Below are 144,179 nucleotides of genomic sequence, written 5' to 3'. Positions count from 1 at the left end.
CTAAAGCTTCCTTAGGAGAGCCTGCAAGTTTTAGAGTTTTTCCGAAATTTTTCATTACATCTACTTCTGTTAGAGACATAAAATAAGGAGTAGAAAATAAGTGAAAAGTCTCCATTTCAGTGACTTCAACTCTTAACCCAACTGCCCTAAATTTGAATTCTTAGCTGAAGTTCTGTTTGCATGACATAAGTGGGGGGGGGGGGGCGGGGAAACAGCTTAACTGAATTGCTACATGATCAGATAAAATTGTCACAAATAGCAAATAACTATTTTTTTTCTCAACTTGCAGTCTCCTGGTTTTCTTTTATCCTTCATGTGAATATTATTTATTCTTACTCTAAAGTCAAGCACCTTTTAAGTCAAAACTTTTCAGTTATGACAAAAAACGTTATCTTCCCCCTCCCAAAGTTGATGAACTGCTAAAGTTCTTTTGTAAATAGGACAGACCTGTGTATGGGGGCGGGGTGGAGAGGGGGGCTTAAGTTGTAAAACTCCAACATCAGCCAAGAAAGTCTTAACTTCTTCCAGCTCAAATTCCTCCTTCCCTGCAGAAGTTCACTCTTTCGTTTTCTAGTGTATTTTAAAAAGTCTTTGATTTTACTGGGATTGAAGGCATAACCTTACGGTTTACAGTGAATGAAACTTTCAAACTTATGAATGTTTTTAACTCGGGTCTTTGAGGTATAACACATTGTTTTTGTTCCCACCAGAAACACTTTCTCTTAAGCATTCATGCTAACTGGCTAGGAATGCAACCTAGGCAAGGATAACAGATGTTCCAAGGAGTGATGACAAGAGGCAGGTTTGAGAAAGTGGTCAGACACACTCCTGTCACAATGGATCGAACAAATTTGCTGCTTAAGTCAGGATAGAATGGAGGAAAGACGTTATTAAAGTGAAAGACGTTATTAAACGAGCCCTGCATTTGTGTGCAACTTACATTTTATATTCTTGATGGAAACTTGACAGGCACAGCCTGTGGAATTTACCAAGTTCGTATTTCAGAGAAAAAAAAAGACTATATTTGGGGGTGTGATTTAATTTTAGATTCACTGGCTGTATTCAGAGTGATGACTTGTGATATTACAATGCTTCTGTATGGTTATGTAAATAGTATAATTTGTTTTTCTTTCTCTTTGTGATTGTGTAAATAGGATATCAAGCCAATGAGAGATCAGATTGTCAGAGTGAAGAGATATGAAAAGGTCCCGCTAATCCTGGTGGGAAATAAAGTGGATCTGGAACCAGAACGAGAGGTTATGTCTTCAGAGGGCAGAGCCCTGGCTCAAGAATGGGGCTGTCCTTTCATGGAGACATCAGCAAAAAGTAAATCAATGGTGGATGAACTTTTTGCTGAGATCGTCAGGCAAATGAACTATTCATCCCTGCCCGAGAAGCAAGATCAGTGTTGTACAACTTGCGTTGTCCAGTAAAAAAAGATAACCTCAATCATGGCCATACCGAGCAGGTTAGTTGTTAAGAGAAACTGATGAGCCAGACAATGTTTTGTTTTTGACTAAATGGACACAAACTCTGGTCAGTGTTAATACACATTTCACTACCTTTAATTTTTTTTCAAAAAAAAAAAAGAAATGACGTTTTCCATAGTGCAAATGCCAACGTGCGGGGGTTGGGAGGAATTTTTAAAAAATAAAGATAAGCAAAACAAAGTTACGAAATTGCCTGTATTACCATCACCAAAGATAAAACACTTTTAAAAATAGTGTGCCATTCTTCTCTCTAACCTTGATGGATAGCATTCCTTTGAGGTAGGGTGAGTTGAAGCAGTGTTTCTGAACATTTTTGTCCACTGTGGCTCCTTTTCGATCTTATTTTCTCCCTGTACATCCTATCTTGTCCTATCAGTTACCTCCTATTTACATGATTTTTCACCCCTGGCTGCCTTGAACTATCCTGGGGATTTAAGTAGGGCCATACAGGCCCCTGGTTGAGAAACAGCTGAATTAAAGGACAATGGTTTTCCCCCAGTTTGGTAATTTAGTATCTGAAATGCTTAGATGAATATTCAATAATTTCAGAAGCTTAGGTTTTTTTAAAAAAATAATAATGCTTTTCTAGCTCGTGATAATAAGCCTTATAATTGAAATCATCAGTTTACTAATCACCCAACTGCTTGATTTAACGGGATGATTATTTAATCAAGTTCATCTGTACTTTGCACTTGAGGGACTTTAGTGACCTCTGATAATAACACATTATGGTCCTCAATATACTTCCTTGACTTCCTTATGAATATATGGTGCAAATGAAAATCTGGTAAATATCTGCCTGAGGGAGAAGGGACAAATCCCCAACCCAGGAAGCAATGAAGTTAATAAGTGCACTAACAAAGCCTTCAATCCTTTGAGTGGAAGGATAACTTAATAAAAAGTTTGGATTTTTTTTCCATGAATGGTTGTGTTTGAGAAGTCGGCCTCTCTGAAGTTGCTGAGCATTTAAAGTGACATGATTTTATTCACGTCGCCATCTTTTCATCTAGATTGTAAGTGGGCAGATAGTCTCACTTAGATGGTGACATTTAGATGAGAAGATTAAACAATGCCCAATATCCTGCGTGGCTAAGAAACCACAGCAGATGCCAGGCTGACCTGACGATATCAGGGATGGAACTTAATTGTTTTGAGCTCAGACTGACCTCCAGTCCAGGAGACCATGCTGCAAAATGGCAACAGGCATTGCAGATTGCAGTGGGTTCCTAATCAGAGGTCAGAAAATATACCAGAGGTCTAGCTCTGGGTATACCCCCTGGAGGAAAAAAAAACACCTAATGGTCCCAAATTTGTCTTTTTAGACAAGATCTCTTGTCAGGTAGTATCATCTTTGAAAATGAAGGAAGACGGTGGGGCTTTATCCCAAATCCTTTCATTCAGCTTTTGAGCATATCAAAAATTCATTTCTGTTCCTTAACTGTGTTCTTCGAAAAAGTCCCTGTCTAGAACTTGTAGTCCAGCGTGCGTTTGGTTGAGAGTGTTGCCCGTGCTGTACCGTCTTGGAAGCATTAGCCAGCCTGGAGTGGTGTTCTGGTCCCATGTGCTTGTTTTCATAATCTCCTTTCTTAAATTGTAGGCCAGCTTCAAGTTTGAACAAGTTCTGTGTGGTGACTGAGTCTCCATGATTATGCTCTTATTTCTCTCTTTTTCATTACTACTTTTCACTAGGCAAATGACAAGTTATACATGTTTCGGATTTTTCACCTTTATACAAAATTAACCAGCTCCCACAAAACGTTCCTTATTTGTTCCCCTTGTTAACAGTGATAGCCATAGCAAATAAACTGAATTAAATGAGCCTCCTATAGGGAATCCAGCTGTCTCAGTTCGATTGGCAAATGGGTAATTTCTAAAAGCTGTTTGAAAACCTATCTTGTTGTATTTCTGAGTTTGTTTTATTTTGCAGCTTTGGGGACTTAAGTTACTTTGAATCCATTTGTTTACCTAACCCATTTGAATGCTTTCATAGTTTTCCATCCCTCTTTTTCAGGCTACGTTTACATTTTAATGTTTGTTAAACAATACTGAAATTCAGAAAATATGAACACAAATGCTCGTATTTTATATTAATGGTTCAAGTTTTCTGTATTGTTTTTGGTTTAATTTTCGTTTTTGTAAGCGGAATATACAACTGAAGGTATGAGCCTTGAAATAAAATGTGTGATCAGCTGAACTTTCTGCAAATATTCGAGGAATTGTCTGACCAAGGTCTTTTAGAACAGAACGCACTGTATGAATTTTTCTGACATCAAATGCGATTGAGGTGATATGTGCGGAAGTTTGTAATCTGAGGCCCATAAAGTTTGTGGCTGCCCTGGTTCCCCATTTATCTAAGAAAAACAGGCTCTAGAGTCAAAATCCTGGAGTCATTGGGTTCTCAAGGCTGTCAGTCCCAGGTCTTGACTGAGAGGCATACTTTGACAAGTAAAGGTGACTTGAGGAATGTTTTTTTTTTTCCTTTGTAAGTTAGAAGCATGCCTTGCCCAGAGTGGAATTACTAAACTTCACATAAGCCAGAGGAACCGTGCTTGCCGTAAACTGGTTGCTCTTAATTGAAAGGGAAAATGTGTTAATGCTCGAAGAATTGCTTCTCATTAATTCCTCACATTTATTTCTTTACCACCCTTCAATTTGGGTCACCAGCCTCTTGCCCAACACCTGTTTATCTGCATAGCTCCCAGGATTGTTTCCTCACCTTTCGCCCTCCCACTGTCATAATCTTAGTGGAAGTTGGGAAGCCAGGCAAGGTTCTTGGATGTTGCTGCTTTCCTGGCCCGTTTCCTTTTTGACGTGAAGAGCCTGCTATCAAGTGCTTTGAAGGACTTTTTTTCACTGGGCTGCTGCAGCGGGCTGCTAGGAGCCGGGGTCATCGTGGCAGTCCTGTTTTAAGTTCTCTTAACTACATCAAAGTGTATTGCTACAGCGGTTAGTGTCGTTGAGGTGGCTGGGTGTTCCGTTAATATCAGAGTAGTATAAAATAAGTGAATCACGGTGCTGTAGATTTCTCAATATTCTGGGCTCTCTGGTAAAGGGACTGTCCTGTTTGTAGAATATTTAGTAGCATCCCTAACCTTTACCTGCTGTATGCCAATAGCATTCACTCTCTCTCTCTCTCTCTCTCACACACACACACACACACACACACACACACACATACACACAGATTGCAGTTTCAGCACAGGAAAAAACATCTGCAGGTATTGTTAATGACTCTTGGAGGGCAAAACCTTCAAGAATCAGACGTGAAAAGATTTGGAGAATCACTAGCATTTGATTCATGCCTTCAAAGAATAGAGAAGATTTGAGGGGTACCGGGAAGGGCAGGGGCAATTTTTAAATAGCAAATTATAAAAAGCTGAGCAAAAATCATAGCCTAAAATATTCTGTTGATTCCCAGAAAGGAATGCTGGGAAACACAGTAACGTAACCCCTTAAAATGTGATAGTGCGGTCAATAGCCTTTCAGCAAATAAAATATGTTGAAGATGTTTTTTGCAAGACTTTCTGTATCTCACTGTAATATTGCCAAAATTAAAAAAAATAGGAGTTTCTTTAAAGGTATTTTTTTAACTCTGGTTTGAAGGGTTCCTGCAAGATTTGTTCTTGTGTTTTTCAGTGTATTATGGAATGAGTTCTCCCAACAAGAGTAAATGGTGCATGCGAGTACCAAACACCAGAAATCAAACTGCAAGAACAAAGATCATTATTTATGTCAGCCCCAGTTCATTATATATGTCAGCCTGAAGAAAAAGGGAGATTCTTGATTCAAGACTAGCACATCGTTTCACGTGGCAGCAGACTGCCCGGCACATTAACAAAGGCCCCTGAGAGCCTGAACCATTTATGAATGTCATTTTAGTCTAGCTGGCCTTAACTGTTTCTTAAGCACACTGGAACTTATTCTCGTTTTCAGGGTTTTGTGTTGCTGTGGTGTTGTTTTGAAATAGGGGAAATCAGAATGCTCTCTAATCTTTTCCCCAGCTTTTAATTAGATATGATATGGCAGGGATTTAGGAAATGTAAGGGGAAAGTGTGACAGTGAAGTCTGCACTACAAAATGTTGGCATTTCAAGTTAAATATTAATCATATCAGTACAACTCTGGGGTGGAATTCTGTTGCAGGAGTTGGTTTAGATAGAAACTTCCTTCCACCCCCCCCACCCCCCCACCCCCCCACCCCGCTTTATTTTGCATATCACAGGGAGAAGGGAAGTGAGCTTTTTTTTTTATTTTGGGCACACCCAATTGTGATCAGGGTTTACTCCCGGTCCTGTGGTCAGGATCACTCCTGGCAGGTCAAACCCTGTGTCAGCCATGTGCAAGGCTAACGTTCTACATGCTATATTGTCACTCTAGCCCACTTTCTAAAAATAGTCACTTGCCACCTATTGCACATGTTGGATGAGAATGGAGCCTTCAGCATACCAGTCCAAAATGAAATGGGAAACTTGCTTTGGGATAGTACCCTAAAGATCTGCAGAGAACCAGGGACAGAAGGGGAGAACTGAATTGCTTTCCCCTTTCTGCCATCCTGATTTCTCCCAGAAAGAATTCTTCCCTATCACCCGCCACCCCCAAGAGTTTAGGACTGTTCAGTGTGGCTGAGTGCCTAAAAAGACCTTCTCTGGGTGGGGAGGTGTCCGGTGAGAGTGACTTTGTGGCTCAGTTCCCTCTCCAGTTGTTTACTTTTAACCTCATGATTGGGCTTCTTTGCACAACGAAATGCATGCGAGCCATTCAGTTTTACCCCATTACCTCTCTAGTTTAGGGCACACCATCAGTAGAATTAACCAAAATTGCATCATGGAGTTGGAGAAGTGCCACTCAGGAAGTATTCTAGCCATTCTCTAGAAACGATTCTCTTCATGGGATTACTTCTCAGAGGCATTGTAAAATTCAGAAGATAAATTCCACTAAGAAAAACTCAAGTTGGGTCAGCTGCTGGCAAAGTATTTATCCTACCAAAAAACACACTCCAGAATTTCTGAGCTTAGCCAGTCTCAGAAATCATTAGAATTTAGGGGGGAGAAAGACAAGTCGAGATTGAAGAGGAAACAGCAGGCTACCGGGTCTTTAAGATTCAGAGTTGGCAGCTCACATTACTGCTGTTTATATGTGGATGGACCTGGTCTTACTATTTGAAATCTCATCATTGAACTCATTACATTTACAGAGGTATTAGTTCGAGGACATAAGAAAAATGGTTTACTGCTTTCCCCGGGGTGCCCATAAACTTTGAGGGCACATTTTCTTCTGAAGGCAAGGTTCCACTTCCAGTCAAGGATTCTATAGATCAAGCTTTTTGTGAGTTCTATATTTAATGGATGACAGATGAATCCTTTTATATTTTGGAGGGAAACTTGTGGTTCATACCCAGAGGTGTTCAGGGGCTACTCTTGACTCTGCTCTGGAGTCACTCCCAGCAGTGCGTGGGGGACTATATGTAATGCCAGGAATCCAAGGAAGGGTCTGCTGCATGCAAGGCCAACACCTTCAGCACAGTACTATGCCTCAGGCCGCATGGGTAATGTTTTTGATGATCTACAGACCTTTCACATGAACCCCAGTATGCTAAATGATTATTATGTAAATGTTAGTGGAGAAACAAGATTCCTAACTTGGATAAGAAAGTGTCAGATAAGAGACCTGAGGTTGGATTGGTGACAAAGAAAAAAGGGTCCTGCCTTGCAAGCGTGTGACTGCATATTTGATCCACTGTGTGGCCCAAGATGTCCCCAGCGTGGTCCTAGTGGCTGAATAGTTTTGGACATCTAGTTGCTCTCTGGTGCAACCCACCTAAAGTGTATGACCACCACAAACTAGCCAGTGAGCGCCACCATCCAAACTGCAAGCAACACAGCCTGGAGTGTGACCCTAGAGCAAACGTGTGTGAATGTCACGGCTAGCGTGCAACCCCTCCTGTGCACATGTGCAAAGCATCACAAGGGGGAAACTAGTGCAGAGCCTTGTGGCAAGCACTATGGTCTAAAGTGTAACCAAATGTGTAACGCCCAGTGAGTGTTACAATCAAGGATATTCTGTGTGTGATCCCTTGGTTAGCAGGACCAGGACAAGAGCATCACAAAAGGGGAGCAGGAAAGGGAATGGATTTTGAAAAAGAAGAAAATGCCAAATAAAAACTGGAAAGTCAAATTCATTTTTTTAAAAGAAATTCCATCGGCTGTACTCCCCAGAATATCGTATGTCTTTAACACTGGGGGGAAATAAAATTATGATTGCACATTTATATTTGCTGAAAAGAATGCTAGTAAATACCATGTATTTCGAAATGGCAAATCCAACTAAGCTAAAAAGGCATTCATAAACTGCTCAAGCCTTTCAGGAGCCTTTGTTAACGGGACGGGCATTCTGCTGCCATGTGAAATGATGTGCTAGTCTTGAATCAAGAATCCCCCTTTTTCTTCAGACTGACATAAATAATGATCTTTGTTCTCTGACTTCTGTATTGGGGACTCTTTCTTGTGTATGAATATAGCCCACTTGGGGGAGATCCAATTCCATAATTTCGGTTTGTACTGTTGTGGTTTTTTGTTTTGTTTTCAAATAGCATCTTGGAATAAAATCTGATTTCAAAAAGTGAAACCAGTTAAGCAGGAGCTTGAGCAAAAGCTTCCAGAGTTCAGATGTGTCTTTTGCTGGAAATTTGAGAGTGAGGACAAGAAGCCCCTTTGCATTCTGTCTCACATGCAGCAAATGTGTAACGGGTCTCTATCCTGCGAGTTTAAAAGTTTGACTGCTGCCTTTAAGATGCTGGAATTTTTTCTTTAAACGAGGATTGTTCGGCCACTGAAAATTTTGCTGTCACAGTGTGTGGCGATAATATTTACATTGCACATTCTGTGAAATTGTAATCAGAGAGAATGTCCTTTTTGCTTAATGTAAGCTTTGCTTCAGGATTTATTACTGCAGAGAATTGTAATTTATTACTCCCTTGAAAAGTAGCTGGTATTAATACTCTGTTGGTTTAATGGTCTGTCTCATATTAATATTGTTGAGCCTGACCCGGAATTTATCTGTGTCTCTTGATTTCACTGCTATATTGTCATCTGCAGAATGGGGTAGAATAAATGTTAACCAGGTTTTTAGAGGGTGGGAACTAAATAATGCATATATCACTCCTTGTTTAATGTAGACTCTGGTAAATATGCTGATTTGTTGTATTCTTGGTGTTTGTTTTGGCCACAAATAAATACTTCCTCAATTTGAGTTCAGAATGCTTCAACTATTAAATCATCACATATTATACGTCTTCACTATTTGAGACGTAATCATGTTTGAAAATCCCAAAGTCTTTATAATTGTTTATTTTTAATTTTGTCTTAAAATTTACAGCAAAATTAATTCAAACTAATTGAGGGAAGTCTAGTCTGAATTACTGGAAAAGTGTTCATAGTGAATTGAATCTATAATGAAATACTGTTGTGCTCAAATAGGTATGAAATTCTAATGAAGCCTTTAGACTATCAAAGACATACATAATCCTAGTCTTTGAGAAATTTATGATGTAGTTGAGAAATGAACAAAGTACCTGGCATTTGTATACATTACATGATACTTTCACATATAGCCTTATGATTTATTTATAGCAGCCCTGTGAAGAAAGAATTTTGTCCCTGTTTTAATTATGAGGAAACTGGACTTGCTTAAGTTGAAACAGCCTGTGGCCTAATTAGCAATTTCCTTTAAATGCAAACAAGATTTTATTTTAATTGAAAGAAAAATGTTTCTGTGATAATTTTAAAAGTGGCAAACTTCATTTCCCAGTGTCTTTAGGGAGCAGAATTTCAATAATAATGAGCAAGGAGGTGTTGTTTTAAAGTACTCATTTTAATGCCATGGCTACTATTAAACTCTCAGACTCTGAACACGCATATTGTTATTGTCAATGAAATTGAAGTTGTGCATGTATAAACATTGGTAGAGCCCATTGATCTTAAATTGGTTTTACTTGGCCATCTTTGTTGCTATTCTTTTTGCGTCTCGCTTGATTTAATGACTTTTATCTTTTACATTAAAAAAATCATCTTAATTACACTCCCCTAGAAACTGTTTGATGATCCCAAGATGGTTAATGGACACTGTGCTAAATGACAGATCCCACGGTTTTAGTTCATACTGTGGTGGGGGTATGGGTGACTGTATTAACAGAGACCATAGGAGAAGGTCCATTTAGGAGGATGGCCCACACAGGGCAGATGAGAATGGGAAATGTGAACTCTCCGATGTTACCTGGTACCTAACCCAGGTTAGGATATGTAGTTGGTGCTTAAAATCTCATCCCTGACTAAAAATCATTCTGATTTTCTTAATTCTCAAAAAAAAATAAAAAATTGCAAGCATTTATATACTGTCAAGTTAGCTCATTTAATAAGCATTTAATTCTAATACTATTTCCCATAAGCACAGCGGGTAGGGCGTGTGTGCCTTGCACACAGCCAACCCGGGTTCGATTCCTCCGTCCCTCTCGGGAGGACCCGGCAAGCTACCAAGAGTATCCTGCACGCAGCAGAGCCTGACAAGCTCCTCGTGGCATATTCATATGCCAAAAACAGTAACAATAAGTCTCACAACGGAGATGTTACTGGTGCCTGCTCCAGGAAATGATGAACAAGGGAGGACAGTGCTACAGTGTTACTATTTCCCATTAAGATATGAAGAGGACAGCTACAAAGTAGAAGTTAACACTTGCCACTTTTTATACTGGCAGGTCTTTTAAAGTAAACATTTGCAGAGATGGAAAGCATCAACCAGCAGTGCTTTGGCATGTCCCCAGAGAGCCTGGTGTAGTGAGGACTGTGTGGTCCAGGGATCAAACTCAGTGCTACCACATATGCAAAACATGCACTTTAGCCCTTTGAGCTATGTCTTTAGCCGTTTTTGAGAGCATTTTAATATAGTTTATAATGCAAATATGTAGCTTAAGGTTGTTTTTTGGAAAAAATAGTTATGACTCATGGCTTCCATTAGCCAACTCCTGTTCTTAATCCTGAGTACTGCATTAACCCCCCAGGCACCAGAAGTGACCAGCAGGCACATAGCAGGAATAGCCCCTAAGCACAAACCAAACCAAATAAAAGCAAAGTAGTTATAGTCTGTTATATGCAGTGAATTATTTCTGTGTCTGTAATTGTTATATGGACTTGTTGGACCTCTGAAAATTACTTAAAATTATGGGAGACAGAAATGATGGTTATCCTGATACCGTTTCCATGTGTTTGTAGATCTGTTGTCACTGTTTTCATTCAATTTGTTTAAATTACCTTTTTATGGCTTTTCTAGAACTACCTTTTATGACTTTTTCAAATCTTAATTGCAGATAAAACTCAGAGGAAATTTGCACAGATGCTGCTTTGGAGAACTTTACAACCTGGGTTGCAGAACTGAGCCTTGGTAAACCTGTCTCTATTACAGCATGTTGCCATACATCTAATTAAGTGCATAGGTCTTTGGCCTTCAAGATCCATCGACCTTAAACAGTAATGCTTAGCACGTTTACCATATGTTTAAAATCTGTTCTTTATCAATCAGTCCTTTTGTAGCTTTCTAAGTTCTTAATGATGGCTAATATGCAAGAATTAAGTTTTAATATTTTAATTGATTTCTTTAATCAGTTTCTCAACTTGTATTTATTAAATACTCAAACTCAGTATTACCTACTCAATGCCTTTTAAAAGAAAGTTATAATGGAGAAAAAATTGAGCCTTAAACAAATGGTTACTTCTGTATATTACCTCGCACCAGTGCTTCATTCTATTTGTAAAATCTTTCTCCTTTAAGTGGTTGGTTAATACTTTGAGACTTTGTTTACGTGTGGCAGTGTTGTAAAAAGAAACTAAAGATCACATGTGACCTGTATGGATGGAATATCCCTTTTCTTCACTTGCAGTTCCTGATGTGTTTTTGTAATTAACATGTTTTGAAAGTTACAACTGATATTTGAAATTGACTGTAGAGCATTTAGCTGAAGAGTTAAGCATTTGAGTCCATTAGGTTTTCACATGTGTTAATCTCATTTACAGCATAGAATTGCAGCAGTAATATTTTCCTTTCTGTGAAGTTCTAAATTTAGTTATGACCTACTTAGCAATGCCTTTGAAAAGGGATATTGTATCCATGGTAAATTAATTGTATACCTAAACAGAAATTGCTCAGCTTTGCCTGTCAGGCTTGTAATTGACATCTAGTAGACTTCTGCACATGTAAAATTGAATTCTAATAAAATCATATACACTTTCGAGTTCTTAATATTTGTCTATCAAATAATAGTTTTAAGTGATATTTGTTAAAGTTTTCTTGCACTATCACTATTGCTTTTTAGTTCTTTCTCAAGAAGCATGTTCGTAGTAGAGACAAAATCTGTGTAACAGGAAGAAGGAGAACGCCAAGTCTCTGGGCTTTTTATTTTTATTTTTATTATTTTTTTTTCGCAAATGTGCTTCTAATAGTCATTGCCTTCCATGTTTACCTAATCAGCACATTTTGTCTGAATACTTGAACATTTTAACAGTAACGCAGGTATAGAAACAGAAAGGACACTTACGAAGAGTAATCTTTTGGTTCAATTTTAACATCATGACAACAGCGCTTTTTCTAGCAATGATTTAAACATTTTATAAGTTTGACAGTATTTCATTGTTAAGTCTTTATTTGGTTTTAGTTGTGTGCTTTAATTTGCAGGAGTTAGTCACTGCAGCTTACCTACTGCACCAAAGTTCTCGATTTTAGGAGCCCAGCTTTAGTTATTTGAACATGCTTCTAAATAAAACAAAAATAAAACAGAAACCAAAACTATACTTTTGATCTATAATAGCTCAATAACTTTGTCAAGGAAAGCTCTAATATATGCAGTGATGGTTTATGGAAGGGTGTGGCAATTTTAAATTTATATTGTGTGTGATGTTCAAATAAAGTGATATCTACATACATGTGATTTATTGGTCAGCATGGCCATTAATTATTGCGTAGAAATTGATTAAACTTTGATTTCCTTTTTTTAAATCGTGTTGCATTTGATTCCTGATCAGATTCCCTCAAAGTGAACCCTTGATCTTAGATTTTGAATTTTATGATATGATGTAAGGGTGGAGATAATTGAAACGTTGTTCCTCATATCTAAATAGCTTGAAATGAATACCCAATTTGAATTTTCACTTTATGACCAAATTTAAAGCATAGCACACTTCAAAATAGGCTAAGTGATTGTGGTTCAACTTTATTAGATATGTGAAATTCTAAAGGAATCAAAGAGATGATTTACAGTTTCTGCAGGTTTTTTATACAGTGTTTCTTTCTGATGGATGGCTCTTATTCTTTCTCTCCCCACCCCTACCCCTTTCTCCCTGTTTTTACCCCACCACCTGCCCCAGCACACATGAGTGTCATAGACCTCAGCAACAAATTTAACTTGAATTCACTTAGGATCACAGGAATCAGGGGAAAGTGATTTATAGGTGGTTTCTCCAGCACATTTTAAGAAAAGGGACCAAAAGTTATTTTAGCTTCCTCAATAGATTGCATGTCAAGTTGCTTATTAGGAAAATAAATTAATATTAAATGCAATATATGTCTCATCTTTACTATGGCATCTGTTTAGGAGTTGTTCAAATCACTGCAGTAGGGCTCTGCAAATAAACCTATTATCTTGGATCTAATGTACTGTAACTTTGTCAATGAAAGGTAAAAATCTCAAATAACAAGTACAAACACTGAACAATGACCTATAAAGATTTGTAAAAGTGAAATTTTTCCAGTAGATTTCATTCTTGTCATTTTGTAAAACAACCCTGCAGTCCACCTGTTTGTAACTTTTTTAATAAAATAAAATAGACATGTATTACTGAGGTTGGTTTCTTGATTTTTTTGTGTATTAGTTCTAGATTTGCTCACTTTTAAATCTCGTAAGTGAAAGGAGTTACTTTTTTTTAATCAAAATAATGTATATTGCAGTACACATTTAAAGCAGAAGTTAAACAATCGTGTTTCCTTAATCATCATTCTTGCCTATGTGGGAACACATGGGAATATATCATAAATTATAAAATTTAATTTGGGTAGTTTTCAAAGAAATGAAAAATGATATAGTAAAAAAGGAAATATAGGTACATGATTTGGCCCATATGGAAAAAGTGGCCCAACGACAAATTGGTTGGCTGGGAATTATCTGTGTATAAAAGATTTCAGGCAGTGTTAAGCACTATAATTAAAATTGAAATGCCAAATGAATTAAGGAAATTCCACACAATTATGTTAATACTTTGATCCAGTGAATGGTTTTGCCAGTCATTTTACTGCCTAATTCAATATTTTAAGTTGTTGAACTGAATGGATTAGTAACAATGGATTTTAAACCCGCAGCTCCTATTTTTTCTTTGAAGTTGAATGGTTCTCTCTGTCCAAACATATGTCAACTGTGCTTTTCCTTAATGTTGTAAAAATGGGCAGGTTTATATATTTGTGACATAGCATATAGAAAATACCTTATTACCTAGCATCAATGACTGGTATTTTGTCGAGTCCTGGACATCTTGTAGATGTTTCACTGAACGCTTTCCTTGATTGTAAAAGCCCATTTCTGCAGTGAAGGCCTTCTCCCAGTTTTGTAACCAGAGAAATAGTATCCTTTCATCCACTAAGGCCAATAGTTTTAATCAAATGCATGGCAAAGGATGAAAGACTGGAGTAGGGTAAGACTAAAGGACATAGCTAGGGAGATGGGTCAAAGAACTGGTGTATATGCGTTGCATGCAAAGCTGAGATTCTATTCCATCTCCACATGGACCCCAAAGACAGCTCTGCCAGTGTGGCCCCAGACAAGATTTAAGCATACTACCCTGATGAGTCAAGTCTGTGTTGGAAATCAGCAGGTGGTCTGTCACAGCTGGGTCATTATTATCTCTTTCTCTACCCTCGCCTCTTCATATTATTCTTATCCTGGGAAAACTGTTTTATCTTTACACTGTCAGGATATAGCAGCTTTTGGTCAAGATCCAAGGCTATACGATTTCAATTTAAAGTGAAAACAGTTTCTTTAATAGGCTCCTGCTTTCACATATTCTAACTAATTTCACCTTACTACTATCTGGTGCTTTGAACTGTATCATTCGCATTTGTTGATGAAACAAGGGGACAGTAAAGTTATGGCTAAAATCATTAGGGCTAGGCTGGAGGAATAATACAGAGGGCAGGGCGCTTGTCTCGCAGAGGGATGACCCAAGTTCCATCCCTGATCCCTGGCACCCATTTGGTCCCCTGAACACTGCCAGAAGTGGCCCCTGGCTGCAGAGCCAGGAGAAAACCCTGAGAACAGCTTTGAACATGGCCTCCAAAACAAAAGATCATAAGGGCAAAGGAAAAATGATCGAAATGTTGAAGGTTCTTTTAGATAAATTTCTAATCACTGGGTAGAGTCAAATACGTGTTATTAAAAATTACAAAGTTCATGGAAACAAGATAAAAGACAGCCAGAAATGTTTTAAGTCAGCAGGACAATCCGTATGTAACAAAATACCATGGCCCTGACTTAAATGTAATGTGTTTGTTATATTGCTAAGAGTTTATGTAAGACATACGCTATTTTCATTATAGCTATTTTTCTTTGGAAAGGCAATGTCTTAAATCAGGATTTGGCAGCCTTTGGCCGACAAGCAGAATCCAGCCTAGTTAGTGCCAAAAGAACTGTAGTTAGATTTAGCAGCTGTATCCTGAATCCTTTGAGAGCTCAGCTGTGGCCCTTTTCAACCTTAAACTTCATATGAATGGAAGACTAGCAGTGCAGTTGCTCCAAGCCACATCTTTTGTCAGCAAAGAGACTTATTCCTGTGCTTATAAGCATTCTTTGCAGTGGCCTAGGCTACCTCACTCCCCAAAATCCATGGCCCTGCTATTCCATAATTGTTTATAAGATTTTTCCCATGAACCACGCTCCTCCATGATAAGACTTTGTCACCTTGTCATTCTCAGTACTTATTGCTAGTACTTACAGGTACTCTAGAAATGTTTTAAAACATCGCAATGAGTATGGCAGATGAGTATTCACTCTTTAGAAAATCCTGACCCTGCCATTTCCTACTGGGTCTTTTACAATTTCTATCATTTAGGACATGCAGTTACAGTTCTCCCCACCTGCTCCCCCTTTGTTTAGTTTGTTGTTGTTGTTGTTTGGTATTTTGGACCACACCCAGCTGTGCTCTGTGGCACAGGGATTACTGGCTCTGTGGTAAGGGATTACTTCTGTTGGGCTTGAGGGACCACAGGGGGATGGGGCAGGGTGCTGGAAACTGAGTCTGAGTCAGCTGTGTGCAAGGCCAGTGCCCTATTGTCCAGATCCCGCTCCCATTTTTATCCTTTGTGGCGTTGTGGGGTTTCCCTGTTTCGTTGTCTTATTTGGTTGCTTTCTGATTCTAAACCCACTTCCAAGTGAAATAAATGTACACTGTAGATATAAGGTCACCATAGGACTACTGTGAATAGGACAAAATTCCCTTGAATCTTAAATTTAAGTCCTCCACTACTTTTGGTGGAATATAATAAAGAATGAGCATTTGCTACTCCTGTCAGGATTTTCTCTCCAGTAAATTCCAAAGTTGACCATGACCTGACCAGCCTTATTCTTAGGCAAATCATTTTGGGACCTCCAGAACTTCTTGACTACCTTTTTTATGGGTGCAACTTTTTATTTGTTTTATGACTTTTTATTTTTTATTATTTTATTGACTCACCATGGGATACAGTTGTAAAGTTTTCATGATTGAGTTTCAGTATTACAATGATCAAACACCCATCCCTCCACCAGTGTACATTTTCCACCACCAATGTCCCCAGTATCCCTCCCACCAACCCTGCCACACCCCACTTCCTGCCTCTATGGAAGACAATTACCTTCTTGACTACCTTTTAATAAAGCAAGTCATTCCTATTCTGTCTGCAAGAGCTTTCAGAATTCCCCTCTTGCACCCTTGCAGAACTCTCCTCAGACTTTCCTTTATCCTTCTCCCCTTTTCCTTATTGTACTTAGCCATTAACTTTGACCACGTGAAACCCAACTCTTACCCTGCCCACTTTTTCCTTGCATGAACCTTAAGACAGCTTTATAAATTACAAGGCTAGTAGAAGGAAGAAATTTTTAAAAGATTCTGCTTAGCCCAAGACTCACTCAGTCTGAAAAGCTTTTAACACCCAAAGTTGGAGGCATTTTCAGATTGAACTTAAATCCATGAAAGTTGATTCCCCAAATATCAGCCTCATGGATGTGCTTTCTATCAGTGATTTATGTAGTCTGCCTTGTAACTGGAGACTCTGCAATGCCCCAGAACACCATCCAGGAATTGGCTCCTAGTCTCTAGATACTTTCTACTCATGCTGTAAGCCCTGGGGAATGCCATGGACTTAGTAGTTTGAAGGTCCTACCAGTTGCTGTCAACCTAAAAGTTTAGGTGGGGGGTTGGGGTGCTGAACTGTTCTAAGAGCTTGAAAGTCAATAGGTATTAGCATTTATAGTCCAGAAATAAAGGGATCCCTGGGGGGTTCTGACCCTTCAGTCATTCCCAATTAGAGATTCATTGTTTTGTTTTTCTGTTTAAGAAATAGCCTCACGGGGGCTAGAGCAATAGCACAGTGGATAGGGTGTTTGCCTTGCACGCAGCTGACCCAGGTTTGATTCCCAGCATCCCATATGGTCCCCTGAGCACCGCCAGGAGTAATTCCTGTGTGCTTGAGCCAGGAGTAACACCTGTGCACTGCCGGGTGTGACCCAAAAACAAAAAAAAAAGAAAAAAAAGAAAAAGGAAATAGCCTCATATGAATGCTGTTCATCTCAGGGTTTGCCATGATATGGGTGAACACAGTTTTCACTGATTTTCTATGCTATCTCTTTTAGACATTTACATCTTTGTCCTGGGAAAAATTCAAGCTGAAATAAAGCTATTGGTGAGGAGGAAAGCCATTCTATTCTATTGTGGCAGGGGGAAAAATCCATGCCTTCTTTTAACTTCATTTAACTGAACTCTTTTGTATGTGCCCAGCAATGTGTTGTGAGGTGTTTATAAGAAGAAAGGGGGCCGGAGTGATAGCACAGCAGGTAGGGCATTTGCCTTGCACGCGGCCCGACCGAGGTTCGATTCCCAGCATCCCATATGGTCCCCCGAGCACAGCCAGGAGTAACCTCTGAGTGCAAGAACCAGGAGTAACCCCTGTGCATCGCTGGGTGTGACCCAAAAAAAAAGCAAAAAAAAAAAAAAAAGAAGAAGAAGGGGATGTGGCCTTCTCTGATGGAGCTTCCATTCTAGTCCAAGAGACAGCCTGACAAGGAATACTTAAGAGACAGTAATGCTGTGTACTCTAATAGCAGCATCTACCAGCTGCCAGGAAATGCAGAGCAGGAAAAATATTATTTCAAAATCGTCTATGTCTCTGTCCCTCTTCTCCCACAAAGTTTCCCTCATGAGACAAATGGAATCTTTTCCGCCAAGGTGGAACCAAGATATGGATTTCTACACATGCCAGATAGACACAAGAGACCCTGCATTTAACTAAGACAGCAAAAGGGTGGAAAACAGAGACCCTGGAATGTGATGATCATGTATACCACATGGAGCTTTGGGGGAATTTTTACTGGCAGAAATGGGGAGCTCCTGGCATGCTGGAGAATGGCAGAGACAGGCATTTTCTAAAGAACGTGGTTTAGGACTAAAGAAATAGTACAGAGGTTAAGGCTTGTATACTGACCTTCCAGGAGTTGATCACTGAGCACAGAATCAGGAGTAAGCCCTATGTAATGCTGGATATGCTCCCCCCCACACCAAAAACAAATCCCAAACCAAACAAAAGGATACCAGTTTAGGATAAATCTAAAGGAATTCACATTGGGAAGGGAGACTTTGAGGAGGCCACCATAGTTGTCCAAATAAGAAAGGACAAGAGCCTCACTGGAGAAAAATCAGGGTGAATGAAGAGATGATGATAAGTGGCCTAAGATATGAACTCAAATCACAAATGTAATTATTAACACATTCATCCACTTAAAACTCTCTTTTGACTCTCCAGGATCTACTGCATTTAAGAAAGAACTGCCTATTCCAGCTTGGCCTACCTCTCCAACCTCACCATTTCCTGTGCCTCTTTTAAGAACCTGAGCTGCTGACCCCATGACCCCCAGATTCCCCCGTTAATCCCTCAGCAAGCCCCGTTCATTGACATTTCCTTGAGTCTGCATAAGCTTTTCCCACCACAGATGATATTCTTCCCCTAACCTCCTCTCTCTAAGGAACTCTTGTTCACTCTTTAAGACATACTTGGGCAGGAGAGATAGTACAGGGATTAAGGAATTTGCTTTGCATGCAGCTGAGTTGAGTTCAATCCCTGGCATGGAATATGGTCCCCTGAGGACCGCTGGAAGTGATTCCTGAGCACAGAGCCAGGAGTAAGCCCCAGCACAGCAGGGTGTGGTCCAAAACTCAAAACAAAAGACTCATTTCTCATCTCCCTGGAACCCTGGTTTCTCTCATTTCCAGCAGGCAGAGAGATTTTCTCTTTCTCTCTCTCTCTCTCTCTCTCTCTCTCTCTCTCTCTCTCCACTTTCATCTCAGATATAGCAGTTACAAATACTTAACAGCATTATTTCAAATCATCGATGTCCCTATCATCTTCTCCCACAAGGAAATCCGTTTCTTTTAGGAGACAAATGGATTCTTTTCCACCAGGCCCAGCATTAAATATATATAGGGTTCAATAAATAGTGGACAATTAAGAGAATTTTGGTGGTAGATTGATTATGATGTAATGGTTATGATGCAGGGGGAGGAAATAGAACATAAATAGCTTCTAGCTAGACTTACTACATAGTTTTGAGTGATCTAGTTTCCATAGAGGTTCCCCTGCTTCTGCTTCTACTCCTGACCTGCTCTAATACTCCCATTACACATGATCCTTTACAAATGTGAAAATAACCCCATTCTTCCCTCAGCCTAAAGTTCCTCATGACTCATTACTATCAGATTTAGTACAACCTTCTTGGTAAGCCCCAGCCCCTGACTAACTGTCCATCCTGTTTTATGTCAAGCCTATTCTTAAATTTTCCCCTTTGATTGCAAACGTTTTTCTAATTTCTTGCTTATTCTCTCCTACCCATTGCTTCTCTTTAATCAGTAATACCTTTTTTCTTCTTTATTTTTCTCTAATTTCCCCTATTAGTGAAATAAGTTATGAAGAGAAGAGCACACATACAATCACCTCACTCACATGCAGGATACTGAGAAATGAAGTAAGGGGCAGAAAAAACAACCAATGGAAACATCTGTGGATGCAGATCACATGAGCATGGTCAGCAACTAGGGTCTGGCAAAGGGGGAATCGAAGGGAGTAAGAATCCAATGGAATGTGATGGAAGAATATTGGTACTGGGGTGTTGTGCATGGTGTGGTGACCTATGCTTTGAAGAGGTGCTCTTAAAACACATACAACCAGTTGTGGAAAGTGTTATATAAATTTTTTAAATAAAGAAATTGCTTTGTTTCTTTTTTCTAGAAGGCCAACTCTGAAAGAGAAAATGTGTTACCTCAGTATCAAGCAACAAACAGATTATTAGTAAAGATTTGTTGGAGAGAACTCAACTGGGTGAATGATGGTATACCATTAGTAGAACTAATGCAGCAACTGGAAGTAGATAGGGATAGTTTGGAATGTGCAGTGTTTGTGTGAGTCAAGGACATATGTGTAGGGAGAGACAGTTTACAGTTTCCATGATTATTTCCAAAGATAAGTCTCTATCTTGTACCCATTTATGGAACAATATACTCTTTTGGGGGTGGGAAGAGATTGGATATTGGGCTACAAGTGGTTTATTCCTGGTTCTAAACTCAAGGATCTCCTCCTCCTCCAATACCTCCTCCTCCAACACCTCCTCCTTCTCCATCTCCTCCTCCTCCTCCTCCTCCTCCTCCTTCTCCTCCTCCTCCTCTTCCTCCTCCTCCTTGTTTTTCTTCTTTTTTATTCCCAGTGATGTCCAAGGGTTATTTCTGGCTCTGCACTCAGGAATTACCACTGGCAGTGCTGAGGGACCATGTGTGATGCAAGAATTTGAACCCAGGTTGACTCTGTGCAAGGCAAATGCCAAATCTGCCATCACATCTGATGGTATTCAGGGTATGGCCACATGTGGTGCCAGGAATTGAACCCAGGTTGAGAACATGCGAGGAAAACTCCTTAACCTCTGTGCTATCTCTCCAGCCCTGGAACAATATAGTCTAAAAGCAGATCCAGTTACGGTACCTATTTAAGCAAGGTAATGTCAGCCTCCAACTTACATCAATATCAAATATACACTGAAAATAGAAAAGTCAGTCAAATCAAATTTTTTGTTCTTTCTGACTCTGGCTCTGGTCCTATATTGAGATTGGAATAGAAGGATAAGGACTTGTTTTCTTCCATCAGCCTGAATGTTCTAGTCAAAATAAAGGGACACTTTCTGATCCCTGCCATCCCTGCTAATGATGTGGGTAAATTCCCATATCTCTCCCTCAGATAAGAGTTCTTCTTAGTCTGTTACTGAGTGAAAGGGTAATTCCCCTTCTTATATGTGGGTGTGGTCATCAACACATGCATCTTTCATTGAGATAAACAATGTTAAGAATTTCAGATTCTTATTAAGGTTGCCATAGAGTCATTGGAAACAAATATATCCATTGCATTTAGCCAAGAATTCAGGTTCTGGTCTGCTTGTTTCTTTGCTCTTAGAAAAGAATATAGAGCAGTGTTACCAAATCAAATGTAGAGCTTACTCACCCCATAGAGGACAGTCATTCTACAGAATGCAGCTGTACTGTTAAGCATGGGATTTCATCTCATTATGCATTGTTTTCACTAGGAGACCAGTGACTTACATTGTTGGAATAGACCATAGACAAGTCAGCTACTCCTTAAAGGCCTTCTTTGACTCACAGTTTGGAAAGACTTCACTATACCTGCAGTTCTGCAGTTAGCTACCCCAGGACTTTCCTCCACACCCAAACTTTTAGATTTTACACCATCAGTATCATGTACAACCTTTACTATACGGCACGTGATTCTTACATTATCAAGATCCCGAAAGTTAGTGACAGTAAAGGCCTTTTTTCCCCCTCACCCCCAGTAGAATATTCTTCTGGAGGAAGAAAATAAGCATTTATTTAAAATAGGCAAATTTGATATAACTTATTCTGATTTTGTCACACACTAAGCAAGCATACTAATTACTTTTATCATATCTCCTTAATGAGATGATATATTTTGGGGTGGTGGGGGAGAGGTTTGGGGCTACAACCAGCTGTGCTCAGGGATTGCTCCTGGCTTTGTGCTCAGGCAAAGCTCAAGCAAGACACAGGAGACCATATGTATGCTGGGGATAGAATCAGGGTTGGCACTGTGCAAGGCAAGAGCCTTAACCCTCGCACTCTCTCTTCAGCCAAATCACATGGACTAAGGCCAAATTAATCTACTTCTATAAAGCAATATATTGTTCAGAAATATATGCAAATTATTCGAAGGAAAAGAGTAGTTGGAAGCATAAGCCTTAATTTTATCATTTGTGAAGTTACATGTTACAAAGCAATAGTAAAGAAACCAGTGTGATGAAAATAAGAGAATAAACAGGAATGAGAGAGGTAGTGCAGGGGTTATTATTCTTACCTTGAATGCAGCTCACTCCACTACTATTCCCAGAATATGGTCCCCCAAGTACCTCTGGGAATGACCCCTAAGCAGAGACAGATGTCGGTCCTGAGCACCATCAAAAGAATATACTGATGAGTAGAAAACAAGTTTCATTCTCCAAAAGAACCTTTGCTCAGCTAGCTTAATATGACATGAGAAGGCGTTTTAAGCTGTGAGGAAGTAGAGAAATATATAACAAATTGTGCTGGGGTAATTAGTGAACTATTTTGATCACTACTCAAAAGTTCATCTCACAAAGTGTAAAATCCAAAGGATGTAAAAACAAAATATGAAAAACAAACTCCCCAGCTGTAGGCAAAGCAGGAAGGCAATTCTGAGAAGAAAAACATTTACTTTGAGATGCAAAGGAGGAAATAACACAAGGTAAGATTTTTAGATTAAACTAGATATTTAACATTTGTGAAATAACTGATATGAAATCCAGGGGAATTGGTGAAATAACTAACAAATATGAAACCCAATAGCACAATACGTGTCTTAAAACTCATAGACATGAAGAAAAACTTTAAACTTCAAGAGAAAGGTGGACAAAGAAAACTTTTGTAGAAAAATAAAAATGTATGCATGGCAACATATAAAAATGTTCATATACTGCTAACAAATGTGGAAATGTAACAACAAGGAAATATTGTACTGTGGTCTGTTTATATTATCTTGTGTTTGGCAGGGGGAACTCCCTAATGGGAGCTCAGGAGGTCTGGGACTCATTCCTGTCAATTCTAGGCCAAACAAACTGACAGTTCATTGCAAAGACCTGCCTGAGGATGCAGGATAATAGTGCTGCTTGGAATCTACAGTGCTGGGGATACCTCTAGGACTAAGGGTGCTAAGGGATCTCCAGGGATACATCTGGCCATGCTCAGGGGACCATGAGGTACCAGGCACCAAACCTGGGTCCACCACATGCAAGTCCTCTACAATCTCTTGGGGTCCTAGATTATTTTGCTTCTTTAAACCTCCCACACCATAGCATTAGACACTTTAATAATTCCCCTTCATGTTTATCATTTTGTTTTTGCTCATCAACTGACCCTTCCTGGAATTGAGATCATCCATCCATAAAGTATTTCTTCTGTCCTTTTGCCTGAAGCACTTATCCTTTAGAGATTCTATTGTAGATCTGCTTGTTGTTAAGTATCTGCATATTTGAAAATGGCATCTCCTTGTCATTTTTCAAAGATATTTTTATTGGGTGTTTAATTCCAAGTTGGCAATTATTTCTTCTTAACATATTGGCAATCACATGCCAGGATTTGCCGAGTCCTCTTGTTGCTATTGAAAAGTTGGTGATCAATCTGTCTCTCATACAAAGATAATATGTTTTGAATCTGTCATTAAACTCAAATATTGATTTTTATCATGAAATAATTTCAATTGCATATTTCTAAAATTTCTAAATATTCTGTTTGGTTCTTTTTCATGGTTGATAGGTATTTTTAGTAGTTTCTTTTTCCAAGAAGATCTTTTTAAGAGTTTGTATTTTTTCTCTTTAAACATGTTAAGCAGAGTTAGTTAATAATTAGTGTCTGGGAATCCCAAATATCAGATGTTTTATGGATCTCTGTACCACTTGCCTGTTGTTTCTCCCTTTTGGTGTCTTGTTTCATTGTGTGCATAGTTATTTTTGGTGCTTAGCTAAACATGGTTCTTGGAAAATTATTTGTGGCCCTGGATAAAGATATGTTTCTCTAGGGAAGATGAGTGTTCACTTCTGCCAGATACCTAGGGAACACTTCTTGCCTAGAACCACATATTCACGTCTTGGAGTGCTTTTGTTTGTTTTGCTCTGAGGCTATGTAAATTTGGGGCATTGAATTCAAACAAGGTCTGGAATTGGGTTACAACTTCTCAGACATAGCCACTTCCGCTTCCCTGCCCCCCAAATGACTGACTGTGCTAAGTGATCAAATGACTTTCCATATATTTTCCCTGAGGGTGAGTGTTTATTTGTGTCACACCTTTATACTGAAATTTATAGTGTCCCTCAGGGATAATAGATTTATGAGCACAGGCGGTCCTAGTTAAACTCCCCATTTTGGTAGGGGAGATTATACTCTGAACCTTATACTCTTTGTCTTTCCACCGACAGAGGACTCAGTACAAAACAAAAAGTTAAAGCTTATATGTATTTGTTTGGCAAGTATACCTAGGGAAAAATTAACTACATGACTTGGTTTACCTTCTTGGATTTGGACCCAATAATTCCTTTCATTCTTAAGATAGTGTCAGCTTTTTGGTGCATTAAAAAAGTTTATATATGTATATAGGTTGCATCCTTTATCAAGGGTTAATTGTTTTCTAATTGCAGAACCATCCAAAGTACTTAGACAGCTAAGTTGTCTGAAACTCACACACGCTAATATTTAGTTATAGGTGAAATTACAAAGATACTTCTTAAAAGATAATCTTTAGGTGCTGGAGAGATAGTACAGAAGGTAAATTTCTTGTCTTGTAATCTGCAATCAGTGTTGTTCCGTCCCTGGCACTGCATATGGTCCCCCAAGCACAGCCATGAGTGATTTTCTGAGCCCAGAGCCAGCAGTAAGCATAAGTACAGACCTAGTAGTAAACCAACAGCATGCCAGGTATGGCCCAAAAGCATGAGAGAGAGAAAGAGAGAGAGCATGGGGGTGGAGCAGGGAGAGAAAGAGAGAGAGAGAGAGAGATTTTATTTGACATTTGACATTTGAAGGATCTAGATATGAGAATGGAGAGATAGTACAGCAGGCAGGGTGCTTGCTTTACACACTGCTGACCTTGATTCTATTCTCAGCACTGATTCTATTGTCAGTCCCCTGAGCATTGCCTGGCGTGGTCCCTGCTTACCAAGCCCGGAGTAAGCGCTATGCAGCATGAGGTGTGTCACCCACCAAAATAAGACTCTAGATATGAAGATACGCTAATAGTACTGTCATAGCTCTTCAAATATCTTGGACCTAAATTCAGTGGTGCAATCAGAGAATACTAAAGTTTTCTTCATTGTTGACTATTGAAGAGAATCTTTTCTGTTTAGATCAGCAAATGGGTTTTCTTTGACATCACTGAAGCCACCCACCTCCTCTAGGAGAGGCAGAAGATCTATGTCTGAACATCAGAAACTCTGCCCTTTATATGAGATGTAGGATAGAGGCCCTGATTTTCGTGTGCACACACACACACACAACACACACACACACATCTGAGCATATGCATATGCACAGTTTCCTAGCTCTTACCTCTGCTCTCCATCCTGAGGGGTCCTACTATCATATCGATTTTCCATATGTATTTCGTGGACATCTCATATCTATAAGTACTGTCAATTTTATTTTTTCTTTTTTTAATTTTTATTAGTGAAACACCATGAGGTTCAGTTGTAGATGTACAAATCTTTGTGCTTGGGTTAGTACTGTCAATTTTCATATTGTGTTCGTGTTTTCTCTTTCCTGTTCTTCTGCTCCAACGATATCCTCTGGGTAATCTTGTGTGATCTAAGCAGCATTACATTTTCAGGGCCTAGCCGACATTTATGCTGTAGAATGCTGCATTTGTAAAGTACTGTACCACATTCACTATGTACCATCTGCCTCCACTGGCTTCTACAACTCACGCTGGAAACCGCTGTTATTCCTATGGGGCAATAGTTTCTTCTGGTAGTATCTTTGCCTATAGAACGCCAAAATCAGTGCTAGGCTCCACCAGCTTGTGTGCAAGGCAATTTTTTGAACCTTAGAGCCATGCAGTAAGTCCATCATGGGCAGTTGCACAGGATAAACATTGCACAAGAGATGCCTATCAGAGATAACAAGAAGTCTAAACTCGAACCTAGGCTCCTTTGAAGCATCATTTACCTGCTGAATGACATTTGTGTCCATAAAGGGGTACATGTCTAGTTCAAATTTACTTGCTCCCACCACACACTTTGAAACTGTCTAGAACAGGTGCTATTTTCTTCTTATTTCAAAGGTCTAACAGACTAGCTGCTATCCTGCCTGTTTGTCAGTGTATATGGTGAGTGGCATCATTTGATAAAATTGTCTCTCTTCTTTTAGATTGTACTTCAATGTATGTTTTGCCTGTTTGGTTCACTGCTATATCCCTAATACCTAGCACAGCAGCTGACACAGAACAGGTGTGAAATGTTTGTTGACATAAACCAATTGCTAAACACAAAGAGTAATGCTGACATCATCAATTACTGAAATCCCCAGTCTGTGTCTGAATGACAAAATGTGCTTTTCCTTTTTGGGTTTTGCGGCCACACCCAGCTGTGCTCAGGGATTCCTCCTGGCTCTGTGCTCAGGGATCACTCCTGGCAGGGCTCAGGGGGCCTCATGTGGTGCCACAGATTTGAATCAGAGTCAGCCGCAAACAAGGCAAGTGCTTTACCCCCGATAGTCTCTTTTACTTGACCAAATGTGCTTTAGTCTTTTTTGACATGAGTCAATACACTTTGTTGCATATTTCCCTGGGCTCAGACACCGAATCTGTGGAGATAGACCTGGATGCAAATTCATGTGGCAGTCACTGAGCTCTATTCAGAATTGTCCCGCCCTTCTTGTGAGTCAAGCTTTCTTACTGGGCCATCTTTGCATACCTGACTCTTTCTTTCCAAGAATAAATGATCTCCCAGGAGTTTCTTAGTCCTTCAATACAGAGACATCGCTGCCCAGCCTGCCTCACCAGTTTCTCAACCATGCCCAGGCATGTATGAATGCCAGTAATTGACACAGCTTAGGCTCAAGCTAAGGCCCTCCCTACCCCTCAACTATATGCACATATAGAACCGTGTGTAATAGATTCATAATCATGCCCGGGTGCATACATGTCTATTCATGCCATGCAGATCGCCACGTTCACACACTTTGACTCATATATCTATATAATCCTGCTGAAAACGATCTATAACCATACCTGCAGAAGATAAAGACTCATGCACAGGTTTATATCCAGACATATGTGGAGGTACAGACCTAGCACACCTTTCTAACATACTTTTCTGGAGGGTTAGACCCTTACCAAGAACCTCGATCTTATTTCCCCCCAAATCTATAACAACTCCTCACCCATTAACTGAACTCCCCCATCTAATTTTCAAATAGGCCCGTATCAGGAGTGAGTAGAATCCTTCCAGTAATACAAGGAGTTTTCACACTTGCTCAATTGTTCTCATGAATGCAACTTCAGGCATTGCCCAGGTCCTCTGCTTTCTCTTTCTTCTTTTTTGTTTTGGGGCCATACACGGCAGTGCTCAGGGATTACTCCTGGCTCTGTGCTCAGAGATCGCTCCTGGCACTGCTTGGAGTTTGCTACTTACAGGATAGGTGCCTTGCACACTGTAATATCTCTCCAGGTCTTCTACTTTCTTGTTTGAGCTTCAGTAAGTAAATTGCAACTAAATGTGAATGATCTTAGAGTTGAGGGAGAGATCTGCCTCCTAGGGCTACTGCACAATGAAATAAGGTGGAGAGACTCAAACAATATGAGAGGATTCTAAGCAGTGAGAATGTACTAATCTTTGGGAGCATTGGAACAGATGTTCTGAATGAGCTATCATTTGGACTGGGCCTTGAAGGCTGTGGAGGATTTGATAAAGCAAGGACAGGGAACGGAAATTCCAGGAGAAGGCAAGAATGTGCACAAAGATCTAGGGGTGGGAAAAAGGGATGCTCTGAACAACTGCCAGGAGGAAGTGTATAGGGAGAAACTAGGCAGGATATGGATCCTAGAAGGTGACATAGTCTATTAAGAAGCTTGAACTTTACCTTGAGAAAAACTGCGAAGGCTGACAGGGATTGAAGCAAAGTCGTCACGCTGGCGGCGACGTGGAATGTGGATTAAGAGAGGGCACGGCTGAGGCCAAGGAGAATGGTTTTTCGATTGTGCAAAGGCCTAGATTAAATATGATAGCCGTTTGGACTCAGAAGAGCTGGAGAGAAATGTGCAATTGTCAAAGAGATTTAGGAGGCAGGGAAAAGCAAGAGATAAGGCTGAAGGCTTAGATAGTGGTCGGACTTTAAGAGCTCGAGGTAACTATTGAGAGGTTTTAAGCCATTGAAAGATCTTTAAACAAGGGAGATTCCATCAGAGTGGTATGTTACAAAGATCACTTTGCTTGGTAGAGAAACAGTTGGAGGGAGAGGAAGGGGAGAGAGGTGGTTAAGAAGGATGTTGCAATCATAAGGGGAGTGATATTAGGGGCCTGGGAAAGTGGAGTAGCAGTAAAAATAGATGGAAGCAAATGGATGTGAGACGTATACAACAACAAATATAAACTGAAATGGATGGCAAATATCTTTTTTTTTTTTACTTTTATTGAATCACCGTGAGATAGTTACAAGCTTTCATGTTTGGGTTACAATCACACAGTGATCAAACACCCATTCCTCCACCAGTGCACATTCCCCACCACCAATGTCTCCAGTGTACCCCCCCCCCCCATTCCCACCCTCCCCTTGCCTCCATGGCAGACAATATTCCCCATACTCTCTCTCTACTTTTGGGCATTATGGTTTACAATACAGACACTGACAGGTTATCATGTTTGGTCCTTTATCTACTTTCAACACACATCTCCCATCCCGACTGATTTCTCAAGCCATCATCTTCTTAGTGATCCCTTCTCTATTCCAGCTGCCTTCTCCCCTTTGCTCATGAGGCAGGCTTTCAGCTATGGAGCAATCTTCCTGTCTCGTGCATCTACTATCCTTAAGTGTTAACTTCATGTTATGTAGGTTTATACTCCACAAATGAGTGCAGTCCCTCTCTTTCTGACTCATTTCACTTAGCATGGTACTCTCCATGTCTATCCACTTATAAGCAAATTTCATGACTTCATCTCTCCTAACAGCTGCATAGTATTCCATTGTGTAGATGGACCAAAGTTTCTTTAACCAGTCGTCTGTTGTAGGGCACTTGGATTGTTTCCAGATCTTGGCTATTGTGAACAGTGCTGCAATGAACAGATAGGCACAGATGTCATTTCTACTGTTATTTTTTGCATCCTCGGAATATATTCCCAGAAGTGGTATTGCAAGGTCATATGGAAGCTCAATTTCTAGGTTTTGAAGGACTTTCCATATTGTTTTCCAGAAAGGCTGGACTAGTGGGCAGTCCCACCAACAGTGAAAGAGCATCCCTTTTCCCCGCACATCCATGTCGTCTTACGAAAGCCAAGGAATACTGATAGACCTTACTCTGAGCCTGGGCCTATGTTGGTCTTCCATAAGCTTTCAGGGCAAAACCAGCAGCAGCGTATCTCCTCAGTGAATGACACTGCAGTTTAACTCCGAGGAAAAATGTAGGCTTTGTGATGGGGCCAAAACAATTATTACCAGCACAGAGGACACGGAGTCTACATTCAGATAATATATTTGGCTTGGTCCACTCCACTCTTCAGATTGCCTGGTTCCAGCCAGAGCAGTGAAAACTGCTATTTCTAATGTGCGCCTTCCAAGCCTGCAGGCACAAAAGCAAACAACCACTGGAATAGCTTCCTTTAATAGAGTGCTGGCTTGCTAAGTGTCAGACTCGACACATACTTTCATTTGTCTTCCACACAAAATCCTCCTTCAGAACCTGGGCGGGAGAAACTATTCTCTTCATTCTCCAGATGAGGAAAATTGAGGCTTAGAGAGCCACAGCTGAGCACCTAATGACGCAGTTCTCCCCATCAACTTCATGTTAAATTTGCCTGTGGAGTGTTTGGGGGACCTGTCTCAGTTCAACAGCTTTACTGAGATACAATTTGCATCATACGACTCGCTCATTGGAATGGCTTTACTATAATTGCAGAGTTGTGTGACCATCACCACCGCCATTCTGAGAACATTTTTCCATCCTCGAGAAGTCCCATTCCCATTAGCTATCACCTTGTTTTGCCTACCATCCTTACAGTGCAAGCAGCCACAAATCCAGTTGCTATTTATCATATTTTTTTTAACACCCAGTGTTGCTCAGGGTTTATTCCTGGCTTCACATTCAGGGAATCACTCCTGCCAAGACTTGGATCGAACCTGGGTTGGCTGTATGCAAGACAAGTGTTCTGCTTCTTATGCTGTCTTTTCACGGCTCCACCCGCTCTTGAAAGCAACCAAAATCTTTCTTTTAGGGACTATCAGCTGAATGGTATCATATACTATTTGAATATTTGTTATTGATGTCTTTCTTTCTTTTTTAAATTAATTTAATTTTGTAATTGAGATACAATTACAAAACCTTCGTGATTGAGTCTCAGTCATACAATGATCTACACCCATCCCTCCACCAGTGCACATTTTCTACCACCAATGTTCCCAGTATGCTCCCTTTCCAAATCCTCCCCCTGCCTCTATGGCAGACAATTTCCTCCATACTCTCTCTCTGCTTTTGGGCTTTATGGTTTGCAATACAGATACTAAGAGGTTAACACGTTTGGTTCTTTATCTACTTTCAGCACACATCTCCCATCCCGAACTATTCCCCCAACCATCATTGACTTTGTGATCCCGTTTCTATTCAGCTGCCCCCAGCTCATGAGGCAGGCTTCCAGCTATGGACCAATATTCCTGGCCCTTACGTTTACTGTCTTTGGGTATAAGTCTCATATTATGTTATTTTATATTCCACAAATGAGTGCAGCCATTCTATGTCTATCCCTCTCTTTCTGACTCATTTCACTTAGCATGATACTCTCCATAACCATCCATTTATAAGCAAATTTCATGACTTCATCTTTCCTAACAGCTGCATAATATTTCATTGTATAGACATACCAAAGTATCTTTAACCAGTTGTCTGTTCTCAGGCACTCAGGTTGTTTCCAGATTCTGGCTATTGTGAATAGTGCTGCAATGAACATACAGGTGCAGATGTCATTTCTACTGTTCTTTTTTGCACCCCCCCCCCCCCGGGATATATTCCCAGAACTGGTATTGCTGGGTTATATGGAAGCTCAATTTCTAGTTTTTTAAGGAGTCTCCATATTGTTTTCCATAAAGACTGGACCAGTTGGCATTCCTACCAGCACTGAAAGAGGGTCGCTTTCTCTCCACATCCGCACCAGCACTGGGTTGTTCTTGTTCTGTTTTGATGTATGCCAGGATCTGTGGTGAGAGATGATAGCTCATTGTTGTTTTGATTCAATCTCCCTGATGATTAGTGATGTAGAGCATTTTTTCATGTGTCTTTTAGAAATTTGTACTTCTTTTTTGAGGAAGTTTCTGTTCATTTCTTCTCCCCATTTTTTGATGGGGTTGGAGGTTTTTTTTTTCTTATACAATTCTACTAGTGTCTTGTATATCCTGGATATTAACCCCTCGTCAGGTGGGTATTGGGTAAATATTCTTTCCCATTCTGTGAGCTCTCTCTGTATCTTGGTCACCATTTCTTTTGAGGTGCAGAAGCTTCTTAGTTTAATGTAGTTCCATTTGTTTATGTTTGTTTCCACTTGTGTGATCAGTGGTGTTTCATCCTTAAGGATTCTTTTAGCTTCAATGTCATGGAGGGTTCTGCCTACATTTTCCTCTTTGTACCTTATGGATTCAGGTCTGATATTGAGGTCTTTAATCCACTTTGATCTGACTTTTGTGCCTGGCGTTAGAGAGAGGTCAGAGTTTTTTTGTTTGTTTTGTTTTTTGCATGTAGCTGTCCAGTTTTTTAGCATCACTTTTTGAAGTGGTTTCCCTTGTTCTATGTCACATTTCTTGCTGATGTTTTTCACTTAGTAAGTTTTTAAGGTTCATCCATGAATCAATCTCCATTCCTTTTTAGAAGAAAATTTCATTCTATTTTATGAATAGATCTGATTTTATTTATCTTGTTACCTGTCAATAACCATTTTGGATGCTGCTACCTTTTGGCTGTTGTGACTAATGATACTATAAACAGTTCAGCTACAAGAGTTTGTATAGATATACATTTTCACTTCTCTTGGGTATATGCCTCAGACTAGAGTTGCTGGCTCATATGGTAACTATGTTTAATCATTTAAGGAACAACTAGATTGTCTCACCTGGGGAGTTTTGAGAAGATCCTAATGCTTTGACACCCACCCATTCCTTACTCTCTGTCCAAATGAGTCATACTTTCTGCAGTTGATCTTAGATGCTGCCAAAATTCCCCTCCCTCAGGAAATTCCAATATGCACCCTGCGTTGAGTTCCTCTGCATCATCTCAGTGAGACTTGATATAGGGCACTGCTTAAGATGATCTAATTTTGAATAATTATTAACTAGAAGTATCCAGCAAGAAGTCAGTGGCACACTTCAGTATTTATTCATTGGTTAAGCCAACGATCCTGGTGATTCACAATTCTATGGAGAGAAAATTTGACTAGAGTTTTCCAGAAGTGCAGTTCTCTTTCCTATCACCAAGACTAATCTTCAGAGCAGAAAGACTGGAAAGTAAATACTGGGGTGGATTTGCAATATGCTGAGATCTTGCTTCCATATAATATTTGTTTCAGTGCCTAGAATGATCCCATGGAAAAATGCTTTCACTGGGATCTGGAAAAATTATGAGTCTTCAGAACTTCTAAGAAATTGCAAAGAGATAATACATAAGTTAGGGCACTTAGCCTGCACGCAGCTAATCTGGGTTCTATCTCTGACACACATTTGGTTCTCCAAAGCCCCACCAGGAGGGAACTCTGAATACAGAGCCAGAAGTCAGCCCTGAGCACTTCCTGGTGTTACCCAGAAAGAAAAAAAATCACTGCAAAACTCTTGGTTGGTAGGAAGTTGACGCGAGGGAGAACTAGGTAGAGCCAGGATTTCTTTATGGCAGAAGCAAAGAACAAGAATGATTCATGGTGTTTCACTAATTTTAAAAAAAAAGAAAGAAAGATAAAGAAAAAGAAAGCAATAAATAAATAAATAAATAAAATTTATTAGTCAGAAAAAAGAAAAGAATGATTTCTTGCCCTTCTTTCTCAGACCCTTTCTGCCCTCAGGCAGTTCGTTCCATGTTTCCACATATCTTCAGAGTGAGATACTTTCTGATTCTTGCAGAAGGGGACAATGGAGTTGGGGTAGGATTGCAGGCATACGGGGGGAGTAAAGAGACCCATCCCAGATTTCATCATTCCACACAAGGAGAACCCCTCCCTATTTGGCCCATTTCAGTGCCTGGAGATTTACAGCTGAAGAGTTTCAAAATATTTCCAGGAGTATGTTCACAATAAAACACACTTATTCAGTGGCCAATTACAAATTCTTCGACCATTTCACATTGCTTCCAGGCCTTCACCCTGGTGACCCTTCCTCTAGAAAGAGGAAATGTCATACTTTAAAAATTCAGCCATATCTTATTTTCAATAAGTGGGTTTTCAGTTCAAATATATTTTTCTAAAGTATATTTAGGGGGCTAGAGAGATGGTACCTGGGTTGAGCACGTGATTTGAATGTGGCAGACCCCAATTTGATTCCTGGCACCACATAGGGTCCTCTGAGCATGATGAGGAGCACCCCTGAGCACAGAGCCAATCGGAAGCCCTTAGCATAACCTGGTGTGACCCAAATCCAATTGTTTATAATTTTGACCTTTCAATATCATTGGGTGTTCACATGCCGTGCACATTGGAGTCATTGCATTTGCTGAAAATAAATATTTTAGAAGATATTATGATCTGTGTTTGCAGATGAGGAGCCAGAAATGGTGAGGTACTCAAAGATGGATGACTAGTTTGAGGCAGAGAGGAAACTAAACTTTGAACATCCTATACTAAGCATTTTTCGTTTTCTGCCTAGATGAATATCTAGTATGCTCTGAATGGTGACTATAAGTGAAAGAATCAACTACAAATGTAATTTTGTTTTTTACCCTCAAATTTCTCTGGGAATTTTGGTTGGGGTTTGGGAGCTACACTCAGCAGTGCTTGGGGGCTACATCCAATTTATTGCTCAGGGATCCTTTCTGGTGGTTCTGGATGGTTCTTGGGGACCTAACTTGTTTTTTTATTAGTGAATCACTGTGAGGTACAGTTATATACTTGCAAATTTTCGTGCTTGCATTTCAGTCATACAATGATTGAATACCCATCGTGGAGACCTAACTTTAAACAGAAGTAAAAAAAATAAATAGCCTCGGGCCCAGATATATAGCACAGGGGCTTAGAGCTCCTGGCTTGCAAACATATGGCCACAAGTTAAACTCCCTGGTGTCCCACATGTGATGAACACAATCCAGGCAGCTGTGGTGTTTGAGCATAACAGCTGTATCAATTGTGAACCCTGTTAAATACCGCATCTAAGACAGTACATTCACACCACAACCAGGAATCCTGAGCACCGTGTACCACAACTAAGAGTGAAACCTCTGGTAAGCACACGTGCAAGTAGGACAACTATGAAAACCTCATTGAGCACTGAGGCTCAGTGAACACCAAGAGTACAGGATGCTAGCATGCCACAAAATGATGTGTATGCCCCTCCCAACCTCCAGAAAGCACTACAGGGAATAATATACAAGCAACACAGCCTGATATGTATGAATCCTAAGTCATAGCAACAGCAATAGAAACAACAGCAACAGTAACAGCCAAGAAGAGATAGCCAGAGAGATAGGATACTGGGGTTCAGGTATTTGCATTGAACCCAGGTTCAATCCCTGAGCACTCCTAGGAGTGATTTCTGAGCACAGAACCAGGAGAAAGTCCTGAACACTGATGGGTGTGACCACCAAATAAAAAATAAAGCAAAGTCGTTGGGTGAACTGAAAGGCAATGGGAGAGTTTTTAAAAAGGAATAAAAATGCATTACAAAATAAAACTAAGGAAACAGCTGAGTTCCCAAAACATGAATTTGCAAGGGACTAATTATTGCTGTTTTTCTGCCACTATCTTTGAGGCGGGGTGAGCAGAGAGCCACATCTGGTGGTGTTCAGGGGTATTCTGGGCTCAGTGCCACGGGTGGTGCTCAGGGGACTCTGGGGCTCCCAGCCCATTGAGCTATCTTTCCAACGCTGCCTTTATTATTGCTTACAATAGTTCTCAGACCTTTGTAATTTCCCAATTCCTTTTGGGATTACAAATATGATGTATTGTCTATTCAGAGAAATGTACATGCACATGTATTTGGAGACTTTTTATTCTGTTTTGTGTGTGTGTGTGGGGGGGGGGGGGGGGTTGTCACACCAGAAGCTGTGCAGGGTTTACTTCTGGTTCTGTGTTTAAGAATCATTCCTTTATGCAGTGCTGGGAATTGAACCAGGGTGGATTGACCACAAGCCTTAAACCCTGTACTAGCTCTTTGGTGCCAGGAGGATTTTTCTACATGGCATGAAGTGTTCATGAAGTCCTCTCTGCAGAGCTGAGGACAGAAACCAAGGTCTGGTGAGATGTGCTCTAACAGTAAGTCACATTCCTAGCCACAGAGCCTATTTTTACATCCCAGGTTATGAAACAACAAAAAGAAACATGACCATGTTTATTCAGGCTAACAAGGCAGATATGACAAAAATTACAAAGTATAACAAATTTTAGAGGGAGTATTTGGTAAAGCACACCCTTGAGATTTGATGAAAGAGAAAAATAATGAAGCTAGATGGTGACTGCCAGACGTGGAGAATTGAAGATGCAGGAAGGGAATTGAAATCTTGGTGAGACCAAAGGAAAGTTATAAGAAACAGGTTAAAGGTCCAAGAGATAGTACAGAGGATATGGTGCTTGCCTGGCATGTGGCTGATTCCTAGCACCACCCAGAAGTGATCCCGGAGCACAGATCTGCGAGTATACCCTGAGCACCACTGGTTATGACCCAAAAGACCACCACCACCAACAACAACAAAAAACAGACAAAATTAAAAAAGAACAGGATGAAGTGATGGGATCTGTGGTTAGAAGGGAGGGAAGGTTTAAAAATGAGACATGTCAGAGCTAGAACTCTCTTCTCTGAGCTTTCAAGTGAAATGCACACCCAGTTGTTTACATAACACTTCCAGTTGCATGTCTAACAGAACTCAAAAATTTAGACTGTTGCAACAGAATTCTCAGTTTCTATACCCAGCTTCAACCCCTGTCTTCTACTTCTCTCCATCTATTACTGACATCACCCATTAGCTGAATGAAGGCCCAGATCCTGGACGTTCTTTTTCGGTTGGTTGGTTGGTTGGTTGGTTGGTTGGTTGGTTGGTTTGGGGGCTACACCCAGCAATGTCCAGGGCTTATTCTTGACTCTGAAAGCAGGGATCAGTCCTGGAAGTTTTGGGGGACTATATGGGGTTATGAAGGATTGAACCTGGATCTGCAGTAGGTAAGGCAAGAACCCTACCTGAAAAGCCCCAGCCTCATCACAATTAAGTCTTATCTTCCTATTATCGCTTGGAGATAACAGGGAATCCTCTGTATCTGTATCTTGTACCCAATCCTCCAACTAGAAATCCTGTTAGCTGTCTCCAGACAACGTCCTCTACCATCTCCAGAAGAGAAAAAGCCCTTTTGCCTGGCCCTCCTGACTCCACTCTTGCCTTCTACCTCCATGGTCTGTCAAAATTCTACACTGATGTTTCTATTGTTTTCATAAACAGAATGAAACATCTAGCTTGGACGACAGCCTACAGGCTCCCATTTTAGTTTCTGATCTGATTTCTTGTGGTTCATCTTTTCCTGGGTCTAGCATGGTGCCTTTTCATTTTACTTCTGCCTCAGGGCCTCTCTATGCCCGGTCAGCCCTCTGGTTGGACTACTCACATTCCATGTGGGCGGGACTCTTTCCCATATTTCCTTCAGGGAAGGAAGTCATATATCACTTTTTCAGTGAGGTCTTCCCTGATTACCTTACTTAAAATTGCAAATTCCAGGCCCCTTCCTGCTAATTTCCTGCCCACACTGACTCTAGCTGTCCTTTTCCGTCCTTTATTTTTCCTCCTCAGTAGTTAAAAAAAAATCACTTCACTTCCTTTAGTTTGTGTATCAGCTGTCTACTTCCATTAGAATTTCAAGTAAAGGTAGGCCGAAGAAACTTTATCTTTTTTATAAAACAGTATTCCCAATGTTTGCTAGCTTGTTTAAATGAGTGGCTAAAAGGGGTCTATGTGATCTGGACTCACGGACTTTTTATTTCCCCACCTTCATTCGTGTTCTACAGGAAATGAATTTTTTTCATCAAAGCACTTAATGCACTTTATTCTTCCCTCTGCATTTGACTCTGTCTAATTTTACTGTAAGTTCTCATGGCACAGGAACTTGCTCACTACAGTATCATCCAACATAGTGCCTGGCACCAGAGTTGTCACTCAACAAATATTTATTGAGTGAATTAATGTGTTATAGGGTGAAGATTCTGAGTAAAGGGTGAAATCACATTTAGCACAGCGGGTAGGGTGTTTGCCTTGCACGCGGCCAACCCGGCCGACCCAGGTTCAATTCCTCCACCCCTCTCGGAGAGCCCGGCAAACTACCGAGAGTATCTCGGCCGCATGGAAAAAGCCTGGCAAGCTACCCGTGATGTATTTGATATGCCAAACACAGTAACAAGAGTCACAATGAAGACGTTACTGGGCCCACTCGAGCAAAACAATGAAAAAAGGGAGGACAGTGACAGTGACAGAATAAAAAAGTCATTTACAAAGTGTTGGCATTTAGATGGGCCCTGGAGGTTGGATATAAAGCTCAGTGGTAGAGTTCATGTCTTGCATGTACAGGGCTCTGGATTTGATTTCCAGCACCAAAACTTAAGAACATTTTCAAAATACAGAATTTTTTGGAAATAATCCAAAGATGAACTGTGAATGTTAACTTTACACTCTGGAAATGACAGAATGGGTAAATCTTTGTGTGTGTGTGAGGGAGTGGGGTGTTTGGACCACACGTTCTGGTATTCAGGGATTACTCCTGGCTGTATGTTCAGGGATCACTCCTGGAGAACCCTATGCACTACCAGGAATTGAACTGGGATCAGCAACTTACGAAGAAAGTGCCGTGAGAGTCCTTACGACGTATATACATTTTGTTGTTATTTGGGGGCCATACCTGGTGATGTTCGGGGATTACTCCTCACTCAGGCACTGCAGTCAGGAATTACTTCTGCCAGGCTCAAGGGATCATATGGGATGACAAGGATTGAATCCAGGTCAGTCGCAAGCAAGGCAAATACCCTACCTGCCGTACTATCGCTCCAGTCCCAAGGTAGACATTTTTAAGTGGGTTTCTTTATTTTTTCGTCTTCTCTATCTCTTCCCTCCCTTTCCGGAAATTTTTGTCCCCATATGAGTAAGAAATGCTTTGAAAGGCAGTTTGGAATGTGAACTTAGAACCAAAGTGAAGTGAGAGAGTGTCTACCTCAGAGCTCAGTGGTGTGCCAAGACACACATCAATCAAATGCAGAACATTAGTCACTGACCAGTGTGGAAAAGAGGTTCATGTTGGGGGAAAGACCAAACATAGGACTATAAGCCCAAATGTAGGGTACCCATCTATCAGGTAAACACCTACTGTAGTGAGAATGGGAGCTGCAGTCAAAATGGTAGCGGATAACGGGAGCTCCCATGCAAAGAGAAAACTCAGCATGCCAGCCGCCAAAATAGGATAAGAAAAGGCATGCATATGAACTTGGCATGGGAAGGGTGTCAAACTCAAGTACAGTGAGGAGAGCATCCACACATGGGAGTGAATTGGCCTGAGGTTCAGCTCTCAAACAGGATGAGGAAGTTATCTGGTCTTGGGTGATAAGGGCATAAGGAGAGGCAGTCTTGCATGGGGTCCTAAAGCCCAAGAAAAAACACGCAGGGGAAAGAATAACTTCCCAGTGGAAAGACTGGCACATATCACCTTGCCCACGTGATCAAAGTGGACATGATCAATAACAGAATACAATGATAGGAGGCAATGAAAATCTGAGATAATAGTGCCAGATCTATAATTCTGTCAAATCGCAGAAATTAAACCACATTATGAGGACACAAATGGCAAACACAAACGGGGGACACCAAATCAATAGTCTGTAAGCTACAAGTTTATATATTTTGTTACTTGAAATATATTTTTACAAAGTTATAAAAAAACAGTGGTGACAACTGTGACTGTTAAGGGGTTAATATCTTTACGTATTAAAAAACCCCAAATAGAGAATAAAAACGTTCAAACTTGAAGAGAAAAGCAATTACATTGTATTCATTTGAGGAATTTCATTTCTATAACAAATCTCGGTAATAAAGGTCACTTCCTTCATAGAAACCTGTGCATGTTTCTTATTGCACCTTTTTCTTCACAAATGCTACTAATGAAATATTTTTATGTCTTTGAATTTGATATCTTTCTGCCACTCTGGACTGTGTACTCAAAGAAATTATTTTTCCCTCAGTTCTGTATATTGCTATGTCCTTGGTGGAATTTCTGATTTGACAAATACTGGTTGATCGAATAAGAGAAGAATAAACAGAGAGAAAGGATATTTGGGGGAGTAAAAATCACCTCCAAGTTGAATGCTGTAGGTGAATCACAAAGCAGACCTGGAGTCAGTGGAGTTAAAAAGACTGATCTATCTGCTTTTCAATGAGACACTTAGACAAGAGGCTACGTCTAGCTGTCCGTGGGATGGTAGAAAACTGGGATCCCCCCAGCAAAAACATTCAAAATGCTAGCACCTTGGGCATGGAGAAACTGTCAGCGTGCCAACAGGAGATCTAGCCTGAGAACTTGGCAGCCTCAATGCCTCACCCGGAACTGACACACATCCGGAGGAGTCCACCACAGAAGTTGTCTTTGCCCTGCAGCAGTTGGCAGGAATCCAGGGTCACTGTGCCATAGTGCTCCAGGTCCCAGATACAAAAACGGCAATTGCCCAACAGAGTGTCTGCTGGAACTTCCTGAAGGGGGTAAGAGCTTACATAGGTCTACCTTTCTTATCTCGTTTTCAGACAGTTCTGGCCTTGAGCGTTTGAACCTTATCTAAAAAGTGGCAGGGTTGGAGGTAGAGGAGAGGTAGTAATCCAAGCACAGAGAAAATTTTAAGGGAAGACAGAAAACAATAATAGACGTTGGGACCCTATAAACATTTGGAGGTGACTAAAGCTTTGGGGAGGAGAAACAAAACCAAAACACGAGGTTCAAAGTGCAAAGGATCATTCCTTAGAAAGGAAGCTGAACTTTATCCTGAAGGTAATAGAGAGCACTAAAGAATTTCATGCTGTGACACTTTCATACTGAGTTTTAGATGGTAAATCTTTGGAGTGGGAGACAAAACCAGCAGGAAACTGTTGAAATAGTCCAGACCACAAGTAATAAAGGTTTAATGCTAGGATATAGGAGAAAGTACAAAGAAAAGGAGAAATTCACAAAGGCAGAATTTACTGACTAGGTGTAAGAGGTGAAAGAGGGCATAAGACTAATGGTGATTTCACTGAGGCAGACAATAAGAAACATATTTGGACATGTTAAATTTGAGGTCTCCTTAGATTATCCTAGTAGAGGTGTCTCGGCTGTAATTGAATACACAGGTCTGAATCTCAGTTTAAAAAAAGTCAAGACTGGCGATATGGATTTGGCAATTATTAACAGGTAACTGAAACCATGACGGTAAGTAGAATTACTTACTCTGGTCATAGTATGAGACTAGAAAGCCAAGGAGTCTGGGGAAATCAACAATGACTAAAGGTTCGTTTAAAGAAGACTGAGCAAAGGACAGTGAAGGAGTGGTCAGTGAAGTTTGAGAAAAGAACAGACGTTATCTCTTAAGGGAGGAAAGTTTTGAAGAGTGGGATGTGGTCACGCATCAAACACAGTACACTGGGAAGTCCAGTAGGAGAGGATGAGAGCTGAAAATTGGATTAAATAGTAATTAGGAGGTTATCTGAAACCTTTCCCAAGGTTATTCCAGGGAAGGTTTGAGGACAAAAGACTTCAGATTCCTATGGAGATTTCTAGAACCTAAGACATTCCTGGATGAAAATCTTCCGAAATCTGACTTCAAAATAGGATAACTTCAAAAACTAAGAAAACCTTCTGAAATTTTACTTGAAACTAAAAAATACTTTCCATCTTTTAAAAGAAAAACAGAAAAATGTTCCCAGTGAGCAAAAGACAGTTTTATCTGCAAAAGTTGCAAAAGTTCTTGGCTACATGAGGAAGGCCAAAAAATCTTCAAGGCGATGACTGTTATTATCCATGACCTGATCCAGTGGGGGTGCTATTTGTGAGTAACTGCTAGAATATACATTGTATCTTCCCACAATTGGTCAAAGTCCAAGAAACCGCACTAAGAATCAGGCCCAAAGGGGAAGTATAAGAATACTCACAGCAAACCATAAGATCAGAAGCTTAAAGAATCAGAAATAAGTGAAGTATGGTTAGGGTTGGAAGTTCAGGACAAAGGCTATCCGTAATTTAGAGACCAGATGTCTATTTTCTTTTTTTGAGTGGTGCTATCTATCTGGTAAGAACTGGCAGGCTCAATGACTTCAAGAAGCTGTACCTAGAGAGATAAGCAAAGCCTGTTCAAAGCTGCTGGCCGAGGTAAAGAATCTCTCAATTAATGTTCAACATGATGTTTGAGTAAGCCTGGCTAAACAAGATATCAGATTTTGGGTGATTATAGAGTCTCAATGCTCTTCTAAATAGAAATGGTCATTTCTGAGATGGCCTTATTTCAGATCAAAGACCAAAACATGGCCACAACTGTTGCAGAGAAAAGCCTACTCCAGAAAATCCCTGGGACCACCATGGCGATACCCTGTGGTATTCAGAAGACCATATGATGCCAAGGATAGAACCCATATGCATGTACTATGAGACATGCACTCCAGTTCTAGAACTATCTCCCCTCCAATAAGTTTACACTTGACCCCATCATTCTGTTAGTGTTTTGGATTGAATAGTGTTATCCCAAAAGACATGTTGATTATTATTATCCTAATCCCCAGTACTTTCAAAAAATTTCCTCATTTGGAAATAGGATTGTTGCAAATATACTTAAGAGGAGGCATAGTGGAGTAGGAAAGGTCTTTAGTATAATCTGACTGGTGTCCTTATAAGATATATAGTGGAATATGATGCAGCTCTAAGAAAAGATGAAATCATGCAATTGGCTGCAATATGGATGGAATTGGAGGACATCCTGTGGAGTGAAGTCAGTTGTAGAGAAAGGGACAAATGCAGGATGATCTCACCCATCTGTAAGATACAGAAAACCAAAACAAGGGAATGAAAAATAAAGAACAATGACAAAATCTTGACCTTGGATCATAATATTTATCATGAAATCTGGTGAGACAGGAGTGGAGGGGGTATAATGTCAAGACTGAGGGGACATTACTACAGTGGCGGAGGGTCCTGAACACTTCAGTGACAGTGAAGTGCCATAACTTTGCTCATCAATACCATGTGCTTTGGCACTAATGTAACCACATAACACAAATACTGTCTTAAAAAATGAAAAGAAATGCAAAGAGACCAGAAAGACAATGCTATGTCAGAGATTGGTACTGCAGAGTTAGGCTAAAGAACAGCACAGAAGATCAGAAAATGCTGAGAAGAGTCAAGGAAAGAGTCTGGGGGAAATGTGACTGTGCGGAGAGCTTGACTGGAGACATCCAGCAGCTAAACCTAGAGAATAGATTTCTAGTAATTAAAATTATCTAGCAAATACTATCTGGGTTCAAAGGATAGTCTTATCTATAAGACATAAAAAAAAGTCTCACTAAGAGTGCTTGGTTTCTGAAAAGATTCTACTCAGGCTGAAACTTCTGACTACTTGATTGAAAAAAATTGACAAGGTTCCCATCGTGATGAAAATATTGTCATTCCAAAGAGTTTAGGTGAATTTTCCTCTTTGAGAGACTTGAGCTAAGTTGGTTGATAATTCCTGAAGTCTGAACTGGCAATAAAATTTTTTGTCTGTGTGTTAGATGTTTATTTTTAAAATTACAAATCAAACTCCATCTTGGGTTTAGGCTGTATGTATCCTTGTAAGGATGATAAATAAAAACAGTCACATAACACATAAAGAGAAAATAAGCATGTGTGTGTGGGGGGTGCATAACCTTTCATTGTCTCCTTCTCTGACCTTTATTTCATTAATAAGTGTTATTTTTTTAGCAGTTTCAGACTCACAGAACAACTGAGCAAGGAGAGTTCCTATATAACAGTCTCTTCACTCTTTTTACTTCCATACTTCTTTTCACCACATACACAGTTTCCCATCTTACTTACCTTTTGCATTAGTGTGGTGGTTTTCTTCCAGTTGATTAACCAGTGTTTATATATTACTAGTTAAAGTCCATTAGGTATGCATTAGGGTTTGTTCTGTGTTGTATATTTCTGTGGGTTTTGACAAATTGATATCAAACCTTATTTTTGTTGTCCCGAGCAGTGCTCAGGACATATTCCCGACTCTGAGCTCAGGATCACTCCTGGTGGAGCTCAGGAAATCATGCGGGGTTCTGGGAGTTGAACCAAGTTTGGTCATGTACAAGGCAGGCACCCAGTCTGTCCATTGTACTATCTACATGGTCTCTGGATGTCAAATCTTTACCATTACAGTATTGCATGCAATACTTCTGCTGATGTAAAATTCCAGAACCCTTGACAATCAAAGATCTTTTTACTGTCTCATTTTTTAAAACTGCTGTGTAATTGGAATTATGCAGTGCATAGCCTTTATAGACTGATTTCTTCTACTTGAAAATAAGTACTTAAAATCATCTGGTGTGAGTTCAAAGATGATACATTCATTTCTTTTCTTAGTGTTGAATAATATTCTGTTGTTGGATGCACTGAAGTTTGTTTATTCACTTACCTATCAAAAGGCATATGGGTTTCTTCCAAGTTTAGGCAATAAAGTTTATGAATAAAGCTGTTGTAAACATTTGTGTGTCTTTGTGTGGACATGATTTTTCAACTCATTGGCAGTGTAATACCAAGGAATGCAATGGGTGGATCATATGATAAGAGTATGTTTAGTTTTGTAAGCAACTGCAGACTGACTTTCTAAGTGGCAATATAATTTAGCATCAGTAAATCTAATATTCTTTGATGCCCAACATTATTGTCAGCTTTTGGTGTTATTAGAGTTTTGGATTTTAGCCTGTTTGATAGGAATGTAGCATGAGAGGGCCGAATGCTGGAGGGAATCTGGGGGTGTTGGTGGTGGGAAATGTACACTAGTGAAGGAAATGGTGTTGGAACATTGTATGATGAAGATTGTTACTGTTTTTGTAGATTATTTTTTACAAGTAAAGAGCTAAAATTGAAGGGGGCTGGAGTGATAGTACAACAGGTAGGGCGTTTGCCTTGCACATTGGCCAACCCGAGTTCAATCCCCAGCATCCCATATGGTCCCCCAAGCACCGCCAGGAGTAATTCATGAGTGCAGAGCCAGGAGTAACCCCTGAGTATCGCTGGGTGTGACCCAAAAAGCAAAAAATAAAAAAGAGCTAACATTAAAGCTAGAATATTGGCACCTCTAACATTCTAAAGGAGAATTCTGAAACAGGAGCCACTTCCTCATAAATATGCAAAACCTTTATAATTTCTTGGGTAAATGAAACTTTATTTTCAAAGTGAAGCTTCAGTCTCAAAGCAAATGCTGGCATATGTTTCCAGAAGAAATTGGTTGGTTCTTGAATCGTTACAAGGCTTGTGAGCATTTCAGAGGTCAAATGACTGCTCTACTTTTCTTTTGCTAAATCTGGAACTAGCATTTTATCTTTACTCACCGTCTCCATAGATTTACATCCTCCCATAACTCCAGGATGGAATTCCCTCCAGTCTCCTCTCTCCCTGTCTCTGTTCATTTTGTAAAATCTCTATCTCTGTTTCCATTTCCCAAGAGTCCTGCATGGCCTTCCCCTTGTTCTGTGATCTCTTACTCCCATGCTCCATTTCACTTCCCCTTATCTGAACCTTGAAAACATTAAGCTACGTGAAAGAAGCCAGAAACAAAAAGTGACTTATATGATGCCAATTACATGATACATCTATGATGGGAAAATTCACAGAGATGAAAAGTAGTTAGAGGTTACCAGGAGGTTAAGTGGCAGTGGGGGCAGGGATGGGGGTGGGGGTGGAAGGTTGGGGGTGGTGGTGGTGGGGTGGTGTTGGATAGAATGGGATACTGCTTAATGGGTACAGAATTTCTGTTTGGAGCCACCTAAGACATGATTTTTGTTACTTTAAATGTCCCAAATAAAGCTTTTATTTTTCCTTTTCTAAATTTAAAAACTCAGGGTGAGTGTAATACATTGTAATGTGCAAAAATCAGACTGTCCTTGACTTGTGTGTGGTCTTTATTTCCCTCTGTAAGTGTGTGGTCTTCTTTCAAGGTCTTCTGGACGCTGGAACCTGACTCTTTCCTTTGCAATTGCTCAGAAAAGAATGCACATAAAGACATAAAGAACAAAGTTCTTGTCTTCTTTCTTTGGTTTTGCTTTTTGTTTGGGGGCCACACCTGGGGATGCTCAGGGATTGCACTTACCTCTGAGCTCAGGAATTGCTCCTGGTGGTGCTCAGGAGACAATAAGGGATGGCAGGGATCAAACCCAGGTCAGCTGGGTTCAAGGCGAGTACTTAACCCACTGTACTATATCTCTCAGACTCCATCTTGCCTTCTTACTAGATCATTTGCCAAGAACTAGATTCAAGTACTTTCAGGAAACTTACAGAGGCCCCAGTTACCTGCGTCACTGATAATTGAATCCATCAGAATTATTTCCAGGTAATCAAAGAAGACCAAGGACAAGGCTCACATTCTATTTTTTGAGATTTAGTGGACTCTAAACATGATCTGACTTGAGATTCCACATACAGTTTTCTGGCCCCAACGTTGTAATTCAAACCTTTCTTTCAAATGGAGTCCCCAAACAAGATATTGTATCTCCTTAGAGAAGACAGCTCATTAGCTCCCAGATGTCATACTTTGAGTCTTTGGAAATATTTCCTGTATTGTCAAATGAGCTTGAGAAGTGTTTATGAAAGTTCTGTTTACATGAGTTTCTACTGGGTAAAAGAAATCTTGGTCTCCTGTCAGTAACAAGTCAGGGCAGAAGTGGTTAGGTCATGTGGCTCTAGGTCATGCTTACGTTCTTAATTCTGTTCCTTTGGGGATTAGATGAAACTTCTAAGGGACCTTCCATTCTTGGAAATCCCATGGTTTTTAAATTTTCTTCCTTCTATATTCACTTGTAACTGACATATGTTAGTTTCTGGCGTATAGCATAACAATTCACTAACCATATGAAATCATCACCACAGTAAGTCTAGTTCACATATTAACTTGAAAAGATTAGCGTATTTGCTTACTGCTTACACACACGCACTGAAGACTTAACACACAGATGGACCAACTTCCTGACTATTTTCTGCATTTGGTACCTTGTAATCTGGACCTCTGACCTTCCTTGTCTTATTTGCTTCCTTATCTGCACCTTTCCATGACTTCCCACAACCCCTCACCATCCAAAACTGATAAGTGTACTTTCAACTGGTTGTGTTTGATATTTCAGTCTAGTCTTCAAGTTCCTTGGGTTCTTTCAGCAGCTGACACGATCTACCTTCCTTTACTCCTCCTTGAAACTTTTTCTTATTTTGGAATGTTCATGAGAGTCACCAATTTTCTTCTTTCTTTATACTTTTCAAATGATGAAAACATCACCCTTTCAAGGATTTCTCTTACAGATTCCATGATGAATACTCTAAAATCTGCATCTGTAGTCTAGGTCTCTGTTCTGAACTCTAGAAACTTATATCATACTTTCTCATGCACATCTTCCTCTTGCTCTCCCAAAGTTGTTTCAAACTCAACATGCCTCAAACTGAATTCACCATTCACCAACTTTCATATATATCCCATTGCCAACTGCTTTGTTTCCTATATTTGTTCATCCTAGTTATTTAGGTGTGAAATCTCAGGACCATTGTTGGCTAAATAATCATCCACAATACAACCATAAATTTTAGTAGATTTACCAGCCATCTTGCTGGTAGATTTTGCACTTATCTCCTCCTCAGCACCCCTATTATTCCTGCTTGATTCAGGCTTATGTGACTATTTGCTTCAACAATTATGATATTGTCTGCATGGATGCTTTCTCTACTTCAGACTATGAGTTTTTGTCATACCAGAGTTTCAGTCTCATCTGTCTTCCCTCTCTTCAAAACCCTATAAACCAAGATTGCCAGTAAATGTGTACTTACCTACATATTGCTTACAGTTTCAAATACAAAGGGACATTTTTAAGGTTCAAGAATTACTTGTGATCATAACTGGGGAATATATTAGAGATAGATCATTTCATTGATTTCCATTCATGTAAAGGCACTAGTTATAATGGATAAGAACATGGTCTCAGGCCAGATAGTACTAGAGTTGGGAATCTTGCCTTGCAGATGGCAATCCCTGGTTCAGTATCATCTCTGGTACCACATATAGTTTCCTGAGCATCAATGGGAGTAATTCCTAAACACTTCTTTGTGTGGCCTCAAAACTTGAAAAAGCAACAACAGCAACATCAACATGATCTCTGAAGTCCTGTTATTTGAGCGTAAATCAGTTATATCATTTTCTAGCTGTGTAACCTGAAACCCTTTACTCAACCTCTCCATGCTTTGGTTTCCTTGTCTCTCCAGCAGTGATGATAATAACAGTGCACACCATACAGGATTGTTGTGAAGATCAAATGAGCACATAGACTGATGCCTGACACACACACAAGTGCTTGTTATTAGTGAATATTATAATTATTAACTTCATTACCTATGAGGGAATAACACATGAAAAAGTAGATACTTCCCCTGCCCCATGAATCTTACAATACCAGTACCAGAACAGTCATTAAAGAACTGTAGCAGTGGTACAACATGGAAAGTATCATGCTAAGCGAAATGAGTCAGAAAGAGAGGGATAGACATAGAAAGATTGCATTCATCTGGGGAATATAAAGTAACAAAATATGAGATTAATACCCAAGAATAGCTGAGATCAGCACCAGGAGGATTACTCCATAGCTTAGAGGCCAGCCAGGCATTCTAGGGGAAAGGGCAGCTCAGATAGAGAAGGGAGCACCAAATAAAGGATGTTTGGAGGATCCTCCCAGGAGGGAAGATGCATGTTGAAAGTAGACTATGGACTGAACATGTTTGCCAGTCAAAGCCTCTTTTGCAGACCACAACACCCAAAAGGAGAGAGAGAACACATGGGATCGCCCTGCCACAGAGGCAGGGTGGGATGGGAGGGATGGGGGTGGGAGGGATATTATCCATGGTGGTGGAAAATGGGCACTGGTGAGGGATGGGTATTTGATCATTGTATAATCTAAACCCAAGCACAAAAAATTGTAAATCTACAACTGTACCTCATGGTGTTTAAAAAAAATTTCGGAATTTCAAAATCACGTGGCCCTACTGCAGCCACGCAACATCATGTTATTCATAACCAGAAATAGAACACAAATTGTCTACTGTTGCCTTTTCAGCAGATCTGAGTGTTGGGGTAAAATCTCAAATAATAATAGTGGGTTTGGTGTCAAAATATGATAAATGTGATAAAATGTGATAAAAGTAGAGAGAGAGTAATGTGGAAATCATCTGCCCCACAGGTAGGGGGAGGGTGTGGGATGGGGGTATACTGGGGTTTTTGGTAGTGGAGAATGGGCACTGGTGAAGGTATGGGTGTTTCATTGTATGACCAAGACTTAGACCCGAAAGCTTTGTAACTGCTCTCACGGTGATTCAATAAATAAAATTATTAAAAAAAAGAACTGTAGCACTGTAGCACTGTCCTCCCCTTTGTTCATCGATTTGTTCCAGCAGGCACCAGTAACGTCTCTATTGTGAGACTTGTTACTGTTTTTGGCATATCGAATATGTCACAGGGAGCTTGCCAGACTCTGCTGTGTGGGCAGGATACTCTCGGTAGTTTGCCGGGCTCTCCGAGAGAGACAGAGGAATCGAACCCAGGTCAGTGGCATGTAAGGCATGTAAGGCCCTACCCACTGTGCTATCACTCCAGCCCCGTTAAAGCACATTTAAAGAATTTTTAATTTTGAATCACGATGAATAGTACAAAGGGGCTTATGTACGAACGCGCTCACAAGCAAAATCTTTTCTTGACCAGGTAATCAGGCAAGACATCTCTGAGGTGGTGACATTTAAGTAGTGGCATGAAACAGAGTAAATGAACCCTGGAAAGAAGGATGAGAGAAAGAGAAGAAGGGTGAGTGAACCCAGGACGCTTTGGTGGTCTCTGATAGGGCTAGAATGCTCAGCCTGCTGGACAACATTCCTTGCAGGAACTGAGGCCACCAACTGGGAAGGGTTGTCTGCATTCTACACTTGAGAGAGAGAAGAGCCTCAGGGGCCAGGGTAAAGAGAATACCAGAGGCTTGGCCTTTGGAAACAAATCCTCTAATCTCTTAGGAAATTGCAAAGGAGAGTGGCACAGGCCAGGGGGGAAGGTGACTGCTGGCAGATATATGTGTTCAAGGTAAAGGAAAGCATCCATGAAGATATTAAAGATCTCCAAATTCAACTGCAAAGGCTATTTGGCCACCTTTGTGATAATCACCATTATGACACAAAGTTGGCCAAATAGTCCTTGTAGCTGAATTTGAAAAGAAAGTCCTTAAATACTTCAGAACTCATATTTGTTGTACATATGTGAAGGGTTGAGTCAAGAGACCTCAAATGCTCAGATGTATTCCTGGCATGCAAACCTCAAATTAGAGGGGCTAAATAAAGCTGTGGCCTGCCCTTTCTGAAAGTTTGCCAACCACTGATATAGATCATGTGGGACATGGGGCCTCATCTGGGCAGATCTTAGGACAGACCTTGGAACTTGCTTTCTTGCTGAAATGTCTGACATCAGCCCTAATTTTTAGTAGTGTATCTTTTTCCAAGACAAAAAAAAAAGATCCGGGGGCCCTCCGGGGAGGGGAGGCTTAGTGCCCAGTGTGCTAAAGGATTCCTTGTCTAGAGAACAAATGATTAATTCCTGGACCCAAGCAGTCTGCTCAAAGTCCTTTTCTCCCCCTTCTGAATAGCCCCATCATCTTTCTGATTTTTTAGATATGCCCTTTGACTTCTGAGGACCATGTAGAGGTTTTCTTTTAGTTTGGCACCAGTAAATACTACAGACCTCCCAGGCAGTTCCAAGTCACGCTTCACATCACCTTGTTTGGAAACATCACCATCTGGTGGATTGCAGTGTATCTGCTCTCAAAGACCTGGCTGTGTTTTGCCAATTGAGGGCATCCATGATTTTGCTGAGGGTTTTAGCTGTACACTGACTCTGGGATTGGTGTTTGAGGAAGTCAGAATTGTGGGGCAAATAAGGAAGGATGTACTACGTTTCATGTTTCTAAGCTGAAATGTTGGCACACAGACAGTTGGATCCGTCCTGCTTGGTTGCCCTTTCTCAGTGGCACAATGGGCCCTCTCCCACGTTCTTTCTCTGAAGGAGTTTCACTGCACCACCACGAACCTGAGTTTTCTCTGCAGAAACCACAGGAAATTTTTAAGGAATGGAAAAGATTGAGTAAATTGCTGTCCCTTTCTCCTTAGCTGACTGAAATTCAATCCCTGGAACCTGACATGAGGAGAGACTGCCTTCCTTCAAATGTAGGCTCTCCCTGGCATAGCCAACCCCAGGGTCCTCAGGTCAAATGACTCCCTGGGAAGCCCAGCCAAAGCACATGTGTGTGTGGGAGGGGATGTTTCACATTGTTCTTTTTCAGAAAAACATTGAGAACTTTCTTGAGCACTGCCTTTCATTAACAACAGTGTAGGGAGCATGACAAACACAGGCACTATCGATTCTAGAAGACAAGATCTAATGAAAATAAATCAACCTGAGCTCTGGTGGTCAACAGGCTTAGGTTTAAAATTGCAGCTTTCCCACAAATTGGCCGTGTAGAAGAAACATAGTCATCTCCACATAAGCCCTGCTATTCTTGCTTTCTGTAGCAAGGAACTCAAGTTCCTGGTGGTTTAGTATCCTTAACTGTAACGAGGGGTGATCATAGCATGGAGTTTCTGTGGTTTCAGTGAAAAAATAAGTAAGCAATATAACTATCATTATATCTCTCTTGGGAATTTTAAGATACAAGATTTTAATTTAAAAATTATGACTGGGGCTGGAGCGATAGCACAGTGAGTAAGGCAGCCAACATGGTCAACACAGGTTCAATTCCCAGCATCCCATATGGTCCCCCGAGCACCGCCAGGAGCATTTCCTGAGTGCATGAGCCAGGAGTAACCCCTGAGCATTGCTGGGTGTGACCCAAAAAGCAAAAAAAAAAAAAAGAAAAAATTATGATTGAAGTGATGTGATTTACAATACTGATAATAATGGTTTTCCATGCACATAATTCCAACGTCACACCCATCACCAGTGTACCCACCTCCCTCTCCCAAGGACTCCAATGCCTTTCCCTATCAACTCTCTACACCTACTCAATGTTTTCATTTTTTTAAGAGGAGTAGTTGTAGTTTTGACAGTCAAAGAGCTCAACTCTCCCTTTCTCCTCTCTCTCTAAGTCCAAAAGCTTGTTCTCAGACTGTTTGATTCATACTTAGAATTATCTTCTCTACATGACTAAATAAAGAACACAAATAGCACAGTGGCAGGGGGTTTGCCTTGCATGCGGCCTACATGGCCAACCCAAGTTCAATTCCTCCTCCCCCCTAGGAGAGCTCGGCAAGCTACCAAGAGTATCTCACCCTCACGGAAAAGCCTGGCAAGCTCCCCATGATGTATTCGATATGCCAAACACAGTAACAAGAAGTGTCACAATGGAGACATTACTGGGCCCGCTGGAGCAAATCGATGAATAACGGGAGGACAGTGCTACAGACAGTGGAATGCTACTAGGCTCTAAACAATATGAAATCACACAATTTGCCACTTTGTAGATGGAAGTAGAGAGGAGCATGCTTGGTGAAGTCAGCTAGAAAGAGAGGAACGGATACATAATAGCACCTCTTCTATGTGGGATATAAAATAACATATCATGGGAATAATGAATGGTCAAAGACAACAGACCTTAGAACTGGTCTATAAAACTGAACTTACCAAGAGCAGGTATGGTCGGGAGGGGACCCTGAGACAATGTTGGAAGGAAATGGACATACTGGTGGAGGGTGTGGTGTTGGAACATTGTATGCATGAAACTCTATCATGAACAGTATTGTATACCCCCATGCTCCAAATACAAAAGGGATCTATTTAGAGTTCAACAAGAGATTTGTTCAGGAACCAAAAAAATTGTGTTTAAATTATGATTCTACTTTAGAACCAACTGACTTATTTTTTGCTGTTGTTTGTGAAACATACTTGGCTGTGATCGGTGCTGACTCCCCTCTTGGGGATAACTTATGGTGGGCCCTGACAACAATATGGAATGCAGGGGATCAAACTAGGTTGGCATTGTACAAGAAAAGCTCCTTATTATACTATTTCTCTGCGCCTTCCTCCCCAACTGATTGATTTATTTGGAGTGCTGTTTCTCAAACATCAGTTTTTTTCTAAATAGCAGGGTCATTTTACTCAAATAAACTTTCTCTGGGAAGACTAATATATTAAACAAGTAAAAGCAATGATTCAGGAGATGGAATGGAGGCTGGAAGCAGGGGAAAATAAGCAGATGCTATTTGTTTTTAACTAATATGTAAGCATTAGATAGGCGAGTGTTTTACCTGTCTTGTTCATCACTGCATCTTGCATGTCTACAAGAATGCTTTACATTAGTAGGACTTAAATATATCTGAATTAAAGTTAGATGAATGACACACGAGGGAGGTTTGTGCAAAACAGATACACAAGACAAATTTAGAGTTTGTTATCTAACCAGGGGCTGGAGCGATAGCACAGAGGGTAGGGCGTTTGCCTTGCATGCAGCCAACATGACCGACCCGAGTTCGATTCCTCTGCCCCTCTTGGAGAGCCTGGCAAGCTACCGAGAGTATCTCGCCCACACGGTAAAGCCTGGCGAGCTCCCCATGATGTATTTGATATGCCAAACACAGTAACAAGAAGTCTCACAATGGAGACGTTACTGGGCCCGCTTGAGCAGATGGATGAACAATGGGAGGACATTGACAGTGACAGTTATCTAACCAAAATCCTATGAAAATTCCACTGATATGGTGCTTGTGTGAGAGTAAGAAATTCCACCTGGGAGTGGGGGAAAGGACTGGAGCTTTGAGTGCTAGAATTCTGGGTTTGATTCTCACCACTCTCCAGTGACCATGGCTAGCAGCCTTGCAGCATTGAGTTTGGTGTGGTCCCTAAACAAAATTAAATAAATAAAATTAGGGGAAGTGTCAGTGAGGTGCCTCTAAGGGTTAGAGCATATACTTTACAAGCAGGAGTTCCAGGTCTGATTCCTCATTACAGCATGGGCCCCTGTGCACTACTAGGTATAATTCTAGAACAACAGCAATAAAAAGCAACAAAAACCTTATACAATTTCTCCCTTCTCTCAATCTGACATTATAAAGCTATGTAATTTACCCCCTGAAAACATATAAGACTGAGCACAAAACCAAATATGTGCCTCTGCTAAGCAAATATCCTCTTTAGGATTATTCATCTGTCATAATAGAGATAACACTTTTAGCTCTGGAGCCAACAAGGTAAATTAGACTCTTGAACAAAAATCCTAACAGGCACACAGAAGGAAAAAGGAAAAGTCTAAATTTTGGAGTCAACAGGTAAATTCTAATAGGAAAATTCAAGGTTTGCAAGTTATGGGTCCAATTATCTTTGAATAAGACCTCTCTGATTCTCAGTGTTTCTATCTACAAAAAATTCTAATGCTTTCATTTCATAAAAATAGTATTCACATCACAATTTTGTGTTGCAGTTGAATCAGCTGACTAGCAAAATATCTAATTCATTAGGAACATAAAACAAAAGTTCATTTTCCCAGAAGTCACAGAAAAATAGCATGAAAATAAATGAATTTATACAAAACTTCTAAAGAAAAGATAGAAGATTAATACTAAAAATATCAAGACACTTTATAAGGTACAAATATCAGTATATAATGCAAGTGCATTCTAAGTGGTGAGATTTTCATATACAAAAGGAATAAGACCCAAATTCCTGAGTTCCCTAAATGAATGGTCAGTAAGTGTGGCCAGCAGTATGTGTCAAGACTTGAACATTGGGAGATAGTATAGTGGGTAGGATAGTGGGTAGGATAGTATAGTTGTGTGCTTTTCTTGCATACAACTGATGCAGATTTGATCTCCAGTACGACATATGATCTCCCAAGCCCTGCCAGGACTAATCTCTGAGCACAGAGTTAGGAGTACTCCCTGAAAACCACAGGGTGTGTCTCAAAAACAAACAAAAAGGTTGGACATTGAAGTCCTGAATATGTGACCTGAGTTAAAACACCAGCACTGGTATTTTACGATTTTTTAAAAATCTGGACCTCCATTTTTCTCATCTGTGCAATAGACATGATGAGAATAATTCCCTATTTAGAAGGCTGTTGGCAAATAAACTGTGTGAATGTGCTGGAGAGAGCTCCACAGACTGAGCACATACTTTGCATGCAGGACGTTCAGATTCAATTCTTAGAGCCACATGGTTTCCAAAACATCACCAGGTGCAACCCTTGAGATAGAGCATAGAGTAGCCTTGAACACTGCTGGATGTGGCCCATAATGGAACTAACAGGGTGAGAGACTCTCTGAATTCATCATGTTGACCAAGACCATCCATGGTAACTCAAGGTTCTAGAAGGCCGAATCTAAACGAATCTAAATGTTGGGCATGGGAGTCTCCCGGTGGACGATTCCACAATGAAAGAGACCACATCATATTCAATTGACGGTTTTGCCTGACCGATGTCGCTGTTGTCCCAAAATTCCAAACAGGATTGGACCACCATCTCCTTCGTGCAAAATTCTACTTCACAGAGCGGAGAGAAAGGGCTGCAAAGTTTAAGAAGAGAACTCCCAAAACGACCACCAACTGGGAGCTCTTTGGCACTATTGCGGCAACATGGGAAGATGCCATCATTGACAACATTGACGAGGAATACAATCGACTGGTTCAGCACCTCCATGATTGTGTGAGAAACGCCAAGAGAGAGATAGCCACAAAAAAAACGCCTCTCTTCGAAAACTCTTGAGCTTATTCGCCAATGTGGTTTGGTGCATACCTCAGGCAACCGCAAGCGAACGTCCAAGCTCGCAAAGCAGTGCAGAGATGCGATCAAGGAAGACCTCAAAGAGAGAAGAGCAGAAGTACTGGTAGATGCAGCTGAAGCCGGGAAAAGTATTCGTAACGCCCGCCTGTCCTTCGCCAACTACAAGACCAAGATGACTGCCCTCCGACATCCTGATGGATCTATCACATCCTCCAGAACGGCAATGGAGAAGATTATCCATGACTTCTACTCAAATCTCTTTGATAGCCATGTCCACTTGCCGACATACCAAATTACACAGGATGAATATGTTGTTCCCAATGTTCTCCCTTCCAAAATCCGACACGCCATTTTGTCAGTAAAGAAATGAACAGCACCCGGCCCAGACAAGGTCAGACCTGAACACCTGAAGAACCTGCCGTCAGTACTCATCAATATGCTGGCTCGGCTCTTCACACGCTACCTGTCTGAATGCAAGGTTCCGTCCCAATGGAAAACCAGTAGGACTGTACTACTGTACAAGAAGGGAGACATCCATGACATTGTCAACTATCGCCCGATCTGCCTATTGTCTGTCATCTACAAGCTGTTCACTCCAGTCATCCTGAATAGGATTGGCAGAACACTAGATGAAGGACAACCATGTGAGCAAGCCGGATTCCGCAAAGGATTCAGCACCATTGACCATATCCACACGATAACCAAGCTCATTGAGGTTTCTTGGGAGTTCAAGATGCCGCTCTGCCCATAAAAAAATAAAATAAAATAAAATGTTATATCATATTCAATGTTTATGAATATGGTAAAATGCTCGGTATAGTAGTAATTAATTCTTAGTATTCTTAGAACTAACATGACTGTAAAGAAAAAAAGGCTATAAGGAGTGACAGTTTCTTCTACTTTTAAGTAGGAGCAGACACTCAATTCTAACAGTAGTTCTGCATGGAACTTTATTTTTTTAATAAATTAATTTTAATGATGGAGTTTCAGGTATACAATGTTCCAACATAATTCCTTTCACCAGTGTCCACTACCCAGGTTTTATCCTGCCCCCAGCCTGCCAGTATGGCAAGCATATTTCCCTCCATCATTATCCTAATATTCTCTTCACAAATTTATCTCCCTCCACACCCTCACCCCAGTGTCAGACTTCCAGCTGAAGACCAGTTCTTCTGTTCTTCATTTTTTATAACTTTATTCAAACACCGTGACATACAAAGTTGTTCAAAAATCAGTTGTTTCAGGCACTCAATGTTCCAACACCAAAACCACACCAGAATGACATTCCCTCCACCACTGTCCCCAGTTTCCCACCCACCTCCAAGCCTGTACTCATGACTGGCACAGAATTATTTTATGTTGCTTGCTACAACAAAATGGCAAATGAAATTATAGTTTGGTAAAAGATTTTGTGAAAATTGTTATATCTCATAATAGCTATTAAATTTACTGTCTGGGTGTTTACTGAGTTGTTTTATTGCTAGCTGAGCCTTCTGTAGGTGTTTTTTATTTGTTTGTTAAGCTTGGTTTCTATACTACTTTTCCATCTAATTTTCTGTATTTATACTGAGCACTCAGAGTTGTAGAATTTGGAAGTGTTGTGTTGTGGTATATGTGGTTGTGTGCTCCAGGTGCTCCAGGATTTGTAGAACTGGGACAAATCTTGATCCACCCACACCCTCCCAAGGGTGCCCCAGAGTTTTCAGCCCCCAAATGGGTGTACCTGTGAATTGTATTGACTTGGTTTGGTATCTCTTCTGAGATTAGTCATGAAGCTTTGAAACTGGGCCATTGTTTACATGGCAGCTGTGGGATGAGGGTGTGGCTGTTGAGAATTCAGGAAGTATGGGGGGGAAGCTGTCCACCCCATCTTGATCTTTGTTTCTTCTGCCTTTGAGCATTTGATATTCCCCTAGGATGTTTCTTTATATTCCACAAAAAGAGAGAAAGTGAGAGATCATTCTTGAGTCTAATCCTTTCCCTCTGTCTGATTTTATTCAACAGGATGCTCTTCTGATCCATCCACATAGCAACAAAATGTATGACTTCACCTTTTAAATGACTGAATAGTATTCTTTTTTGTATATGTTCCATAGTTTCTTGATCCAATCATCTGTTCTTGGACATTTAGGTTATTTTGAGATTTTGGCTACTGTGAACAGTGTTCTGCATGGATTTTGAGAGTCAGTCCTCTGTGAACTCATTCTTGAAATAGATGGGGAAAGGGTGTTTTGGCACAGACTTTGATATAGCAAGAGTAGTCGTAGTCGCTTTAGTTTTCTTTCTGTGTTTTGTGGGGACACACCCAACACTGCCCAGGGCTTACTCCTGGTTTAGTGTTAGGAAGTCGCTTCTGGCAGAACTTGGAGAATGATGACTGGTGTTAAGGATCGAACCTCGGTCTCCTGCATGCACTTCAGTCCTCTGAACTCTCTCCTCAACCCACTCTAACTTTAAGCTTTCTTTACAATGGCATGTGAGTAAGTAATAAGAGTGTCTTAGTCTGATTTTCCCACAAGCTGACATAAAGTGTGGTTTAATAAGCAACTGCTCCTGGAAGAATCAGAAAGTGTTGAAAGCAGGGTACAGAAAAAGAATCCAATAAGAGAGCAATTTGGGGTTAAGTACAAGCTTTAAATTTATTTATACTTCAGGGAAGTTATGGTATGTAAATCATACATCAGAGCTATCTGTACATTTATACTCCTGCACCAGTCATCGACTGCGGGCTGTCCTAGAGAAATCTAAACTCCTAGTACTTATGTGTGTCCATGGAAAAATGGCTCTAATTACTAGCAGACAGTCCTCTGAAAGAGAGCTGCAAATGCAGCCCATTAAAAGCAAAATACATAAAAGTCTGGAATATGATTACACAAAATCAGTAAAAATGAGAAAATCTGGACAAAACACTAGCATATTGGCAATGTTTAATAGTCAGAACATTATCTCTGTTGTATAAATGAGTGAACAGGCTTAAAAAATAACCTACCAGAAGTTACCCACTTGACAAATCATAGTAGCAGAACTGATATTACACTTTTTCAAGTATTATTATCAAGATGTTAATATTGATTTTCTTAGATTTGTTAAATTCATTTCAGGTGACTTTAAGTTCCCTGCACTAAAACTTCCAGAATAGAGAAGATAAACACACAATTTCTCAAAAGAATAACAGCAAAAAAAAAGAGCAAAATGTATTCAATAGCTAAATAAACCATGCTTAAGTGGGATTTATCCCTAGGATTATAGGATAGTCAATATATGCAAATTAGCAAATAGAATACAGCATGTTAATAGATTTAAGGATCAAAGAAAACTTTAATATATAAAACGTTTCACAAAATACAATGTATTTTCATGAGAAAATTCTCACACATTAGGTATGTAAGGAACATAATTCAATGTATTAAATAATATATATGATATGTATACAGCTAATGTCATACTTAAGGATGAAAAATTAAAAGCATTTTATTGAGATCAGGAATAAAACAAGAGGTTAAGCCTAATCACCTCTAGTCAACATAATAGTAGAATTCCAGGCAGAACAATTAGTCAAGAGAAGGAAGTAAGATCCAAATAAAACTCAAAGAAATATAATTGCTATTAGATGACATGATTCTATGTATAGAATACCCTAAAGACTCCACAAAAACTTATTAGAACTAATCAATGAATTCAGCATGTAAAATTGCAGCATATAAAATCAATGTATAAAAAGCAGCTGTATATAAAAAACAAACTAAATGAAAAGGAAATGTAAAGAACAATATTCACAATAGCATCATGGAATATGGTAGAAATAAATAAGAAAATAAAAAATTTATACATTGAATACTATTAAGACATTGAACAAACTAGGATTATCACTGGAGTGATATTACAGCAGTTAGGGTATTCATCTTGCATGCAGTGAGGTCCTCTGACAACCGTCTGGAGTAAATCCTGAGTGCAAATCTAGGAATAACCCATGAGCAACGCCATGTATGACCCACAAACAAACAAACAAACAAAGACATTGAACAAAGAAAACACAAAGAAATGGGGTACTATCATGTGTTCATGATCAGAGAATTAATACTATTAAAATTTCCATGTTATCCTAAACCATCTGTAAGTTAATATAATAGCACAGCTGTAGGGCGTTTGCCTTGCCTGCGGCTGGCCGGCACGCTGGCTGAGCCAGGTTTGATTCCTCTACCCCTCTCGGAGAGCCCAGCAAGCTACCAAGAGTATCTCGCCCACATGGCAAAGCCTGGCAAGCTCCCCGTGAGGTATTCAATATGCCAAACACAGTAACAAGTCTCACAATGGAGACGTTTCTGGGCCCGCTCAAGCAAATCAATAAACAAAGGGAGGACAGTGCTACAGTGCTAACAAAATTTAATGGCATTTTCACACAATAACAGAAAAGAAAATCCAAAAAGAAAATCTTAAAATTATTACTGATAAATGCCCCAAGTAGTAAAAGTGATACTGATAAAAATGTATAAAGCTGGCGACAACACACTTGTTGATATCTAACTATATTATCAAGCAATAGTAACCAAAATTATGTGGTAATGGTATAAATATAGACACACCAAAGAAACAGAGTAAAGAGCTCAGAAATATTTAATCACTTGCACAGGCAACTAACATGTGACAAGGGATCAAGAATAGTGTTTTCAATAAATGGTTATGGGGAACATGAAGAGGAGTGAAATTACACTCTTATTCTACACAATTCACTAAAAAGAGCTGCGAATAGAGTTAAGTCCTGAATCTGTAAAAAATTTCTAGGCTAACAGGAACAAAAACTTCTTGGCATGGGTGTTTGAAGAAATTTTTGGTTATGACACCAAAAGCAAAATTAAATAAACAGAATTACATAAAGGAAATTTATAAAAATGAAATATTTATAGGTTATATATTTAATAAGTTATTATGATTCAAAAGATAAGAGCAACTCACACAATAAAATAGCCAAAAAAAAAATCTGATTGCTAAATGGGAGTTGAACAGGCATTTTTCCCAAGATAGCGTACAAATGACCAGGAGGTGCATGAAAAAATGTACCAAATTACTAATCATCAGGAAAATGCAAATCAAAACCACAGTATATATCACCTCACAGCCTAGCAAGCTGCCGAGAGTATCTCACCTGCACGGCAAAGCGTGGCAAGTTCCCCGTGATGTATACGATGTGCCAAAAACAGTAACAAGTCTCATAGTTTGCTGTGAGATGTAACTGGTGCCCGCTCGAGCAAATCAATGAACAACAGGAGGACAGTGCTTCAGTACAGTGCTACCTCTTAAAATAGTTATTATAAACACATTAATCAGGTAAGTGTTGGCAAGTTTGTGGAGAAAAAGATATCTTAGACCACTCCTGGTAGAAATGTATATTGGTAAACCACTACAGAAACACGGTATGGAGGGCCCTCAAACAATTTAAAATAGAACAACCATAACCTGGGCATATATGTGTAGATAAAATGAAATTAAGATCTAAGATATATATCTTTACTCCTATAATTATTGCAGCGTTTTTGACACTGGCCAAGATACGGGAAAAACCGATTGGTCTACAGATGCATGGATAAAGATGATATGTCTCACACATACACAAGGGAATATTAATGATTGAGTCATGAGAAAGTACTCTTTTTTACAACATACCAATGGACCCTGAGGACAATATTCTAAATGAAATATGTCACATAGGGATAGAAAATACTGTATGGCATTGCTTATATGTAGAATCTTTGGACAACCTGGCAGGCTACCGAATGTAACCTGTCCACACGGCAGAGTCTGGCAAACTCCCCGTGGTGTACCCAATATGCCAAATACCAGTAACAATGATGGGTCTCATTCTCCTAACCCGGAAAGAGCCTTGAATATGGCACTTTTTAAAATCTCAAGGCTAGGACGAAGGAGATGTTACTGGTGCCTGCTCGAGGCAATTGACAAACAACAGGATGATCGTGATCGTGATCATGATATGTAGAATCATTTTTAAAAACCTGAACTCATAGACACAGTAAAATCTTGGTTGTGAGGGATGAAGGTGGGAGTAAAATGAGATGTTGGTTAAAGGGAACAAACATTTGATCCTAAGATTAATATGTTCTGAAGTTCAAAGGCACAGCATGGTGATTATAAATGACAGTACTGTATTATATACTTGAAAATTGATTAACAGAGTAGATCTAAAATGTCATCATAAAAAATGTCATCATACAAAAGAAAAATAATTGTGTAAAGTAATGGAGGTGTTAAGTAACTCTACTGTTAGTTATCATTTCAGAATATATAAGTGCATTAAAGCATTTCATTGTACACCTCAAAGTTATAGATAGTTAGAAGCCAACTAGAGTTGCATAGAATGGAAGCAGGATTTGATAAGAGATGACTCAAAATGCACAGTAGGTAGTACTAATAATGAAATACCAGGAACAGGGCACACAACTTTAGTCACAATTTTTTAATTCTGCCCCACAAATCCATACATCACTGTTAGTCTGAGCTTAAAAAAAAGACTTTTTGGGGCATGTTTTATTTTGACGTGGGTTTATTTAAAATTTTAAGTGATCATGGTAGAACTATAGAGTATTTTTTCTATTTCTATCCCAGTTCACAAGCCCTGGAGTCTATTTGTCAATCTCACTGTCACTGTCCTCTGTTCATCCATTTGTTCGAGTGGGCCCAGTAACGTCTCCATTGTGACACTTGTTACTGTGTTTGGCATATCAAATATGTCACGGGTAGCTTGCCAGGCTTTGCGTGCGGGTGAGATACTGTCGTGCTCTCTGAGAGGGGTGGAGGAATCGAACCTGGGTTGGCCGGGTAGGCCGCATGCAAGGCAAACGTCCTACCCGCTGTGCTATCGCGCCAGCCCTCAATCTCATTTTACTCTTATTCTGGCCTCCTGCCCAGGTTTCCCTCTCCACTTTCCTATGTTTGTAGGGACTAAGTGAAGACAGAACGGCCAAGATAATTTTTCCGTGGGTGAGCTCAATTTTGAATTTTACTTTAAAATAAAATATAAAAATTTTCTTTAGCACAATTTTCTGTTTTGGATCATAGTCTATTAGTAACATTTCACCAGTAATAACTGAAGCAATAAAGTCTAGATGGAAAAAATAGGGGGAAAAAGAGAACTCATTTTTCATTAACCAATTTGAACACTGAGCAAAAACTAGATTATTTATTTATATTTATTTCCACAACATTCAGCAAACATTTATCCAGTGGCTACCATGTGCCGGCACTGGAATATATGATTTCACATACTTAGATATTTTCTTTTGCACAACAATCTTATGAATTACAGTTGCCACATTTTTACAGGTTAGGGGACTGAGGTACATAGACCTGAAGTGACCTGTTTTATGTCACGTTCCTGGTAAGATTTAAAATAAGATTATTTGGTCACCAGAGCTACTGCTTTTTCTACCATTCCTACAGCTGACTCTCTTCTTGGAGTTGTCGTGGAGACTGTGTTATGAGCTGTCAAAATAGTAAAAAAGTATGTACTCTTGTCTATCAGAGGACAGCATTTCATTGACCTAATTTTGCCAGTCTATTTAATGACATAGAATAAGTTGGTTCAACATAGAAAAATGGTAGTGTTTGGGGGGCATCTTGCCTGAAATGTCTCTATCAGAAGTTGACTTTACTTAATGAGCAAACACTTTCCTATGAAAGTCAGGAGAAATAAAAGGATATCTATTATGGCCATTATTATTTAACATTCATTTGGAGTTGTTAGCAATCCAGTAAGATAGAAGAAAAAAATAACATTGCAAGAACCAAAAAGTAAGAGATAATAGCATTTCTATTTACAAAAAGTGAATTTTCTTATACCAGAAAAGTAAAAAATCAAGTAAATGTTATAGATATTTTAGAAAATTTAGTGTGCTCTGGGGACATTGGTGGTGGGAAATGTACACTGGTGAAGGGAAGGAAGGATGATGGAACATTGTATAACTGAAAACCAATCATAAACAACTTTATAACTGTCTATCTCACGGTGATTAAATAAAAAAATAATGAAAGAAAAATAATTTAGTGTGCTAGCAAGACATAAAGTAACCAAAATAAAGTAACAAATACACTTTGTTATGTGCAGACAACTTTCAAAAAGTTTTTCAGATAGTGAAAAATGGAGATGTTACTGGGCCCGCTCGAGCAAATTGATGAACAACGGGAGGACAGTGAATATTTAAGAAATGCACAAAACTGGTGGGATGAACACTCTGAGACACTTTAATGTTTATTACTCAACCAATCATTCTCAATATAACTAGAAATAAGCATGCATATGCTTCCTGATACTTTGTAATATGGAGGAGCATCAACTTTATATCAATTTTATATCAATTTTTAACCATCCTTACAAAAGAGTTAAATGTGACTCTCATGAAGTATATCATAGATAACTTCCGTTTGTGAAAAATACAAGGGTTAGAATTTAAAGAGTAGAGCAAGCAGAAAAATCAAGAACATGGAACATTTCAGACAACTGACTCACATTCTTTAACAAATCGAATACATAGAACAGGATAAAGATTACAGCTAATAATGGAAAAGCAACAAATGTTTATAACAAGCTAATGCAATGTGTGGAACTTCCATATGATTTTACTCATATGTGAAATATAAAGAAACAAAATAAGCAAGCAAACAAACCAAAATTCTTGCATTAAAAAAAGGAAATAGGAAATTGTTACTAGGGGGAAGACTTTTGACAGATAATAGGAATAAAAGGAGTCAAAAACCATGATGGTATCCAATGGAAAATACTAGAGAGCTCCCAAATTAACCCATATGTATATGAACGAACACATAATCTCTGATGAAGAATTCAATACCAGGGGCTAGAGAGATAGCTAAAAGGACTGGAGTGCATGCCCAGCACACACAAGGCCTTTAGTTCAATTCATGGCATCCTGTTGAGATACTCTCCCCATTTTGGGGGGGGGGGGCGGCTATGATGTGAATCAAACCTAAAGCCCCACAACTGCAGGTCAAGTGCTTTATAGTTTAGCTATATAATCCTAGGCTTCTCTCTCTGTATCTGATGGGGTTTCAAAAAACAGTTAAAGGAATTCATTGTCATTAAACCAGCCCACCATAAATACTTAAGGGACTTCTACATAAAGAAAGAATCCTGCTTGGAAGTAGCAAGATACCTAAAAACATAAAATGTGAGTGATAAGATTGATAATGGGTAATCTTAGAACAAACTGAAGATTTAGTCACTTTCAAATAAAATAGGCCAGAGGCTTACACTGGTGTACAGATGAAAACCTCATATAAAATTCAAAACAAAAAATTCTGAGAAGAAACGAACAAGAAGAGGCAGGTGCAATTTAGTCACTACCCAAAAGGGAGGTAGCAATGCACAAGGGGAGAGAATTAGATAAATATAAAACCACAAAGACACGCTTCAGTAACAGCCAGAATTCACAGAGAAAAATAGCCTAATTTTTATATCAATAATTTCACTAAATTGCGGTGACCTAAACTCACCAATCAAAAGGAACAGTGATAGGATAGATAAAGGGATAATATCCTTAAATGAGGAGTTGGACCAGAAAGGCTTAATGGTCCATTTACAGGACTCTCCAGTCCCCAAAAGGTGAATAGATATTGGAATATTGAGGATATACCACATGTTAGAATGCAAAACATAAAAATTGAAATCCTATCTGGTATCTTTTGGTATTACAGTGATATAAAAAAGAGACCTGAAAAAAAGTTCAAATATTTGGAGACAAAGCAACATGCTGTCAAATAATTACTGGCTTAATTAGGAATCAAAAGGAAAATATTAAAGCTAATGTAACAAGGGCTGGAGTGATAGCACAACGGGTAAGGCATCTGCCTTGCACGCAGCCAACCAGGGTTCAATTCCCAGCATCCCTAATGGTCCGCCGAGCACCGCCAGGAGTGATTCCCGAGTGCAGAGCCAGGATTAACCCCTGAACATAGCCGGGTGTGACACAAAAATAAAATAAAATAAAATAAAATAAAATAAAATAAAATAAAATAAAGCCAATGTAACAAGCAGGAATAAAAATACAAGCCACAAGAACAGGTAAGACACAGTACAAGCAGTGTTAAGAGGAAAGTTCATTATAAAACAGCTTACTTCATGAAGCAAAAGTTTAATCTCATACCTTCGGGACAACAAAAATAAAAACTGAAATATGTAGAAGAAAGGAAGTAATAAGCATCATAGTAGATCTAAATGAAACATAACTTTAAAGCCAATACAAAAGCATCAATGGAACTAACAACTGATAATTTGAAAGAACAAAAAAAGTAGAAAATTCTTAATCTCACAAAGAATAAAAGAGAAAAAAGCCATAATAAACATGATTAGAAGTGAAAGGGGAAAAGTTCCAATATATACTATAGAAATGCAGAAGATTATAGATCATTACAAGCAACTTTATGTTACTGTGTTAGAGAACTTAGGAAAAATGACAAACTCTCAGAATCTTAAAACCTCCCAAGAGAGTTAAGAAAAAACATTAGTAAGCCTGATCATATCAATTAAAACCAAGGAAACTGAAACAGTAAGCCTTGAGCACCACCGGTATACCCCTCCAAAACAAAACAAAACAAAACAAAACAAAACAAAAACACTTGACTATAAGCAACTTAAAGCTTCTAATATCAGGCAAAAAACAAAGGTTACAACTACTATCCAGTGGCAGTCTGATATCAACACTTTAGTCAACATAGTATTAGAAATCCTACTCAGTGATTTTAAATAATTAAAGGAGATTATATACAAATTGGAAAATAGGAAAACTATCAGTCTTGCAGGTGATGTGATAATATACATAGAGAACCCAGCAACACTGAAAAATGTTAGAAACACAAAATTTTTAAACTGTTAGTGTTAGATCAATACCCAAAAAGTGGTTGCATTTCTTTATGCAATCAACAAACTAGAAGAGAAATAAATCAAGAACTAGCTCCACTGACGAATTACAGTAAAAGGAATTCAGTATAAGGAAGAAATTTAACAACAGAGGTAAAAGGCATGTCTTAAAGTATTCATCACTGTTACAAAAAATTAGAAGGCATAAGGAAATAAAAAAAAATCCTTGTCCATAGATTGGAATATTGTTAAAATATCCATGTAAAATGATCCTAAAATGTTGGGACTGGGGCGAAAGTACTGCAGGTTGGGTGCTTGCTTTGCAGGCGACCACCAGGGTTCAATCTCCTGTATTTAATATGGTCCCCTGACCCCTCCAGAAGTGATTGCTCAGTTCAGAGCCAGGAGAAAGCCCTGAACACCACCAGATGTGGCTATCAAACAAACAAACAAAAATAGTGTCAAAATATCTGTTGCTTAAATGACAAACCTACCCAAAACATTATACAGATTTAATGCAAAGCCTATCAAAATTCCAAGAGTATTCTTCAAAGAAATTGAAAAAACATCACAAATATTTGTACTGAACCATTAAAGACTCTTAAAAACTGAAGTAATCTTAAGCAAAAGAATGACGGCATTACATTCCTTGACTTCAAACTATATTGCAGAGATAGCGTAATCAAAACATTATGATATTGGAATGAAAATAGGAACATTGGCCAACAAAATAGAATAGATAGTGTGGAATTAAATCCTCAGATATTTGCATAGTAAATTTATGACAAAGCAGCCAAAAGAATGAAATGGAAAAACAACATAAAATTTCTTCAAAAAATGGTGTCTAGAAAACCATATAGCTATATGCAAAAGAATGAAACTAGATTATTGTTTCACAAATATATCAATGTGCAAAAAAAGATTAACTCACAAAATGGATTAAAGATTTGATTGTTTGATTCAAAGCCATAAAATACATTGAAGAAAACATAAGCAAAACACTCCATAACAACTTCTCTGATGTCTTCAGGGATTCAATTCCAGTGGAAAGGCAGACGAAAACAAGAGTAAACAGATGAGAGTACACCAAACTAAAAGCTTATGTACAGCCAAAGAAACTGTCATTAAAAGAAATAGGAATCCTAGTGAACAGGAGGAAAAGTTTGCATGCCATACATTTGATAAAAGGTTATATCTAAGATGTATTAGCAATTCACAAAATTCCACAAAAAGAAAAGAAACAATTCATGAAAAAAAAGAGGAAAATTGCTGAACAGACACTTCACTAAATGAAATATACAGATTGCCAACAGGCACAAGACAAAAATGCCCATTATCAGTTACCATTAGAGACATGTAAATCAAAATTATGACAAGATTTTGCATACCGATATGAACGACCCATCACATAGTTCTGAGGCGACAAGGTTTGGCATATTTGTGGAGAAAAAGAAATCCTCGTATGCCATTGGAGGGAATGTAAATTGGACCAATCTCACAGAAACAGTATGGAATTTTATCAAAATATTTAAAAAAATAGAACTAATCTGTGATGCAGAAATTTCACTCCTGGTGTCCCTCTCAAGAAAACGAAATTCTAACTTGAAAAAATGTATGCACACTTACATTCATTGCAGCAGAACTATTTATAATAGTTAAGATCTGAAAACAACCCAAATGTCCAACGACAGCTGAATGGATAAAGAAATTGTGGCCTTGCTCTTTCTTCATTGAACACATATCTCATGTTTGTCTCTCTGTTTCTTTGCTTGCTTATTTCCACTTTGGAGAAGCCTGTGTTCTCTCTTGAACATACACTTCTCTCTCTCTCTCTCTCTCACATCTTAAATAAGTTCCAATAAAATTTATCTTACTTGACACAAAAAAATTGTGGTATATACACACAATGGAATACCACTTAGCTTTGAGAAAAGATTAAATCGTGTCTTTTGCTACAGCTTAGATGGAGGTAGAGGGTGTCACTTTAAGTGAAATAAGTCAGGGAGAAAAACAAATATTGGATGATCTCACTTATAAGTGATATATAAACAAAGTAAGGAATAGATCGCAGCCAATGAAAACAAGCCCTTTGACCCTGAAAACAGAACAGTGGTTATCAAGAACCAACCTACGAATATAATCAGATTCTGAGGTAAGGGAAGTTAGGGCTTCAATATATTAATTAATTGGGGGGATGCAATTAATCTAATGACATTGCCTAATCAGAATGATGAATGTATGGGAGTTTATTGTACTAAGCTATTTGCTTTTGTCTATGTCCAAAAAACTATATCATATATTGCCATATTACAGATGAGGACATTAAAGTGACCTGAAAATGTAAAATTCATGCTCCTTGAAAAGGAAGACTGATCACAGAAAACATAGCAATTTTTCATAAGCACATTTTTCTACATCACAATAATTACACCTGCTTTCTTTGCTTGGAACTGAACACATTTGTAGAAAAATAAGTAAGAATCATCTTTCAAATTCTCTAAACTAAAATCACAAGATATTAAAACATATGCAAGACTCTCAAAAATTACAGCAATGTATGGGGCTGGAAGAGAGTTCAGGAGCTTTGACTGCTAAGGAAACTAGTTCAATCCCCAGTGCCGCCGCATATGCTGAGTGTGTTTCTACAGTTCAAGCTGTCATCTTTGCTTGCTGATTCTCAGTACCACAAGCACTGCAGTCATATATGTGTTAGTACCACAACAAAAGAGGCATGAGTCCCCATGGAGCACTAAAGGTAAAAGTAGGCAAGTGTCTGCTTGCAGTTTCTGACCCAGGGGAACAAGCACTAGCTCCCTAAGGAGCACATGTATGAATGAGCAGCAGGGACAACCCTGGAAGGTATGTACCACAACCATGAACACAGCCAAAGAATGAACCTTGAGTCACATGTGTACAAACAACACAGTTGAAAAAGGAGTGTAAATCTCAGTAAACACCATAACTAAATGTATGAACACAAGAGCCAGCCATGTGAAGAGACCTGGTCATTGAAACAACAATATAGGGAAAGGGAAAAAAAATAAATGGAATTAATGCACGAAGACAATAAAAAAAAGATAATGACCCAAATGTACATGACAATCTCATCTGTAATGATAGCTGCCTCTCAAATTAAAGGAAATATAGAGAAACTTTCTAATCAATGATATCAGAACTTGGTAGTCCTTTGGAAAACAAATTTCTTCCATACTTACAGCATATAGGAAGATGAAATCCAAATAGATCAAAAAAATTTTTTTCTGTTGGGGATCAAACCTAGGACCTCACATATTCAAGTCGAGTACTCAAACACTGAACTACATCTCCAGTTCCCAGATTTACATTTTTTAAAAAGTTTAAACCATAAAGTTACTAATTATTTTGCTGGTCCCTTATTCAGTGCATTGATGTTTAGGAGAGTGAGGTCTTCCTGATGCACATATTCTTTGAAATTAAGAAATGACCAATCGCTGTCTCCAAGCTTTTTTAAGCCTGAAGCCTATGTTGTCTGATAAAACTATGATATATGTCTTATATAAGTCAAACCTTTTTTTGCAGTAGTTGTTTGCTTAAAATATGTTCTCCAACCTTTAATTTTGATTCTGTGCTTGCTCCTACTATTCAAATGTGTTTATTCTAAGAAGCAGAAGTTTGAACTCAATTTTCTAAACCATCCTGCCACTCTCTGTCTCGCTTATTTGATATTTAAAGCATAGTTTTAGTATGTACAATAGTACAATAAAATGATAGTACAATAAAATGCAATATTAGTATAATAAAAGACTTGCATTATACAGTTGTAAGGCAATAGTTCTTGCTGTGTTTATTTTCATATAAAATAGCAAATAGACAAAATATTTTATTCTAGCCAATATTTAAAAGCAGCTTGAAATTTTTCTCTAAGTTGAACATGAGTTCTAGTCTTAGTTAATTCTTCCCCTTATTTGATTTCATTCTATGTGGTGTGCACCCAACCCAGGTTCAATTTCTGGCACCATATAGTCCTCTGAGTATCACAATGACCAGGTACATCCCTGGAGGCCTCCAGAACCTCCAGGGTGAGCCAGATATTCCCAGCACTGCTGGACCTTGGAACTGCTGGGCCCTATCAACATTGCACATCCTGGCCCTTAAACTGAACCGATAACTCTGTTGACTAAAAATTATCAATGGGGCCCCCGGCCTCTTCGTAACACCTTGGGAGGATCCCCCAAAAACAGAAAACAAAAGCTTCCCATAGAAAACAACACATTCATATGTCAGCCAAGTCAGAGAGAAAGGGAAAATGAGTGAAAATACCTGCAACTAATATCACAAAAGGTTAGTTACCCTAATTTTTAGCCTATAGAAACAGCCTGGAAAGGACAATAAGCCAATATATGAAGCTTATATTTCTCATTCAGTACTAGAGTTATCTACTTCAGTTTTTGATCATTAATACATATTTACTTGTCTTTTCATTATGGCACTGTTATTTATAAAGTTGATCATAATAGCATTTCAGGCATACAAACCATTATACAAACACTATACTCCCCTTGTTCATCGATTTGGTCGAGCGGGCCCAGTAACATCTCCATTTTGAGACTTGTTGTTACTGTGTTTGGCATATCGAATACGTCACTGGTAGCTTGCCAGGCTTTGTCGTGCAGGCAAGATACTCTCAGTAGCTTGCCGGGCTCTTCGAGAGGTGCGGACGAATTGAACCCGGCTCAGCCGGGCTGGCTGCTTGCAAGGCAAACACCCTACCCGCTGTGCTATCGCTCCAGCCCTTCAGGCATACAGTGTTCCGAAACCAATCCCAGTACCAGTGTCAACTCCCCTCCTCCAATGTTTCCAGGTTCCCTCCCACTCCCAAATCTACCTTCTTGGCAGGCACATTTGATGGTTTATTTATTTTTTTATTTTTATATTTATTATAGTTTGGGTCTCCTGGTTGTAGTGATGCTGGCTTTGTGTTTTAAACATATACATGTACCTCCACACCACTGTTGTTCTAGGGGCTCCCAACTTCTGTACTTTTACCTCCTATTCACTTGTTCTTAGTTTCAGTCTCAATTTCTTTCCCTGTTCTCATTTCTATAACTTAGATTCAAAGGTAATCTAGGTATCCCCATTTTGATACCTTGCATCTCCTTGTCCTGTTATTCTATATACCACAAATAAGTGAGATCATCTGATATTCGTCCTTCTCCTGACTCACACTTGACATGATATCCTCTCGTTCCATCCAAGTTGCAATGAGTTGCATGATTTCATCATTCCTTGTAGCTGCATATTATTGCATTTTGTGTATATATACATATATTGGGCTCGAGCAATAGCGTAGCGGGTAGGAGTTTGCTTTGCACGCGGCTGACCTGGCCGACTGGAGTTCGATTCCTCCGCTCCTCTCAGAGATTCTGGCAAGCTACTGAGAGTATCTCGCCCCCATGGCAAAGACTGGCAAGCTACTCGTGATGTATTTTATATGCCAAACATAGTAACAAGTCTCACAATGTTACTGGGCCCACTTGAGCAAATCAATGAACAATGGGAGGACAGTGGGAGGACAGTGCTACAGTGCATTGCTATACATATATTAATATACCACCTTCATTATTCATTCATCTGTCAATTGGACACCTGAGTTGGTTTCATATCCTAGCTATGTGCTAACTGCTATGATAATGCTGTGCATATATCCTTTTGTATGAATGTGTTCGTGTCTTGGGGAGAGATTCCAAGAAGAGGAATTTACTAAAAAGAGAAATATGGGCCAGTAAGATAGTTCAACAGGCTGAGTGCATCCTTCGCATGAGGGGATCTGTGATTTGATCTCTAATACTACACAGTCGCCCAAATACGTCTGGATATAGTCCCTGAATTAAAAAATTACAAATAAAAAGAGAAATAGCTATCAAATTTACCCTTGACGAATAATTCCACTTCTGAAATCTTTATTACATATATGTCTGCACTGACATAAAATTAAATACATACAATGATATTCATTTCAACCTTGTTTATAACAGCAAAAGACTGGAAACAACCCTGGCCTGCCAAGAGGGGACTATTTGAGTCAATTATGCTTCACCTACACAGTGCAATATTATGCAATTGTAAAAAGAAATGGGAAAAGCTCTCCATGGACATATAATGAAAGAACACAGTGATATATGAAATAAGACAAGGAAGTCAGGGAACAGTGCAATAGCTTGCTCTCTACATACAAGAAATGCACACACATTTGCTGATATCTAGCACAAGGATAAAGAAACAATGAAGTCTAAATAACAACAAAAGAAAATTAAAAGAGACTTTTCCATACATTCCTTTCCATAGTCTTTATTTCTAAGTCATGCAAATTCAAGGGAATTTAAATATTTAAAGCTTCTGAGTTTGCCATGAAATTCTCAGGACAAATATGAGACTAACTCGAATTCTTTTTGTCTGTTTGCTTTAAAAAGTCCTCCTCACGGCAAGTCTCAGTTTATCTAAGCTTCATCTAAGGTTTTCAGATTGTATTCTTGTGCTCTAAAGACAATTCCCAAGGATTGCAAAGACTTGCTTTTCTCTTTCTTGTTCTGTGAAAAAAAGGAACTGAATTGAAGGGAGACCAGAGCATTTGACATTGACCAAATAGGAGACTGCCCAGATGTTATTGATCACTAGCACTTGGCAGCTCAACCACCCTTGGGTGCGCATCCCTTCAAGCAAAAAGAAGTGTGCTGCGCTGAGGGTGAGGATTCCTGCTGGGGGTGGGGGGACCTGAGCGCACAGCATCCAGCAGAGAGTGAAATTCCTTGAGAAAGCCCCTTTCCCTGCATCGCACCCACAGCACTCAGCCTGCTTGCAGCCCAGCGGCCTCTCCGAGAATGCTACATTTAAAAGTGCAGTTTTTGGATGATTCCCAGAAGATTTTTGTGGTTGATGTAAGTGGAAATCACATTGCTCTTATTCCTTTATTGTTTGTTCAATACTGGTCATTTGTGGACATCCCATTAGCTGCCGATGTTAATGTCTTCTTTGGGACCGAAGGAAGGAGGACTGGGGATTTTAGATTTAGAAAAAGAAATCCGTGTTTAATATCACAGTGAAGCTCATGTTTTTCCCATTAACCTTTCTGGAACAGGTTTTCTTTTTCTCAAGGGACAACAACAGCAAGTTTTAAAGTCATGTGAGAAAAAAATAAGGCATCGATAACTTCCTTGTCTACTCAAATGAGATATTATTACTTATTGAAATAATTTGTCTGTGGATCTCACCCCATGAGTGTTTGGTAGGAAAAACTGTGGCTGTAAGGAAAAGGAAAAATGGAAAGCTACCCTCCTTTTCTGAAGAAAACCTACAGAGTTGGACTTGGGGCGGAGGGGATAGAATTATGTGGTTGTAATGAGAAATTCAGGAAATAATGACAAGTATGAAAGAGAGAAATGGGATAAGAGACTATTTCGTTTGATTTAGCACTTATAGTTCAGGGTTCTTAATATAATTCCTAGCTACAAGATGATTGCGTACAATTATACCTCATCTCTTCAAGCAAGAACAAATGTATTAAGCACATGATTTGGGGCTCATCTTCTGATATGTACGTTTTGATGTCAGGATTTATGTATGAGCCATTTGGAAATGTTCTGTGATTTTGTTGGAACAAAAATGCTATTTTCTCTGATGCTTACATTAACTACTAGCAAGGAACAAATAGTTCGTTTTCTTTGAAATTCATACAAAACGTTACTTGTTTTCTTTTATACAAAAACTGACAACTGCTGTTGGGCGTATGGGTAGCCCATTTTTTCAAATGAGTGTTTCAGTTTTATTTGAATCATATGCTTCGTGGGTGATGACTTCATGGTTTCAACTGCTGTTTTGCTGTCTCTTCCTTTCACTTTTATTTGCAAAAGGCATTTTTAGGTCCACGGACCTGAATGATTTGATTTTGGAGCAAATAACTTCCATTAGCAGGAGAAGGCATTTGCTATTCTTTCTTCGAACTATACTTAAGGTGTGGAAAATGCCTTTTGAATAGTTTATCCATTTGCAGGCTGCTGCTATATGCTCACAGTGCCCTAATGCGTTAATTCAAGAGACACTGCTTTAGGCTAAATTTTAATAGGTATTCCAAGCAAGTCAAAGAAAAAATCTTTGATTAAAAGTGACAGGAGAGCTTTCTGAATGTGCAGTTCAAATTCAGAGCCAATTAAATGGGGGTGGGGGTGGGGGAGACCAGTACCAAGGCTTCACTAAATTTACCTTCTGAGGAGCCAATCCAGCAACTTGAAGCCAGCATGATTTGGCTTCAAGTCAGATTGCCTCTTTCCAGCTGCAACACATTGTACTCCTGGGGAAGATAATGGGAGAGATTTGATACCCCGCAATTCCAGTGTCACAGCATCTGATCCCTTTTGCTCTGTGGAAGGCTGTTTATAAGTAGCAATTGTGGCCTTGTAGAGAGAGGCAAGAACACTGACTGCAGTCCCATGAAAAGCTTTTTCCTGGGGGAAATGGAACCCTAAGTTCATCGAGTCATTTAACAGTATCTTCTTTTCTTAAAAATGCTAGAACAAAAGATGATAAAGAGGAAAATGATGATGTGATGAGGAGGAGGAGGACACAATATGGTGAGTCATCAAAGGAGAACACTTTAAAATTTACAAAGCAATTTCACATCCATTAGTTCCTTTGATCCTCTCTTATACCTTAAGAGTGAAGTTAGGGTAAAGATGAATCAATTTTGTCAATTAAAAGATAGGAGCTAAAGGGATTCAAGTGATTTGTGCAAGATGACATAGCATATCAGCATATATACAGCAAATTGATCTGGGACTTTAAGTTTGTGATTTCTCCACTACTAACGTAATGGAAACTACCTGGAGCTGGAGAGGAACTCAAAATGATAGAGCATGAGCTTTGCATGCATGAGACCTGGTTTCAAAACCCCAAAATGATCCCCAATCACTGCCAGGAGGAAACACAGAGCATCTTGCCCAGAGTAGCCTCTGACACTGACAAGTGTGGCCAAAAAAGTTAAAAACCAAAAATGATAAATGAATAAAACCTCACTGTCATTTGCCTAGTACCAAATGATTGCTAGATACACTTTCTTTTCTGTAGCCCTCAGAGTGCATAGAATTAGGCACTCGGTAAGTCTTTAATTACTGCTGTGAAATAATCAGTATAATCTTCTGTTTTTACCCGTGGATGAGGAACAGCATTAGAAAGTGGCTCCTTGAGTTAAGGGAAACCATAGCATGAGTCTCTGTTGATTCCGAAGCAGAGACAGCAACGGAAAAAGTCGTCTCTTATTAGTCCTAATATTCTAACAGGATGAAGAAATACTTGGAACCATAATGAAGAGAGACCATTAACAGCTGAGGAAAGTAACAGGGAGGAGTTTTTGATACAAATATTGATTGAAGTCTCAAGAGGCATGAATCATCCCCAGGGAGAATTATTCTTCAAGACAAGATTCAAGGAAATAATTGGCAGCATGGGGAGAAAGTAAGGGTAGACTTGGTTGTTGGTATTGATTTTACAGAAAGGACAGAAGTAGATGTATGAAAAAGGAACAAATGATTAGGCAGCATAATGTGTCCTGGGTAAGACTAATTGACATCCAGAACTGAGGCACACGATCTTGGTGAATTGACTGCTTTCCAAGATCTGACTCAGGCTTTCAGAATCTGGATTTGTTGGCAAGCCAAAAGAACCAGAATCAGAGACAGATTTTAAAAATCAGGATGCCATTGTCACTATTTACAGTAGGACTGGGGATACTAGTTTTGCCAAATCTCTTGTCAGATTTAAAGAATTTAAAAAGATGATTACAATATTTGATACCCTGGAGGTTCATCTCCATAAAGCTCCTGGTACAGAAATCCTTTTTGGGGGCTGGAGTGATAGCACAGCGGGTAGGGCATTTGCCTTGCACGTGGCCGACCCAGGTTGGATTCCCAGCATCCCATATGGTCCCCCGGGCACTGTCAGGAGTCATTCCTGAGTGCAGAGCCAGGAGTAACCCCTGAGCATCGCCGGGTGTGACCCAAAAAGTAAAAAAAAAAAATAATCCTTTTGGTCATTCATTCACTAACTTAGCCTTTTTTTTAAAACAAATTATTATTAAGATCTAATATGTTCAGGGACAGTGCTGGGCACCATAGACTCTACTATATTAGAAGGTAAAGTTCTTGAAACAAAAGCATACTCTCAATTGGGAAGCCATGCTAATTTGGAAGTTACTCAACTTGTCTCTAGTTATTGCTTTCTTGGTCATAATGTTTGACAATCTCTCTCTGATACCGACCTGTTCTGTCTTTAAATTCATAATGGTTTTCCCCCTACGATATAATGTTAGATTTTGTTTGTTTCTTCATGTATCTGTGTTCTAAGACAATGATTCTGTACTGGGGCCCATATTTGCCTCCTTGGGACCCCAAATATTCCAAAGTGAAAGTCACATAAACAAGGATCCATGTAAAAGGTTAGGGGTGTCAATTAATAGGACCAATCAATAGGAAGGAAATAATATCATAAAGGGGCCATGGTAAGAAAAAGGTTGAGAAGCAACATTCCAAGAGACTGCATATTGATTTTTATAGATGAACTCTCTAAGAATATTAGTTTATCTTTTCTTTTATGAATTTGCAAGATTATTTTAGACACAGACTCTAAAATACTCTTCAGCATATGGGACTTTAGGATCTTTGAAATGTACCTACTAAAGTGTAATCCAATGAAGAAAATGTCTTTTATAAAACTCTCATCTTACTTTCCAAGTTTTCATGCATAGTTAATAAAATTGATCAGTAACAATTAGAACGCCATCCTTAATTTTGAACTTTATTGTGATCTGTCTGTCCTTAGATCATCAAGAATGATCTGGAATGATGATGGGAATGAGTAGATATGAAACTTTGGGTAAAGTAATAGCACTGTAGCACTGTCCTCCTGTTGTTCATCGATTTTTTCGAGTGAGCACCAGTAACGACTCCATTGTGAGACTTGTTGTTATTGTTTTTGGCATATCAAATACGCCACGGGTAGCTTGCTAGGCTTTGCCATGCAGGTGGAATACTCTCGGTAGTTTTCCAGGCTCTCCAAGAGAGGCAGAGGAATCGAACCAAGGTCAGTTGCGTTCAAGGCAAACACCCTACCCACTATGCTATTGCTTCGGCCTGGGTAAGGTAATAATTTCAAAATTCATTTCAAGTTTTAATGTGAATTCAGTTATATGTCTCTTCAACATGGGATCTGGGACTATTCTTTTGTTTGTGTTGGGAGCCACAATGGGCAGTGCTCAGAGATTAGTCCAGGCTCTGCGCTTAGGATCAATACTGCCAACTGGAGAACCATGTGGGGTGCTGGATATTGAACCCTAGTCAAAAATATGCAGCGCAAATGACCTACCCACTGTCTTATTGCTCTGGCCCTCAGGATCTGGAACTTTTTGTGATCAAAAAGGAGACTAGGACCAAATCTAAGGGATCAAAGCTAAGAGTGATAGTACAGTGGGTAGGGCATTTACTTTGCATGAGTCCAACCCAGATTCAATCCCCAGAACTCCATATGGTCACCCAAACCAGCCAAGAGTGATCCCCTGAGCACTGCATCAGGCATAAACTCTGAGCACTACTGGGTGACGATCCCCCTCCCCCCCAAAATGCCCAACCTAAAGTTTTCTGAACCACAAGAAAGAATAGAATAGGTCAGCTTGATGATGAATACTCCTAGTACTCACACATACCAATAGCAATAATGAGTATTTTAAGCATGAGCTAGTTGCTTTTCTCAGGTTTCGATGTGAGTTTTCAAAAACAGTAATTCCTTCCCCATATTTGCCGCATTCTGTTTGGTATCTCTGTGCTTACACTTATTTGCAGAAACACAGTGGAACATCAGAATATCTGTTGCTTTTGAAATTCCACAATCAAGTTTTCATTTTGATGGATTTTAGAGCCTAAAGTCCAAAGAAGTTGCAGCATTTAAAAAAAAATTTATTGGGCTGTAGCGATAGCACAGCGGTAGGGCATTTGCCATGTGCGCAGCGAGCCCGGCCGAGCCGGGTTCAATTCCTCCGCCCCTCTCAGAGAGCCCAGCAAGCTACCGAGAGTATCTCGCCTGCACCGCAAAGCCTGTCAAGCTACCCGTGACGTATTCGATATGCCAAACACAGTAACAACAAGTCTCACAATAGAGAAGTTACTGGGCCTGCTTGAGCAAAACTGATGAACAATGGGAGGACAGTGTTTTGTTTTGTTTTAATTTTTATTAGTGAGACACCATGAGGTACAGTTGTACACTTACAAATTTTTGTGCTTGGGTTTCAATTATATAAATGATCGAGTGCCCATCCTTCCACCAGTGCCCATTTTCCACCACCAATGGTCCCAGTCGCCCTCCAACCCCCCATCCCCTCATCCCACCCTGCCTCTGTGGCAGGGCATTCCCTTTTGTTCTCTCTCTCCTTTTTGGGTGCTGTGGTTTGCAAAAGAGGCATTAAGTGGCAATCATGTTCGGTCTATAGTCTACTTTCAGCATGCTTCTCCCATCCTGGGAGGATCCTCCCAACATCCTTTATTTGGTGCTCCCTTCTCTATCTGAGCTACCTTTTCCCCTAGTGTGTGTGGCTGGCTTCCAAGCCATGGAGTAAACCTCCTGGTACTTACCTTGGCTATTCTTGGGTGTTGTTAGTCTCCTATTTTGTTACTTTATGTTTCCCAGATGAATTCTATATTTCTATGTCTGTCCCTCTCTTTCTGACTCATTTCACTTAGCATGATACTGTCCATGTAGTACCACTTGTATGTAAATTTCATGACTTCATCCTTTCTAACAGCTACATAGTACTCCATTGTGTAGATGTACCAAAGTTTCTTTAACCAGTTATCTGTTTTCAGGCACTCAGGTTTTTTCCAGATTCTGGCTATTGTAAACAGTGCTGCAATGATCAAGCAAGTGCAGATGTCATTTCGACTATACTTTTTTGCCTCTTTGGGATATATTCCCAGGAGTGGTATGAAGTTGCAACATCTTGAATCTTGTGGTACAGGACTAAGTGACTGTGTCAGCCAAAGCAATGGGTACCCAATGACTGAATGAGAGAACATAGTGAGCTGGTGTACCTCATTCCTTAGACAATCACAAAGGTCACCAGGCTCATTTTTTGAAAGAGATAAAGGAGAGACAGTGGCAAAACTGAGCACTACTGTAACTAAATAAGGAAAAAACCATTGTAATGACTTTTTGTAGTAGTAATAACATTGTTGCTTGGGTTGTTTTGTCAGGAGCTGGTTTTTCAATTTGTAATGATGAGGGATCTTTGTAGTTTTCTCAATAACCGCTGGAGCGATAGCACAGCGGGTAGGGCGTCTGCCTTGCATGCAGCCAACATGACTGACCCGAGTTCGATTCCTCCACCCCTCTTGGAGAGCCCAGCAAGCTACCGAGAGTATTCGATATGCCAGACACAGTAACAACAAAGTCTCCAATGGAGACGTTACTGGGCCCGCTTGAATCGATGATCAACGGGAGGGCCCTCTATCTTTTAATTTTTTAAATTTATTTGCAGGTGTGGATTGGGCCTTGAAGTGCTCTTAGGGAATCATATGTGGTGCTAGGAATTGAACCAGGATTGGCCACAGGCAAGGGGAATTCCTGAAATGTCTGCCCCCAAGTCTCCTTTCTTAAAGTAAAGTTCTTCCAACTCAAATGAAATAGAACTGTTACAATAAAATTGTAGTATTTTAGATACTTGATGCTCTGCTAGTCATCTACCCCCTTAGCTCCTTAAGTTGTAAGGAGGAACATAGAATGAGATCATGGATATTTGGTGTCTGAATAAACAAGATGAATTTCACACACACATGGCTGTGTGGCCATGTGCAAGATTTTTAGCCTATCGAAAATTAATTGTGTTAACTCTACAAACCTGGGCCTGGATATTGGGGACAACTTCCCAAAGAAAAAAATATTGAATTTTCTGAGTAGTATTGAAGGAGTTAAAAAGTGGTGTATTATAGTCTGGGGAAAATATGGTGATGTAAAAAAAGGGAAACCTATAGGTCATATGAGAACACGACCCTTTCATGGAACAAAAAGGTTCATCTTGAGTGGAGTGTGATATTGAAAGGAATAGTGGAGTCTGGAAATCAAGCTGAAGCAGAGATAATACGCAACTAGATCATTTGTGTGATGTAATATCTATATACAAAGCTTGGGGCTTATCCTAGAAGTGATAGAGAATCACTAACACGGTTAAAAAGGATGAAATGAGGATATTACCACCTATTTATTCATTAAATTATGGATATATTCATTCAGCTAATATTTAATTAAATATGTGAGTTAAGTGCTAGAGATGTCAGGTAGGATCTGGATAATGCCATCAAGTTCAATAACTTCAATTTTAGATAGTAAACTTAAGTTCTAAGCCAAACAAACATCAATATTTCAGTCTCATAGGACCCTGAACACAATTAGTGATGGGTACAGAAAGGAAGGATGAACATAGAAGTTGTTAATGAGATAGGCTTTATAGAAAGTTTTTTTAAAGAATGGTCTTGCCCAGTGATGCTCAGGGCACCTGGGGCCTCTCCATTGATGCTTGGCCCACTTGTGCTCAGGGGCCAACAGGTCTAGACCTGGTTGTGCTGGAGGATGGTTGGTCAAAGGTAGAATTTAGGCATGTGCTGCATCATTTGAGCTATCTCCCAATGGTAGGTTTTTAATCTTTGTTTTTGACACTGGTCTGAATGTGGGTAATGAGAAGGAATCTAATTAACCTTAAGTTCCTGGCTTTGGAGACTTGTTGGATAGTGACCTTATTCACCAAGACAGAGAACAGAAGCATATTGGTAATAATGATTTTTGTATTAGAATTTTAGGTGAGAAGTTGGACAGAGTCCCATTTCAGCTCCAACAGTTTTAAGTTTGGAGCCTCAGGTGAGAGAGCCTTTGCCTTTCTTTTCTGGAAAGGAGTTTGGGGGGCACACCACCAGCAGTGCTCAGGGGTTACTCCTGACTCTCCACTCAGAAATTAATACTAGCAGCACTAAGGGGACCATATGGGATGCCAGATTTCAAACCAGGATTGGCTTCATGTAAGGCAAATACCCTACCCACTGTTCTATCACTTCAGCTCGCCCTTCCTCTTTCTAAGCCTCTGCTATTATCATTAAATTTTGCTTATTCAAGTAGGTAAAAGGTGAGATTCTTTACCCAAAGTAGGTACTCAAAATATATTGACTCTCAACACCAAATAAAGGGTGTTGTGAGGACTCTCCCAGGGTGGGAGAAGCATGCTAAAAGTAGTCTATAGACCAAACATGATTGCCACTCAATGCCTCTCTTGCAAAACACAGTACCCAAAAGAAGAGAGAGAGAACAAGGGGGAATGCCCTGCCACAGAGGCAGGGTGGGACGGGGGGGGGGGGGGGGTGAATGGGGGGGAGGGATGCTGGGACACGTGGTGGTGAAGGATGGGCACTGGTGGAGGGATGGATACTTGATCATTGTATAACTGAAACCCAAGCACAAAAATTTATAAGTCTATAACTGTACTTCATGGTGTTTCACTAATAAAAAAATTAAAAATAAAATAAAATAAAAAGTTTCTGTAATATTTTAAATTATTAAACTTAAATTTGTAAAAAAATTTTAAAAATTAAGTTGCCACAGGAACACAGAAAATTATCAAAAATAATAATAGTTCTGTCTCTTTCAAGTTTTTTCACTATTTTTGGTGAATAAAAACTGTGTGTGGCATAAAGAAATATATATATATATATATTGACTCTTGGGACCAGAGAGAGTATAGGAAGTAGGGTGCTTGTCCAGGTTCAATCTCCAGCACCACATATGAACCCTGAGCTATACCAGGAGTGATGCTTTGAGCACAGATGGGTGTGGCCCAACAACCCTGTCAAAAAATGTTTATTCTCCCTTCCTTGCAGACATATCCCCCTACACTTTGCAAAACAATATAGAATGGTCTTTCTTGTTTGGTTGGTTTTTGTTTTGGGGCCACCCTTGGTGAGCACTTTGGTGCTCAAGACATGCTCCTGGCTCTGCATTCACGGATCATTCCTAACTTGTTCTTGGGACCATGTAGCGTGCCAGGAACTGAAGCCAGGTCAACATGCAAGGCAAATACCCTACCCACTATACTATAGTCCTGCTCCCTTAGAACAGTCTTTAACCTTTTGAAGTGTAATTTTAGAGCCTACCTCCACATGCTAGAGTTATGTTTCTCCAACTCTGCACTTCTTCTGAACTTGAAGGGTTAATTTAGCCTGCTTTTCTGAGCACTTTGCCCTTCACTTAGTCAGCATCAGAAGAGGCTTGCTCTTCCCTCTGGAGTCATTAGTCCTCGGAGGGTCCATAATAACTGTCTAGTGTTACCTAAAATAATGGTGAGCTTCCTTAACAGAAGCAGATAGAAATAGCCAAACCCTTTGTGTTTAGCCACGTTTTTAATTATTCCGTGGCAATTAATCCTCAAGTATATTAACACAGTTAATAAGAATGACAATGTACAGATTTATAGTATTTTTCCTCAGCTTATGTTCTAGGTGTGTTTTGCACTTTCTGATGTAATGTTCACACAAATCAAATAAATGAGGATCACTGTCTAAGGTAGTTAGATAAACTTTCTGTTCCTTGATTTTTCTCAACTATAAAAATGGGAATATTAGTACCCACTACACAGGGTTGTTATTAATGAATACACGAGTAAATTGCAAAATAAAATATGTAAAATTTGTAAACAGTGTGAGAAAACACCATTATAAAAGTGTTTGCTATACTAATGTTTCATGAGATTTGGTCCCAAATTTAGATGGTGACCTCACATTTTGATAACTAGGTTCAAGTACCAATGCAGCAACTAAGGCTATATCGTAATGATATTTTACTAGTAGCCACACCTGGCAGTGCTCAGGGATTATTTCTGGCTCTGTGTTTACGGATCACTCCTGGTGGTGCTCATGGGACCCTATATAATGCTGGGGGTAGAAGGTGGGTCAGCCATGTGTAAGGCGAGTTTTCCTACTCTCACTGTACTATCTCTCCAGGTCTCTGGAATTTTATTTTTCTGTTTTAAAGATAGGCAGCCTTAAGGACAGAGAGGTTGACTTATCCAAGGTCAGATTGCTGTTTAAGATAATGAGGGAGCTGGGGTTCAGGTTACAGTTTGTCTAGCTTTAAAACCACTGGAATTTTATTGGTTATAGGGTAGGCTCTGACTCATGCAGCAACGGTGTGTGTCGAGAAGCTTCCTGGTTTTCTAGGACTTTGTGCTGTACCTCTATGCCCAAGCAGCCTGCCACACGAAGTGTTCCATCATGGCTTGTTGGCAGGCCAACCAAAAGGCTGACCAGATAACTCAACATCACTCCATGCCTATAAAAATCTTCAAGTTGTACCAGCAAGATAACAGAAGAGGTAAATGCACTTGCCTTGCAGATGGCCAACTGATCCTTGTTATATCTCTGGCTTTCTCCCCAGCACAGCACTCCATAGGGTTCCCCAACCCCACCCTCGCCCCATAAGGCCAGGGTCACTCCTGAGCACAGAGCCAGGAGTAAGCCCCAAGCACTGCTGAGTGCCTGCCCCAAACTCAAAATAGTAGTCACTGTCACTTTCCTCCCATTTTTCATCAGCGGGCCCAGTAACATTGTGAGACTTGTTACTGTGTTTGGCATATCGGATACATCACGGGGAGCTTGCCAGGCTTTGCCGTGTGTGCGGGAGAGATACTCTAGAGGGGCAGAGGAATTGAACTCAGATTGGCCACATCGGCCCCGTGCAAACCAAACGCCCTACCCGCTGTGCTATTGCTCCAGCCCCTCAAAATAGTAATAATAATAAATACAAAGAACTCCAAGCCAAGGAGCTTCCAAACCATTCAGAAAAATCATCCTGGAATCATAAAGTCCCAGGCTAGCCAACATGGGCTACCTCTTTGCCAAGGATTTATTTGTCATGGGTAGAGGAAGGGGCTGCTGCTGAATGCTTTTGTTTAAGCTACTGAGTTTGCTTTGCCCCTTGTTGCTTAAGGTTTGTTGATTTAGAGAATAAATTGAAGGGGGGTGGGGGGAAGAAGGTGCCTGTGTTTTGTCTGGCCCGAGGCCAGGCTGAGCTGCAAAGCCAAGTGTGGTTGAGGTGCTGCCTTGTGTCACTCCTCCCGGGGGCGGGCCAGCCTATCTTCTGCTGTCACCTGGTTGCCAGGCAGCCCTCCCGCAGCTCAGAGAAGAGACTCAGACGGTCTCTTAACACTTCTCTGCACTTTCCCGCCACCTCCCCCCCCCACCCCAGTCAGCCAGCCAGCCCCCAACTGAAAAGGAGGCGAAACAGCTGAAATGCTGGGGATGGGGGTGGGGCAACTGTCTTCAGAGCGTTGTGGGCGGAGGTTGGGTGTTTGTTCAAGTCTGCACTCGTGGGAATCTCTGTGAAGAGTTTCAGTGAGTTGAGGCCTTGCCACCCCTTCACCTCTCATCACCGGGCAGGCCCTGCCGGCTCCTGGAGCCCAGCAGGAAGCTTGGTTTAGGCTCCCGACCCTGTTCTCTGCGGAGCTTCTCTCAGCCAGAAACTCGCTAAAGGGCAAGCTGCTGCTGATAGTCTAGGAGTTTCTCACTCTCCTTTAACGGCCATTTCCTCTAGATTTGCATGATTGTTTGACCTGTCACAACTACAGATAGATGACACTAATAAGAACTTGGCCTTAACTGTTAAGACAAAAGAAGTTGTCAATTACAACGGAGTGAGAAATTCTTGGAACTGACTGGGCTGCATACAATGTCTTGAGGTCGGCAGGGTATGGCCTAAGGGTCAGAACTCCCTGGGTGGTGGCCAGACTGGCCCAGCAATTTCCTCAAAGGACCTGGAGGCTGTCATCCCAGCAGCAGAGAGCAGCAGCGCTGGCCTCCTTGATAGTAGGTGTCAACAAAAAGTTCTGTGCCAGACGGTCAGAACTGGAAAAAAACTTTCGGTTAGACCAGTTCTACTGCTGAGAGAAGCCACCATGAACAGATCTTTTGCATCCTAGGTAGTACTAAGGAATTGGCCAATGAGGTGGCCAAGGCAAGGCACGGCAGAGGCAGAGAAGATATGCGGAAGTCTCCAAAGCTCAGAAAGAATGGAAGGTGACAGGCATTTGGGGGAGGGGGCAATTCACCGGCGGCTGTGGAACTCTGTGAGGTCTTGCTTGTCTAGCTCTAAACACAGCTGCTGTGCAAAAGCTCTAATTATTATCCCCACAGAATCTTATTCCAGTTCCCTTTTCTTTATTCCCTCCCTTCTTGCCCACTTCCTCCTTCTCTTCTGGGTCCAAGGTGTGGGGCCAAAGAAGGGATTTCTGTCTGAGTGAGCAGACCCCAGGCCCTGGAAATACTTAGGCATGGTGTCTTACCACTAATAGCTGGGCTGACTTGGCTTAAATAAGAGGTCCTTTGTCCTCTGTGATTCTGTCTAGATTCTGTCTATGATGATGAAATTCACCTTTCAACAGACTGAAACAAAGACAGAGGTTCTCCAGAGTTTATCACTCAGAACATTTTTTTTTAAGATTTTTTTTATTAGTGAAACACCATGAGGTACAGTTGTAGATTTACAATTTTTTGTGCGTGGGTTTCGATTATACAATGATCAGATACCCATCCCTCCACCAGTGCCCATTTTCCACCACCATGGATAATATCCCCCCACCCCATCCCCCCATCCCCCCCTGCCTCTGTGGCAGGGCAATCCCCTGTGTTCTCTCTCTCCTTTTGGGTGTTGTGGTCTGCAAAAGATGCATTGTCACTCAGAACATTTTAAGTGATGACAAGAGACCCACCCGAATGTTACTGTCCATTACCTTTAATACCTTGGGCTACCGTTTCCTGCCCTCTACTCTAGGAATTGCTGCTCACACTATTTTACACAATCATTTTGTTAACATGTTTTTTCAATAAGTATGATTTTGCTACTTCATTCATTCACCACTCAAGTAACAGGCTCTTAGGAGCTCTTTTGCTTCGACAATGTTGACTATTGAGGATGCAGAGATAAAAGCAATAGCACCTAAACTAAAAGACCTCATAGTACAGAGGAAGAAAATTTCAAAACTATAATGAAGTGATGTAAATGAATGACAGTTGCAAAGATTCTCTTAAAAATTTGGACCACACTCAGCAGTAAAGCTTACCCTTGGCTCTGTGTTCAGGAATCACTCCTGGCAGTGCACAGGTGACCATCTGTGTTGTCAGGACTCAAATGCCAGTTGGCTTTGTGCTAGACAAGGGTCCTACCCACTGTACTATCTCTCTCCAACACGGAAAAAATAATTTTTAAAGGCACAACAGAAGAGGAGCTCCCAACCTAGAATGAAGAGTGTGTGTTTGTGTAGGAGATGGTTCTGGGGAGGGATATGATGTCTAGGCAGAGCCTTAAATAACCAGTACTAATTATTTAGGTATGTTTTGGGAAGTGGGGGGAATGGGCGGGAGTAGAGTTGAAGCTGGATCCAGACAAAGGTAGAAATGAAAGGAAAGATCTGTGGAGTAAAACAATCTGATTGGATCTTAAACTGGAGTGCAGCGAGTGCTAAGAGAGTGGTGAGAGACCAAGAGATGAGATAGGAGGGACAAGCATGGGCCAGGTTGTAAAAAGGATTTTGTCAGATGAAGAAATTAAAGTTCAGCAAGGTTAACTATGAGCCCAAGGTCATGCATCTGCAAGTAAATACTTGACCTAGGAGGTAAAAGTAGATGGGAGACTCCAGCACCCCGACTCCCTTACAACCTGCTGCCTCCAAACTTGGATACCTGGAGAAAGTTTGAGCTCATAAAATCTATTTGCTGTTTTGCTACACCAGGGCAACCACTGTTATGAATTTGTACCGGATTTCAGTATTAAGTGAAAATCTTACATCAAAATAAGAGCATTTTAGTATTTCAGCATGTGAAAAGTCTCATAAAAAACTTCAGCGATTCAGTCTCAGTCTAACTAAGATGGGGGATTCAATTACTGAAAAAAATAGAACAGTTTTTAAGGACATAATTGAGGCTCTAGCTTAAGATGGATGTACATTTTGTGAAAAGTTTATCATAGTGTTGTTTGCTTAGGAGGAAACATCTGACATGTTCAACAAGTTGGTTTTCTATATAAGTTTTTAAAAAGTCGTCTAACCCAAAATATTATTGTATCACAGGCATTGAGAGCCCTAAAATCCTAATACTATCTGCCTCTTGATGGATTGAGTTCTGGGCACTTCATTTTTTTCTTTTTGCTTTTCTGCTTCTTTTCATCTTATTAATTAGTTAATTTATTTGGTGATGGGGCTTGGGTCACTTCAAGCTTTGGCTACTCAAGGGACTATGTAACACCAGGTATTGAACCTGGGCCTCCTATTTGCAAAACATGTGCCCAGCTTATTAAGCTGCCTCTTTGAGTCTTACCTTGATTTTTCATAGGGGCCACTCCCAGTAGTTCTCAGAAGTGCCTGAGGAGTGGCCCTCTGGGTAATTCTTGGCAATGCTTGACCTGGCAGTGAGGTCCTGATGGTTCCTTGTTGAGTCCTGATCTGGAGTTCTGGGAGCCACCAAAGCCACACCTCACATCGCTAAGGGACCAGTGCTGGGAATCAAGCTCAGGATCTCACACATGTTAGGCATGTACTCAACTGCCCACTCTGTCTCTTTAGCTCTTGGTTTAGTTTTTATTTTTAAATTTTATTTGTGTGTGGGGGGACATTGTTTTGGGTCACACCCAGCTGTGCTCAAGGCTCACTCCAGGGATCACTCCTGGAGGTGCTCAGGGGACCATTTGCAGTGCTAGGTATCCAACTGGGGTGTGCTGACTAGACAAGTATCTTACCTACTATATTATTTCTCTGATCCCTTGCCCTGATTCCTATTTATTTATTTATTTATTCATAATTTTTATCGAATCACAGTGAGATACACAGTTACAAAGTTGTTCATCATTGGGTTTCAGTCATATAGTGTTCCAACACCCATCCCTTCACCAGTGTGCATTTCTCACCACCAATGTCCCTATTTTCCCTCCCACCACCACCCACCTGCCTGACTACCTCTACAACAGACACTTTTATTCGTCCTCTCTCTCTCTCTCTCTCTCTCTCTCTCTCTCTCTCTCTCTCTCTCTCTCTCCCTCCCTTCCCTATTGGGCATTATGATTTGCAATACAGACACTGAAAGGTTATCATTTACTTACTTTCAGTTCTTATCCAGAGAAATCATTTCTAGCTATTATTATCATACTGCTCCTTTCTCTACCCTAACTGCCCTTTGCCCCCACACACTGTTTGACTTGAATTTTTTTTTTTGCCTTTTGGGTCACACCTGGCAATGTTCAGGGGTTACTCCTGGCTCTGCACTCAGGAATTACTCCCGGCAGTGCTCAGGGGACTATATGAGGTGCCAGGGATAGCACCTAGGTGAGCCACACACAAGACAAATATCCTACCAGCTATACTATTGATTTAGCCTCAGGCCTGATTTTTCTCTTTTTTTTTCTTTTTGGGTCACAACCAGCGATGCTCAGGGGTTACTCCTGCCTTTGCACTCAGAAATTAGTCGTGGCGGTGCTTGGGTGACCATAGGGGATGCTGAGGATTGAACCCGGGTCAGCGCTTACAAGGCAAACGCCCTACCCGCTGTACTATCGCTCCAGTCCCAAGCCCATTTTTTAAATGAGCACATTTTACATTTGATTGAGGGGGCAGTGTTCAGAAACAAACCAAAAAGGAAAGCACATTTTAAAATATGGCTGTTGTATTAAGTTCCATTTCCTGCAAAAGCCATCAAAGTAGGGAACTCCTATCTGAAAGGTAGGGCCAGATATTCTGATCTGCACACAATTGATTGCGGTGATATGAGAAGGTCACAGGTACTTGCCTCCGAATATAAACTGTATGGTCTACTGAACCACAATTATCACTCAACTTTTGTCTAAATGAAATAGTAATGATAATAACTAGCATAGAACAAAAAGAGCATTTTTTTTTATTCGGAGCAAGACAGTATTATAAGGTTTTTACTTTATTGGATTCATCAATAAAGAAGGTGCTATCAATATTCCCATTTGACAGACGAGCAAGCATGCTGGCGAGGTGAAATTATTTGCCCAAAATCACAGAAAAAAAGAGGTAGAAACAGTACTGGAATGGGGCAGTCTGGGTTCAACCTTATGTATTTGATCATGGTTCTCAAAGGCAGATCTTTCAAGAGCCACTATGTGAAAGTTATCTTGGCATTTCTCAGCTTAAGCAGGTAGCTCTTGTGTTTGTGTTGAGAGAGGTGATGCAGAAAATAGAGTCTGTGGTTTCAGGGGAAAACTGATTTGGAATCAGCAGAACCTGCAAGCACTGTTACAGGGCTTTCATGGGACAGAGAAGATAAGTAGAAATCATTCAGAGAAATGGACAGGGATATAAAGATAATATATAAGGTGGAAATTGCATGAGGCCAGAAAGGATAGGACATTCTTTGGGGTTTAATGGGTGAAATTATGCCTCCAAACATAGCGGATTCTGTTAATTGGATGACGTCAATGATCATCTGTAGCAGCACTTAACCTGAAAGAAAATAATGCTTAATAACTATCTGTTGAAGCAATGAAAGATTTTGCATTTTTTTGTGGTGGTGCTTGAGGATCAAACTCAGAGCTTCACATATGCCAGGCAAATGTTCTATCATCGAGTTACATTTCAGACCCCTAAAGCAATGAAAGAACAAATTCACTCTCTTTCCCTCTCCCTCTCTCCCACCCCTCCCCACATTCCAGGCAGCTAATCCCTGGTCCAGTGAGTTAGTTCATACAATGCAATGTCCAATAGTCAAATATTCAACAAGGTGAAGTTTTAATTCACGGGAGATGTGGCACAAATATGTCGTGTGTTGCAGTAATGCATTTATTTATTTGCCTGACATCAACCTCACACCTAAGAAAAACCCAAGTAAAACAGTTAACTCTCACGGACTCAGGCTTGCCAAAGTTCAACAAAGCCTCCTGAAATCACTCTGTGGATGCCACTGTGAACATGTTTTGTTTCTGCATTTGGAGAAATAGGATTATATCCTTCTAAGCTGGAACAAGCACATGTGAAATTTAGTGTTTAGCAAGGAGGAATATCTTTGGTTTTGATTTATAAATAGCAATGAGTCAGCTTAACCATATCCGTCTGCACAAATAGTTCCACCTAAGCAATTAAAGGAGAAAGGTATCGGAAAAAGCATGCATTGGGAGTAATTTTTAAATGCAAAGGTTAGTATCTCTTGAGACCCAGTTTCCCACTAAAGATTTCTAGAAGTAATAATTCTCCCACTAACCCCTTCTCGAATTCCCCCAGTTCAACATTTTGCAAGCTAAACTATGCTTTCTCTGTCATTTTTGTACCTTCAGAGTTTAGATGTCTAGCACTTGGAAACAGATGAATTACATTTTCCCGGGCTTGACTGTGCTTGTCCCTGAGTATGGTTACTGAATCCCAGGCAACTGTTTTGAGTTATGTTGCACAACCTGATAACTGCCATCTTGAACTAGCCTTGAAGAGGTCAGGGTAGCAGAGGTCAGCAGACTCAGGGTCATCCCCAGAGAAAAATAGACTGGAAAAAAATATATATAGCCCCTAGGCTTTGAGTTGTTACAATACAGCACAGTCCATGAAGGGAGCTCTCAGGCCTTGTCTGACTACCTGTCAGTGGTAGGCTAATAGCAAAGGGGTAGAAAGCTGCAAACAGGATAGGAATTGAATTCTTTTGCTGAACTACAGGCTCAGCAAATTTTCATGAAGTACATTTTCATGCATGCACAGCAGTGGCAGAGATCAGTCGAAGAGGGGAGTGGAGCTTAGGGGAGACAAGCGAGCAGTCATTACAGGTCTGAAGCAGCTGGCCAACAGCAAGTCAAGAGACGACGTGAACAAGGGTCAGGAACTCAGGCAGATGCCTGGGGAGAGCAAGAGCGATGAAAGAACATGTTTGGGTGACTTGTGCAAGGGTGGAACTTGACAAGAGGCCAAGAAGAGACTGAGGCAGGGCCCCTCTACAGGCTTCTTGCTGCAGGGTAAAGCGAGCGCCATAGTGTAGTAGTCCACAGGTGTTGACAGTGAAGCACACCTGGCTAACCTGGAGCTGTTGAAAGCATGTGTGTGGGGGTGGGGAGGGAGGCTCCATGACACAGAGATTAGACTGAACCTTGGTGATAATTCTCACAACCTTTTTACTTTCCTAAACTGTTAGAAACCCTTAGGGGTTGGCTTTTTTTTTTTTCAATTTTCAAATGTATTTTCAAGCTCCACTAAATCAGAAATTTATTCTGCCAGGCTTAAAAAATTCTGGGAGGCAAAAAGAAGAAAATGAAATGCACATATAATCTCATCATGTAGACTTCTTCTTTGGGGTTGTTATTTTATGTTTTGAAATATTGAGGATTTGGGGAAGGTGCTTTGTTTTTCAGGTGTCAGGGATCAAACCCAAGGCCTCCCTCATGAAAGGCAAGTGCTCTACTGCTGAACTGCACCCCAGCCCTGAAATAGTGCTTTTGAGCAGATCCTAAACTCCATATGTATCTTCCTATTCTATTCCTTTGGAATAGTTCCCTGAATTTATTTTTAAAAGTTTTTCTGTTCAGTCAGCACAGGAATCCTAATATGTTGGGTTTCAGGGCCTCCTTAGAAATTACATGTTTAAAAGGGTTTTATTCTTGTATAGCTGCTTTATCAGGTTGCTGTGAAAATCACAAACTGTAAGAACAGAGAGACTTCCACTCTCCTCACAACCCCACTGGATTACACACTGCACATTTTTTATAAGAGGAGTAGGACTGATTATAGGAACAAGAAACAGGGATAAAGGGCAAGTGAAGAAAAGAGACCAAAGAGGAAGAGAACTGAATTTGTGAGCCAAGTAACTTTTAACTTTTCACAGAGAAAGGGGTCAAAACAGTAGTATAGTTGGTAAGGGGTTTGCCTTACATATGGCCAACCCGGGTTTGATCCCTGCCACCCCATATGGTCTCCTGAACCCTTCAATGATCCCTAGGTCCAGAGCCAAGCTTAAACCCTGAGCATTACTGGATGTCTTGTCCCTACTCCAACCCAAATAAAGTTGAGGAAAGATGATGAAGTTTGGAAAAAGTAGAGTGATTGTAATAGAAAAGAGTGAATCATAGGAACAGCTTTGAGGTATTTAGCTTTTTTCTATCTTACCTATACTAGGTTTCCCTTCATATTGAAGGACAACTTGATGGCTGGCAATGTAGTACAGGGGTTAAGGCACTTGTCTTGCATGTGACTGAAACTTTTTTGATCTCAGGTACCACATATGGTTTCCCAAACCCCACCTGGAATGAGCCCAGAGCCCAGAATAAGCCCCGAGCAATGCTGAATGTTACCCCATTCCCGTACTAAAAGAGACAACTGGGTATAAGAAACATAAACCCACCATTGGATTGATAAAGACCTGGGTTCTAGATCTAGTTCTCTCATTAATCTGCTGAAGAGTCCTGGCCAAGTCTCTTCCATACTCTGAACTTGAATGTTCCCACCTACAGAATGCAGTACCTAGGCTTGCATCCGGTGGTCCCTATTGTATCCTGGATGTCCTATATATTGCTAGATATATAGAGAATGCTTTATCAACTTCAAGTTTAAAAGAAAATTCCAACAGCCATTTTGAATCTAGCTGTGCATCACACACACCATGGATTTAGTGCTAAAGCATTACGTGGAAACAAACAATTATAATTGTTTTAATTACCCGGAGTAGCTAGTAATTTCAACAAGAGTTGGGAGCACTGTGTGGAGAATGCTATTATTACACTGTCACTTTTCAAGAGCCTTTCCAATATAGGCATGGTAATTTCAGTGTCCCAGGAGTGAGGGCAAGATTGCTTTTGGGGTGGTAAACGTGTTGGTTTTGTATTTGCGCTTACCCCCCCACCCCCTTCATATTAAGGGTGACTCTGAGCCATGAGAGACCCTTAGAAATCATCCTGCAGTGGGAATGAACCAGATGCCAACTGCCCAGATCATTGCAAGGCCTACAGAAGGTCTCACAGAAGAGGTGTTTTGCAGAAGGTTTTATCTGTCACAGACTAATTCTCCGATTGTGAACAGAGTTTAGTCCCTATCACCATGATTACAGGTAGAGGCTGGAGAGGAAACGGTTCTGTTAGTTTTATTCCCCAGCACCCCGACTAGGAAAACCACATGGGTCAGAAATTGTTCAGAGCAATGGATTCTATACAACTCAAACCCATCCATTTATCACCCAGGCAGTACTTTGAACTGTTTTATGTGTTCAGAAATAGAATAAAAACCAGTTGCAATTTGGTGTGAATTTCACATGAATACAGCAACTTAAGAGTTCTTTCTGCAAACTCCCACTAGAAAAGCTTAAGCACCCCCCTCCCAGTTAAAACCATTCTTTTGGGGGGTGTTTACTGCTGAGGCTTATGTGTTGGGGGTGGGGGAGGGGAGGCAAAGGGCCTTGGTTGACATCCTACTTACTCTTTGTTCTTTGATGTATCTAACTGCACCTCGCTCTCCACCAGATGCTGTAAGACTAGACTGCCTGCAGAGAGGGCTCCATTTTAGAATGAACTGCTGCAACCTGGCAATTAGCCTCTCATCACTCAGCAGTTCTCTTTTCATCAGGAGTTCAACCCTCCAAAAGGATGACAGCTTGGCCAATGATTTCTTCTGCCCTGATGAAAAATATCCCTTTCCTAGTTCCCTGGGTTATTTACTCAGTGCGATCTTTGAAATTATGTTTAACTATTTTCTTGGAAAACTGGTTGCATTCATCTATGTTGGTAAATATGGAAGATTTGTGTTGCTGTTATGCTTATTATTTACAATGCAAGGATATTTGCAATTTTTCATTTTTGGGACATACTCTACAATGCTCAGGGCGTCTTCCTGACTCTGTGCTGAGGAGTGACCTCTGGAGGTACTGTAGAGGACCATATGTGGTGCTGGGGATGAGACTGGGGTCAGTCATGTGCTAGGCTTACCTCCTCTGTTATTTCTCTGGTCCAGAATATTTGCATTGTTTTTGTTTGGGTTGCTGGAGCGATAGCACAGCGGTAGGGCATTTGCCTTACAAGCGGCCAACATGGCCGACCCGAGTTCGATTCCTCCGCCCCTCTCGAAGAGCCCGGCAAGCTACCGAGAGTATCTCGCCGGCACGGCAGAGCCTGGCAAGCTACCCGTGATGTATTCGATATGCCAAACACAGTAACAACAAGTCTCATGATGGAGACATTACTGGGCCCGCTTGAGCAAATCGATGAACAACGGGAGGACCGTGACCATGACCGTGTTTGGGCATTATATCCAGTGTTGCTCAGGGCTTATTCCTAGCTCTGTGCTCAGAGATCATTTCTGGCAGGGCTCAGCAGACTATATGGGGTGCTTGGAATCAAACCCGGGTTGACTGCATGAAAGGCAAACACCCTACTTGCTTTATTGTCTCTCCAGCCTGGTATATGCATTTTAAATGAGAAGAAATAACAACCTTTTAAAGGATCAGTCCAGGCTGTGTTCTGGAAAGATTCTGAGATTCCTGGTGTAAATGGTGGATAATATGAGATGAGAACAGCTTGTCTCCAGAGGGTGTTCAAACTTTTTATGAAAGAAAACAAGGTTTTCTTCCAGAGCCGAAGTTAAACCATGTTGACCTAAAACATAATTAGCTTGGAACTGAACTAAATAGTACCCAAATGCAGAAATAGCTCAACTTTCTATTCTATATAGAACAAGCTAGATCTTCTGGTCCTGGGTTCGAAAATGATACAATTCAGTGTTCACAGTAAAAGGATAGAAATTAGCTGAAAAGGCTTCCAAAAGGGACTAATTTACAATCATCTCCATAGAGACTCTGGGTACCAATGTCATTAAATTGTTCTGGATTGAACAGATTCCTGGGCTAGTGCCAGAGTGGGTGATTGGGCTAGGCTGCAAAAGGGATAATACATGGGGAAGTTGTCAGATACACAATGCAAGTCTAGAAAGAAAATGCCAATAGCATGACGACTTTAAAGGAAATCAATAAGTGCATGTGAGTTGGATGTTGGGAAAGATATTTGAGAAGTATATGTCAGCAGAAAGGTTTTGGTATGACAAGCTGGGATTTTTTTTTCCCCAGACAGGTACATAGTGCAGGGGAGTCTCAAAGGAGGGGCTCAAATATGTGCAGACATCAGTGAGAAATGTTCTGAGCACCCTCACTCTCAGATAGATAGGTAGCACTGTAGCACTGTCCTCCCATTATTCATCGATTTGCTCGGGTGGGCACCAGTAATGTCTCCACTGTGAGACTTGTTACTGTTTTGGGGATATTGAATACGCCACGGGTAGCTTGCTAGGCTTTGCTGTGAGGGTGAGATACTCTCGGTAGCTTGCAGGGCTCTCCGAGTGGGGTGGGGAAACCGATCCCGGGTCAGCTGTGTGCAAGGCAAACACTATACCCGCTGTGCTATCACTCTAGCCCCAGTTAGATAGGTATGGGAAGAATTCAGAAATAAGAAATGGTGGGAAGTGAGTAGGCAAGTTGCTTGGGCCATTGGGCCAAGTGATAAATGTTATTAAAGAGCAAATTGATGCATAAAGGTGACTAAAAGGCAGAAAATAGAGCTTGAGTTCACTCTGGTGTATGTAAACCTCAACCCTGGTACATGATAAGAGGAAAACAAATTAAGAAAATACCAGAATCTTCAGGCCTCTTCCTCTCTCTTACCTCCGCCAGTCCAGTTGCGAGGGTTTCACACCTTATATTTCACCTCTCCTGCTACCATAGTCCATATTAGCACCTCTCATCTGAACAGCTGCTGAGAACCCAACTGGTCCTCCTATCACTGATTTTGCCTCTTCCTCCATCTCCTAAACTTTTGTTCCTCAGAGGATGTAATACATTGACCGGCAATGTCAATATCACCAGGAGCTTATGGAAAATGTAAATTCTCAGCCCCCCCCTCCATTAGTCTGGAATATGAATCTACATTTCAACATGATCTCTGAGGTGATTTGTATGCACTTTGCACTTTGGGTACCTCTGCCCTAAGTCTTCTGCCAAGATGGTGTTTCTGGTCTGAAAATAGAGGGAACTTATTTTACACCAATGCATATGTTTTGGAAGTACTGGTCCACATATCTTCAAATATCTGTTACTATACCAGACCCATCAGGAAAATACCAGTAGACTTCTTCTGTGATCCTTTGGTCCCCCTATACCCTTTACTGTCAACCACGCTCCCTCACTGCTAACCTCAGTTTTACAGTCTGAATCTAAGGGTTGGGTTGGCTTTGGTTTTGTATGTTCCTTTGCTTGGTTTCTTTATATCCTGGTATCAATGAACTCTTTCAGTGTTCGTCTTGCTACTTCTGGAAAAAGGACCCCCTCTAATCCCAATCATGTTGTAGTAGAAGGTAAATTATTGTCTTTTCTCATCACTGGGTAGTTTTACATTGTGTCTATGTGTCACCTGATTTCTTTATCCACTCATCTGTTGTTTGGCCCTCGGGTTGTTTCCAGATATTGGCTATTATAAATAGTGCTTCAATGAACATAGGTGGATCATAAATCGTTTTAAACTCATGTTTCTGTGTTCTTGGGATAGAGATGAAAGAGTGGAATTGCTGGATTATATGATAGCTCTATTTTCTTTCTTCTTTTTTTTTCTTTTGGGGTCACACCTGGCAATGCAAAGGAGTTACTCCTGACTCTGCACTCAGGAATTACCCATGGTGGTGCTCACGGGACCATATGGGATTCTGGGAATCGAACCTGGGTTGGCCATGTGCAAGGCTAAGGCCCTACCCTCTGTGCTATTGCTCCAGCCCCAATAGCTTTATTTTCAATGTTTGAATTAGTCTCCTTATTATTTTTGATATAGGCTGGAAGCTGAAAGCTGCAGTTTACCTTTCCTCCAACAGTTAGTGAGGGTTCCTTTTACTCTATTTCCTCACCAACACTTGTTTTCAACTTTTTGGAAACATGCTTAATGTTTCTCTAAATTTTTTGGGAGAGAAATGGGGTACACTGGTGACTAGTGTGGTGTTCGAATTATGTGCATGAGAAACCATTATTAATAGTATTGTAAACCACCGAATATCAAAAAATCTTTGAAAAGATAAAACAATAAAGATGATTTAAAATTTTAAAAATTAGTTTGATGTAATCACATTTGTTTATTATTATGTTTCTCTTAGCATAGTATGGTATTTCTAAATCACAACTCTGATCATGTCTATTCACTTCTTAAAATCATTTAGTTGTTACCACCCAGAAACCTGCCTTAAAAAATTTTCACTTGGTACAAAATCTCATCTTGGTAAGTCATTGTACACTTTTCTAGTTATTGTGTGTATATGTGTGTGTATATGTGTGCACTTATATACATATCTACACACACATATATATACATCACTTGCTACTTTAGGAACACCATATTGCTTGCAGTTTTATTGTTCACACCAAGTTTTCTAATATCCTTTGTCTCTAACATCCTTCTCCAATCCCCTTCTTGTTTCCTGTTAGGAATCCATGTTCTATACCTTTGCTCATCTTTCTGGGTTCAGTGGGCTTTAGATGAGCTATTATCTATTATATATATATCTATATATCTATTTAGATATTATCCTTTGCATACATGCTTCCACAAGAACACATAGCCCCACCTACTGCTATGACCTATTGATGTGCTTCCCAGCCTATGGATTCCTTGGTGGTAAGATAAGACATCCTGTGTCTTTTAAAAAAATATCGCTACTCCTACAGCCCAGGAACATAATACCTGGAACATAATACATTTTTAAAAAAGTTTTTGGGCCGCACTGGGTGATGCTCAAGGGTTACTCCTGGCTCAGCAATGATTCCTGGCGGTGCTCAGGGAACCATAAAGAAGGCTGAAGATTGAGCCCAACTTGGATCACCGTTGTGCAAGCAAATGCCCCACCTGCTGCACTATCCAGCCCCCAGCTACCTCGAACAGAATAGGTGCTCATTAATGTGATTTGTATCTAGGGAACAGTGACTATGTCTATCACAGTGTAAATGCATTTTCAGAAGAACAATAGCGAGCACCAATTTTGAGCAAAGAAAATTTGCAACAGAAAAAAAAGAATTCTAAAATGAGATCAAATAATGGGGGAGACCTGCTAAAGAAGAGGTAATGGATTAGCTTCTAAAATGTTTATTAAGGGGTCCAGACAGATGGTACAGGGGGGTAAGGTGCTTGCCTTGCATGCAATTGACCTGGGTTTGATCCCAGGTACCACATATGGATCCCTAAACACCACTAGAGGTCACTCATGAGCACAGAACCAGGAATATCCTGTGAGTATTGCTGGGTGTGACCCATGCCTCCAATAATAAAACAAAATGTTTATTAAGGTGACATGTAAGATTGATGTAGCTGTTCTCTGTTCCTGTCTTTTTTGTGTGACTGTTATGGTTGAGTATTACTTAGAAAAATGTAATCTCAGACACTTACGTGACTGAAAGACAAGACATTCAATTGACCCTTGAAGAAAGATATCAAGTGCTAGTTTCTATCAGGGGAGATGTATGTGTTTTTCTTTAACATTCCAGATCTTCAGTCTACAAATGTTTCTCTTGTCAAAAGAGACTCCTTGAATGATCTGTGCAAATCAGTAGGCAAAATACCTTGAAATCTGTCCAGGTTAAATGGATATACATGAGAACCCCTTTCAGTGCCTGTTTTGTAAACCATAATGTCCAATAGGAAAGAGAAAGACATAGAGAGAAGAAGAAGAAGAAGAAGAAGAAGAAGAAGAAGAAGAAGAAGAAGAAGAAGAAGAAGAAGGAGGAGGAGGAGGAGGAGGAGGAGGAGGAGGAGGAGGAGGAGGAGGAGGAGGAGGGAAGAGGAAAGGGAAGAGGAAAGAGAAGGGGAAGGGGAAAGAGAAGGAGAAGGAGAAGAAGGAGAAGAAAAGTGCCTGCCATAGGCTTTGACAGTGGTGGTGGTAGGAGGGGAAAAAACTGGGTACATTGGTGGCAGGAAATGTACACTGATGGAGGGATGGATTTTGGAACATTGTATAACTGAAACCCAATCATGAACAACTTTGTATCTCACAGTGATTCAAAAAAATTAATTTAAATTTTAAATAAATAAATAAATATGTCCAGGAGAATCCTTATTACACTTGTGGCAATATAATAATGACTACTATGCCAGTCAATGCTTAACAGTATTACAGTTTGGATGAGAAGTTATGTGATCATCCTACAGTCAACACTTAGGCATTTCCTGTGGTCCAAACATTGTATAAAGTTCCTGGCATAAATATTCTAATTATGTAACTATGACCCTTTTTTAAAAAATAAAAAATGAGATACCACTTATATACAACCAGACTTACCCCTTTAAAGCGTACATTTCAGGGGCCAAAATGATAGCACAGAGGTTAAGTCACTTTCCTGCATATAGCTGATCCCAGTTCAATACCCACCATTGCATATGATTCCCTTAACACCAGGTATGACTTCAGAAAACAGAGTTAGTAGTAGCTTCTGAGCAGCAGTAGATATATATATATATGTATATATATATATATCCACTCAATTATATATAATTGAATCATCCTGAGATATACTAGTACAAAGTTGTTCAAGATTGAATTTCAGTCATACAGTGCTCTTATACCCATCTCTTCACCAGTGCACATTTTCCACCACCAATGTGCCCAGTTTCCCTCCCACCCGACCCCCACCCTGCACATTTCTGCCTCATCCCTACAGCCTGCCTCTATGGCAGACACTTCTCTTTCTTTCACTCTTTCTTTCTCATCTCTTCCCAGCCCCTGGTCTTCACCAATTTGCTTTCAATCTCTAAGGATTTGCCTGTTTGAGAAGTTTTATATGAATGGAATTATGTGATTTGTGACCTCTGTGTTTGGCATCTGACAATCTTATTTTACAGTTGAGGAAACGGAAACTCGGATTAAATAGTTTGCCCAAGATCAACCCTCTGGCCTGTAGAAGAATTAGAAAGAGGCACAGGTGTACTTGGCTCCACACTCTTAACTGTCATGTCACTCTTAATTTGTTGCAGGTACTCAGTACATTCCTGAAACAGTTTGGGGGGCTCTTTGTAACTGAGTACATTCTTTCCAAATGCTTCTCCAATCACGATGTGAAAGTAGAGTTAATGGTTAAAAAGAGTCAAAAGTCATAAAAGCAAATACGGCAACTGAAGTGAACTATGAAACTGGGTCTATGTTATTGACTGAGTTGTGTGCCCACAAAATGCGTGTGTTTAACCTCTAATGTGAACAGTATTTGGAAATAGACATTTTCGGGAGCAATTAGGTTAGTTAAGTCAAGTCATATGGGAATGGCCTTGAAATGGCAGACTGGTGGCTTTATCAGAAAAGGAAGAGAAAGGTATCACTTTTTCTCCACCAGCAGAGGACTCAACAGGAAGTCAACCATGTTCAATCCAGGAAGAAAGGGAGGAATTTGTCTATGCTGACCCCAGGGCTCAGGCTTATAGGCTCTGTAACTGGGAGAAGTAAATTCCCTTTGTTTAAGCCACCCAGTCTCTGTTTTGTGTTATGGCAATCTGAGCTAATACCATCCTATTTGGAGCTTAAAATATGAGACATTCATAAAGTCAGGAGAAAGAGCGATTATCGGCTGTGACTTCAAGAACAAATTCCTGAGGCAAACATAAAAAATGTTTTGAATGTAGGAATAACCACTGGAAACAGGAGAAGTATCTGTTTTGCAGGCGGGGAAGGGAGTACCAGAGGTTCCCAAACTGTACTCAGAGGACCCTGGGGCTCACTCCAGGTGATATTCAGTAACCCACTGGATGGTGCAATGCCAGAGCCTGAGGATATGCTGCTTCTGGGACCTTGCAGTGCCAGGAACCACCAAGGCCGCCCCAGTGGTGCTGGCAAGGAATGTAGTTTCAGAGATACAACAAAATCCTCTGCATGCAAAGATCCCTGTACCATCTCCCCAGCCCCACTATAAGATCCATTGCATGGCACTGAACTTTCAGTGTTATAAACCTGTTGCATTTCCCTGGAAAATATAAGGAAACAGTAAAAAAAAAACCCTGTTCTGGTCCTGTTAAGGATATCCTATATTTTGTTCCAGATATTTTTTTCTGAAACCCTAATTGTATAGTATACATGTTTTTTTTCCATGCTTTTGGGCCACACCCAGTGATGCATGCAGTTTACTCCTGGCTCTGCACTCAGGAACTAGTTCTGGAGGGGTTCAGAAGACCACATGAGATAATGGAGATCAAACCTGGGTCATTTGTGTGCAAGGCAAATGCCTTACTTGCTATACTACCTCTCTTCCCCCAGAGTTTTTAGATCACACACCAAAAAATCTGGATACAGTAGAATCTCCTTTAGTGCTCAAAAAACTACTTGTTGACCCAAGTGCCTTAGAACAGAGGACTAGTTAAAGAAATTTTGGTACATCTACACAATGGAATAGGGCTGGAGCGATAGCACAGCGGGTAGGGCGTTCGCCTTACAAGCGGCCAACATGGCTGACCCGAGTTCGATTCCTCCGCCCCTCTCGGAGAGCCCAGCAAGCTACCGAGAGTATTCGATATGCCAGACACAGTAACAACAAAGTCTCCAATGGAGACGTTACTGGGCCCTCTCGAGCAAATCGACGATCAACGGGAGGGCCTTTACCTTTACCTTACACAATGGAATAATATGCAGCTGTTAGGAGAGATGAAGTCATGAAATTTGCTTATAAATGCATAGACATGGAGAGTATCATGCTAAGTGAAATGAGTCAGAAAGAGAGGAACGGACATAGAAGGACTGCACTCATTTGTAGAGTATAAAACAACATAACATGAGGCTGATACCTAAGGATAGTAGATTAACGGGCAGGAAGATTGCTCCATAGCTGGGAGCCTGCCTCATAAGCAAAAGGGAGAAGGCAGTTGGAATAGAGAAAGGATCACTAAAAAAATGATGCCTGGAGGAATCGGTCGAGATGGGACATGTATGCTGAAAGTAGATAATGGACCAAACATGATAACCTATCAGTGTCTGAATTGCAAACCATAATGCCCAAAAGTAGAGAGAGAGTAAGGGGAATATTGTCTGCCATGGAAGCAGGGGGAGGGTGGGAAAGGGAGGGTAGACTGGGGACATTGGTGGGGGGAATGTGCACTGGTGGAGGGATGGATGTTTGATCATTGTGTGGTTGTAACCCAAACATGAAGCTTGTAACTCTCTCACGGTGATTCAGTAAAACTAAAAGAAAGAAAGAAAGAAAGAAAGAAAGAAAGAAAGAAAGAAAGAAAGGAAGGAAGGAAGGAAGGAAGGAAGGAAAGAAAGAAAGAAAGAAAGAAAGAAAGAAAGAAAGAAAGAAAGAAAGAAAGAAAGGGAAGCAAAAGAGTTAGGGAACTACAATAAGAATACACATGTTATATAGAAAGATTGCATTCATCTGGGGAACATGAAGTAACAAAATAGGAGACTAACACCCAAGAATAGCCGATCTAAGTACCAGTAGGTTTACTCCATGGCTTGGAAGCCAGCCACACATGCTAGGGCAAAAGGCAGCTCAGATAGAGAAGGGAGCACCAAATAAAGGGTGTTGTGAGGATCCTCCCAGGATGACAGATGCATACTGAAAGTAGACTATAGACCGAACATGATTGCCACTCGATGCCTCTTTTGCAAACTACAGCACCCAAAAGAAGAGAGAGAACAAAAGGGAATGTTCTGCCACTGAGGCGGGGTAGGATGGGGGTAGGATGGAGGGGGGGGCTACTGGGATCATTAGTGGTGGAGAGTGGGCACTGGTGGAGGGATGGGTACTCAATCATTGTATAACTGAAACCCAAGCACAAAACTTTGTAAGTCTAGGGGCTGGAGAGATAGCACAGCGGGTAGGACATTTGCCTTGCACGCGGCCGACCCAGGTTCGATTCCCAGCATCCCATATGGTTCCCTGAGAATCGCCAGGAGTAACTCCTGAGTGCAGAGCCAGGAGTAACCCCTGTGCATCACCAGGTGTGACCCAAAAAGCAAAAAAAAAGTTTAGGTCTACAACTGTACCTCATGGTGTTTCACTAATAAAAATTTATAAATAAATAAATAAATAAATTGATCCAAAAAAGTTTCCTTAAAAAAAATTCAGTACTTTTTTTCCCTTCGGATTTTGATTTACTGGAGGTGTGCTTACTCCCTGTTACAAAAACAAAACAAAACAGTAATAAAAAACAAAATAAATTTAAAAAAAAGAATACACGTTACAAACCTAATGGCTTTAATAAAATGTTTTTCTGCAAAAAAATATTACTTGTTGGTCAGTCGACTGATTAAATTTTCAAATTTACTAAAGCAGAAAATCATGGTAAATGCATATACACACAAAATATTAAACTTTTTATTTTCACTTACATGTGTCAATTTTTCTGATACAGGGTGAATGTGATTTTAAGTGAGGATTTCTGGTTGGTGTTGCCTTTTTCGTTCTTCCATAAACCACTCTTATAATCATCATTAATGATTCTTGGTATTGGCTTATTTAATGGAGAAAAGAGTGTAGATGCTTGTAAAGCAATTTGAATACAGAGTCCATTCAGAAGTCAATCTTTTTTCCTTCAATTCTTTTCTGTTGTCATTTTCACAACAAATTTGATAGCGTATTTCATAGAATTTCCTCCCTTATTGAAAATTCACAAAACAATTAACTTTTTTGCTTTTGGGGGTCACACCCGGTGGTGCACAGGGGTTACTCCTGGCTCTGCACTCAGGAATTACTCCTGGCGGTGCCCGGGGGACCATATGGGATGCTGGGAATCGAACCCGGGTCAGCCGTGTGCAAAGCAAACGCCCTATCTGCTGTGCTATTGCTCCAGCCCCATAATTAACATTTTTGTTCATAGAAACAACTCTTACTTTTAGAATTTTATCACAATTCTTTCAGTACACATACAATTTAATAAATTTTATAAGCAAAATAACAAGCAGAATGGTCAAAAATATAGACAAGAAGATAATTATTACTAAGCACAGGTCTCGGTCTACAGATGTAGAAGTGCATGATCACATTAAAGAAGTTTTCTAGGGGGCTGGAGTGATAGCACAGGGGGGAGGGCATTTGCCTTGCCTGTGGCCAACCCGGGTTCAATTCCCAGCATCCCATGTGGTCCCCCAGTACTGCTAGGGATAATTCCTGAGTGCAGAGCCAGGAGTAGCCCCTGAGCATCGCTGGGTGTGACCCAAAAAAGAAAAAAGAAAAAAAATAAAGTTAAAAAAAAAGAAAAAGAGGAGTTTTCTAGGGCCAGAGAGATAGTACAGTGAGTAGGGCAGGCAGCTGACCCTTGTTCTATCGCCTGCTCCCCTGTACCTCATATGGTCCCCTGAGAATTGCCAGGTGTGGTCCTTTAGCACAGAGCCAGGAGTAAGTCTAGAATAATGCCAAGTGTGAAAGGCGAAGGAGGAGATTGGGAAGGAGGAGGAAAAAGGAAAGGAGGAGTGTGGGTGGGGTGGGAGAGGAGCAGATTGCTAGTCATAAGTTTTTAATCATCACTTCTGCAACTGGCAATATTGTATTTATTTTAAAAAATATTTTAATTGAGGTCACATTGGTTTATAAGAGTGTAAATAATCACGTGTTTTAGGTGTTTATTACCACACTATGCCTAACACCACCACATATACCTTCCCCCCACATCCCATTGGACCAAAGAAGGAATAAAAAAAACTATGTGCATTAGTGCGTGGAAGTTGGTTAGGAGAGTTTCTTGCTCATTTAAAAAAGCCAGATATGTACTAGGTAAAAAGCTAACGTTCCCTTTGATCTATCCCCTTTTTGATGTGTGTCCTTCCAAGCCCTCATCTGCATTTATCTCTACAGGTGGATTGCTTAAATCATCGAATGTGTCAGACACTACAAAAGCTTTGATGTAAATTGTCTTATTTAGTCCTCACAGCAATTTTTTGAGTGAATTCTATCATTTCCATTTTACAGATGATTAAAGCAAGGCTCAGAAAAGTTCAGTAATTTCCCCTGGGTCACCTGGTGACTAATTTGTTCTTCCTCCTCAGAGGACAATCTTACAAATAGTGTACAGCATGTCTGTTAAAAATATTTCTGTCCTTTCATCTATGTATTTGGTAAACATTTACTGTATTTCCACTATTTGCTGGCAACTATATATAATGACACGTGTTCAAGCACATAGTCTGTCTTCAGATCACTGGAAAAGACAAGACTACCTGGGAATGAAGAACTTATTTCAAACCAACCAGTTATTAAGTGCATATCAGGAGTATAATTTATGTTTGTTGGAACAAATTGTTATATATAATATCTTTGGGGCATAAGCAATTTGGTGGGTATTTTTAGAGGTTGAATATTTTTCCTGGGAGAAGATGAATTTGAGGTCCCTGGAAAGCATTGCTCAGTTTCTTTTTTTCTTTATTTTTTGCTTGTTTCTTTATTTATTTTTAATTTTTTTGTTTGTTCTTTTCTTTTTTAAAAATTTTTATTAGTGAAACACCATGAGGTACAGTTGTAGAGTTACAAATTTTTGTGCTTCGGTTTCAGTTGTACAATGATCGAGTGTCCATCCCCCCACCAGTGCCCATTCTCCACCACCAATGGTCCCAGTAGCCCTCCCACCTCCCCATTTCCCCCATCCCACCCTGCCTCTGTGGCAGGGCATTTCCTTTTGTTCTCTCTCTCCTTTTGGGTGCTGTGGTTTGCAAAAGAGGCATTGAGTGGCAATCATGTTTGGTCTATAGTCTACTTTCAGCATGCATCTCCCATTCTGGGAGGATCCTCCCAACACCTTTTATTTGGTGCTCCCTTCTCTATCTGAGCTGCCTTTTCCCCTAGTGTGTGTAGCTGGCTTCCAAGTCATGGGGTAAACCTCCTGGTACTTATCTCGGCTATTCTTGGATGTTAGTCTCCTGTTTTGTTACTTTATATTCCCCACATGAATGCAATCTTTCTATGTCCCTCTCTTTCTGGCTCATTTCTCTTAGCATGATACTTTCCATGTAGTACCACTTGTATGTAAATTTCATGACTTCATCTTTTCTAACAGCTACATAGTACTCCACTGTGTTGATGTACCAAAATTTCTTTAACCAGTCATCTGTTCTCGGGCACTCAGGTTTTTTCCAGATTCTGCATTGCTCAGTTTCTAAGTTGGAGACTCATACATTGGTATAAATAAAAGTTCTGAAAAGTTAAAGTTAAAAATAATATATGTAATATACATTATATGTTGACTGGAGCGATAGCACAGTGGTAGGGCATTTGCCTTTTGCGCAGCCAGCCAGGCCGATCCAGGTTCGATTCCTCCGCCCCTCTCGCAGAGCCCGGCAAGCTACTGAGAGTATCTCGCCCTCACGGCAAAGCCTGGCAAGCAACCCATGACGTATTCGATATGCCAAACACAGTAACAACAAGTCTCACGATGGAGATGTTACTGGGCCCACTCGAGTAAATCGACGAACAATGGGAGGACAGTGCTACATTATAAGTACTATTACATGTCTTTTCAGGCACAGAGTGATATACAAAAATCCATAGGTGATGAATAAGCATAAAATGGGTGCAGGGTTGGAATTCCAATTCCTTGACTAAAAGAACTGGTAATAATAAATTTAGGTTCATGAAGAAGCTTTGTTAGTATTTTGAAAATATCAGCTCAGGGGCTGGAGCGATAGCACAGCTGGTATGGCGTTCGCCTTGAAGGCGGCCGAACCGGGTTCGATTCCCAGCATCCCATATGGTCCCCCAAACACCACCAGGGGTAGTTCCTGATGCAGAGCCAGGAGTAACCCCCGATTATTGCTGGGTGTGACCCAAAAAGCAAAAAAAAAATGTCAGCTCAAACAAGAACAAGCAACTGAAAAGTGAATCACATGTGTAGAAAAGATGTGCCTAAGGAAATAGAAGAAAAAATAGAGGCAGTACAGGAGTTAATGTGCTTATCTTGCATGTGACTGATGTGGGTTTGATCCCCAGCAATACCTGTGGTTCTCTGAGAGTTTCCAGGAGTGACCACTGAGCGCAAAACCAGGAGTAAGCCCAGCCCTGAACACTTTTGGGTATGACTCCAAACCAAAATTAAAGAATAAGTATAATTGAGGAGTTGAGCCATAATAATTGTAAAAAAATTAAAGACTGAATGTTGCACCAAGACTTTACCTATTATGCAACACATTCTACAAGGCTGGCCGAGTTCAACGTGCACTATGGAGGAGTGAGGGAAATGCCTCTTCCAGAGACGGGTTGGTGCACTTGAGCCATGTGAGTGCCTGGCCTCCAAATGAATAAATGCCAAAGGCTTTTAGAGCCAGTTGGCAACATGTATAGGGATAGAAGAATCAGGGGATTATTCTTATAAACCTGGAATGGAATCTTATAGAAGAGAGCAGAAGGGAAGTCTTCATTGGAAGCATTACAAGAACGGCTATATATGCTTTGTGACTGCAGAAACATTTAAATATTCAAACATGTGAAATGTGGCAGTGATGATACAAGAAATAAGATCGATTGGGGGGGGGGAAGAAGAAAGAAAAAGAGGACAGGAGAGAAAAAAGGAAATCTTGAATTTCTTACATTGTTTGCAAAGAAACTGGATTTGATGATGGAATTTGGTCCTCGTGACTAAAAATATTTCTTTGGTGTTGGAAAAGTACTGCTCTCTCTCTTCTTGCTTCTCTCTCTTCTCTCTCGTCTCTCTCTCCCCCCACCTCTCCCTCCCTCTTCCTCTCCCTCTCTCTCTCTCTCTCCTCTTTCTCTTCCTCTCCATAAAAAAAAAAAAAAAACCGTGGCAGCTCCTGGTCTGGAGGACTTTAAAAATAGTAGCGATTTCATCTGTCTGGAATGGCCTGTGTCAGCACTTGCCCTAGGCAAGGTTGCCACATAGGCAAAATCTCCCCCTCCCTCCTTCCTATCAGACGCCCCTTTCCCAGAGGCATCTGTGACCTTCATGCCCTCCTCAACAACCTCCACCTTTTCCCTGGCCCCCAGGGGGCTGACCCTCCTTCTTGGACCAGAGCTCCAGTGCGACCTCCCACTGAAAAATCAACTCCCCCTTTCCTTCAGCTCTCCTTCCAGGTGTGAGAGAAGCAAGTCCATCTCACCCTTTGTGGCCAATTTGCATTTCAAAATAGGACCCTGGTTAATCTAGAGCTGGTGGAGCTTTGAAAGGCTGGGCAGCCGCATAGCCAAGTGGAGAAGGGCCATGAGAGGAGTGTTTTGCAGGAGGTGGGGGAAGGAGGTGAGGTAGCTTGCCTTCCTGGAAGCTATTAAATACCAGATGTGGGCTCTGTTCAGTGTGGTTCTGCCCGGAGGGGGAGGGCAGGCCGGTAGGAGGTGGATGACTGGACTCTTTGACCTCTCAAGGTTGCCGTGAATTCTATGGGTCGGTGATTTCCAACTACATTGCCCTGCGCCCGGCTTCCTTTGGAGCACTTGAGGCACCTCGTGACTTGGATTTAACTAGGGGTTTTCAGTGGCGTGTCTTTGTGCCTAGCAGTCAGGGCCCAATTTTCCCATCACAATACTCCCTACCACCAGCAACCCTGCGCTTCAGTGATGGTGACTGCTGAAGGTTCATGCTAGCCATCCTCGGCTCAAAGAGATTTTCCCAGAGAGCTCTTGAAAGCATCCCTTCTTGAAGAAGCAAAAGAAAGGGCCTATTTGGTGTTCAATGTGTGTGGGATTTATGAAGAAATAAAAGATGTGTGACCTTATGTGAATAGAGTCTGCAGTATGCCAGTTTTTTTTGGGGGGGGCGGGGAAGGGCAGGATGGTGAAAGTTGCAAAAATAAAATCGACTCAAGCAGATCCTATGAGTAATTTGGTAAGTCTCATATGGGATTAACAAAGCTTCAAGAGCCCCTGCTCTATGCCAGGCTCTGAGTTGAACTCGGTGAGTAATGAGCAATATAAATCAAAGAAAGATCCCTTTTAGGAAGGAATTCAATCTAGTGGAGGAAGACAGGGGACTGTGTGAGATGTGGCGTCTTTGAGGTGAGCAAGGGTGTTTGGGAGGGAAGAGATTACTCTTGGCTCCACTTGCGTCTTGATAGGGATCGGAGACATCTCTCCCTGGGAGATGACATCTGAGCTGAGTGGGTGGAAGCCCAACCAAAGAGAAGGTGGGAAGGGCGGTCTGTGTAGAAGGAATGACATGAACAGAGGCTTCAAGGCATGAAACTACTTGACATGTGTGGGGAACTACCAGCAGGCTGAGATTATTAGAGAGGAAAGTGTCAGGAAGGGGGAGGGGCTAGGGAGGAGGCTGGTGGGGTAGGCAGTGCCGGGTGAGGGAAAGGAGGGCCCAGCCCCCAGAGCTAAGGAAAAATGAATAGACTTTCTCCTGAGGGGAGCCACTGAAGGATTTTATGCAGGTCAGATTTGCATCTTGATTAAACTATCTGTCAATTTGGGGAAAATCATTCAAATTGCCTGTGGGATGAATTGATTACAGAATTCTGTTGAAAGGGTAGATTTGCAGATTGAGCCATAGTTAAGTGCAAGACTGTGCTCTCTCTTGTTTTCCAAGAGGGTTTGTCATTAGACAGAGGCATTTGAAGGAGTGCCCCAAAACCAATCTACAGAGAGATGCATGCACTTATCTAGAAAAATTGACATCATTTAGGATGATCCAAGTCCTCTAAACTTTGAGGAAAGGACATGGTGTTTAAAGGGTCTTGTGGTTTCTACCTTTTGCTCCACGTGGCAGTAACTGTATCAGGTTAAAAATGCAAATTGTGCTATGATCTCTTTGTTTTGTTCAGCAAAAGTCATCCGGGAAGGCTCTGTTCAACCTGAGTTGTGGCCACCTAAATCTTGCGGAAAAGGAATATTTTGGATTAGAATTCTGTAGCCATTCTGGAAATAATGTAAGTTGGTTTTATGTGGAGGTTCTTTGTGTCTCGAATTGCTTCTAAATGCAGTTTACAGCTGCGTATATAGGACTCCAATCCCGATTGGAGAATGTAAAATGCTCTGAACCCTTGCAAAATGACTGCACTCAACAACTACCTTTCCTTCTCCTTTTGTCTATTAAAAGTACCTCAATTTACTAAACACACTCTATTACACTGAGCACCTCTATTGTTCTATATGGGTGGCGATTTTTTCCCACTACCTTTATCCGAATTTTCAACATAACTTAATCTTAAAATATCTGAGAGGGATGGGGGGGACTAAAGTGCCTGCCATAAAGCCATAGAAGCAGGCTGGGGGGAGGGGATGGAGGGAGGGAAACTGGGGTCATTGGTGGTGGGAAATGGACACTGGTGAAGGAAGGGGTGTTGGATCATTGTATGACTGAAACCTGATCATAAACAGCTTTGTAACTGTGTATCTCACAGTGACTCAATTAAAAAAATAAAAATTAAAAAAATATATGTGCAAAATATTATTATTGTTATTATTATCATCATCTTACTTTTAAGTTGAGGCTGGAATTAAGACTTCTAAGGTCACCAATGAATAGCCAAGGACTCTCCTTTTGTCTCCCTCAGAGTCCTACATTCCTGCTCATGTTTTCCCACTATGTGAAAACTTGGCACATCTGAAATCTGGCACTTACCCAAAAGGGTCATAATGTCTATTAAGCTGGCACTTAGGGCCTGTAGGATTCAGAGGTGAAACCAAATGCCTGGATTAATTTTTGTAGTGGCGAATAAGCCTTGCATGTGACACCTTTGTCATCCTACTTGGGTAGGGGAGGGGGCAGTGATTCCAACAACGAAGATCAACAATGTTAACTGTCATTGTAAAAAGAGGATGTAGAATGAGGGAGATAGCAACCTCTCATTGCTATCTCTCTCTTTAGAAATCTAAATCATCCTAGTATTTATTTCATATTGACTTTTATCTGAGAAGGAAAGAAAGAAAGAAGGAAGGAAGGAAGGAAGGAAGGAAGGAAGGAAGGAAGGAAGAGAAAGAAACGGAAAGAAAGAGAAAGAGAGAGAAGGCAGGAATGAAGAAAGGAAGGCAGGAAGGCAGGAAGGCAGGAAGGCAGGAAGGCAGGAAGGAAGGAAGGAAGGAAGGAAGGAAGGAAGGAAGGAAGGAAGAGCAAGAAAAGAAAAGAAAGAGAAAGAAAGAGAGAGAAGGCAGGAATGGAGAAAGGAAGGCAGGAAGGCAGGCAGGAAGGAAGGAAGGAAGGAAGGAAGGAAGGAAGGAAGGAAGGAAGGGAGGAAGGGAGGAAGGGAGGAAGGGAGGAAGGGAGGAAGGGAGGGAGGGAGGGAGGGAGGGAGGGAGGAAGGGAGGGAGGGAGGGAGGAAGGAAGGAAGGAAGGAAGGAAGGAAGGAAGGAAGGAAGGAAGGAAGGAAGGAAAACTTAAAGGAAAACTTCACTCAGTATCATATTAATGTTATTCCAGGTCTGGTTGGAACTTCTGAAGCCTATTACAAAGCAAGTTAAAAGTAAGTATGGAAAATCATTTAAGGAATGGAGTTCCCAGGTACAGTTTGAAAATATTGCAGTAATACCTCACTATTCCTCACTGCAGCATAAAGCAGAAGAGAGTGGAAAGAAACTTTATGTATTATTTCAATGCATAGTACATCTACAGAATTGGGCAATTTGTATTCATTTCACCCAAGACAAAGACATGCATGCCTCAGGATATTTGAGTAAGGTAAAGGTAAAGGTAAAGGCCCTCCCGTTGATCGTCGATTTGCTCAAGCGGGCCCAGTAACGTCTCCATTGGAGACTTTGTTGTTACTGTGTTTGGCATACGAATACATCACGGCGGGTAGGCGCTTGCCTTGCAAGTAGCTGTTCCCATGTTCAGTCCCCGATATTTGAGTAAGTCAGAAAAAAATCCTGCTCATTCCAGCATTCCATGGAATTATTTTAGGAATATAGCTCACTCATCAGCACTGTCTACAGACCTTGGAGCTTCCATGTCAGTCTGCAATGCCTTTCCCCATCTGCCAGACGATGTCTTATCCAGTCACAGGCTTTGTTATTCATTCTAGTTAATATATGAGTGCCTGCTATGTATGAAATATTGCTGCCCCCATGCTTCATATTCTTGTGTTGTGGTTTTCAACTTTTTAGTTTTTATGTTCATTTGTATAACTTCTGTTAAGATCCAAATTCCTGGGGCATTATTTCTAGGTTGGGGTCCAGCAATCAACATACTTCATATGTCCCACAGGTGCTTCAGAGGCAGATGGATTTCACTTAACACCCTGGAGAAATGCTGTTTTAGTAATTCTTCCTCTACTTGCTCTTTGTGTCTTGGTGCTTTCCATAGATCTGGCTGTTCCTACTACACAGAAACAATCTGTCGCATTATTCCAAGTTTCCTAACAACAGATCCCTCCTACCTCTCTAATCTATGATGCACACCTACTCCAAAGGGAACTGTAGAAGTTACTGACCTGACCACCTCACTCTTCTGCTTCAGTCGCATCCATGGTTCCTGTTAACCATTAGAAAGAAGTTTAAACTCATTAGCCTGATTCACAAAGTGCTGAATTCTGCCTTTCTAGTCTTGCCTCTACTACTGACTTCTTTGTATTCCTACTGCTTCCAACTGTGACAAAACCTCCAGTGCAGACTTTTCAGATGAAATGGAGGGTGTCCAACTAAATTAAAGTTTCAGATAAGCACGAGCAGTTTGTTTGTATTAGTGTGTCTCGTGCAATTGCTGTTTTAGACAAATTTTAAATTTAAGTAGGAATCATTCATGAGCTCAGTTGGCAACTTTGCTAGGAAGTCCCCCGGAACTTTTCTAAACACCTTTTTCTTTCTGTGCATTTGCAATACTCAGAGCTAATAGTCCTTGTTGTATTTGAATAGTTGGTCTCTGTTTAAACTGTCTCTTCTTGTAGACTATAAACACTTAATTGTCTGTTTACTCCTAGTACCTGCCTAGTACAATACTTGGCGGATAAGACACTCAATAAATATTTACTGAATAAGTAATGCTAATGATATATGTACATGTTTGCTTCAATGCAAAACTTTTTTTTATTTGTGTAAGCAAGTAAGAGTAAAAGGCATTTTCTTAATGCAGATTTTAAGATCTACAGAGACATCCATCTATACTGCTTCCAGTTCGTTTAATGAGATCCTTGAGACAGGTGACATTTACCTACTCCTAAAACTTGACCCATCTCTCAGCAAGAAATACAGAATCACAAGGAACAAGTGAAACAAATTTTTCTACACCCAAAACTCCTTAATAAAGGTCACAGTAAGCCCCAAAGGGGTTCATCCTTATAAAGAGAAAAGCCAAAGGGACTGTATGCAGGAGGAGAAGCTAGAGAACTTTCTATTTATGTAGAGACAATTTAGAAAGAGCAACATGTAGCATACAAATATGAATCATTGAAATATGAAAGAAAAGCCTGTGGGAAGGGTGATGGGAAAAGGAGAAAAATAAAGTGTATGTGTGTGTGTGTGTGTGTTGTGTATGTAGAGCCCTGTAAGTGTCATAATGAAAATTTAAATAAAACTTATGGAGATATTATGTTTTAAGATCCTAAGGAAGTTGTTTTCAAATTTATGGTGAAATTTTTCCCAGTGGATCCTGGACATCTGCGAGAAGAACTGACAAGGTAGAGTACTTACCAATGTGTCTGTCATATGCTTTTACTTAAGAATAAGTTTTCTCCATTGTTCAGTTAATAGGTTTCTAATCTTCTCGAAAAGCTTGACTCCCCATCGCTCCTGTGATGATCACAAGAGCTAAAGAGGAGGGCCCAGTTTGTTTCCATAGTGATAATCTTCCAAACACTAGAAATTTCAGAAAGAAGAAGGGACAATATCTAGTCTGGACAATAACTTAGGGGTTATGCCATGAATTGCTGCATCAGAAATCAAAACTGTATATTAACTGTACTTGTGTTCTAATCAGAAAGAAGTTTGACTGTACAAATATGATACCTGCTAATTTCTATGGATATAGAAAATAATATTACATGCATCCGTGTGTCAGTATAAAGTGGAGTACTCAGTATTGATAATATACATGTAAAAGTAAAACCCATAAAAATGTCTATCCATTGTAATGGATAATAAATCATCGGCAAAAAATTGCTTGACAACGAAAACTTAATTTCTTAGAAAAGTAAACTTTCTACTTGAAAATTTTTTAATTAAAAAGTGAAACATTTTAAAAGAGTATTTTACTATTTAGAAAAATGCCCTTAAAATTACAGTTTGGGGGCTAGAGAGATAGTACAGGGGTAAGGCACTTGCCTCAGATATGGCCGACCCCAGTTCTATCCAAAGCATCTTTTATGATTCCCCTGAGCACCAGTAGGAGTGACCTCTGAGCACAGAGCCAGGTATAATCCTGAGCACTGTTGGTTGTGTCCCACTGTCCTCCCGTTGTTCATCAATTTTGCTCTAGTGGGCCCAGTAACTTCTCCATTGTGAGACTTGTTGTTACTGTGTTTGGCATATCGAATACGTCACGGGTAGCTTGCCAGGCTTTGCCGTGCGGGCAAGATACTCTTGGTTGCTTTCCGGGCTCTCTGAAAGGGGCGAAGGAATTGAACCCGGCTCGGCCGGGCTCGCTGCGCACAAGGCAAACGCCCTACCGCTGTGTCCCAACCCTACAAAATATTGTAATATAGACTTAACCTACTTATTTAAAAAGTATGATATCAGCATAACATTCCCCTCAAACCTTTCCTTGCTTTCTGGATTTTAAAGTCTAATTTGGAGAAGGGACATAGGAGATAAACTAGTTTAGGCCTCTTACTTGACAGATGAGGAAACACATTCTGGAAGCTGAAGTGACTTGGTCATATCATAATATTGTACAGCGATTCTCCCTTAAGTCTTTCTCCTGACATGATTTGCGGCTAGTTCTTCATCGCTTCTGTATAAGATTTCTTTGTGAGGGATCTTGACAGAAGGCACTTTTCACAAGTCGTTCTCCCTCATTCCCTCCACATTTGTGAGATATAGACTATTTTCCCAAATAACTTGATATCTTTGTGTCTATATCACGTTGCCTTTGTTAACCCATTCCAGTTGAGTCTCAAATTGTGAACAAGTTTGATGAAGATATATTTTCTACAAAAAAGAAAGAGAAGAAAATCAATGTGATGATAAATGATTCATCAGCTGTTCAGACAAGGATTTGGTATTTGTAGCAGGCAGCTGCCTTCTTAAAAGCAAGGAACGTGTCAAATGACAAGAAGTTTCCTTTTCTTCTTGCTAAGAGCAAAATGAAATTCACTTTCCCTTTAGCAATTGAGGCTGATCTCATTTACATCTATATTTGAAAGTAGGCAATGAATGGCAAAGGTTAGACTTCCTTTGTTTTTTCCACCACTAGTCCATTAAAAATTCTTGACTGTTGACTTTACAAAGATTCTGCTTGGAGTCAATAAATGAGTTTCTGAGAATGGTGTGCAAATATAATTTTTTCCTAATTGAATCAGTTCTAATCCATTAGGGAGCTTACAACTGGCAGGGTTATCGTGATTATTGCTTTTGTAAATTGAATAATTACCTACTAATTTACGTGTTTTTTCTAATCTGTATTTTCATCTATCATCTGTGATTCATTTTTAGTCACAATATTGCTTTCAAGACTTAACTGTATTAAAAAATTTAGATAGAATGTTATTTAGAAAATCACATCTTATACAGGGAAATGTCCACAAGTAAATACTCAGTAAATATTGTGTATACTCAACAGTTTAATGTATAAAATAAAATATTGGGACAGATTTCATAAAGGGGGAGAAAATTGTCAGTGATTGAATCTTTACCATACATGTTTTCAGAAGTTGTTTCTTTGCTAAGGTCTTTCAAGTGTGATATAAATGTTACCTGTTTGACAGAACTCTGGATACAAACTTGAACTTTATGGATCCCTAATGATCCATCAGTGGGAAAAAAAGAGAATATGAACTCATTTCATTCCCCACACAACAATTCCCTCCCTGTTTTATGCAAATATCTGACCTGGTTCCAATCACACAAAGATGATCTAGGCGAAGAGAATAATATGAGCACAGAAGCAAGGTCTTGGTCCTTGATTTCTGAAGCACCATCTTTTATAGTAGTCTAGATTCAGTGGCAGACCAGAATTGGGACCAGTTTCACTATTTTGAGTTGAAGTGATTTTGCCCAAATCACCTAACTTCTATCATTCCCTAACTGGGAAATGGGGTGATTTTTCCTGCCCTGCCAACGTTCCATCCAAGTTGTTATTATAGAGAAAACTTGATAGTATTTTGTAAACAGAACATGACTGTCCTCTCAGAGGGCTCATTCTTGCTGAATCTCCCTTTCCCCTTGGCTGAGTGTGTGGCTTTGCTATGTGGCAGAAACCACCAGAGGATGATTGGCCAACTCCTTCCAGTTGGCAAGAGGATTTGGCAATAATGTTTCCTGATGTCTGCTAGGCCTGCCAAAGTGCTGGGTCAGCCGAGTTGTGGTCTGGTTCTGGTTTAGGGCTGAAGCAAAGTCTATGCATTACTCACTGCCCCTAAAAGGCATTTACTAACGGGGCGGCGGCAGGAGGAGGGGGTTTGGGGTGGGGGGACCCAACACCGTCTTTATCTCGAATGCTCTAGGATCTGGGAGAAGGGAAATGCTTTTGTCTTGTCCCTGTTTCTATCTCAAGAGATTCCCCCCAACCCTGACTTCTCTGCAGGTACCTTTTTACTCTTCAAATAAAGAAGGATTTGGCTCAAGGAAGGCTTCCATGCAGTGATAACTGTACAGCGTTGATTGTCTCTCACATCTTACAATGTAAGTAGCAATCGTTGACTTTGGGATCTCTCAGCCAGGTAGAGAACCATGGAAGGGAGCTGAAGACAATTAATGTCCCAGCCATTATTATTAGCACTTAAGGAGAGAATGCATGAAATAAGCTTTATAGAGTTAGTGTGATCTAAAAACAGAGAATCTGATAGTTCCAGTCTTTGAAATTTGGGTTCAGATCCCATTTCTATTGCATTTTAACTGTTGAAGGGTCTCTTAGAGTTTCCTTATCTTTAAAATAGTGAGAAGAAGACCTTCTTACAGAGATGAAAGGTAAACGGTGATTTTCTTCTCTCTTGGTCTGACCTTGCTCTCTTGCTGCCGTGGGCTGGTTGTCCAGGAGCTGCCTGAGACTCATCAGGGCATGGATTTGGCCAAGCACTCTCTTTGCTGCCCCCAGGATACATTTCTGCCGCATATTGTAATTTTGATGTGATTTCCATGTTGCTGTTTATCACGATTCCAGAGAACAAAGCAGAGATTGCAGCAGGTGGAGAGAGACAAAAAGGGAAAAAGGCCCCAGGCATTCATTAGCATTTCCCATATCCTAGCAGCCAAGTTGTTGGACCAGGCTGAATAATAAAGAAGAGGAGAAAGAATTCTGGGAATAGTAGGACTGTGCCTGGGTGCAGGTAAAGCTGGACAAAACAGCCTGCTTCTGAATCCCTCAGGGTAGAGTTGAGATAGCTGTATGGAGATAGTATCTGTTCATCAACGGCAGCTGGACTTTGTCTCCTAGAATAGACCTTTCAGGAATAAACTGCCCCTTCTGATTCCTAAAGGATAATCACTATTTTTGGGTGGTTTCATGAGTTTATTATTATTTTTTGTTTCTTTCTTTGTTTTGTTTTTGGGCCACATCCAGCTGTGCTCAGGGCTTACTCCCAGCTCTGCCCTCGGGAATCACTCCTGGAGGGCTTAGGGTACCAAATGTGGTGCCAGGGATGGAACCCAGGTAGGCTGTGTTCAAGGCAAATGCTCTATCCACTGTACTATCACTCTGGCCCCTCATAAGTTTATTTTTGGCTTCTGTTCCTTACCTTCCCAACAAACCGGAAATGGTAGATATTTTAAAAACATTTTTAATTAATATTCTTTGATCTACAACACTGTTAATAATAGTTTCGTTCACACATCATTTCAACACAGCATCCATCACCAGGGTACCCAGTTCTTTTCCAGGATCTCAACAGCCCCTCTGTTCCAACTCTCCAGTCCCCTTACACTCAGGTTTGTGAACCAACTCTTTGGATATTTATTGCCTCTTCACTGTATTTTTAAATCCCCCATATGAGAGAGGTGAATCAGTATCTCTCTCCTTATGACTGACTTCACTGAGTATAATATCTTCAGTTTAATCCAACTAGAGGCAAATTGCATGATTTCATCCTTTCTTACAGGTGAATAGTATTCCCTTGTGTATGTATACCATGACTTCTTGATTCCTTCATCTATTGTTTGTCATTTGGATTCTTTTCATATCTCAGCTATCATACTAAGCACTGCAATGAACATAGGTGTGTTACTGTTTTTCAAATTAATGTTTTTATTTTGTTTGGGGGCACTATATGTCAAGAAATGTTATCACTGGGTCATTTGGGAGTTCTATTCCTACTTTTGGAAGAAATCTCCATTTTTGCTCTCCATAGAGGTTTAATCAGACATTCCCACCAACAGTGAACGAGGGTTTCTTTTTCATGACATTCCCACCAACATAAGTTATTTACAGATTTTTTGATATATGCCATTCTCACTGGTGTGAGATGACATGTCATCATTTCATTAGTTTCTCCGATCATAAGTCATGATGAACACCTTTATCATATTCATAATGGCCATAGATATGTTTTCCTTGGGAAAATGTCCATTACTCTCTTCCCCTTGTTTTTGGATAGAGTTGGATTTTTTGTTGTTGAACCCAGGTAGGCTGTGTTGAACTTTGTGAGTGCTTTATAGGTTTTGGTTATTAGTCTTTTATCTAATATATTGTGTGAAACTATTTTTCTTTTATTGAGAAGGGTGTCTTTCTATTTTAGCTTGAATTTATTTTGCTGTCTAGAAGCTTTTTAATTTAACGTAACGGTCCTCCCGTTGTTCATCGATTTGCTCGAGCGGGCCCAGTAACGTCTCCATCATGAGACTTGTTACTGTGCTTGGCATATCGAATATGTCATGGGTAGCTTGCCAGATTTTTCCATGTGGGCGAGATACTCTCGGTAGCTTGCCCGGCTCTCCAAGAAGGGCGGAGGAATCGAGCTCGGGTTGGCCATGTTGGCTGCGTGCAAGGCAAATGCCCTACCGCTGTGCTATCACTCCAGCCCTTAGTTTAACGTAGTTTTGTTTATTTATTTTTGTTTTTCTTATCTTTTCTCAAGTGGTCATCTTCTTGTTGAAGATACCTATGAGGTCCTTTAGTGGTAGACTTATGATTGAGAACTCCAGAATGAAGTGCTTAAATAGGGGCAGTGGTTGATGTCTACCAAGTGATTTCTGGCTGGAACAGATAATAAGAACCCTAGCGTCTCAGAAAGCCAGGGGCCAGTGAGTGTGGTAGTAATCAAGGAATTCTTATGGAAGAGATGGTTTTTGTACAGACAATCACCTTAAAGAAACACATATAAAATGGATAAGGAATGATAGGCAGAAAAAAGAGCATGAAGAAAAAAAAGAGCCTAAAGAAAAGAGCAATAATATACAAAAGATACTACTCGTGTCTATAAGATCTGTGAATAAGATGTGGCAGAAAAAAATTGCATCAATCTGAAGGATCTTGAATACAAAACAAACAAACCCTATGTTGAGAATTCTGCCTGATTTGACTAGGGGAATGAAGTAAGTCAGACAGAGTAAACAATGTTGAGAGACTCATTCTTCTCCACTACCTATATCAAGCAGCAATCAGAGAATTGGGGCTCTGCACACAGCCTTTGAGAGGGGAGCCCAATTTTCTTCCTCGTGTTCAGCAATATGGATTTGGGCATTCCCTAGTGGCCATTTCTAGCATAGCACAGAGCTCTTCAACTTTGCAGGAGGATGTTTTGTTTGTCAATAGTTTTTTCCATAGCCAAAGCACTAAGGTTTCAACGAGTTACTGCTGACAGTCCATCTAGGTGAGGTGACATCACTGGAAGCTAAAGCAATGTGTAGAATAAAGCCAGACTGCTCCTTCTTTTCCCATTTATTCATTCATCCACTATTTATGTACTAATAAGAATCCTAAATCTCCATATTCTAACCTTCTTTCTTGCTTGCTTAAGTCTCTCATACACACCCTTCTAGCTTGCGCAGACATCCCCCCCCCCTCAAATGTGTACATTCCAAGTGAGAACTCCCTCTTATGAATGCCCTTAGTAACTCTTCCTTGGCATTCATTCATTGAAATTTTTTGGCGTCCCCACACACGCCAGGTGCTACTGTAAGTGCCAAGAACACAGCAATGCACTAAACAGACAAAATTCTATGCTCACATCTTGTCAGAGGGGTAAGACTAGACATTAACTCAAATAAGAAAGTATATAATGTATGTCGGTAGGTGACAAGTATGTTTGAGTAATTAAAAAGAGCCATCTAAGAATACTAAAGATTTTTTTTGTAATAAAAGAAGATTGTTTTATTTTTTTAACATGTAGCTCCCAAGATTTTAATTAATTTGGGGGCTTGGAGGCCACACCTGATTGTGCTCAGGTGTTTGTAGATTATAACTGGTGGAGCTCAGGAAACTATGTGTACTGCCTGGAATCAACTGATGGTCAGCCATGTTCAAGGAAAGTGCCTTACCCCTATACTATGACTCTGGACCCGACTATATTGTTTTAAATACCATGATAATTCCTAATGTCATGGCCTACATTATTTTTAATGAGATGGAAAACCATCAAAACATTATAAGCAGAGGAGTGAAGTAACCTGGAGTCTAATAATATATCATCAAGGTATCAGATAGAAATCCAAATTTAAATCCATATTTGGTACATTTCCATCATACCACAAAAGTTTTCTATGCTCATTTGCAGCTAGTCCCTATTCGTATTCACAGCTCCAATGACCAAAAATTTATTTTCTCTCTCTGTACATTTATATTTTCTGGGTATTTACCATAACAAAAATGATGAAACACATGTGATTTTTTTGTTTTTTTCACTCAGAATAATGTTTTAAAATTGATTAATATGTCATTACGAACCATATCAGTTTGTTTCTTTATAATGATGACTAGTATTCCATTTTATAGATAATACTATATTTGGTTGAGTTAGTTTTTTGTTTTAATTTTTGGGCCACACCCAGTGGTGTTCAGTAACTCAGTAACCCTTGGCTATGTACTTAGGGATGAATCTTGGCAGTGCCCAGGGGACGACATAGGGTGATGGAGATCAAAGTGGGTTGGCTTGTGTACAGGGCAAGTACCTCACCCACTGTGCCATCTCTCAGGTCCCTGATTTTCCTATTTACCTGATCATGGACACTTGGATTATTTCCTGTTTAGTTATATGACAAATGTTACTAACATCCATGTACAAGTCCTTATGTTGACACCTTTTCATTTTCTTGCTCAGGTTCCTAAGCATATAATTGTCATATCTTATGGGAAATTGATGTAAATTTATCTTAAGGTAACATTTTAAGAAACTTCCAAATTGGTTTTCAACTTGTAAACCTCTGGTGCTGGAGTCATAGCACAGCGGGTAGGGCATTTACCTTGCAAGATATGATCCGGGTCCAATCATTGTTGTCCCATATGGTTCCCCTAGCCTGCTAGGAGTGATCCCTGAGTACATAGCCAGGAGAAAAGCCCTGAGCAGTGCCAGTTATGGCCCCCAAACCAAAAACCCAAACAAAACCAAAACAAAAATATGTTAGGTTTCACTTTTTTCCTCATTTTAAAGATTTGGTACTGTCTTTTTAAAGGTTGTGGTCAAAATTTTAATGTTTACTACTGTGATTCATGCAAGAACATGCATGAGTTTCAAATGCAGGTTGAGTAAAAGAAGTATATACAAAAGACTAAATGACTTTTCTAGTGTGTATGAGGAGGTATGTCATTGAAAATATAATAAGCATTTTTCTAATGACTAAAGATTTTGGTAACTTCTTATCTGCTTATTCACAATTCCAATGTTTCCTTTGGTAAATGGTTATTCAAATATTTCGCTTAGTTTTCAGTGAGAAACCAAGTGATAGTGCAGTGGGCTGGAGCAATAGTACAGTGGGCAGTTTGCCTTGCACGTGGCTGATCCGGGTTCCATTCCTCTGTCCCTGTCAGAGAGCCTGGCAAGCTACCGAGAGTATCCTGCTCGCACGGCAGAGCCTGGCAAGCTCCCGTGGCATATTCGATATGCCAAAAACAGTAACAAGTCTCACAATGGAGACGTTACTGGTACCCACTTGAGCAAATTGATGAACAATGGGACGACAGTGCTACAGTGCAGTGCTACAGTTTTCAGTGACTTTTAACATCTTCTTACTGAATTTTAGGAGATTTTTGTATATTCTGACTTAAAGTCCTTTAAGGACTGGAGAGATAGATAGCACAGTGGGTAGGGTGTCTGCCTTGCACACGACCGACCCGGGTTCAATTCCTCCGCCCCTCTCAGAGAGCCCGGCAAACTACTGAGAGTATCTCGTCTGCACAGCAAAGCCTGGCAAGCTCCCCGTGATGTATTCGATATGCCAAACACAGTAACCACAAGTCTCACAATTTGTTGTGAGACGTTACTGGTGCCCACTCGAGCAAATCAATGAACAATGGGAAGACAGTGACAGTGAAAGTCGTTAAGAAGTATATAGGGACTGGAGTGATAGCACAGCGGGTAGTGTGTTTGCCTTGCACGCAGTCGACCCGGGTTCGATTCCCAGCATCCCATCTGGTTCCCTGAGCACTGCCAGGAGTAACTCCTGAGTACAGAGCCAGGAGTAACCTCTGTGCATAGTTGAATGTGACCCAAAAAGCAGAAAAAAAGAAGTATATATAGTTTACAAAGTTCTCCCTGCCCCCACCTGTCACTTGACTTTACATTTTCTTAGTTCTTTTGAAAACCAAAAAATTGTGTTTGCCCATTCTCTGCTGAGACCTCTGGTGTGATCTCATAGGGGTAAGGGCAGCTCCCTCCCCAATAAAGCAGCAGTAGCTGCTTTGAACTACTGCTGGAGCTGCTGCTGCTCCACCCCCCAGAGCTGCCACTAAACTTCTGGATGGACTCCACTGCATCAAAACTGAGCTCCACAGAGAACCTAATCTGCCTAAAATTTCAGGTACATGGCAGAGGTGGGGGGTGGTGATGGTTGTTAGGCTTTTCAGAGAGATGAAAAGTCAGCACAACTTCACATCTTTCTCTTTTCTTTTTGGGTCACACCTGGTGAAGCTCAGGGGTTACTCTTGGTTATGCACTCAGAAATTATTCCAGTGGTGCTCAGGGAACCATATGGGATGCCATGGATTGAATGCAGGTTGACCACGTGCAAGGCAAATGCCCTACCCGCTGTACTATTGCTCCAGCCCCTCACATCTTCCTTTTCTTCTGTAGTCATCTGGTCAGTAAATTTAACCTCTGGTACAGGAAACTTCAGATCATGAAAATTCTTCTCAGAGTCAATGACTAAGCCATTCTTTACCAGATTGGTCTTGTAGTAAGCCCAGTCTAAAATGAGTGGTTTCTCAGGGAGAATAGTCAGCTTGTTGGTGAGGGTCTCATTCCAGGATTTCAGGAAGCTGGCAATGGCCTTTTGGTTTCAAGGGATGATCTTCCTATATGTTATCCAAGCTACGTTTTTCTTGGGGAAGGGTGCGGTAGGACATACACAGAGATGTTCAGGGCTTACTCCTGGCTCTTCACTCAGGGATCATTCCTAAGGACTATATGGGATTCTGGGGATTGAACCCAGGTTGGCTGTGCGCAAGGCAAATGAACTATCACTCTGGCCCAACCAAACAGTAAATTTTTATAATTTTTAAAAAAAATTTTGGGTTATTTTTTACTTTTTGTGTCAGACCCAGCAATGCTCAGGGTTGCTCCTGGTTCTGCACTCAGGAATTACTCCTGGCAGTGCTCAGGGGACCATATGAAATGCCAAGAATTGAACCTAGATCGGCTGCTTGCAATGAAAATGTCCTCCCCACTGTACTATTGCTCTGTCCTACATTTTTTTCTTCTTTCAAAACATAATACTAAGCTACAGTAATCAAGACAATTTCAGGTTGAAGAGCCAGGACAGGGCTAAAGTACGTGTCTGGCATGTGGCAGACCCCAGTTCAATTCACCTCAGTACTGCAGGGAGCAACCCCCAAGCACAGAACCAGTAGTAGCTTCTGAATACTAGCAGGTGTAGCCTATATCACCCCACACCTGCCCAAAGACAATGTGATCATTGAATAATGCAACAACAGATCAACAGAACATAATTAGTAATTTAGAAATAAATCCTTGTATTTATGGTCAACTGTTCTGTTTTTTGTTTTTGGACACAGGTACTAAGATAATTCAATGGGAAGAAATGAGAGTCTTTTCAATAAATAGGCCAAATATACATCCATATACAAAGAAATGAAGATAGATCCCTACTTCACAACCTGTACCACAAAAACTAACAAAAATTAACACAAAATAAATCATAGACATAAATCTAATAGGTAATATAAAAACCTCTAGACTTCTGTTACTTCTGCTTGAACTCTAGGTAGAAGGCTCGCTCAAGATGGTGGACCAAAAACTTGCTTTAAAAACTATTGCTAGGGACTTGGTCCCCCGAGCACCACCAGGAGTAATTCCTGAGTGCAAAGCCAGGAGTAAACCCTGTGCACCTCCAGGTGTGACCCAAAAAGCAAAAACAAAATGGGACCGAGGAACAGTACAGAGGATAGGACATTGTCCATTTGTCTTGCAAGCGGTCGACCAGGGTTTGATCCCCCAGCATTTCTTATGGCCCCTGAGCAACGCCAGGAGTAATTCCTGAGTGCAGAGCCAGGAATATCCCCTGAATATTGTTGGGTGTAATCCAAAATAAGAAAAAAAAGCATAGATCCTCCAAGTTTTTTCTACTTTTTACAAATTGTTTGGTTTATTGCTTTTTCCTTGCATGTACCTGTAAACTTTCTCCCATCCCTTCCATTTGTTGTTGTTGTTGTTATTATTGCAATATCTTGAGATTATACACACTCATGGTACTGGGGCTCATAAACTTGTGGCACTGGTGGGGAGGTCACAACACCAGTGCTATGGGTTACACTCAGCAAAATAGTAAGGCTAGGATTGAATTCATGCCTAACATATGCAAAGCAGATCTTCCACTGATTCAAATCCCTCTCCTGGGCCTTCTTGTGTAAAATTTAAGAATACTTGTAAATTTATTTTTTTGTTTGGGGATACCTCCCAAGTGGTAGGCAGAAAGCCCTTGAGACTTGCTGGTGATCACTAAACAACCCAGTACAGTTCAAGGCAAGAGTTAGTGGGTACGATGCTACTAAGGCCATGTAGTACTAGGGATGGGACACACTGGTGATGCTGCCGACCCCTAGTGTCACATCTGGTGGTACACAGAACCTCTAGATATGCATCTGGCGATGCTTAGGGGCCATGTAACACATGGGGAAAAATCTGTGTTGGGTGCATGTTAGGCATGCTCTCTAACTGTTGTACCATCTCTGGGCCCAAATTTGTTAATTTCTGAAAAAAAATTCATGGGGATTATTCTGAATTTGTTGTATATAATATTAGCAGGATCACAATATTTTTGTTTGCTTATTTGGGGCTGTACTCAGCTGTGCTCATGTCTTACTTCTGTTTCTGAGCTCAGGGATCACTCCTATTGGTGCTTGGAAGAGCAAATGTAGTGCCAGGGATTTAACCCAGGTTTGCCACGTACAAGGCAAAGATCTACCCACTGTACTATCTCCTTGGTCCCCCAGAATAGCCTCCTTGTTTCTACAGATCTTTTATAAATTTCAGTAATGTCTTTAAATTTTCAGTACAATAGTATTATACTGCCTGTGTTAATTTTTCCTAGGTATTAAAAATTAATTTAAATTAAAAATAGAACCTATTATAAATAGAAATTATTCTCTTACTTTCATACTGGGAGTGTGTGTTGTTGGAGCTTACAAATATGATTAATTTTTGCTGGTTGGGGGAGAGGTTGGGTCACACCCAGTGGTGCTCAGGGTTTACTTCTGGTTCTGTGTTCAGTGATCACTCCTGGCGGTGGTTGGGAGACCAGATATGGTGTTGGGGATCAAAACCAGGTTGGCCACATCCAAGGTAATCCTTTATCCACTGTATCTATTCAGCCCTATAAATATATAAAAACAAAATATACAATTACTTTAATATATTATTCTTCTCTTGCTTATACTATTCTTCTCTTGCTTTTATTATTCCTATCTTGCTATTTACTGAACCATTTATTATTCTATTATAATATGATATTTATTATTTTAGGACTGGAGCAATAGCACAGCGGTAGGGCCTTGAGCACAGGCAGCCTGGCCGAGCCGGGTTCGATTCCTTCGCCCCTCTTGGAAAGCCTGGCAAGCTACCGAGAGTATGTCGCCCACATGGCAAAGCCTGGCAAGCTCCCTGTGTCGTATTCAATATGCTAAACACAGTAACAACAAGTCTCAAAATGGAGACGTTACTGGGTCCACTCGAGTAAATCAATGAGCAATGGGAGGACAGTGTTTGTTTTGTTTGTTTTATTTGTTATTTCATAATAATAGAATATATTAGTTCTAGTAGTGTTTTCTGGATACTTTGTGATTTTATACATGCATGACTAGATTTGCCACAAGTCAGGACAGTTTCATATCATTTTAGTGCAATTAATTCATATTTCTTGCCTGATTGTACTGACTAGACCCACTAGTACAGAATTGGATAGAAGTGGTTAGCAGAATGTGTCTTGTTGCTGGTCTTAGGGGAAAAGCATTCAGTCTTTTACTAGTTAGCATGGTTGTGTTTATCATAGGTTTTTCATAAATCAGCTTTATCAGGTTTAAGTGCACTTTGTACTTTTCTATTCATTGCTGTTTTATCATTTGTTGGTATTAGACTTGCCCAATTTTTTTATCATCCTTTAAATCAATATGTTTTCTGTTCTTTATTCTATTTACATAGTGTATTACAATAATTGATTTTCACATATGGAACTCATTTTGCAATCCTGGGATAAATCCCGCTTGTTCATGAGATATGACCTGTTTGCTGGATTTGGTTCACTAGAGTTTTGTTGAGGATTTCCCCCTCTGTATTTATAAAAGATATCAACCTTCACCTTTTTTTTCTTTCTGTTTTGTTTTGGGTCACATCTGGTGTTGTTCTCCCAGTTCAATGAGTGGGTAGGGTGGGGGTCACTCCTTGTGGCATTCAGGAGATCATGTGGTGCTGAGTCAAACTGAGCCTAATGAATACAAAGTATAAGCTCCAGCTTCCTAAGCTACCTCTTTGGCCCTGGAGTTTTCTTTTCTTGCTGTGTTTCCCTCTGGTTTTGGTATTAGAGTAACAATAGTCTCATTGAGTGAACTGGTAAGTGTTCCATTATTTTCTGAATGAGTTTGTGAAGAATTGGTATTCATATCCTTTTTGAATATTTGACAGATTTAATTAGTGAAACCATCTGGATCTGACTGAGTTTTAATGAAATTTGTACATCTATCAATTTGGGCAAGAAATAAATAAAAAGAACTGTCTATTTGGTCTTTCAAAAATTTGTTCAGTGGAGATTTCAGTTGCAATGTGACTTTTAAACACACACATACATACACATATATATGAATATATACATGTGCATGCTTCCTATCTACAAAGTAGCATGCTTTCTCTCTAGAATAAACTACCAAGACAAAAGATAAAAATAACATAGCACTCAAAATCAGTGCCCAATATCCATGTATTTTACTCAACAGGAGAGCACCACAGGGTTCTTTGGAGAGCCTATTTACCACTTCAGTGCATAAAATTCTGACAGGGTTGAATATCTAGGTTCCCATTTTGTGGTAGATTAGAAAAATCACAACTTAAAGTCAAGAGGAAACCTCTGCAGGGGAAGTCGATGACCGAAGAGTGATTTGTCGCATCCATCTTACTGAGGGTGAGAAGGCATTAAAGTATTAAATAAGTCACAAAGAATTCAAAAGTCAAAATAGTTTTTAGCAATTTATTGTAGGAGTAGGTAAACCTGTGTACCTTAAATATCCTTAAAGGCAAAGTGTTATAATAAATGTTTATATAGTTCAAAAAGAGTAAAGTATAATCAGGCATCAACTACCAGTGATTTGAAAAATGGAGAATGATTTCCAGAATTATTCATCTACTGGAAATTTCAGGTAACTGTGATTTTGCTAGATTCCTAGTGAACTGAGGGATGAACAACAATGACTGGTTGCATTGTGGTTAACATTTAGATTTCTTTGTTGTTAATGCATAATCAGGGTAGAGTGAAGTGAGGGTAGTGTATTCACTTACTATGACTGTCATAGCAAACACCACACACAAATTCCTCATGTAGTGGATGCTGTAAGTCCAAGACAAAGGTATCAGTTTTTGTTTATCTGTGGTCTTTCTTCTTAATGTATAGGCTTGTGGGATCCTTACCTGATCTTTCCTTTGTGCACCTGTATTGCTGGTATTTTTCTGTGTCCAAACATTCACTTCTTTTTCCTCTTCTTTTTTTTTTTGTTTTTGGGCCACAGTGTTCAGGGCTTACTCCTGGCTCTTCACTCAGGGAACACCCCTGGCAGGATTGGGGGACAATATCAGGTGCTGGGGGTCGAACCCAGCTTGGCCACTTTTAAGGCAATTTGCTTACCTGTTGTAGTATCATTTTTACTCCCCCAAATAGTCACTTCTTATAAAGACACTGGTCAGGAGAGGCAGAAGAGACAGAGCAGAGGGGTTAAGATACTTGCCTTGCATGTGACCAACCCTGAGTCAATCTCTGGCACCACATATGGTTCCCTGAGCAGCAGCAGTAGAAATTTCTGAGCACAAAGTTAGGAATAGTCCCCTGAGCACTGCCAGGTGTTGCCCCAAATCAAAATAATGAAACCAGTCAGATTGGATGAAGGCACCTACCTCTTACTGCCTCAATGTAGTTTAATCACTATTCTATATACTCTATATCCAAGCACAATAACATTCTGAAGTGTTGGGAATTAGTATTTCAACATATAAACTTGTTAAGGCACAGATTTCAACCCATAGATGGACTGATCAGAAGTAGAAGAGATTATAAATGGAAGGTGAAAGAAAAAGATCCATTTGCGACCCTCCCTGGGGCCTTTAAGACCTACACTGTTGTCTCTGCTTATTCCACTGAGATGTCATACCAATCAACTGCTTCACATTTGACCAAAACGCGACTTAGATTCTGACTCTTCAAGTTCCAAAACACCATTAAACATAAAATAGAGCTTAAAGGACTGCATTGGTTGCAGGGAAAGGGCTGTCTGAGCGTCAGAGAATCTGTGAGGTGCTTCGTTGCCTACTTCCTCAACAGTCAGGTGAAAAATGTCACTTTCCTGTCATACAGCAGAACTGGGGGATTTTCATGAAGAAACAGTTAGGAAGCATCTGGCACAAACCCGGTATTTGCCAAACCAAGACTGTCTGGAGAACAAGATCATGCACTTTCATCAGAAGCACGTGTAAGTAACTAACCGGCACCTGATCCCACCAGCAGGGAACATTAAAGCTGAGGACAAACTCCTTTTTCCCACTTGATTCAGTTTTGGGGCCACAGCATCAGTGATCAAGGATTACTCCCTACTGTGTGCTCAGGGATCATGCCTGGTGGGTGGGCTTGGGAAACCACATGGGGTACCAGGGATGGAACCTGGGTCTGCTGACTGCAACGCTCTGGTCCCTGAGGGAAAACTCTTAAGGCAATCCATTAAGTCAGAGTTGCTTCTGGTTCAGGAAAGTACTGTGTTCCTTGTGGAGTCCATTGGGTGGAAATGCCATTCTTGCTGCATAGATTAGGCTCAGAAATTCTTTTCCCTTGCAGTGGCCGGAGCCCCGCTGAATCTGACATTCTTCTTCTGGACATAGCAAGGAAGTTGGATATGTATGGCATCCGGCCACACCCTGCCAGTGATGGGGAAGGGATGCAGATCCATTTGGCTGTTGCTCACATGGGAGTCCTAGTATTACGGGTAAAAACTCTTTAACATCGTTCAGCTTGGGGAATTATTTTGGCTCAAGCTTACAATATGTTCATCCCCAACGTGACCCCTTCCTTCAGTTACAGCACCTGCCAGAAAGGGAGATGACATTTGGAAAGGTTTTGGATAAACTTACTCTCATCAACAGGCTCTGCTTCCATGTGCTGTCTGCAGTTGACTGTTTTGGTTCTATGGAGTTTTCTCATCAGCCCAGGCCAGATTGGCAGAATGATGAAGTCAAGACACTCAAACTTTCCAATTTTAAACAAGAATGGGGAACTTGATATCCTAAAAATGTAGGGGCAACATAAAGTGCGCTCACATAGTCCAGATCTACCAGGAAACAGCCAGAGAGGTCCAAAATGTGGTATCCCCATGCAGTTACTGGTTTTACTGGAGTTACTCAGTGCCAGCACGCGAGGAATTATTACCTAACCCTAATAGCAATTGTTGTTTACTGTACCATTCTTTCTCCCAAAACTTGATTTTTTTCAGGTTCAGAACCAACTCAGGGCTCTCTGACTCTCCATCATTATTTATCCTCACTTTAAGGAACTTAACTAGAAGCTAATATTCCAGCAGGTTTTCTTTTGTCTATTAGGTGTCCTCATATCAACGAACAGGCGACAAATTTGAGGGCTGTGTGGTGGGTCACATCCAACTGTGCTCAGAGCTCATTCCTTCCTCTGGGCTCAGGGATAATTCTTAGTGGTGACAGGGGACCATATATCGTACAAAGTAAGTCAGGTGCAGTCAAAGAGAGTCAGCTAACACAATACTGTGAATTTATTTGGTTGTAAACAGTATGGGATGAGAGACAAATCTACAATCAAAAGACCTAATGGATCACAGGCATACTTGCTTTACCAAGGGAGAATTTTCACCAATTCCACTCTGATGCTGATCCTTGCCATTTCCTACTTCCTAGAAAAATATGTGAGGGGTGGAGAGAAAGGCCATCATGTTGGTTGATGTAAATAACTTGTATAGTAGCACAATTTAACTGGTTTATTATATTCTATACCAAACACAGTCTAAGGAATACTGGGCCTTAGAGATAGTACAACCAGTAGGGTGTTTGCCTTGCACACAGCTGACTCAGGTTAAATCCCTGGAACCACCAGAAGTGACCCCTAAGTACAGAGCCAAGGTGTAAGCCCTGAGCACTGCTGGATGTGCCTCTTAAAAACAAAATACTGGTATATTGAATAGGTTTTGTGTGTACTTGATTGTATTATTCTTTTAAAAAGCAATAGCTTTGTTGAGATATAATGCACATACAATATATTTCCTGCATTTTGGCTCATTGGTAGAGCACTTGCCTTGGATGTATGTGGCTCTGAGTTCAATTCCAGGCACTTACATGGTCCCCTGAGCATCACTAGGAACATCACTGAGTAGCAAGCCAGGAGTAGCTCCTAAGCACTGCTAGGTGTAGCCTTCAAACCAAGAAAAATTCCTACATTCTAATGGCATCGTTGAATAGATTTAGTCTTTTTCAGAGTTAGGAAGCAATTATGCATATACTCTACCAGGCACTAGAGGTAAATAGGAGTGAAGAGGGGAAGGAAGCAAGTGTAAACAGAAATGATCAGCAGAGCTGCAGAGCTCTGTAAATGGGAATGATCCTGATTCATGTGATTTCATGGGACTTACATTTGTACGGGGGAGGCAATTAAACAAGTAATTATGAACATGTGAAGTGCTTTGTGCTAGAAGTAGAGAAGGCTAAAGTAATACGTGGAAGGTGCTTAACATATAAGCTAAGGTATAAGGAAGTTGTTGATATCAATAGGGTAAGGTTCAAAGGTGAGAGAGACTGATCCCAAGAAATGGCCCGGAGACTATAGTGTTGAGAAGCATACATGGTGGCATAATCAGGAAACATGACTCCTGTAATTAAGATACAATTAATTTGGTAGAATCAAAGAGTGGTCAACATCAGATAATAAGTCTTTGATGATCTATGGTATTTATTTACTTGTTCACATGTGATTACCTGTAGAGGCTAGCTGGGGACAGAGATAGGAGTGTTAGTGATGGAAATGAGTCCTCTCTCTCTCTCTCTCTATATATATATATGTAAATATATATACACACGTGTGTGTCTATCCTTTAGCATACCTTTGATATTTGATATAAACAACCGCCACCCAACAGTTAAGTTGTTTGGGTGTCCAAGATAGCTAAGGGAGCGTAGAGGAGTTAGAAATGAAAGTATCTTAGGTAATTAAATAGAATGTCCTGAGTGGGGGGGAGGGGTTCCATAAGAGCTGGCAGAAGGCATGACTATGGGAAGGAGCATACTAGGTAAGGAGAATAAGACATACTGGAAAAAAAGGCACAGAGTTGGACATTAGGGTGTTTGCGGGAGCAGTGGGGAAAACTTTATGATACAATCAGTGAGAAGTTATTAAAATGTTTGAGTAAATGGGGAAGTTGGGTATATAGGACTTAAAACATATTTGAATCTAGAAACACAAGAAGAAGAAGATATTAGAGAAGTTATTTCAGTAATCTTTTTGTACTGTGATCTTCATATCCTAGTTAGAAACTTTCCAGCTCACCCCTACTTTAGCACATCCCTTCTTGCTTCATCTTTCAGAGCAGTCTTATATCCTTATCTGCCTTCTTTGATAATATCTACATAGTACAGTAGGACCAAAGAATATAATGCAAAAGATAGGTTAATGACAGTCATAAATTCATAACATTAATTTTCTAACAGGCTAGACTTGTCTTATAAGCCAGCTTGTGTTGACCTTTATGACAAAACTTTATATCATGCATTTTGTTATAGGGAAATACAAAGATCAATACATTCAACTGGGCAAAAATTCGAAAGTTGAGTTTCAAGAGAAAGCATTTTCTTATCAAACTTCATGCCAACATCTTGGTAAGTAACTTTTTAGTAATTTTTTTTCACTTTCAGTTCGCTTGGGGTATCTTGTTTTTTTTTTTTTCTGCAGATGGTTTGGTTAAGCCTGGTGAACGCTCTCTGATCTTGAAAGATGCAGATGTGCTCCCTTTTCTGTCTATATATTTAAAAGCTACATCTTTAGTCATGTTTTTGTAAGAAAGGCAAATGACTAAGAGCTTTTAGTGACAGTTCAGAATGTAAGTCAGAAGAAGAATAAACACGGGACAATCTCACTTATATGTGCTATTTAGTATAACTGGATGAGGAAATGTGATGTTTCAAAGGGCGAATGCCCTGATCAACCTTGGCCCCAGAGTATAGGGAGGAGAAATAAAGGAAAAGAGAGTGGAGGGGAGTGGGAGAAGAGGCAGATGAGAAACAATGGGACAGGGAGTCTGGCACCACAAAGGCGGTATTAAAGAATGATAGAGCCAAATACCCAAAACACAGAGTCAACAACAACTGAAGTCAAGAGACCCCACACTTAAACAACCAATCTTAAAACTTAGAAAGGTGCCTGTCAAGAGGGAGGGGGGATTTAAAATGGAACCTGGGAACATTGTTGGAGGGAGTTGACACACTGGTGGAGGGATCAGTGCCGCAAAATTGTATGTCTAAAACTCAACTATGAATAACTTTGTAAACCACCGTGCTTAATCAAAAATATAAAAAATGTGAAAAAATAATAAATTGTTCAGGACAAAAAAGAAGGAATACATAAGAAAATAGGATGACTGGTATGAAACACTAGTCACCTTGGAAATTATTTTTAAGTGATTTGATGACTCAACTGGAAGTGACCCTATCCAGAAGGATGGCACATTTATTCCATGTAATGTGCTCCATTTCATAGGTATTTTAATTATGTTTCCTTAAGCAAAAATGATTGAACAGTTACTATAACCAGAGCAGGATGTGGTGTGGATGGATATGGAATGTAAGAAAAAGAATCAATCATTGGTCAAGGCTGCATTGTGCTGGGTAAGAAATGGTGCTGGAAAGGATTCTACAAGTGACTATATAGATGACTATATAGGTGACAAAAAAGGAAATAAACTGTGTCAGTAAGTTTTTGACCTGCAAAAGTCAACAGTTTGAGCTTTGTTCTCTGGAACTGAACCTTACAAAAAGTGTTGAAGCAGTTCGGAATAGTATCCAGTGAATAACTCATGGAGAGTCCCAGAAATGTATCTGGAAAACTGGAAGGAATGTGAAAAGGGGAGGTTAGCAGAGTGAATTGGTGGGGTCCTTAAAAATAGGTTGCCAAAAATGGGTTGCCATCAGTCACACCCATAAGCCACCTCTGGCTGGAGTGAAATAATCTCAACATCGGTCACCATTCACAGTTGCATGTCCTTCTCTACTGGAAGGGAGCATAACACAAAACTCACCATAACCATGCCGCCAGACCCCATGCCAGGCTGTTTTTTTTTCGGGGCGCCCCGGAGGGGACGGGAGACCCCTCCCCGCCCCAGAAGACCCAGCCCCGGCAGCCAAAAATCTCCAGAACTCAACCACCGCCATGCTCACGGCTGCTCTCCACATGCTCAGGCCAAGCCTCACCCAGAGGAAAACTACTCCTGGACACTACATACTACACATCCTACCCATACTCCAAGAGCACTGCACCACATTTGATGGGGTTCAAAGTAGGTGGCAACCAATCTTAGAGGGAAATATATATATACATATATATAATATATTATACACACACACACACGGCTCAACCTTTAACAACATGTTAGTGAACTCTTATAGAAGGGTTTAATGGCCCCACGGTGAAATACAACAATCGTCACACTCTTTCCTCTAAGGAAATTTTTGTAGCATTTTCAGTGGTTTTTTGTAACAATACAAAATAAATTATTAAGGTTCTGCTTTGGGGCAGGGGTTGGGGTTCAAGGTGGAAACAGTCGAAATATGTTGGTGAGAAGGTGTAATGGTGGTGGAATTGGTGTTTGAATATTAAATGTAATCAAATATTGTGAACTACTTTATAAAATTAAAAAAAATTAAACTAGGGTTACATGAAAGCCATGTAAAGTAAGTAAAGTAAAGGCCCTCCCATTGATCATTGATTTGCTCGAGCGGGCCCAGTAACGTCTCCATTGGAGACTTTGTTGTTACTGTGTCTGGCATATCGAATACTCTCGGTAGCTTGGGCTATTGGAGTGGGTATATAGTGAGTGAGTTTAATGTCTGGAAGTCTAAGTTCCTCTCCATGCGTGATAATATGCCAAGTGAATGATACAGAATATCATAGAACAAGGCAGCATGGAGAGGAAAACGTGTTGTATAGGGTGCATAAATTGGATTCATGTTGAGAACATCATCCTAGAAAACCTGCAGTCTACCAGGAAATCTCCCACCCCTTTCTTGTTGGTCAGTTATAACTTCTTATAACTTTGAAAGGATGCCCTTTCGTGTTGGTTTTCATCAAATTTATAACTTCATAAAAATGTTCTTGGTAGAGAAGAGGGGGTAAAAATTAAAACACTTTAGATAGAAGAAATTTGAAAAGCAAGAGTGACTACTCTTGAGCCTGACCATTTTCTCAGAAGGTTCCCAATCATTTGGTTTCAGTAGGAGCGAAGTCTGCAGGGACCCAGGTGGAAAGTCAGAAGCTGTGTGGGCCAGTGTTTGGAATGGATTGTTTGGATGGATTGTTTGGAATGCTTTGGTATTTGAAGATCTTTGATATTCATAAAGGATGTTTTGCTTGCTGGAAATTGGTTTATACAGGTGTTATGCAAAGATACACTGGAGTTCACCATGGCCAGCCGGGATGCTTGCAAGGCTTTCTGGAAGACTTGTGTGGAGTACCATGCATTCTTCAGACTTTCTGAAGAACCCAAATCAAAGCCCAAAACCCTACTCTGCAGCAAGGGTTCCAGTTTCCGCTATAGGTAATGAAATATTGCACTCAGACGATCTATGTCTACTCAACTTTTTCATCTTGTGGAAAGCAGTAGGAGGGACTTGAATTCTAGAAACAATAAACAATCCATGTCAATAACTTCTAAGAGGATATCCTTTCTTACATATTCTCTGTGTGACACATTGAAGCACTCATTCCATCTGGGAAGCAGGAGAAAGGGTTACCATGCCCGCGAGGTTAGATCAGAATCTCAGCCACAACTGGCCAAAGGAGTGGCTTATGCAGTCTGAGAAAACATTCTCAATGAGCCTGTTGTTTCCCTTTGATGAAAACCATGGAAAAGAAAGTGCAACAGCTTTGCAGTTGTGGTGGTGGTTGGGTAAAAGAGAGTGTGAGAAAGTTTTGTAGGGGCTACTGGGATTTGAACATTGTTGCAAAGAGGGGCTCCACATTATAAATGTAAATTTTGAGAACTAGAAGTTAGGTGGGAAAAGACCGTTTTTTTTTTTTACTGTGGACTTACTGATATAGGTAAAAGCTACATTTTTCTTTTGTAAAAGCTTTAAAAACTCTTAGCTTAGATATAAACAAAGCAAAGCAATGTACCCATAACACTCTAATTGAATGCTTCCCAGAAACGATTTTCTCCAAAGGTGGCAACCTGCCCCAGTAAGAACTGAGATTTTTCTTTTTTGAAATGTGTGTACTTTTTATGGAACCTTTCCAAAATGTATTTTTGCGAACTTCGAATTTCTTTAAAACAGCCTATTTTGCCCTTTTCTTAGTGGCCTGAGTTATTATAAACATCACTTAGTCTCTGTAGGGAGCTGTAGAGTCACGATGACCTCAGGATGGGGGAGGCACGTCAATCCCTGCATCTCCGTGATGAATGGCTTAGGCTTTTGGGGTCTTATTATTCTTCTGATTTTTTTTTTCTTCTCGTGTTTCTCCCAGCAGTCCGCTGGCTTTCTTTGCTAATGTATGACTGACTGGAGCAACACTTTTTTGTTTAGTTAGTTCTTCCCTCTGTATCTTTTTCTCTCTCTCTCCTTCTCTTCCCTTTTTCACTTTTCCCCTCTCCCTTCTCAAGTCTCCACTCTGTCAGAGACTGGAAAACCAGATAAATTGCTTCCTTAGAAACTGTGTAAGTCTGCAGATAGGAAAAAGATCTTTAAAGGAGAGTATCGGCTTTCTAGACGGGTTTTACATTTTTATTTATGTGTGTTTTGGGCTATACACGCTATGCTCAGTGCTTACTCTTAGTTCGATGCTCAGGAATTATTCCTGGCAGGATCAGGGCACCAAATAGGTTGCTGGGTATTGAACCTGGATTGACTACAAGCCAGGCCATCACCCTACCTGTTGTACTATCTTGCTGGCTCCTATCTATATTTTTAAAAACAAAATGATGGGTTTTGAGTAGGCAAGGGTGCTCCATACCTGATCCTTGGACAAGTGGGTAGCAACATAGCACTGTCCTCCCATTGTTAATTGATTTGCTCGAGCGGGCACCAGTAACATTTCCATTGTGAGATTTGTTGTACTATTTTTGGCATATGGAATATGCCACGGGGAGCTTGCCAGACTTTGTCATGTGGGTGGGATACTCTCAGTAGCTTGCCAGGCTCTCTGAGAGGGACGGAGGAGTAGAACCTGGGTCGACCGCATGCAAGGCAAACACCCTACCCACTGTGCTATCGCTCCGCCTGGACAAGTGGGCATTGCCATTAATGTAATGGTTTGTATACCATTAACGAATGGCATATGCCATTCATACAAATGCTTTTGATCTCAATAATACGTGACACCTTTGAATATTAAGTCTACTGGTATATGGCTAGCATTCATAACATGTTGATCTTGTTCTTACAATAGTGGGAGAACCCAAAGGCAACTTTTGGAATATGGAAAAAAGGGGAGGTTGAAGAACTTGCCCTTTGAAAGGTACATGGTTTCGTTTGCCCTTTCTTGTGATAATTTTTAAGTGTAACTTGGAAATTTTTATGTATACTGTACCCCACTAAATGTGATTTCATTTTGTTCTATTTGGGAATTTCAGGAAACATTACCCTTCTCAGTACCATGAACGGCAGTGCAGGTCCTCACCAGACATCCTCTCTGATGTGTCAAAACAAGTAAGGCTTCTGGAAATTCCTACTTTTTTAGATAAAAGTCATGCATCCACATTTCAAATGCTCCAAAAAATTGATTCCAGTGTGGAAAAAGGTTGAACAGTTTGTGCAGTTTGTCCTGGAGAGGTCTAGGTGGTCTGTCTTTCCAGCCAATAGGAGACTAATGAGCCATTATTGGCGTTTGTTTTAAAGACTGGAAATGATCTGACACATTTTTAAAGGCAATTGGTAATTCTAAACTATTGCAAAATAAAAATACTAATTCCTTTCTCTGGCTTTGTCTTTTTTAAGTGATGAGTTCTGTTTTTTTTTTTTTTAACTTATGAGTGTCTTAATTCTTAGAATAGCTGTAAGTTCTGGGGCTGAGGTTTTTAAAATACTTTTGCTGAATAATTCTATAACTTAATTGAAGGTCAAAGTGCTATTCTCTTGGAACTGTGAGATGGTGACTTCATTAGAATTTTATATTACAAAACATGTTAAGTTTTTTCTCTCTCTAAAAGGAAAAGAATAAGTATCATTAATTATCACGTCTTCGGTTAAAACGGCAGGCTAGTTTTATCTGGAAGGCATCATAGAAGTTTAATGCTGAAAGGTATCATCTAATATATGAACCTCTTATGCCATTCATGTTCATTCTTGCTACTGTTTTTATATTTTTGGTGGTTCTTGAACCACGCCTTCTGCTTGAGGATTACTCCTGGTGGTGCTCAGGAGATCATATGCGTTGTTGGCAGTTGAACCAGGGTTGGCCATGGGCTAGGCAAATGCCTAAACCCCTGTACTATCTCTCCAGTTATTTGATACTATCTTAAAGGAAATAGGGAGGAAGTTGGAGCAGGAAGGTTAAGAGACTTGTATAAAATCACATAGCAGAGCCAGACCACAACCTCATTTATGTAGCTGCTAAATCATATTGTTAGAGGTACAGTACTGGGTAAATACATAAAGGGACGAGAGTGGGGTGACAATGAGAAAAGGAAAAAAGTTGCATATTGGGGGAAGGAGGTTTGGACCACACCTGGTTGTGCTCAGGGATTACTCCTGGTGACGTTGAGGGAGCCTTAGTTGGTACTGGGAATGAAACCAGGGTGAGCTGCATGCAAAATAAGCACATAAACCTCTGTACTATCCAAAAAGTTGTATATTTTTAAGCACACGAATTGGGTTATAGTACCAGTTATTACTCTTTCGGTCTGTAGTTATCAACCCTGTACTAGAACATGGATTGAAATAGCTTGCCAGGAACACTGCCTTTGCAAAATTCAAGATGATTTTAAGCCTCTGCCTTCAACCCAACCAAATGGCTTTTTCCTTCTGTAGCCAAATATGTCCTTTTTCTCTGCAGGTGGAAGATTTGAGACTAGCATATGGCAGTGGGTACTACCGAACTGTCAATGGAGTGCACGTATCTGAGCCAGTGCTAGACAGCAGAAGAAGGAACTCTGCAGTGGAGGTGACGTTTGCAGCAGAGCTGGAGCGTTCCAAGCCAGAGGCAGACCCCATATCATTCCATCAGTCCCAAAGCAGCAGCTCTTTCCCATTTCTTTACACAGACCCTGTCTTTAACATTGACCCTGATCCTGATGTGGATCCCAGAGACTACTTTGAGGAAAGGAGTCCACTAAGCTCCTTCCAAACACGCTATAAGTTTGCTGACAGTCACATGAGCACATCTTCTGGCCTTCCAAATAAAGTGAGCCCAGCAAGGCAACTAACATACACAGATGTGCCCTATATTCCTTGTACTGGTCAGCAGGTGGATATTATGCCCCCTCAAGTGTTTTTTTACGTGGACAAGCCTCCCCAGGTGCCCAGACGCTCTCCAATCATGGCAGAGGAAAGGGAAAGGCCAGACAGATGTCGAGAGCCGGCTGCCATGAAACCACCCAAAAGAAGTCCAAGGAATATCAGAGTGCACCGATTTCAACAAGGCTACCATGAACTCCAAGGAGCTATGGCCAGGACTAGTGGTAGGAGTAATACCAATGTAACTCAAGAAGAGGAAGACTCTAATTTAGAAGATGTCTTTGCGTACAGCATTCAGGAGCAAACCCCTAAACGGTCTCAGAGTCAGTCAGACATGAAAATGATCCGTTTTCCTTTTGGGTCAGAATTTAGACCTTTGGGACCTTGTCCTGCCCTGAGTCGAAAAGCCGACCTGTTTACATACATGTTTAATGAGCAGGAATTTCCACCAGTTGTTATGGATCGGGGAACAACAGAGAGGTATATAGCTAGTGAATCCAGTGATTCTGAGTCAGAGATTCTTAAAACAGACTATTACCCTTTGTATGGAAAAGGGATAAGGTCACCCAGAACCAGAATCCGTTTGTCTTCTGGTAGTCTACAGCTGGAAGAGGAAGAGGAAGATGTTTCTTTTAATGCACCTGCTGTTGAAGACAGGACTTTGCTAAAACCATATAATTACTTTTTAGCTTAAAACTCTTAATTCAGTGAACATTTCAGGGCCAGTTCCATATTACAACCTTTGGTGGAAAAGAAGCAAATGTTTTAGAGACACCATTTTCTTAGTTACTCCATACTGATATCATTAAGGGACTCTTCAAGGTTTGGGCACCTTGCTCATAAAAAATTTAGCTCCTGTCTCATGCACCCAGTTCAAATCTTCCTTTGAAAGGATTCCAGAACCTGCCCTCTGCTCACCAGAAAAGTGCTGATGTGAGGTGGGCCCTGGCTATGTCCACTATACATTTCTCCATAGAGACATCAACATGAAGGTTCAGTTCTTCAACACTGAAGATGGGGAAGGTATGCTTAGGCACAGAGACCTGTCTTCTGATCTCATTTAGTGATTTAGTACGTTGTGAACAGGCTGATCATTTTAAACAGTGCTATAAGTAAAGGTATTGGTGCTTATTAATTTTGTGGAGGTCCCGTTAAAAAGGCGTCCTGTCCCATATTACAGAAGCCAGTTTTTGTAAGATGTGTTGGGGTGGGGTATGAACCTCAGCAACAAAACAGGTCCTCATGAAAGCACATTCGCTGATGACTCATCTAAGACTTGGCCAAATTCTAAATTGGGAAATACATGAATTCATCTATTTCTAAAACCAGACTATGCCTGATGAGGGCATAAAAATGTTGGACCTAACCTCTCTTCTTAACTGTTACCTGTAGTGAAAGCTCAAAATTAATGTGTTGGTTTGTTTAATCTAATATCTCCTGTAAGGTATTGTCATAACTGGTTGCATGTAATTAAGTGAGAAATGAAATGAATGGCATTTTAATATTAATAAAGAGTGATGGAAATCAGTTTATTAAACAAAATAAGTGGTGTGTATAATCTTCCTTTTGTTTCAATTGCAGACATGGCTGTCTTTAGCCTATTAAAGGAGGAGCCAGAAAAAAATTGGAGGTGGTGCAAATGCATAGTGAGGCATGGAGGAAAGAAATAAATGGTAATATTGGGCTAGCTGAGAAGAAAAGGAATAGTACTGAAACCAAACTGAGTTAATGCACCAAAATTATGGTGTTTTTTTTTCGGGGTTGGTAGACTCCCAAGTGGTGTTCAGGAGGTCCGGGAGTCCCACCCGTGATTCTGAGGGCCTGAGGATGTGATGCTGCTCAGACCCTGGGTGCCAGTAACATCATGGTCACATCAGGGATGCTGGGAACCCCCAGGGCCTCACTTATTGGTGCCTTTGGGGGCCGTAAGGGCTGTACTTGGGAACTGTGTGGTGCTGGGAATCAAACCCAGGTTAAGCTCATGGTAGCCACATGCCCTAACTGCTATACTATCTCTCAGCCCAAATATTCTATTCTTTTTTTTTAGAATTAAAGCTTTTTAATTCTCTTTATTACATAGCAAACTACTGTACACATAGTAGAAAGCCAAAAATACATTCCACTGAAGAAATATTTTCACATCATATATTCAACAAGAAGTTAGGATATTCTTGACCCTTTCTGATCTTCTTTTCTATTCCTCCTGAAGAGTATAATTTTCCATTTGAGTACTTTGTTGATAGATTTTTAGGAGTAGACATAACCATTTTTTTACTTTAATTTTTTGGTTGTGGGGCCACACCTAGTATTGCTCAGGGCTTACACTTGGCTCTGAGCCCAGAGATCATTTCGGGGGAAGGTTTTATTATTTAAAATTTTTCTTTTGAATCACAGTGAGACACAGTTACAAATTTGTTCATGATTGGGTTTCAGTCATACAATGTTTCATCACCTGTCCCTTCACCAATGTACATTTCCCACCACACCAATGTTATCAGTTCCCTCCAGTCCTCCTCCCCCAGCCTGTTATCTCTATGGCAGGCACTTTTTTTCACTCTCTTTTTCTGTCTCTCTCCTTTTGGGCATTATGGTTTGCAATACAGATACTGAAAAGGATCGTTTTTGCCAGTGCTCGGGACCATAAGTGGTGCAGGGGATTGAACCCAAGTTGGCTGCAAGCAAGGCAAATGTCCTATCTGCTGTCCTATCACTATCCCCTAGAAGAGTTTTACACCTATGATTCAGTATTCTCCCTTACTCCATATATTGTGAAAGTCCTTTATAACATGCTTTGCTTCACCCCTTTGCCTCATTCTAATACATTTCTTGCTGCTCCTATACACATAACCAGTAGCACACTAGTTTAGAATAGTTACTTAATAAGAACATGTTTAAGCTCAGTCACCTCTACAGTAATCCTACAGATCAACATTTTCCAAGTGAGCAACACTGCCTCCTCTCCCCTATGGAAGAGGCACTCAAACAATGTGTGTGGGGTGCTGTCACAGACTCAGCGCAATTTGTGGGTGCTTCTGTTTGTTAGCTGAAAGAAGCTGGATTGTCAGGGAGGAAACCTAGGAGGGGACAATAAGCCACGTACATTAGGGACTCTCTGCTAAAAGTTCTGAAAGGTAAATTAAGTGCATCTTTTTTTCTAGGAAAATCTCGAATCCTTTTTGCTGTTTGTAACTTCTCACCTCGATTTCTGAAAGTCTTGGTGAAATCTGCTTTCCCCAGAGAACTACGAGGTGGAAATGTGCATAATATTTCCTCAAAAACGACATTTAACTAACACAATTCATTTTCCAACCTAGAACTTTTGTATGTGAAAAGAGACTCACTTTATTTTGACAGGAGGCAAAAACTGGACAGACATTCATTACAGCTCTAATTACTATTGTTTTTGTTTGGGGAGAGAGGTTGGTCCTAAGTAGTAACCAGGAAGCGAGGAGTCGTCCATGGTGATACTTGGCCTGGCTGCTTTAACCCAGACTGATCAGTGCTTAGGGCAGGTAAACTGGTACTGCTTGGGCCCTGTGATGCTAAGGGTTACCAAGGCTATACCTGGCTGTGATTGGGAGATCAGCTGTACCAGGGACTAAATCCAGGGCCTCTAGGTGGAAAACATACAGTCCAGTTCTTTAAGCAATCTCCCTGACTCCATAATCATCTTTTTTCCCCATAATCATCTTTAAGTGTAACAGTTACCATTTCAATTTTATTTCTTTTTAATATTTTTATTTCTCTTCTTATTTTGCCCCAAATTTTATTTTATGAAATCATTGTGATTTACAAAGTTATTCATAGTTGAGTCTTAGACAATGTTCTACCACAGATCTTGCCACGAGTTTCATCTCCCGTAAACCAGTGTTTCCAGATTCTCTCTCGACCCCCACCCCCAGCCTGTCATCTCAACAGGCACCTTTTAAAATTTGTTTGTTTGTTTCTCATGACTTCAGTATTGTTGACTCTGTGGTTTGAATAGGTAGCTCTATCATTCCTTAACACCACCTTTGTACCTTGCCCCTTGCCCCGTGTTGCTTCTCTTCTCCCCACCCTTCACTCATTATCTTTCCTTCTCTTCTCTACACTTAGGGACCAAGTGTGATCTAGGTATCTCTCGTTAAGTCACTGCATTTCCTCATTCAGTTACTCTAAATACCACTTATAAGTTATATTACCTTGTGTTTATCCTTTTTTCTGGCTTACTTCATTTAACATGATATCTTCCAGTTCCATCTATGTTGCAGCAAACTGCACGATTTCTTCATTCCTCACTGCTGCATAGTATTCCATTTCCATTTGTGTACATGTACACCACATCTTCATGACCTACTGATTTGTTGTTTCGTATTTAGGTTGGTTCCAGTCTTAGCTATTATACTGAGTGCTACAATGAATAATGGTGTCCATGTCCTTTTGAATGAATATTTTTCTGTCCTGGGGGTAAATGCATGAAA

The 144,179-nt window shown here is 40.3% G+C and overlaps 2 protein-coding genes across 3 annotated transcripts in view; both read left to right on the top strand.

Annotated features, from left to right (window-relative positions):
* Positions 1 to 12,529, top strand: part of RAP2C (RAP2C, member of RAS oncogene family) — a 14,239-nt gene extending 1,710 nt beyond the window's left edge. The window contains exons 2-3 of the mRNA XM_056130190.1: positions 1,155 to 1,468; positions 10,848 to 12,529. Of these exons, the coding sequence (XP_055986165.1) occupies positions 1,155 to 1,433 (279 nt within the window). The 3' untranslated portion in view covers positions 1,434 to 1,468; positions 10,848 to 12,529. The remainder of the gene's footprint in view (positions 1 to 1,154; positions 1,469 to 10,847) is intronic.
* A 60,420-nt stretch (positions 12,530 to 72,949) lies between these two features.
* FRMD7 (FERM domain containing 7) lies at positions 72,950 to 140,599 on the top strand. Of its 2 annotated transcripts, none has more exons than XM_056130189.1 (12): positions 72,950 to 73,075; positions 109,933 to 110,037; positions 111,528 to 111,570; positions 113,685 to 113,718; positions 116,781 to 116,878; positions 129,410 to 129,524; positions 129,884 to 130,031; positions 132,841 to 132,936; positions 135,703 to 135,866; positions 137,714 to 137,782; positions 137,898 to 137,973; positions 139,319 to 140,599. In XM_056130189.1, the coding sequence occupies exons 1-12, from the start codon at positions 73,019 to 73,021 to the stop codon at positions 140,411 to 140,413; spliced, it is 2,100 nt and encodes a 699-aa protein (XP_055986164.1). In that variant the 5' UTR covers positions 72,950 to 73,018; the 3' UTR covers positions 140,414 to 140,599. The 2 variants fall into 2 exon arrangements, with proteins under 2 accessions (XP_055986164.1, XP_055986163.1); XM_056130188.1 differs by having other exon boundaries at positions 113,640 to 113,718.
* The last annotated feature ends 3,580 nt before the right edge of the window (positions 140,600 to 144,179 follow it).

Source organism: Sorex fumeus, unplaced genomic scaffold, assembly GCF_029834395.1.
Source record: "Sorex fumeus unplaced genomic scaffold, SorFum_2.1 ptg000075l, whole genome shotgun sequence".
Lineage (NCBI taxonomy): Eukaryota > Metazoa > Chordata > Mammalia > Eulipotyphla > Soricidae > Sorex > Sorex fumeus.
Note: the sequence above shows the minus strand (reverse complement) of the source record. Positions and strands in the feature narration are given on the sequence as shown.

What these genes read in the sequence shown, in the direction of transcription:
- FRMD7 (XM_056130188.1), top strand. Translation starts at nt 73,019, where the DNA reads ATGCTACATTTAAAAGTGCAGTTTTTGGATGATTCCCAGAAGATTTTT. An exon ending in AGAAGATTTTTGTGGTTGAT is followed by an intron (nt 73,076 to 109,932) that starts GTAAGTGGAAAT and finishes TGTTTTGTTCAG; the next exon opens with CAAAAGTCATCCGGGAAGGC. An exon ending in AAGAACTTGCCCTTTGAAAG is followed by an intron (nt 137,783 to 137,897) that starts GTACATGGTTTC and finishes TGGGAATTTCAG; the next exon opens with GAAACATTACCCTTCTCAGT.